Consider the following 134,240-nt stretch of genomic DNA (forward strand, 5'->3'; position numbering starts at 1 on the left):
GAACCAGGGAGGCGGAAGTTGCAGTGGCTGAGATTGTACCACTGCACTCTAGCCTGGGCGACAGAGCGAGACTCCATCACCAAAAAAAAAAAAAAGAAATAATAAAAACAAAAAACTTGTGTTTTTTCTTTTTCTTTTTTTTTTTTTTGAGACAGGGTCTCACTCTGTCTCTAAGGCTGGAGTGCAGTGGCATGATCTCAGCTCACTGTAGCCTCGACTTTCCAGGTTCAAGTGATCCTCCCACCTCAGTCCCCCAGATTTCAGTCCCTCAGGTAGCTGGGATTACAGGCGTGCACTACCATGCTCAGCCAGCTAATTTTTGTAGACATGGGGTTTCAACATGTTGTTTGTCCAGGCTAAAACTTGTGTTCTTTAACGATATTATAGAGAAATGAAGACAAGCCACAGACCAGCAGAAAATATTTGCAAAACACCTATCTGATAAGGAACTTTTCATCCAGAAGAACCCTCCCAACACAAAAAAAGGAAATCAAACAACCAAATTTTTAAAAATCAGCAAAAAGTCTTGAAATACTTCACCAAAGAAGTATGTGATGTCAAATAAGCACATGAAAAGACACAAAAATCATTTGTCACAGGAAAATGACAATTAAAACAATGATACTGCTATTCATCTACTAGCATGGAGAAAAAAATAAAATAAATCTGACAATACCAAGTGTTGGTGAGGATACAGAGCAACTAGAACTCTTTTTTTTTTTGGAGACGGAGTCTCACTCTGTTGCCAGGTGTGAGTGCAGTGACGTGATCTCAGCTCACTGCAACCTCCACCTCCCGAGTTCAAGTGATCCTCCTGCCTCAGCCTCCCAAGCCAAGTAGTTGGAACTACAGGCACGTGCCACCACACCCGGCTAATGTTTTGTATTTTTAGCAGAGATGGGGTTTCACCGTGTTAGCCAGGATGATCTTGATCTCCTGACCTCATGATCCACCCACACCAGCCTCCCGAAGTGCTGGGATTACAGGCATGAGCCACGGTGCCTGGCCGCAACTAGAACTCTTAAACATCGCTAGTGGGCATGCAAAATGGTGCCACCACTTTCAAAACAGTCTGAGAACCTCTCACAAAGTTAAACACAACTAATCATTTGACCTAACCACCACATTCCTAGATATTCATCCAAAAAAGTTAAAATGTTCACAAAAGGCCTACACGTAAATTTTACTTTATGCAAAATTGCCCTAAGCGGTAAATAACCTTAAAGTCACTTTTCTTTTTTTTTGAGATGGAGTCTTGCTCTGTTACCCCGTTTGGAGTGCAGTGGCATGATCTTAGCTCACTGCAACCACCGCCTCCCAGGTTCAAGCGATTCTCCTGACTCAGCCTCCCAAGTAGCCACCTACCACCATGCCCAGCTTTTGTGTGTGTGTGTATTTTTAGTAGAGACAGGGTTTCACCATGTTGGCCAGGCTGGTTTTGAACTCCTGACCTCAAGTAATCTGCCCGTCTTGGTCTCCTAGAGTGTGCTAGGATTATAGGTGTGAGCCACAGTGCCCAGCCTAATGTCAACTATTAATACTTGATCGACAAAAGTACATCCATACAAAGAAATATTAATCAGTAATTAAATGGAACAAACTATTGATACATGCAAGGAATTAATAAATCTCAAAAGCATTATATGGGCCCAGTGCAGTGGCTCATGCCTGTAATCCCAGCACTTTGGGAGGCTGAGGCAGGCAGATCACTTGAGGTCAGGAGTTCAAGACCAGCCTGGCCAATATGGTGAAACCCCGTCTCTACTAAAAATACAAAAAAATTAGTTGAGCATGGTGGGGTGTGCTTGTAATCCCAGATACTTGGGAGACAGAGGCAGGAAAACTGCTTGAACCTGGGAGGCGGAGGTTGCAGTGAGCCGAGATTGCACCACTGTACTCCAGCCTGGGCAACAGAGTGAGACTCTGTAAAAACAAACAAACAAAAAACAAACAAAAACAAAATGCATTCTATGAAGGAAGCTAGATACAAAAGACTACATATTATAATATTTCATTTACATAACATTTGGAAAAATATAATACTATAGAGTTGGAAATCAGATCAGTGGTTACTAGGAGCTGTGGGTAAGTGAGACAGGTTGACTATAAAGGGGCCCAGGGCAACATTTGAGATCACAGAAATATTGCATATTTTGACTGTGATAACGGTTACATGACTGTATACACTTGCCAGAAATCATCAAAGTATACACATAAAAAGCATGAGTTTTGGTACCTATAAATTATACCTTAATATGCTTGACTAAATAAACAAAACTGATCCTCAAAATTGTAATTTCTTGTCTTGCTCTATGTGGAACAGAAGCTTGAGTTTACCTTTTCCCCACACATATTCCTAGATAAATCACTTAAACTATAAATCATTTTCATTTGTAACAAATACTTTCCAAGGATTTTTGCAGCCTGATGAAGTACTTTATACGTATTATCTCAAGTTATTCCAACAGCTCTATGAAACTGGGGTTGAGAGGTATGGGTAATTATAAAGTTGGGATTTAAACCCACGTATGTTGGACTGGGTTTAAATGTCTCCATGCCATCTTTCCCTCTATACCGAACTGTGCCACCAAAACTCCAAAAACAGACTGAATTTTATATTCATTGTGCCTAGCATATAATAATATCCAATAAAAGCCAACAATGGTGAAAACTAAAATATATCCTCAAAAACTGAGTCCACTATCAAGTTCAGGATCTAAAGAAGTCGGCTTTTCTAAAGAAAATACTCCTTCCCCCATTCCATTCCTACTGTCTACCATATCTCTGATTTAGCAATCAGTTCATCAGGAAGAGGTATTCATTTGTTCTTTCCTCCCAGTTCCCCTGTACAATTTCCCTGCCTAGCAAAACACCTTTATCTCAGGATGGCCCTGGGTACACAGCTAATCTCTTAGCACTCGAGACAGTAGTTTCTATGGACATGAAATGAAGATCCAGATCATCTTTCCCAGGAATTCTTTTCTTTTCTTTTCTTTTTTGAGACAGAGTCTCGCTCTGTCACCCAGGCTGGAGTGCAGTGGTGGTGTGATCTCAGCTCACTGCAACTGCAACCTCTGCCTCCTGGGTTCAAACAATTCTCCTGCCTCAGCCTCCTAAGTAGCTGGGATTACAGGTGCCCACCACCACGCCCAGCTAATTTTTGTATTTTTAGGAGACGGGATTTCACCATGTTGGTTAGGCTGGTATGGAACTCCTGACCTCGTGATCTGCTTGTCTCAGCCTCCCAAAGTGCTGGGATTACAGGCATGAGCCACTGTGTCCAGCCGAATTATTTTCTTAATTAGAAGAGGGAGTAATATCTACCGGTTTACTAAGTAAAATCAGTTGCATCACTTCTTCATTTGTATTCCCCCATACAGTCCAAGATTACCACTTCAACTGCCAACTTTTTCAACGATTTAGCATTTAACAATTCTTCATTGGACACATGATCCCCTTTTAAGATGAAAAGGTACTGAAGAAAGGGACTCCTGGTCTGAGCCACGGCCCCTGACTGAGCCTTTCATTTTTATTAAAACTGCTGCCTGATGATTGGCTGTTATAAGGAAAACAATTTTCTCATATGTTCTTTAGAAGGCAATTTAGACGTACCTACAGAATTTTTTTAAATATACACATCCTTTGATTTAGCAATTCTACTTGTAACAATTTATCTCACAGAATCACGTAGGTAGACACAAATAGGTATAAAGATGTACAAGAACTCTTTATAACAGCAAAAAATTGGAAAGACCCTAGAATATCTATAAAAATGGGGCTGATTACTTAAATTGGGAGAGCATACAATGGAGAATGTCACAGCTATTTAACATGGAATTATGTCCAAGTTTTACTGGCAAGAGTCAAGCTGCAGAGAGTATGTGTGTATAAAGAATAAAAATGTGGGTAATGACATCCAGCGAGATGGCAGAATAGGAAGTCTCAGACTCCAGTCCCTGACACCTCCAGAAAGTTCAACTAGCAACTATCCACAGACTAAAATATCTTTTTGAAAACCCCATTATTTGGAAACAAGCCTAAAACACATGTGGTCCAAAGGACTGAATGAAAATTGAATTAGAGGGGTAGGGAGACACAGCCTCACTTCGACCATGCCACCCCCTTCCCCAAGCTAGCACACCACCAGAGGGACCATGGTTTCTACAGAAGAAAAGAGAACTGAAGGCAGACACACTGCTTCCCTAGCATTCTGAAGTGCTTCTCAGGAAGCCCAACCTGGTCCTACCTCACAAGGAACAGTGGAGATAATGACCCAGCTAGACTGCCTGTTCAGGGCTGAGGCAGGAGAACCACTTGACTCCAGGAGGTCGAGGCTGCAGTGAGCCAAGGTGGCGCCACTGCACTTCAGCATGAGTGACAAAGTGAGACCCCGTATCAAAAAAAAAAGAAAAAATGTACAATATTGCTAATCATTTGGAAAACACAAATTAAAACCACAATGAGATATCATCTCACACTTGCCAGAATGGCTATTATCAAAAAAAGGTAAGTGTTGGAGAAGATGTGGAGAAAACAGAAAACTTATATATCATTGGTGGTAATGTAAATTAGAAGAGCCATTATGAAAAACTGTATGGAGATCTGAAGTCAGTTTGTCAAAGACATCCACACTCCCATGTTGATTGCAACACTATTCACAACAGCCAAGTTATGGAATCAACCTAAGTCCTCATCAACAGATGAATCAATGGTTGGTGCAGTGGCTCACACCTCTAATCCCAACATTTTGGGAGGCCAAGGCAGGAGGATGGCTTAATCCCAGGAGTTTGCAAGACCAGCCTGGGCAACATGGCGAAACCCTGTATCTATAAAAAATACAAAAAAATTAGCCGGGTGTGGGGGTACACACCTGTAGTCCCAGCTACTCAGAAGGCTGAGGTAGAAGGAACATCTGAGGCCAGGAGTTTGAGGCTGCAGTTAGTTGTGGTCATGCCACTGCACTACAGCCTTGGCAACAGAGTTAAGACCCTGTCTCAAACAAACAACAGATGAATAGATAAAGAAAATGTGTTATACATACATGATGAAATAATACTCAGCCTTAAAAAAAGGAAATTCTGCTATTTGAAACAATGTGAAGGAATTGGAGAACATTATGCAAGAAAAAATAAGCCAGGCACAGGAAGACAAATTCTCACAAGCGAAATTTAAAACCATTGAACGCATAGAGGCTGAGAACAGTGGTTACAAAGGCTGGAGAGTGAGCAGAATGGTGTGGTAACAGTAAATGGGTACAAAATCTCAGTTAAGCCAGGCACAGTGGGTAACACAGTGAGAACACAGTGCGCAGTGGCTCAGCCCTATAATCCCAGCACTTTGGAAGGCCGAGGCGGGGGGATTACTTGAGATCAGGGCTTTGAGACTAGCCTGGCCAACATGGTGAAACCCTGTCTCTCCTAAAAATACAAAAATTAGCTGGGTGTGGTGCTGCACGCCTGTAATCCCAGCTACTCGGGAGGCTGAGGCAGGAGAATCACTTGAACCTGGGAGGCGGAGGTTGCAGTGAGCTGAGATCGCACCACTACACTCTAGCCTGGGCGACAGAGTGAGACTGTCTCAAACAAACAAACAAACAAACAAACAAACAGACAGGAGACAGAGAAATAAGTCTTTGATACCTATCATACATCATTACAAATGTAGTTCATAAGTGTATTGAACATTCCAAAATTGCTAACTTTCAAATGTTCTCACCACAAAAAAAGGGTTTGAAGTAATGAATATGTTAATTGGCTTGATTTAATTATTTTACATTGTATTCATAAATGTAACATCACTTTGTGTTCCATAAATAAGTACTATTTCAAGGCCGGGTGCGATGGCTCATGCCTGTAATCCCAGCACTTTGGGAGGCTGAGGCGGGCAGATCACTCGAGGTCAGGAGTTTGAAACCAGCCTGGCCAACATGGCGAAACCCCATCTCTAATAAAAATATAAAAATTAGCTGGGCGCCTGTAATCTCAGCTACTAGGGAGGCTAAGACATGAGAATCGCTTGAACCCAGGGGGTGGAGGTTGCAGTGAGCTGAGATCATGCCACTGCACTCCAGTCTGGGCAAGAGCGAGACTGTCTCAAAAAAAAAAAAAAAGTATTATTATAAACTGTCTACTTATAATAAAAAATACAGTTTGAGTATCCTTTACCCAAAATGTTTGGGAGTAGAAGTGTTTCAGACTTTAGGTTTTTTTCAGATTTTGAAATATTTGCATTATACCTACCCATCAATCGTCCCAAATCTGAAAATCCAAAATCCAAAATTCTCCAATGAGCATTTCCTTGGAGCGTTATGTAGGCTCTCAAAAAACTTCAGATTTTGGAGCATGTCAGATTTTGGATTTGGGATACTCAACTGTAAAAAGGAGAAAAAAAGAAAAAGAAATCCTTTCCAAAGTAAAAACACCTAAGACACCAAAAAGGCAATAAAGGTAAAAATAGATAAAATGAACATCAAATTTAAAAACCTTCTTTGCACCAAAGGACCCAATCAATGGAGGGAAAAGAAGCAACCTATGGAATGGGAGAAAACATCACAGATCTGATACAAGATTAATATCTGAAATATACAAAGAACTCCTACAACTCAACAACAAAAAAACTAAATAACCTGTTTAAAAATGGGATTTGAATAGCCATTTCTCCATCTGAATAGCCAATAAACACATGAAAAGATGCTTAACATCAATAATTGTTAGGGAAATACAAATCAAAACCACAGTGATACCATTTCATACCCATTAGAAAGGTGGCTATCGAAACAACCACGAAAGTGTTGGCAAAAATATGGAGAAACTGGAACCCTTATCCACTGCTAGTGAAAATGTGAAATGGTGAAGCTGCCATGAAAAATAGTAGGGTGCTTCCTCAAAAATTTAAAAACAACATCACCATATGATCTAGCAATTCTACATCTAGGTATATATCCAAAAGAACTGAAAGCATGTTCTCAAAGAGACATTTGTATACCCATGGTCATAGCAATATTACTCACCACAGGCAGAGATGGAAGCAACCCAGATGGTCCATCAATGGACAAATAAAATGTGAAATCTGGATACAACGGAATATTATTCAGCCTAACAAAGAAAGAGGCTGGGCATGATGGCTCATACCTGTAATCCCAGCACTTGGAAGGCTGAGGCGGGTGGATCACCTGAGGCCAGGAGTTCCAAGACCAGCCTAGCTAACACAGTGAAACCTTGTCTCTACTAAATATACGAAAAAATAAGCCAGGTGTGGTGGCATACACCTGTAGTCCAAGCACACAGGAGGCTGAGGCACAAGAATCACTTGAACCTGGGAGGTGGAAGTTGCAATGAACCGAGATTGCGTCGCTGCACTCCAGTCTGGGTGATGGAGCGAGACTCTGTCTTCATCCCATGTCCCCCCAAAAAGACGGAAAAAAATTTTTTCTACATTTTCCAAATTTTGACATTTTCTACAACATGAATGAAGCTTGAGGACATTATGCTAAATAAAATAAGCCAGTCACAAAGAGACAAATACTGCATGATTCTATTATATGAAGTACTTAGAACAGAAAATATAATAGAGACAGAAAGGAAGAGGAATGGTGATGGCCAGGGCATTAGGGAAAATGTAGAGTTAATAGGTACAGAGTTTCAGTCCTGCAAGAAGAAAAGTTCTGGAGATTGGCTGCACAATGTGAATATACTTAACACTACTGAACTGCACACTTAAAAATGGTTAAGATGGTAAATATATATTATGTGTATTTTACCACAATTCAAAACAATTTTTTATTCTTCTGAGACAGGGTCTCACTCTGTCACCCAGGCTGGAATGCAGTGACATAAACATAGCTCACTGTAGCCTCTCTCAACCTCCTGGGCACAAGTAATCCTCCTGTCTCAACCTCTGAAGTAGCTGGGACCAGAGCCATAACTGGCTTTTTAAAAATTTATTTTTTATAGAAATGGGGTCTCACAGGCCAGGCGCGGTGGCTCACAACTGTAATCCCAGTACTTTAGGAGGCTGAAGTGGTGGATCACCTGAGGTCGGGAGTTTGAGACCAGCCTGACCAACATGGAGAAACCCCGTCTCTACTAAAATTACAAAAAAATTTAGCCAGGCATGGTGGCACATGCCTGTAATCCCAGTTACTTGGGAGGCTGAGGCAGGAGAATTGCTTCAACCTTGGAGGCAGAGGCTGTGGTAAGCCGAGATCATGCCATTGCACTCCAGCCTGGGCAACAAGAGCGAAACTCGGTCTCAAAAAAAAAAAAGAAAAAAGAAATGAGGTCTCACCATGTTGCCCAGGCTGGTCTCGAACTCCTAAGCTCATGTGGTCCTCCTGCCTCAGCCTCCCAAAGTGCTGGGATTACAGGTGTAAGCCACTGCACTCAACCTAAAAACAATTTTTTAAAAAGGAATAAAATACCAAAATGATAAACAAAACAATCTATATCTATTAGTATGAAGCTTAGAAGAATAAGCATCTAACTCTTCACAGTGGTCATCTAGGAAAACACTAGTAGGAAAAGGAGCAACTTTTTTCCTATTTCTATTTCTATACTGTTTGGATTTTGATCATAAAAATGTACTAACATTTTTAAATTTTTAATAATTCCATTGGATATAACTTTTAAGTTAATCTCCAGGTACTAACAGACGTAAGTCCTCAAGCTACCTTAAAAATAAAGTTTTGCCGAGCGCAGTGGCTCACACCTGTAATCCCAGAACTTTGGGAGGCCGAAGCAGGATTGCTTGACCTCAGGAGTTGGAGACTAGCCTGGGCAAAAAAAAATTAAAAATTAGACTAGATGTAGCTTCTCTATTCCCTCTCAAATCTCTGTCTGGTTTGGACCATCTGCCTCCACTCTTGCCCCTACCATGTTCACCAGGGTGACCCAGAAGTCCTACAAGGTATCCGTCTCTGGTCCCTGGGTCTTCAGCAGCTGCTTCTACATGAGTAGGCCCAGTGCCCGCATTAGCTCCTCAAGGCTCTCCCGAGTGGGTAGCAGCAGTGCTTCTGGGGTGGTCTGGGTGCCGGCCTGGGTCTGAGTGGAGGCTATAGTGGGGCCAGTGGTAATGGGTAGCATCACAGCCATCATGGTGAACCAGAGCCTGCTGAGCCCCCTCAAGCTGGAGGTGTAACCCAACACCCAGGCCATGTGTACCCAGGAGAAAGAGCAGATCAAGACCCTTATCAGTAAGTCTGCCTCCATCACTGACACGATACAGCTCCTGGAGCAGCAGAACAAGATGCTGGAGAGCAAGTGTAGTCTCCAGCAGCAGAAGACAGCGTGGAGCAACACAGACAACATGCTCGAGAGCTGTATCAACAACCTTCGGCAGCAGCTGTACATTCTGGGCCAGGAGCAGCTGAAGCTGGAGGCAGAGCTTGGCAACATGGAGGGGCTGCTGGAGGACTTCAAGAATAAGCATGAGGATGAGATCAGTAAGTGTACAGAGATGGACAATGAATTTGTCTTCAAGAAGTTTATGGATAAAGCTTACATGAACAATGTAGAGCTGGAGTCTTGCATGGAAGGGCTGACTGATGAGATCAACTTCATCAGGCAGCTGTATGAAGAGGAGATCCAGGAGCTGCAGTCCCAGATCTTGGACACATCTGTGGTTCTGTCTATGGACAACAGCCACTCCATGGACACAGACAGCATCATCACTGAGGTCAAGGACCAGTACAAGATTGCCAACCGCAGTTGGGCGGAGGCTGAAAACATATACCAGATCAAGTACGAGGAACTGCAGACACTGGCTGGGAAGCATGAGGATGATGTGTCGCACAAAGACGAAAATCTCGGAGATGAACCAGAGTATCAGCCGGCTCCAGGCTGAGACTGAAAGCCTCAAAGGCCAGAAGACTTCCCTGGAGGCTGCCATCATGAACGCCAAGCACCATGGGGAGCCTCCATTAAGGACAGCAATGCAGCTGGGTGCAGTGGCTCACATCTGTTAATCCCAGTACTTTGGGAGGCCAAGGCAGATAGATTGATTGAGGCCAGGAGTTTCAGACCAGCCTGGGCAACATAGCGAAGTCCCCTCTCTACCAAAAATACAAAAATTAACTAGTCTTATAACCCAGTCTCAAAAAAATAAATATTTAAAACTAAATTTTTTTTTTTTTAAAAGACACCACCCCCCAAGCTGGTACCGGGAGCTGAGGAATGTCAAGCTGGCCCCGGACACAGAGGCTGCCACCTACATGAAGCTGCTGGAGGGCAACAAGAGCAGGCTGGAGTCTGGGATGTAGAACATAAGTATATATATAAAGACCACCAGTGGCTACTCAGGTACACTGAGCTTGGCCTATGGGGCCTCACAAGCCCTGGCCTCAGCTATGGCTAGGTTCCAGCTTTGACTCTGGCAGGGGCTCTAGCTCCTCTAGCCGCACCAGCTTCTCCAGGGTTCCTCCAGTGCTGTGGTTGTGAAGAAAATAGAGATGCAAGATGGGAAGCTGGTGTCCGAGTCCTCTGATGTCCTGTCCAAGTAAATGGCCATGGCAGCCCCTCCCAGCCCATCCCTTCCTGTGGATGCCCCAGAGCCAGTGGAAGAGGCCACTGTGCAAGGGAGCATAGGAAACAGGAGTGAACATAGCCTCGCCTAAGTGAGGCTCAGTCCTAGCCCTCAACCCAGTCATGGAGTTTATTGCCTGGGGTACCCCCCTGGCCCATGACTCCAGCTATAAAACAATTTGTTTTTGTTTTTGTTTTTTTCCAAAATAAAGCCTTAACTACCTCTGCCATTTAAAAAAAAAATTGCCAGGCTTGGTGGTGTGTGCCTGTGGTCCCAGCTACTCAGGGGGCTGAAGTGGGAGAATCGCTTGAGCCCAGGAGGTCAAGATCACAGTCAACTATGATTGTGGCACTGCACTCCAGCCTGGGCAACAGAGCAAGACTCTGTCTCAACAATAAAGTTCAAACAAGCATTTCCTCACAAAAGCATGCATCAGTAGATAGTTAAGGAAAATGCCTGTGTTACCCAGTTAACCTGTGATGCTACTAGGCTTACTTACCCCACCATGACACTTTCCGGCCCATAATGCCTTAATCCAAATTAGAGGTACACTCTCTAATCCTGAAACTGTTGACAAGTGTGATATGACAAGAGTTGGTACCCCAAAGCACAATATCCTATTATTTTCAAACTTTTCCTTCTCCCTACCTGCTACTAATTGACCACCAGGCCCACATCAGCACTTTTCTTTCAGAGCCTGATTCTCTATTCCTCCCACCCCCACTTCAAGAATGCTATGAGGGTTAGGGGTGTCTATCATGACCCCCTCAGAAACCAACAGCCGTTCTAGAAAAGCTGACATAACCCAGGGCTGCCAACAAGAGCAGCTTCCCAGCAGGATGTTTTAGTAACCTTAATGAGGCAGAGAGCAACGCCTCCCGTAAATTCTGGTTGGAAGAAACGATCTAGAGATGGTGGAAAAGTACAACTTAAAAAGCAAACACCACAGGCTCCAGTAGAGCAGGAAAGCAAGCAGGGATTTCTAAATACAGACCTCAATTGTAAGAGTTCACTGTACCTTAATTCTCACTATCATCATTTGCTCTGTCAAAAATAGAACCTTCCATGTCTTGATCCATTCAGAATAAGCCACAGCAGGCACAGCTCTGCTTCCACAGGGCAGCCAGGTCAGAAAGGCCACACAGGGAAATGGAAAAGGCAGCCAGCAGGTTTTCTTAGAGATTATACTCCTCTGGGCTTTTATCCTTCTTCCCAGCTATTCTGGTGCCAAGAAGGCTGCAGGGAGGTCTTTGCTCTGCTCTGAAAAAGCTTCAACTCAATCTTTTCACCAGCAGGGCTGAAGCAGTCTCAGGGCTGTAACTCCCTCTGCTGCCCAATGTTTTCTTTGCATGTAGTGATCAGTTTAATTAATTTCAAACTCAAACGTTAAAAGAACTAATGCAGCCCTTTATTTCAAAATATAATCGAAAGAGCATGAGTTCAGACAGGAGGAATATAGATGGAATGCACGGTTCAAAGCTGTATACACTTCTGCATTCACCTACAAATCTCCTTTATCTCAGAAAGGATTTTTTTTTGGAGGCGGAGTCTGGCTCGCCAACCCAGGCTAGGGAGTGCAGTGGCAGATCTCAGCTCACTGCAAGCTCTCGCCTCCCAGGTTCCGCGCCATTCTCCGGCCTCAGCCTCCCAAGTAGCTGGGACTACAGGCCGCCACCTCGCCGGCTAGTTTTTTTTATGTTATTTCTTAGTAGGCAGGGTTTCACCCGTGTTAGCCAGGATGGTCTCGATCTCCTGACCTGCGTGATCACCGTCTCGGCCTCCCCAAAAGTGCTGGGATTACAGGCTTGAGCCACCGCGCCCGGCCAGGATTTCTTTTATTCAGTTTCATGAACTGAAACTACAGTCTCCTTCACAGGCATGTAGAAAAGTAGGAGCCAGGCCGGGCACGGTGGCTCAAGCCTGTAATCCCAGCACTTTGGGAGGCAGTGAGCGGATCCACGAGGTCTTGGGAGATGAGACCATCCTGGCTAATAGGGTGAAACCCGTCTCTACTAAAAATACAAAAACCTTGCTTGGTGAGGTGGTGGGCGCCTGTAGTCCCAGCTCTCGGGGGAGGGCTGAACAGGAAGAATGCGTAAGCTTCGGGAGGCCCGGGCTTGCAGTGAGCTGAGATCCGGCCACTGCACTCCAGCCCTGGGCGACAAGAGCGAGACTCCGTCTCAAAAAAAAAAAAAAAAAAAAAAAAAAAAAAAGAAAAGTAGGAGCCAGACTTCTTGGTCCTTCCTTATCCATCCTTAATAACAGCATTGCCTTTAGCAGAACTTAAGGCAGGCCTTATTCACCTTTCAAGATCCAATTTAAATAGTACTTAGGATGAGGCATTAAAACTACCTGTTTACCAGTCTGTTTCACTGTACTGATTCAACACTGTGTCTAGCTAACAGCATATGCTCACTATCTATCTAACAGAATTCTAACTAGAACCATGTGCAATATTGGGGGAAAGGAAACCTGCCCACATAAGAATTCAACCAGAAATCACTGGGGGAAGAACCAAAATTCTTAAGAGATAAGAATAAGAGACAGGTGTGTTTCTCTAATATACCATTATTCTGCCTAACAATTTACCTACCAGCTGTGCTTGTGGTCCTTTTCAGATTACCAATCTCAGTCTCTTTCCTGTAAACTCTTAACTCATTTTTAAAGTACTTGAAAGGCACTTCATTCTTTGCCTATACCCAAATACTTCTCACATTCTGATCTTAGTGATAAAATTCACAAAGACCTCACAGTGACTCAGTTACAGTGTTGAGCAATACTGACCCAATTAAATAACGTACCCAACCTATTTAGGTTAGAAACTCTGGTATTCCAGCATCCAGAACCAGAAGTGATGAAGACAATTATTAGTGCAATAACCCCAATTTATTTTTGTGAACCCTCCCCTTCTCCACCTCCCAATACTGGAAGCTTACCTGTCAGGCAGAATTCCTAATCTGCCTCAAAATCTACAGGTCCAAGCTCTGCGAATACCAAGTGCTCAAGGCAACTGCCACCCTTCAGAAAACTAAAGTAAATACCAACAACGAACGGTGTTAGTGTGTAAAAAGTCTCTACTGATGAATAGGAAGGAAGAAGCAATGTAAATTTTTAAATACAAACAATCCTACAGCATTTATTGCCATCTTGTATAACACAAGGGTAATCAAAACAATATGAATAAATGTTCATATTAGACAAAGGACATCTAAAAACAAACTGTATTCTTCTCAACAATTTCTCACTTCATTGATCATTTCTAGTTGGAGACACTTTGTAGCAGAGTAATATTATCTCCTTTCAGCATGATCCGACCTGCAACACAAAAACAACAAAAGGCTATTCATAGCCACACACTCAGATGTTTCACTCCCAGAATTTTGTATCCAGTTTTTGAACAACATTTTGAAAATGCTTTCTTATAAAAACACGTAAACATTTTCAAGTGTCCATATAGTGAAATGTTTTCTGGCTCCATTAGAATACATTTACCTTTTCTACAAACTAACAAAGGTAGATGATATTTCATAACAAGCATCATTTCTATGAACTAAGTCAACTCAATAGGCCTCACACAACATTTCCCAATGCTGAGTTTGTAAAAGTTTGGAAATGAGTCGTATGTCAAGTTTGGGAAATATAGCATATTATAACTCCATTCTTAAAGCTGTTAGTATATTAAAGACTCCACCCTATCTCTACTAAAAATACAAAATTTAGTTGGGCGTGGTGCCGTGCGCCTGTAATCCCAGCTACTTGCGAGGCTGAGGCAGGAGAATCGCTTGAACCTGGGAGGCGGTGGTTGCAGTGAGCTGAGATCGCACCATTGCACGCCAGCCTGGGCAACAAGAGCAAAACTCTGTCTCAAAAAAAAAACAAACCAAAACTCCACCCTACAATACACAAACCTGTTTAAGTTTTACCCAAACTTTCCTAAGGTTATTTAAGACGATACTTTTCTAAGAAATCTATAAACATCTTCAGGAACACTGGTGTTCACTGGCAGAACAGTTTGAGACATGTTGATCAACTCCAACAGCAATTAAACTGTTCTACTTTCCCAGGCTTCTGCAGGTATTAATAATATTCTATTCTACAGGATGAATACTACCATGAGAATTCAACAGTTGGTAAATAATTTATAAATAATATGACCTCGGTGAGGCTAAGCCTGCCCTTCCTGGCAAGACATCTTAAAATCTGAAAAATCCAGCTGGGTATGGTGGCTCATGCCTATAATCCCAGCACTTTGGGAGGCCAAGGTGGGCGGAATGCCTGAGCTTAGGAGTTTGAGACCAGCCTGGACAACACGGTGAAACCCCGTCTTCTACTAAAATATAAAAAATCAGCCAAGTGTGGCGGCATGCACCTGTAATCCCAGTTACTTAGGAGGCTGAGGCAGGAGAATCACTTGAACCCATGAGGTGGAGGTTGTAGTGAGCCGAGATTGTGCCATGGCACTCAAGCCTGGGAGACAAAGCAAGACTCCGTCTCCAAAAAAAATAAATAAATAAATCTAAAAAACCCAGGTTTTCATAAAAATAGTGTAAGCAGGAAGAAGCTAGCGAAACACCATACTGCTTCTCAGAATCTACTTTCCACATATCTAGTATAGGTTCATGAGAATTCTGAGGGTCTGAGAGACACCTGAAACCCACCACTGATAAAAGTATTAGTGAGCATTTAACAAATGAAGACAAAATGCCTAAATAAACCTCAAGTGAATGGGATGTTAATAGAAATGATTCACTGTGTCTTGAAACCGTGAATACTAAGACCATTCATTAACTGGGTTAAGAAATACCGTTCATTGCCAGGCTTAGTGGCTCACACATGTAATCCCAGCATTTGGGAGGCCAAGGCAGGTGGACTGCCTGAGCTCAGAAGTTAGAGACCAGCCTGGGCAACACAGTGAAACCCCATCTCTACTAAAACACAAAAAATCAGCCAGGCGCGGTGGTGCACGCCTGTAGTCCCAGCTACTCGGGAGTCTGAGGCAGCAGAATTGCTTAAACCCAGGAGGCGGAGGTTGCAGTGAGCCAAGATCGCGTCATTTCATTCCAGCCTGGGCAACAGAGTGAGACTCCGTCTCCAAAAACAAAAGAAAGAAATACCATTCATTATTCAAGTATTTTTTAGTTTCTATTATGCGCCAGGCATTGAGTTAGGTACTGAGCACACTAGGGATCAAAAAAGGCATGATTCATGCACTTATGGTGAAGCATCTCATAACAGGAGAGACATTAATAAAATAATTTCAATAATAAATGTTTTACTACAAACTCAGGGAGCACATAACCCCGCCTCCCCCATCCCCAGCAAAATCAAATTAAACTCTGAACTTTTTAGAACAGGGCTTCCTAACCCCTGGGCCACAGACCAGTACCAGTTCTGGTCCCTGTTAGAAACCAGGTCACACAGCAAGTGAGCAGTGGGCAAGGTGGCAGAGCTTCATCTGTATTTACAGCCACTCCACATCACTAGTATTCCTGCCTGGGCTCTGCCTCCTGTCAGATCAGCGGAGGCCTTAGATTCTCATAGGAGCATGAAACCTATTGTGAACAGGGCATAGAGGGATCTAGGCTGCGCACTCCTTATGAGAACCTAATGCCTAATGATCTGTCATTGTCTCCCATCACCCCCAGATGGGACTGTCTAGTTGTGGGAAAATAAGCTCAGGGCTCACACTGATTCTACATGATGGTGAGTTGTATCACTATTTTATTAAATATTACAATGTAATAATAATAGAAATAAAGTGCACCATAAATGTAATGTGCTTGAATCATCCGAAAACCATCCCCCACACTCCGGTCCATAGAAAAACTGTCTTCCACAAAACTGGTCTCTGGTGCCAAAATGGTTGGAGACCACTGTCTTAAGAGAACTGATATTTGATCTGAGCTCTAAAGACACAAGGAATATCATATACAAAGATTAATGGTTGGGCAAATGCACAGACTCAAAGAACTGAAATAAGACAAGTGTTGCTAAAGCTCAGAAAGTAAGGCACAGTGATATGAGATGAGCAGAGGGAGATAAGACTAGATCATAAAGATCATTAGATTTGCAGAATCATTAGATTTTTTTTATCCTAAGAGCAACAGGAAGTCACTGAAGAATTTCAAGCAAAGGGATGACATGTTCAGATTGTTTTTAAAAGATGACTGAGGCCTGGAAAGCAAACTGGAGGTAGCTGCAGAGAAATCAATTAGTAAGCTGAATTGGAAACTGGTGCCATTCAATAAGGCGGGAAATAATAATACAATAGCTCTAAACAGTGTGAGTTGGAATTGAGTTTGCTTTCTGATATGCTGACTTTAAGAAGCCTTTGAAACATTCAAGTAGAAATGGTGAATAGGCCCAGACTTGGGAGTCCCAAATTTGGGAGTCAATATACATAGATGGTAGTTAAAGCTGTACTCCAGTGCCTAGGCAGACAATACTGAATGACAGGAGGGCCTAGAACCAAGCCTGGAGCAACTCATTTAGTGACTGGGTCCCAAAGAATGAACATACAAGTCTGAAAAATAGCCAGAAATGAAAAATTAAAACCCAAGTATAATATCGTAGAGCCAAGGTGTGATACTGCAAAATATTTATTTGGTCTTCAATCCCATACAACTCCTAAAATCCTCAGAATCTCTAAGGTGTTGCCTTTTTGTATGCTAATGATTGACTGACCACCAGCAGCCCCTGCAAAGTTTCAGCATTGGAGCTGCTCACTGAAAGGACCAAGGCATTAGTGAGGTCAGACTTTCAGCCCCACCCTCCAACCCAGGGAGAAGAGGAGCTGAAGGTTAAGCTGATCACCAATAGCCAATTTATTCAGTCAGGCCTACATAATGAAGCTTACATAAAAACTGAAAACAATGGGTTTCTGACAGCTCAACACATGGAGGTTCCCAGAGAGCAGTGAGCTTGTAGAGGGCACAAAAGCTTCGCATCCCTTCCTATATGCCTTGCCCTGTGCATCTCTTCATCTGTATTCTTTGTAATATCCTTTATAATAAACCAGTAAATATAAGTGTTTCCCTGAGTTCTGTGAGCTGCTCTAGCAAATTAATTAAACCAAAGGAGGGGTTATGGGATCCAGTTTACAGCCAGTCAGTAAGAAGGACAGGTAAAACAATCTGGAGCTGACTATTGGCATCTGGTGGAGCATCGAGGGGCAGGGAAGGCAATCTTGGGGATTGAGCCCTCAACCTCTGGGAACTGACACTATCTCCAGGTAGATAGTGTTATTAACTGAACTGAACTTGACGACTCCAAGCTGACGTCCACTGCAGAACTGACTGCTTGCTTGGTGTGTGGGGAAATACGCCCACACATCTGGTCACAGAAGTCTTCTGTGTTAATTATTGTCAACTGAGGAAATAGAAAAATCTACTTGGGTTTTCCCCCCCACTCAGACAATGGAACAAAGCACTTTAAGGAGGGAGTGGCCAATGGTGCCAAATGCTGTTGAGAGTTTAATTAAAATGAGGATTAGTACTGATCATTAGATTTAACACCACTAGTCTTTGGTTCCCTTGGTGAGAGCTCTCTGGGCAGAGAAGCCAAAATGGAGTGTGGTGAGAAGTGAGTGGTAGAGAATAATTTCAAAAGTGTACTACTACTCTGAATAATAACTTCTCAAATGCAAAGTAAAATCAAACATGAACTGAGTTGCAGGTCACTGAATTCTGCAAGTGAACAAAACATTTCTACGATTCTGTAAGACCACTTATATCCTTACCCAGTTGTTTTCTTGACTTTGTTTTAGAATGAATCTCTTCTGCATCATCTAATACAAGGTTCATATATTCATCAAAACCCTAGAAAAATAAACAAACTGTCATCGTCAAAGAAAATCACATCCAACCCATTTTAAATGTGTATACCTATGCAGATACAAAATCCAACTAACTTCAAAGATTCACTCATCTCAAGCCCCGCACTCCACCTTCCACCCAAAGTCTTTTTTCTTTTTTTTGAGAAAGGATCTCACTTTGTCTCCCAGGCTAGAATGCAGTGGTGTGACCTCGGCTCACTGCAGCTCGACCTCCTGGGTTCAAGCAATTCTGCTGCCTCAGCCCCACCAAGTAACTGGGACTACAGGGCGCACCACTGTGCCCGGCTACTTTCTGTATTTCTGGTAGAAACAGGGTTTCATCATGTTGCCCAGGCTGGTCTCGAACTCCGGAGCTAAAGTGATTCATCATGCTCGGCCTCCCAAAGTGCTAGGATTACAGACGTGAGCCACCGTGCCCAGCAAAATATTTAAAAATTAGCTGGACATGGTGGTGCATGCCTATAGTCCCAGCTACTAGAGGCTGAGGTGGAAGAATCACTTGAGCCAAGGAGTTCAAGATTGTAGTGAGCTCTGACAGCACCTGGGTGACAAAGCAAGATCCCAACTTAAAAAAAAAAATTACTTAGGGTAGCCTGCTATCCCTATTTAACCCCACTGAGCTCTATTCAGGTATCACCTAACCCACAACAAACAATTCCATTAGTCTCCACCCTTCCTAATTTCCTTTCTTTTGTCCCCTCTCTCCATACTAACATCGTTGCTCAAATATTTTTTTTTCAAATAATTTTTAAAAGTTAATTTTCAGCCAGGCATCGTGGCTCATGCCTGTAATCCCAAGACTTTGAGAGGCTGAGGTGGGAGAATCACCTGAGCCCAGGAGACCAGCCTGGACAACAATGTGAGACCTCGTCTCTATAAAAAATAAAAATTTAGCAGGCTGTGATGGTGCACACTTTTGGTCCTAGCTACTTGGAAGGCTGAGGCAGGAGGACTGCTTGAGCCCAGGAGGTTGAGGCCACAACGAGCCATGACTGTGCCACTGCACTCCAGCCTAAGCAACAGAACAAGGCCCTTTCTCAAAAATAAAATACAAATTTTCTTCTCAACACAGACAGAGGAAAGAAAATGAATTAAAAGTTAATTTTCCCTGTCTATTAAAAATTACCCAATCCTTACCTATCAACAATGAAAAAAGGCTAAATAGCGGCCCCCAAAAACTTTGCTTAGGTTGGATCTTTCACTTTTTATACAATGTTCTGGCTAGCCACTTTCTGAGAAATCTTTTGCTATGACCAAACTGCTATGAGATAAAATTGCCTGGATACTCACAATGATACAGCCTTCTATCCGCATATTCACTTGCTCATAGAGCCACACCTGAATCCGCGATCTCTGAAATAATCATAAAAGTAGAAACGTTAAAAAAAGAAAAATGGGGCCGGGCGCAGCGACTCATGCCTGTAATCCCAGCACTTGGGGAGGCCCAGGCAGGTGGATCACAAGGTCAAGAGATAGAGAGCATCCTGGCTAACATGGTGAAGCCCCATCTCTACTAAAAATACAAAAAAAATTAGCTGGACATGGTAGCACACGCCTGTAGTACCAGTTATCAGGAGGCTGAAGCAGGGGAATCACTTGAACCCGGGAGGCGGAAACTGCAGTGAGCCGAGATTGAGCCACTACACTCCAGCCTGGGCGACAGAGTAAGACTCCGTCTTAAAAAAAAAAAGAAAAGAAAAGAAAAGAAAAAAAAGAAAAAGAAAAACAGGCCAGCTGCCTCGATTCACACCTGTAATTCCAGTACTTTGGGATGCCAAAGCAGAATAATTCGCTTTGTGGCCAGGTGTTCAAGATTAGCCTGTGCAACATTAAGCAAGATCTTGCCCCCTCCCCCGCCCCCCTCCCAAAATTGAAGTACACAAAACCTAACCATTTTGGTCAAACGACAAGAGAAATATGGCTCCTAAAAAAACTGTAATGAATGTAAGTCAAGAGTTTTAACTAATTAGCCCATATCTAAGAATTATTCACCAGTAATAATAATCTCAAAGAGAATTTTCATTTAATAAGTTCTATATTGGAACTATATAACCTAATAATTTTCCTGTAATCTTGGGACTCAACATTTCTTACTGCTTCTGGTTTCAATCTATTTAAGAGTGAAAGTTTTTGACAGCATAGCACAAAGCAGCAATTTCTAATGACCAAGGGCTTATATCTTGCAGCAAAATCCAGTTCCAAAACAAAGCTTTCTCATGTCACACACCTAACAACCAGGACAGGAGCCCTCAATTCAGGTGGTTAAAAATTATTATCACCTGAAATTAATGTTTTTCAGTTGTGTCGTCACACTATAAAATTTAAGTTGCTAAAGTTCCCCCCAAAGGAAAGCAGCTGCCACCAAATTCCTCTGAAGCTACCCCTTCTTTCTTTTTCCGTCTTTAAGTTTTCCAACAGATATTAAACACATCACCTCTTGACATGGTTTAAGTTGGTTGGGTTTTTCTTCCAATGTGTTTCATCTTAAAGGGGAGAGGTTCCAACGTTCTAGGCATAATCACTACTAACAAAACTACTGATGCCCAAATACCATGCTCAAGTCTGCTGATAATACTTTTTGAAATTAAAAAGTATTTTTGATCTTGCAAAGTAATAATACAATTCTTTGCATGTTGGGAAGTGGCATGGATACACACCACTTCACCACATTAGTGCTTTCTCAGTACTCCTTCCCCTCGATTACCCTTCAATCTCCAGTCACATCTATTTTTAAATTCTAGAACACAGCGATCACTCAGGTTAACACAAAAAACTAAATCAGTTCATCTCTTATTTAAAAAATAGTTACGAAACAAGCAACTTACGTACATTTTGTAAGTATCTGAAGATGAGGTTCTGCACCACAGTGGCTAAGGAAAAAATACAAAAGCAGCATAGACTCTGCTTCCTGAAACAACTGGACGACCCTGTTTCCGTCTCACCTTGGTATACTGAACGCGAGGTCTGGTGCTTACGCAAACAAAAAGTGCCCAGCTGGGCATTCATTAGGGGTCTTCTAAAGATTAAAGAACATCCCTTCTACTTTCATTCCCCTGGAGTTTCCCGAAACCTTTAACTCCCGTTTTCACTCCGCACCTAAAGTTCTCTTCCCTCCTTTCGCCGCCTCCATTCCTGCATTCCCCCACGGCAGGGATCCACCCAAGACCACCTCCCCACCATCACGGTTCTTCAACTACCCGCGCTTTCTTCCAGTCTTGGTCGCCCCGGGGGCTCATGGGATGTGGATTCGTACTCCGCTACCCCAGGCCTGCTCTCAGTGTCCGCCTTCGCACCCCGTATTCTGGCCCGAACCTCCCAGTCCTGACATCCTGCGTAGGATACGATGGGCTGCACCATAACCTTCTGCACTTTCTGGCCCTGGCCACGGTACGCCATGGTGAAATTTCACAAAGAGCACAACCTCACGCTGCCTCTGAGAGCAATTTCCGGAATAAAGAACCGGAAGCGGAAGTATGTGAAGGTTACGCGGCGACATGGGCGTCTCCTAGGAAATGCCCCTCTAGCCACGAAGTCATGTTTCTCCGCTGCATGGCCTCCGAGGGAGGCCAAACTGAGGCGTCTGCGCTGTGGAAGGTGGACCGGTCCTATAGCGCCACCTGGAGGCAGGTGGGAGGAGGTGCCTTCGGTTGCCATGTCTCCAATTTCTTTTCTTTTCTTTTTTTTTTTTTTTTTGAGGCGAAGTCTCGCTCTCTCGCCCAGGCTAGAGTGCAGTGGCGCGATCTCAGCTCACTGCAACCTCCGCCTCCCGGGTTCAAGCGATTCTCCTGCCTCAGCCTCCCGAGTAGCTGGGACTACAGGCGCGTGCCACCACGTCCTACTAATTTTTTGTATTGTTGGTAGAGACGGGGTTTCACCATGTTGGCCAGGATGGTCTCGATCTCCTGACCTCAAGATTCGCCCGCCTCGGCCTCCCAAAGTGCTGGGATTACAGGCGTGAGACACTGCGCCCAGCCCGTATCTCCATTTTCTGAGTTAGCTTAAAAAGCCAAAATCGTCCCACTGTGTATCTCTGTGTGTAAAGTGAGTTAATTTCGTGCCTTTCCTAAAAGTTTAGGCTTGATAACAGCGTTGTGGTGGACAGGGTAGGGCGGCAAGAAGCCCAAACTTCAGGCCTCCCGCCTCTGGCAGTCGGCCAGGGGCGGTCTGCATTCCAAAGCCAGACGGCTGGTTCGCTCCAGTTACGGATTCAGCTCAGCCACTTCGTGGAGCAAGTTTACTGTTCAGGTGGCAACTGAGGGTGGCGATCTACCATGAAGACGCTGAAATCTACATGCTGGGCGCAAATCCAGCTCTTTTAGAGTTGGGTGACAAAGGATAAATTACTCAGCCTCACCGTGTCTTGGCTTAGTTTTCAAAACGGAGATTAAAGTAAAGATTAACTTTACTCAGGGGGTTGAAGATTCAATGAAAGAATTGTCTATGTGTGCACACAGTTAGGCGTCAGCCAGTGTCAGAACGTGTCCTTCCCTGGATAACACAGCTACTAAGTGGAGGAGCTGGAATTCGTAGTTGTGCCTGACCCCAAAGCCCAACTACCTTTCCATTGTGTCATGGCTTGTGGCCTGGCAGAGAGTTCATTTAATTGGCATACACGTTATAGAAGAGGAAACTGAAGTTTAGACTTTTGAAAGGACTTGCCTTAAGGGAACACGGATTAGGGCAAATGGCAGAATCAAAATTAGCTTTTCTGAGGGCTTCTGTTTAGTGGGGATAATAGTAATGACGACCTCAGAAAGGGTTTGAGTTGAAAGTGATTTTTAAACTACACAAAGCGGCCAGGCTCATGCATGTAATCCCAGCATTTTGGGAGGCCGAGGCAGGTGGGTCATCTGAGGTCGGGAGTTCGAGACTAGCCTGGGCAACATGGTGAAACCTTGTCTCTACTAAAAATACAAAAATTAGCCATGCATGGTAGCACACGCCTGTAATCCCAGCTACTGTGGGAGACTGAGACAGGAGAATCGCTGTCTGCAAATCGCCGGGAGGCAGAGGTTGCAGTGAGCCGAGATCATGCCACTGCACTCCAGCCTTGGCGACAGAGCGAGACTCTGTCTCAAAAAAATAAACAAGAATAAATAAACTACACAAAGCTAGCAAATGCTTGGGATAACTATTTCCTTTAAAAAATTTCAGCCGGGGCTGGGCACAGTGGCTCATGCCTGTAAATCCCAGCACTTTGGGAGGCTGAGGCGGGCGGATCACAAGGTCCGGAGTTTGAGACCAGTCTGGCCAATATGGTGAAACCCCGTCTCTACTAAAAATACAAAAATTAGCCGGGCGTAGTGGCAGGCACCTGTAGTCCCATCTACTCAGGAGGCTGAGGCAGGAGAATTGCTTGAATCTGGGAGGCTGAGGTTGCAGTGAGCCAAGATCGCGCCACCTCACTCCAGCCTGGGTGACAGAGTGAGACTCCACCTCAAAAAAAAAAAAAAAAAAAATCAGCCGGGTGCGCTAGCTCATGCCTGTAATCCCAGCATTTTGAGAGGCAGAGGCAGGAGACTTGTTTGAGCCCAGGAGTTCAACACCAGCCTGAGCAACATAATCAGACCTTGGCTCTACAAAAACATTTTAAAATTAGCCAAGCCTGATGGTGCGTGCTTGTAATCCCAGCTACTCTGGAGGCTGACGTAGGAGAATCTCTTGAACCCAGGAGGCAGAGGTTGCAGTGAGCAGAGATCATGCCACTGCACTCCAGCCTGAGCAACAGAGCCAGGCCCTGTCAAAAAGAAAAAAAAAAAGATTGCCTAGCTGGGTTTGGTGGCATGGCCTGTATTCCCAAGTACTAGGGGAGGCTGAGGTAGTAGGACTGCTTGAGCCTAGGAGTTCAAGAGTGTAGTGAGCTGTAATGGCACCTATAAATAGCCACTACAGTCCAGCCTGGGCAACATAGTGAGACCCAGTCTTTAAAAAATATTCCCCCATCCAAACCCAAAAGAGTGTCACGTTGTCTGACTTCAAGACAGCATGTTTATTTTTCCCCACTACCCTCCCCCCCCTTTTTTTTAGACAGGATCTTCTGATGTGGCACAGGCTGACATGCAGTGGTGCAATCTCGGCTCACTGCAACTTCCCCACCAGGGCTCAAGCGATCCTCCCACCTCAGTCTCTGGAATAGCTCGGACCACAGGTATGCACCACCACACCTGGCTAACTTTTTGTATTTTTAGTACAGACGGGGTTCTGCCATGTTGGCCAGGCTGGTCTTGAACTCCCGGCCTCAAGTGATCTTGCCTTGGCCTCCCAAAGTGCTAGGATTACACGTGTTAGCTGAACCCGGCCAGGATTACTTTTTTAAATCCAAGTACATGATGTCTTCTTATTTGTTCAAACTTTCCTTTGAATCTTTCAAAAGTTTTTGGTTTTCTTCATATAGACCTTGTGATTTCTTAAGTTCAACCTTAGATATTTCATCTCTCTTGTTCTTAAAAATTGTATCTTTTCCTCAATTGTATGCTCTAGTTGGTTTTTGGGGAAAAAAAGAATGATAAATGCAAGTACATAAAAATAAAATTTTGCATGACTAAAAAGTGAAAACAAAGCCAAAACATCTGGGAAAAATATGTTTGCATTACATCTGAAAAATGACTAATTTTACTAATATGTAGAGTTCCTGAAAAAGAATGCTATTCTGGTTCTTTAATGATGTGTAAGAAATATTCCAAAACTTAGTAGCTTAAAACCACCACCATTTTGTTATAATTCATGACTTCATTGGTCAGGAATTTGGGCAGGTTCTCAGCTGGGTGATTCTTCTGCTCCACAAGACACATCTATGGCTTTGGTGTGTATCTTTGGAAAACTGGCCTTAGCTGGGTCCCTATCTCTATGTAGTCTCAGCTCTCACCACATGGTTTCTCTAGAAGGGTAGTATGCTTTCTTATATGGGGGATTAGGGGCCTAGCAAACCAAGGCTGAAGCTACCAGCACTTTTTTTTCCTTTTTTTTTTTGAGATGGAGTCTCACTCTGTCACCAGGGTGGAGTGCAGTGGTGCAGTCTTGGCTCGCTGCAACCTCCGCCTCCTGGCTTCAAGCGATTCTCCTGTCTCAGCCTCCCGTAGTTGGGATTACAGGTACGCACCACCACGTCTAGCTGATTTTTGTATTTTTAGTAGAGACGGGGTTTCACCATGTTGGCCAGGATGGTCTTGATCGCCTGACCTCTTGATCCACCCGCCTTGGCCTCCCAAAGTGCTGGGATTACAGGTGTGAACTACCGCACCCGGCCGCTCTACCAGCACTTTTAAAAGCCACGCCTGGGCCGGGCACTGTAGCTCACTCTTGTAATCCCAGCACTTTGGGAGGCTGAGACCGGTGGATTACCTGAGGTCAGGAGTTCAAGACCAGCCTGGCCAACATGGCGAAACCCCATCTCTACTAAAAATACAAAAATTAACTGGGCATATTGGCGGGCACCTGTAATCCCAGCTACTCAGGAGGCTGAGGCAGGAGAATTGCTTGAACCCAGGAGGCGGAGGTTGCAGTGAGTGGAGATCGCACCACTGCACTCCAGCCCGGGTGACAGAGCGAGACTCCATCTCAAAAAAAAAACCAAAAAACAAAAAAAAACCCCAAAATTAAAATTGGCAATGGATGTGAGCAATCAGTTTGTAGCAAAGGAAATAGGAAAGTTCTTTAAACATGAAAAGACGCCCAGCTTCACTCATAAGAGAAAGGTTACAGTCAGAATGTCTGTCATAAAAGAAAAGAAAGAGAAAAGCAAACCAAACTACACTGAAGTGCTATTTCCCTTATTAGTTTGGCAATGATTAAAAAATAGTGGTACTGTAAATTATTAAGCTCTATTTCTAGGTACTTATCCTCCATACAAACTTACATGTGTGGTATAATGTAATCATCACAACATTGTTTAAAATACCCAGATGGGAAGCAACCTAAATGTCTATCAATAGGGACTACTATAAATTACTGCATCTTCATAGGGTGTAATTCTATGCAACTGTTATTAAGATTAAAGTTCTCTGTGCCACGATATGAAATGATATCCAATATACATGATGAAAAAAAAGGAAGGTATAATGTGCTTGAGATTTACTTCAAAATAACTCAGGGGAGCCAGCAGGACCAGATCTCAGATAAGGCAAGCCTAAGGATTTAGCATAATTGTAGGAATCACAATCACTTGTACAAATACAAGCTTTGAAAAGTGAGTGCCTCCTTAAATTGTGCCTAAGTACCTTGCTTGCCTCACCCTCAGCCCAGCTAAGTAGGTCAGAATAGGGGGTGATGGATAGTTAGTATGGTAAAGAAGAAAGAGGATTGGCCATGAATCTGTAATTGTTGAAACTGGGTGACTATGTGGAGTTTATTATACTTTAATTCTAAATACATTTGAAATTTTAATAAAAAAGGCAGGGTTCAAAATGTCATGTGTTTTACGCATGACACTGTATGTAAGTGTATTGCCTTACATGTGGCTAAAGTATCTCTGGAAGAATACCTGAGATACAGATAATGGAAAGTAAGACGAAACATTTGTTTCCTTTTGTTATTACAACTACCCTTTTTTTTTTTTTTTTTTTTTTTTTTTTTGAGACGGAGTCTCGCTCTGTCGCCCAGGCTGGAGTGCAGTGGCCGGATCTCAGCTCACTGCAAGCTCCGCCTCCCGGGTTCACGCCATTCTCCTGTCTCAGCCTCCCGAGTAGCTGGGACTACAGGCGCCCGCCACCTCGCCGGCTAGTTTTTTTGTATTTTTTAGTAGAGACGGAGTTTCACCGGGTTAGCCAGGATGGTCTCGATCTCCTGACCTCATGATCCGCCCGTCTCGGCCTCCCAAAGTGCTGGGATTACAGGCTTGAGCCACCGCGCCCGGCCAACTACCCTTAAGGTATCTGCAAAGTGGGCTTGAGAACCACTGGCCCAAATAAACATACCCCTGAGAAAGGAGTCTGCCAAACCTCCCAAATATTTCAGAACATTCTTCCTCTCAGCTTGAAGTTTCTTTCATCCCAATCAGAAGCTTCACAACTTGCTGAATGGCTGTGATTAACTATTCTCTGCCATGCCATAGATTCAGACTCTGCAACATTTTTAGCAGTTAAATCCAACCAAATATAAATAAACGTAGTAACAGACCCTCTCAGTAAATATAAATCCAAAATTACTTTTCTTTTTTTCTTTTTTTTTTTTTTTGGGATGGAGTCTTGCCCTGTTGCTCAGGCTGGAGTGCAGTGGTGTGATTGATCTTGGCATCTCGGTTCACTGCAACTTCCGCCTTCCAGGTTCACACAATTCTCCTGCATCAGTCTCCCAAGTAGCTAGGATTACAGGTGTGTGCCACCCCATCTGGCTATTTTTTTTTGTATTTTTAGTAAAGATGGGGTTTTGCCATGTTGGCCAGGCTGGTCTCAAACTTCTGACCTCAGGTGATCCACCCACCTTGGCCTCCCAAAGTGCTGAGATTACAGGCATGAGCCACCGCGCCCAGCCAAAATTACTTTTTTTAATGTAAAATTAAATTCTAGATTGCTGTTCTTATTTAGGGTCATCATTTATTTTTTGCTCACTTTATTGTACAGTGTTAAGAGAATGGTCAAGGATTTTAATTGTGCTCATGCCCCTTAACTAACATCATTTTGGTTTTTTTTTTTTTTTTATTTTGAGTTTTGCTCTGTGCCGCGGTTTGGAGTGCAGTGGCGCGATCTCGGCTCACTGCAAGCTCCGCCCCCCCCCGGGTTCACGCCATTCTCCTGCCTCAGCCTCCCAAGTAGCTGGGACTACAGGCGCCCACCACCTCGCCCGGCTAATTTTCTTGTATTTGTAGTTGAGACGGGGTTTCACCGTGTTAGCCAGGATGGTCTCGATCTCCTGACCTCATGATCCGCCCATCTCGGCCTCCCAAAGTGCTGGGATTACAGGCTTGAGCCACCGCGCCCGGCCTACATCATTTTGCAAATTCAAAATAAATTGCAGTTTGGAGTCTTAATTATTAATGCAGTTAAATGTCTGGGTTGTAGGAACTTTCAAAGATTTATTGAGCAGCTTCATAAAATCAAGATTTTAAAAACACTCTTGAAAAGATCTACTAATCAAACCCAATGGCACATAATATATAAACACACTGACCCTGAAACTACAGTGGGGGAATAGTCATCTTTAATGTCCTGTAGAATTTAGTGTCAAAATGAGTATGTGAATTAATGATACACAGTAAGTACTCAATAAATGTTAGCTAGTTTAGAAGTGTTACCTATTAAGCAGTTACAACTGGAGACCATGTATTTCCTGTTGCTACAGCCAAATTCAAAGCAATCAAATACTTTACAGAACTGCAGAACTGTTGGCTGGGCGTGGTGGCTCTGTAATCCCAGCACTTTGGGAGGCCAAGGCATATCACTTTAGGTCGGGGGTTCCAGACCAGGCTCGCCAACATGGTGAAATCTTGTCTCTACTAAAAATACAAAAATTAGCCAGGTGTGGTGGCACACCCCTGTAATTCCAACTACTGGGGTGGCTGAGGCAGGAGAATCGCTTGAAACTGGGAGGCAGGGGTTGCAGTGAGCCAAGATTGTGCCACTCACTGCATTCTAGCCTGGGCAACAGAGTGAGACTCTGTCTCAAAAAACATACCATGCAGAATTATTCTGGCAAAATAAAGCCACCATTTTAGAAAAGGATCATAGAACTCTGATCAATATATTAATAGATCAAGTTTTGTCACTGCAATTGTAATTATTAGTCTTATCTTTCAAATACTGATCAAGATGAAAACATACTATGTTCTGGCTTTAAAGAGGAACCAGAGATTTAGGGTTAAGGCCAGAACTTTAGGAATTATTATCTTGAGATAAAATATATGAAACATAAAACTATCTTATTTCTGTTATAACCAAACTGGAACATTTGGGCCCTTTTCTTACTGGTAAAATGAAAAACTATCAACCAAAACTAGTCTTTTGCTTTTTGTGAAAAGTTGATTCAACTTGTTGGGACGACTTTAGACTAACAGGAAAAATCTATGTTCTTTGGTAGCTAACAAACATATGCATTCCCACAATTTAAAAAATTGGCACACCTATTAAGACACCTGGACTTTCATCAATTAAATTTCTTATCTGCCGCACTTTCATGCTTGAAAATTCTGTATCGTTGACTCTAAAGATCACGTTTATTCATTTATTTTTCATCAGCCTCTTGAGGCAGAGTAGGCCCAGAGAGACTCCCTAAGATCACTTTTAAACCCTCCCTCCTTTTAAAAACTTAATGGCATTGCTTGAGTTACAACACTAAGGAGTAAGTATCTGTGTCAGAAAAAAAAATCCTCACATTATAATAATATAAATTCTTACCTAAAGCACATGCAGCTAAAACTGAGCACACTTGTTAATTTGGCAATATATCCAGGTGAAAGATTTCTAAGCCAAATAATAACTGAAATTTGGGCACTTACATGAAAGGCCAATAACATTCTGATTGGGGTCTCTTGTCAAGGTGGATCCTAGGCTGATAGGATGATATGATCTAAGATTACTTAGCTCACAACATCAAGACTTTCCTACATCAGTTTTATTTAAAACACAAACAAGTATTTCTCTTTCTGTAAGGGCAAATGGTTCAAATAATGCGGAACACGAAACATTGACTAATACAAGTGCTTTAAATATGAAACAAAATTATTTTTTAAAAAAGCAAAAGAATAAAGAATATATACAAAAGGGACCTGGAATCTGTAAGCTGATTCCAAAAACGAAATAAGTAGAAAATTTGTGGTGCAACCTGAACATTCTACCCCTGCTTTGGAGAAGGGCTATCATACAACATTCAGTCAGCTGAAGATGGATTGGTAGAGGTGTGTCTATACATAAATTTCAAGTCATTTTTGCTTGTGCAGAATCATCCAAATCTTCCCAAGACTGAATGGGCAGTCCTGTGGCTTTCTTCCTTTTCCATATTCCCAACAAGGCTACATGAAGTTCAACTCTTGATGAGCCGCTTACAACAGCAGTTCCTTAGGAGCCAACATGACAGGTGGGTCAGATTTCCCTATGAGAAACAAAACTGGCCACCTACAGCAAAATATCAAAATGGGAAAGTCCTTCCTTCCTCCTCCTCCTCCTGATTATATACAACGTATCTCCTTTCAAGACTATTATTCCCATCATGCTTATTCCTTCACAAATCTAAACCTTGAGGTGATATGAAGGAAACCAACATCAAGAAAAGAAAACTCAATTCAGAAATGAAGAAAACTGGCAGGTATACAATACACCCCCAGAGCATCTCAATATCCCTGGCACAGTACAGTTCCATGTACTGCTACAGCCCATAGATAAACATTGGCAGCTTGAATAAGCTCATTTTTTCCCTCCGGTGGGTGAAGGCCACCAAATAAATACTGGGCAACAGGGGTTTGTTGGGAGAGTTAGAAATAAAAAATTTACCAGATTTTGTCCCTGTGATAATTCAATGCCAGTAAGGAGGCAAGTACTGAAGAAGAAAAGGGACAAGTTTCATACTACAAAAGAATTTCCTCTAATCATGTCACCATTTCATATAATGAATCCAGGGAATCCCAGAAATAGAAAATTAGTTTCAGGGGACCCCCTGAGGCACTTTAAAGCCTTTTAAAAAATTACAGTAATAATAAATTAGATATTGCTCTTCAGAGGCTAATGGAGCAGCAGAAGCATCAAAATCAGGTCCAAAGAGTTATGCCCACATTACAGGCTTCCTGAGCTGCTCAGCCCTCTTTAAAGCTCAGCTGAATCTCTAAATACCTTTAAAAAGACATACAATTTAACACAGACTGGGTATTTTTGTTTAGTGGTAGCACAAAATTTGGTCCTTAATGGTAGCAGCTGTCTTCATCCATTTCAAAGTCAGGTAATATTAAGTACATCAAGACAATACATAAAGAACACAACAAAGGAGAAAAAAGCCAAAACTGACAAACACCTCAAGGAGTCACTAAGTTCGCTTGCACCCTTTCACTTGACCTCCCTCTCAGTCTCTTTTTTGTGGAGAGAAGGGTATGACAGAACTTTTTTCTCAGAAGATGATAACCAATGGCATCAAATGGACAAAATGGTTATAAAGTAACTTTAAAAATCTGACCCCAAGGAATCCAGGACACATACAGATAATTCAGAGGTATACTTCTGATTTGGGGCAAATTCTAGACTAAAGAAATGATCATCTCAGGTAAATGTTACAATAGATGAAACTAAGTCCAGCTTTTTGGCGATTTTTTTTTAAGTGTCCTCACTACCACCTTCAGCTATCAATCATTTCTGATAGCTCAAGCAGAAGGTCATCTTCATCTTTCCCAGGATCCAGGTCAATCTCAGCTTCCAATTTGCCTCCTGAAATCTCCCATATTAGTTTCTCAAAATCATCCTCCACAGAGAGTGGGGGCTTTCCTGTTGAGGCAGAGCTGAGTCGGCGAGTTTTCATGCTCATTTGGGATGAGGAAGGGCCAGACACCTCTGGGGGTGAGGAATCTGAAGAGGACTGGGTTGGAGGCAGCACAAGACTGTAAGAAAAAAAAGATTATTAGAAAACTGCCCTTTTTTCAATAGTTGGCTGAATCACCTAGTCTCATGGACACAAAGAGTGAGCAAAAATTTGTTTCTAAGAACATACATAAAGAAACAATTCTTTTACTGATTTGGGATCAAGCATTTTTTTTTGCAGGGGGGGCAGAGTCTCCCTTTGTTACCCAGGCTGGAGTGTAGTGGTACAATCGTGGCTCACTCCAGCCTCGACCTTCTTGGCTCAAGCGATCATTCTGCCTCCACCTCCCAAGTAGCCGGGTCTACAGGTGTGTGTCACCATGCCTGGATAATTTCTTTTTTATTAGAGACAAGACCTCACTACGTTGTCCAGGCTGGTCTTGAACTCCTGAGCTCAAGTGGTCCTCCACCCTCAGTCTCCCAAAGTGTTGGGATTACAGGCATGAGCCGCCCTGCCTGGCCAGCACCAAGCATTTCTATAACTCAAAGTAGGTGTTAAAGACATCTTTCAGAGGCTGGGCATGGTAGCTCATGCCTGTAATCTCAGCCCTTTGGGAGGCCAAGGAAGGTGGCTCACTTGAGGTCAGGACTTTGAGACCACCGAAGATAATGTGGCAAAACCCTGTCACTACTAAAAATACAAAAATTAGCTGGGCCTTGTGGCAGGCACCTGTAATCCCAGCTACTTGGGAGGCTGAGGCAGGAGAATTGTTTGAACCCAGGAAGTGGAGGTTGCAGTGAGCAGAGATTGTGCCACTGTACTCCAGTCTGGGTGACACAGTGAGACCCTGTCTCAAACAAAAAACCAAAAAACATCTTTTAGGTAATATAGCAAAATGTAAATAATGGCACCAAAGGAGAACAGCAACCCTAAATTTTCATACTTTCTTGCATTTAATTTGAAGTGCAGCAGATTTATTTGGATGTTGCTGAAGTTGTTTATCAGTGTTATTCTCTAGAGAGCCTAAATAGTAACAGGGGCCTGGAGTTTGTTTAGAAAGAATTACAAAGCATTACCTGTCTCTAGGATTTTCTGCTTCAGGCACAGTGACTGATTTGTCCTCAGAGACAAGCGGGACAACAGCCTGCAAAAGGAAGAGTCAGGTAATTCAGTGAGAGTTGGCTTTTTAATTTGAGCATATTCATTTTCTTTTGCTGCCTTCTTAGAATTGTGGCTGATTCTTGAAGCCTGTGAATCTAAGAATCGATAATCTAAAGGTTGAGTATATAAATAAGCAAAATATCTTGCCACCTAAAAATTAGCTTTTAAAAAATCCTGTCCTGCTACTTCACAAATATCAAACTGTGAGTATAAAATACAGTAATAACCCAAATTACGGAAATGCCAGGAAGCGATATACACAAGATATAGATAAGAGTGCTAGTAGACAGTCTTTCCTGCTTTCCCACCACACAGAATAAAGCACCACGAAGTGAATATACGTCTTACCACAGCTGCTTTTTTGGCTGGGGGTTCCTGTAGGACACTGCTGGAGCTGAGTGGCTTCACAGCGGCAATGACAGCAGGGTGCATCTCCACTGCCTTACGTTTTGGGGCCAATTTGGGGGATGACACAACTTTAACCACAGATGGCTTCACATTCACTTTGGGTTTAGCTACAAGGGGCAGAAAATATCTGATAAACAGCGAGAATAAACTCTTAAATGGAGAATAACTCAGAATAAAATATCAAAACTCTTTCAGTATTAGAAATATCACAAATAATTTATTTAAAAAGAGACTGAAAATGATCCAAAGGCAATTTGTGGTCACCATGGTGGTCACTATAGGTGGTCACCATGTAGATATAATACCACTTAAATTTGTTACCATTCCTCTATTCCTTTTTATTCAATACCAGAGGGAAGATGCACCATAGAAAGTTTTACACAAAGCTTTTTAAATAGCAATTTTAAATTCTGAGAAAACAACTCATCTCGTTTTGCCTTTGTATAAAAATATCAGAAATATTACTGTCTACCTGTGGATATAAGGCAAATGAAATTCAACCCAGTTATTGCCAGGAAGTTACTGGCAACAACTGGGTTGAATTTGGTAATTTTGATAACCTGAAGCAATACATAGTATAGAAATACTTGCCTTTACCCCTTTTTTCCAAGGTCTGTGCTGCACATTTCACATTCAATACTGAGTCTCCAATCCCTGAGGTTTCTACCTCCACCTTCTGGGATGACTTTGTGGGAAGCCGCTTGGTCAGGTGCCGTGTGATTCCTGGCACAGCAGTGAGCACTGGTTTCTCTGCCACTTGGGTATTGCAAGAGGCCATATCTCCCCAAAGAGGTGTCAAGACTGATTTTTCCCTCTCCTGCTGTTTCTGCATGTGCTTCTCTCTCATGGTCTCACATCTCTTGACTTGAATTTTAGTGATGTCAACTCCTGTGGTCTCACCTGAAGCCTGTGGATAAATTTAAATGACAGAATTAAAATCTGATACCTCTAATAACCTCTATGATATAAGTACCAGGCTAACATCTAAGTTAAGCAGAGTCTCACATGATCCAGAATCTGAGAGAAAAGCTCTTTATTTGATGTCAAATAGACAATACCCTGTTAGAGATGAAAGATTAGAATTAGACATGTGTGGAATAATAAAAAAACCCAGATTCTACAGGCTGGAAAACCATGACTCTAAGTCAAATACTAATGATTCCTAAATAATCAAATACTTGCACAAAGATTTATGTACAAAGATATTATTTTATTTATGATTGTGTAAAACAAAATCTGAATGTCCAGGAAAAGACTTTATTTGTGTAATGGAGAATCATGTGGTCAGTAAAAACAAACTTCTTGAAGAATTATTAACATGATAAAGTTAAAGTAGGCTGTAAAATGATACACTGTAGAGTTCTCGATTATGTTCTAAATATGGGTTTAACATTAAACAAATTCACATGCATGCATATATAAACAAAAAGGTCGAAGAAGGCCAAGTGTGGTGGCTCATACATGTAATCCCAGCACTTTGGGAGGCCAAGGCAGGCGGGTCACTTGAAGCCAGAAGTTCGAGACCACTCTGGACAACAAGGCAAAACCCTGTCTCTACTAAAAATACAAAAATTAGCCAGACGTGGTGGTGCATGCCTTTGATCCCAGCTATATGGGAGGCAGAGGCACAAGAATCGCTTGAACCCAGGAGGCAAAGGTTGCAGTGAACCAAGATAATGCCACTGCACTCCAGCCTGGGCAACAGAGCAAGACTGAAAAATCTCGAAGAAATCCACGGAAAAGATAATGATGGTTACATCTGAGCTGTATATTTTTAGGGCTTGTTCATTTTTTAAAAAAATTAAATTTCCAACTTTTGTATGATGCATAGCATTAGAAAAAACTCAGTTTAAAAAATATTGATGGCCAATTAAACAAAAAACTTTAAAACAGCAGCAAATACTGATATACACAGAACTATAGGAAATTCTCGTAAGAAATTATAAGTAAAAAGAAAGATTGTTTACCTAATATATGAGTGAATTATTGAGAAATTTACTGTAAGGTAAAACTACCAATTATCTAGCCTTTGTTTGCCATGAACAAAACCATACAATGATCTTAAATTTACCTCTTTAGCTTCTGTTCTAATACTGCTCTGAGAATCAACTTCATTTCCTTCCTGAAGGTTCTTCTCTTCTTTCATCCCTGTATTCACATTAAAGACATCATTAGTTATTTTATTTAAGCTGCAACTTCATGATAGATATGTTAAACAAAACTTTATTTAATGAAAGTAGTAAGACAGGACAAATAAAATTACAGTTAAAGTCCATTTGTGCTCCTAAAGTCTCAAAATACACATTAAAATAGCAAAGGTTGGCCAGGCATGGTAGGTCACATCTGTAATCCCAGCACTTTGGGAGACTGAAGTGAGCAGATCACACTTGAGGTGAGGAGTTTGAGACCAGCCTGGCCAACATGATGAAAACCCATCTCTATTAAAAATACAAAAATTAGCCAGATGTGGTGGCATATGCCTGTAGCTCCAGCTACTCGGGAGGCTGAGGCAAGAGAATCACTTGAACCCAGGAGGTGGAGGCTACAGTGAGCCAAGATCACGCCACTGCACTCCAGCCTGGGTGACAGAGTAAGACTGTCTCAAAAATAAAATAAAACAAAAGCAAAGGTCTACATAGCACTACTGAAAAACTTCATTTAATTCAGTGTTTTCAACGTTATCTGAGTAAAGAAAGGTTGTCAAAGAACTCCTAGGAAGATCCCATGGAACACCCCTCTAGAATATTATGTGGGGACGTAGTACTAGAGACCAAGTTCTCGTTACCTGTTCTTTTGGTGATTCGCAGCAGCCGCCTTGCCCCTGGAGTGGCCTCATGTTGAGATGGAGAGCTGGTGCTGCTCTCAGAGCTCTGCTGCACCCTCAGTGCCTTCTCCAGTTTAATTTCTTCTAGTGTCTTGATGTGCACCTCCTGCATAGACTTTGTTTTACCTGCAGGCTCCTCTGATTGTCCTTTGCTGGCAACAATGGGTGGCAAAACTACTGTTTTTTTAATTTCACTATCAGTCTTTAGCTTGATGCAAGTTGCATCCTTTTTGCTTTTTTGTCTCTCTGCTTCCTGCTGCCGATGTTTTTTTTCAGCCAGGACCTCAGAGAAGGTTTTGATACGGATAGTGGAGGAGCTTCTTGCTCCTGAAGTAGAATCATCAGTTTTTGAAGGTCCTTCTGTCTTGAGTTTAGTTTGCAATTCTCCACGTTTCTGACTGGCTCTTTCAAGAAGAATTTCTTCTAATGTCTTCACATGGATCTCACCAACTTTATTAACTTTCTCTGTTTTCATAGGAGAAAAACATGTCATTATACTTGAAGTTCACCTCTTATTGACTTATGATCTCTCTATTCTTGGATCAAGACAGTCCAATAGAGAGCTATCATTTAAGCAGTCAATTAAAAGGATCAAAAGGGTAACATTTATTTCTTTTCTTTTCTTTTTTTTTGAGACAGAGTCTTGCTCTTTTACCCAGGCTGCAGTGCAGTGGTAATAATCTCGGCTCACTGCAACCTCTGCCTCCCAGGGTTCAAGTGATTCTCCTGCCTCAGCCTCCCAAGTAGCTGGGACTACAGGTACCCGCCACCAAGCCCGGCTAATTGTTTCTATTTCAATTTTAGATTACTACAAGTTTCAGGCAGTGGTCCTCAAGGAAAACTCTTTGGAGGCAAAAATCGATTTGCATTTCTATTCAGAAGCTTATTCTTCAGAAACTGAAAGCCATTTACTAGTTGGATAAATTTGTCATTATAAACCTTAACAAAAATAGCAATAAATTATTCATTAACTTATGGCTATAAACATGTAATGAACACTGGGCTAGAAATACAATGGTAAGCAAAATAAAATCTCTGTTCACATGTAATTTACAGTCTAATAGATAAATAAACAAGCTATAGCAGAGTATGGTAATGATAACTGCTTTGATAAGGGAAGTATAATGCTATAAAAGGACACAGCAGGAACACCTACCCTTGTCTACAAGAAAGTGATATTAAATGATAAAGGATAAAAAGAAGGTAAAACAAGTGACGAGATAGAAGAAAAATACAAAAGGCCCAGAAATTGGCATGCCACTGAAGAGCTATTTTCAACGATACATTAATCATTCTATATCTGTCTAAACTGAAGAGCAAATGTCATACTTCACAGATAGAACCATTCTCATTACCGAAGGGCTAAGAAAATAAATAATGAAAAGAGATAGTGCTATGAAATAAATAATTTGGAGATCATACACATATATATGTAATCACTGAATAACAGCTTTTAATGAACCCCCACCCCCACACCTAAAAAAAAACATCCTTCCAAAATCTTTTTTTTTTTTTTTGGTAGAGATGAGGTCTTCCTATGTGCCCCAGGCTGGTCTCCAAACTCCAGGCTTCAAGCAATCCTTCTGCCTCAACCAACCAAAGTGCTGGGATTATAGGTGTGAGCCACCATACCCAGTCTGAAATCTTAAATATACTGTGGTTCTGTCTCACTTTCTGAACTCTTAAGTATGCTATTCCCTCTACTTGGAGTATTCCCTGCTGATCTCATTTCTCTTGCTACTTGGTTTTTTTTTTTTTTTTTGAGACAGAGTTTTGCTCTGTTGCCCAGGCTGGAGAGCGCAGTGGTGTCGTCTTGACTCACCACAACCTCCACCTCCTGGGTTCAAGTGATTCTCTGCCTCAGCCTCCCAAGTAGCTGGGCCTAAAGGTACCCGCCACCATGCCTGGCTAATTTTTGTATTTTTTGTAGAGACAGGGTTTTGCCATGTTGGCCAGGCTGGTCTCAAACTCCTGGCCTCAAGAGATTTGCCTGCCTGGCCTCCCAAAGTGCTGGGATTACAGGCGTGAGCCACCACGCTGGGCCTGGTTAGTTTCAAATGAGTTCCACTTAAAACCTGATACCCTCCAATTTAGTTTTTCTGATCACAGCACTGAACACTCAGTACACTGTAATTGCCTGTATCTTCAAGTTCTTTAATAAAAAATTGCAAGTTCTTTCAATCCAAGGTAGCAAACATTTCACAATTACCACTCCAAGAAAGTACAATATGAATGGTGACATGGAGGCCCTGTTTCCCTCCCCTACCAAAATTTCACTGAAATGACAAAACATTAAAAATAAATCCACACCAGCAATGAGAAATAAGGATGTCACTGGCAGAGCATACATCTTGAAGAATTTCTAAAACAGAAAGCAGATGTCTGAATTTACAGAAAAATGGAGAAAGAATAGTTAAAACCATAGGCGTGAGTTCTGCTCCTCCCAATAGAGCCAAAGGAAACTGCCAAACTTGGGTTAACTAGTATTAAAAGCAACAGTGGGATCTGACATAACCATTAGGGTAGAATTTAAGGACCACCTATACAACAGATGGGCAAGTCAAGACCTCCTCCTGAGAACTGCTCACTAAAAAGAGGCAAGTTTGCCCACGAAGAGCACATTATGATGTTGGGGCTGGAGAGAAGCAGAGCATGAAAATCCCAGGCTTTCACAATACCAGGTAGAAAAAGGGGAGGGAGGAGGGATAAAATAGCAAATCTGAAAAAGGAAAAAAGTTGTTTCCATCAGAAAATAGTCTTATTGCGGCAACTGTATGAGCCCCCAGACTTCCCATCTTCAGTCTACACAAGCTGCCTGTTAGTACACCCTCTCCACTTAGCCAGACGTTAATGAAGTCTCCCAATCAGGAAAGAGGACAACTTGGGGAAAGGGTCTTTAAAATCAAAGGAAACCCAAGCCAGGTACTTACAACTATAGAAAAACAATATGTAAGATAAACCAAAATAAATAAAAAGAAGTGGTTAAGAAGCCAAAATAATACACAAACTTTTTAAAATAAAAAAAGTGGTTAAGAAGCCAAAATAATACACAAACTTTTTAAAATAAAAGTAAAGACTTGAATTAGAAATCCCAGAGCAGGCCAGGCACAGTGACTCACACTTGTAATCCCAGCGCTTTGGGAGGCCGAGGTGAGCGGATCACTTGAGGTCAGGAGTTGGAGACTAGCCTAGCCAACATGGTGAAACACCATCTCTACTATAAATACAAAAGTTAGCCAGGCACGATTGTGCGTGCCTGTAACCCCAGTTACTTGGGAGGCTGACACAGGAGAATCACTTTAACCTGGGAGGCAGAGGTTGCAGTGAGCTGAGATCACGCTGTACTCCAATCTGGAAAACAGACTGAGACTCTGTCTCCAAAAAAAAAAAAAAAAAAATTGGTGGGCACAATGGCTCACGCCTGTAATCCCAGCACTTTGGGAGGCCAAAGTGGACATATCACCTAAGGTTGGGAGTTCGAGACCAGCCTGACCAACATGAAGAGGCCCCGTCTTTACTAAGAATACAAAATTAGCCGGGCGTGGTAGCACATGCCTGTAATACCAGCTACTCGGAAGGCTGAGGCAGGAGAATCACTTGAACCTGGGAGGTAGAAGTTGCGGTGAGCCGAGATCGCACCATTGCACTCTAGCCTGGGCAACAAGAGCGAAACTCCATCTCAAAAAAAAAAAAAAAAAAAAAAAAAAGAATTAGAAATCCCAGCTGAGAAAAAAGAAAAAAAAATAAGACAACAAAGAAAGTTATTGAAAAATAAAATTTTTCAAGTGCCAAAATAAATTCATGTGAAGGACTGGATAATAAAAAAAGATAAGGCTGGCCCCAAATCAGCCATCTAAAAAGGAATAGGCAAACTACATATAGCCCATATGGCAACCACCTAATTTTGTACATGAAATTTTGCTGGAACACACCAGCAGTCATTCATTTACATATTGCATGCATATGCATATGGCTGCTTTCACTCTATGGGGTAGCTGCAATACTGTGGACTGCAAAGTTATTTATATCTGACCCTTTACAGAAAAAAATTGTGAATTCCTTATCTAAAAAACAAAGTTGAACAAAGCTCACAGAAGGTTAGCCAAAAACAAAGCAACAAAAAGTATAAAGAGACATGCAGGCATATGTCCCAAAGTTCCAACATCTATCTAATACAAATTTCACAAGAAAACAAAAAGAAATGTGCAGCGGTCATACTCAAAAGAAATTAATGTTTTCTAGAGCTAAAGAAGACAAATCTTTAGATTCAAAGGGCCCACTGAATCAGTATTTATGTATTTACTGAATCAGTATTTATGTATTTATCATAAATACTGATTTAGCAGAATGAACAAAAATGATGCATGTTTGATCCATAACAGTGAACCTGTAGCATACTAGGGAGAGATAAAACCCTAGAAATCTCTGAATAATTCAGGTTGCGTACAATAGAATAAGAATGTCCAACATCGGACTTCCTTGTTATGATGCTAATATAACTTTAACATCCAAATCAGATAAGGATGGGGGATAAAAAGTAACCTAAGGCGGCTAACACCATTCATAAATAGAGATGTAAAAATACAAAATTTTTAAAAGCCTCAAACTGAATCCAGCAAGGTATTAAAAAAAAAAGATGGAAGGTTGAATACATGGATGTTCATTTTATTATTCCTTAAATTGTACATATATATACTTATGTAGTTATATTTCATACTTTAAAAAATTTAAAAATTATAACACAGGAAGAATATACAGAAAACCCCAATACCCAGATAACACCAAATTTTATTTATATTCTGGTGTATTTTTGAAGATTTTTTTAAAGGCGTATGTTTATATCTTTACAAAATTAGAATAATCTCATATATATGCATGATTCCCTAGAGAATAAGTTTCTATAAGAAGAAAATAAACTTAAAAAAAAAAAAGATTCTTATGTTGCCCTAAATCAGGAGGTCAAAAGTGGTATGTGCTCTTTTGTTATCTTTCTTCACTAATGCAATTTGATTTTTCCGTATCATCATTGTTCAGCATTTGACTTTTCATGACAGCAGTTATTTTAGCACATAACTATCATAATTTTATCTAAACCCTTTTTGTTGTATATTTAAGTTGTTTCTAATTTTCTACTATTTAGCCAGGTGCGATGGCTCATGCCTATAATCCCAGGACTTTGGGAGGCTGAGGCAGGTGGATACCTGAGGTCAGGAGTTTGAGACCAGCCTGACCAACATGGTGAAATCCCATCTCTAAAAATACAAATATTACGAGGCGTGGTGGCATACACCTGTAATCCTAGCTACTGGGGAGGCTGAGGTAGGAGAATCGCTTGAACACAGGAGGTGGAGGTTGCAGTGAGCTGAGACCTCGCCATTGCACTCCAGCCTGGGCAACATGAGCAAAAACTCTGTCTCAAAAATAAATAAATTAAATAAGTAAGTTCCTACTATTAATGCTATGATGAACAATCATTTTACCATCTCTAAGCACAAAAAAGGAATTGATCCCAGTTGAGTTTGAGTTGACTTGATCAATTACTTAAAAAACAAACAGAACTACAAAAAAACCCAAAAATCCAAAGCCCTTAACGAGCAACAGGTAAATGTGAGAAAAAGCAAAGGCTCTTACAGCAAAGAAAAAAATTATCAGAATCTGGTCTTAGGATTTACTTACCTGTTGCATCTTCATTATTTGGACCAGCTGACATGCCTAATCGCTCCTTAAGAGACTTGGAAACTTGAGCTGTGAAAAGAAAGATTTTAAAAAATCAAAAGTTGAACAGAAACTTTTTACAGCTTAAATGTAGGTTTGCTGGGCATGGTGGCACACACCTGTAATCCCAGAACTTTGGGAGGCCGAGGCAGGCTGATCACTTGAGGTCAGGGGTTCAAGGCCAGCCTGGCCAACATGATGAAACCCTGTCTCTACCAAAAAAAATACCAAAAAAAAAAAAAAAAAAAAAAAAATTAGCCAGGCATGGTGGCAGGTGCCTGCAATCCCAGCTACTCAGGAGGCTGAGACAGGAGAATCACTTGAACCTGAGAGGTGGAGGTTGCAGTGAGCTGAGATCATGCCACTGCACTCCAACCTGGGTGACAAGAGTGAGACTCTGTCTCAAAAAAAAAAAAAAAAAAAAAATTTTTTTAAATCAAAAGTTAAACAGAAACTTTTTATAGGTTAAATACAGGTTTGTTGGGCATATTGGCACACATCTGTAATCTCAGCACTTTGGGAGGCCGAGGCGGGTGGATAACCTGAGGTCAGGAGTTTGAGACCAGCCTGGCCAACATGGTAAAACCACATCTCTACTAAAAATACAAAAATTACTCGAGCATGGTGGCATGTGCTTGTAATTCTAGCTACTAGGGAGGCTGAAGCAGGAGAATCACTTGAACCCGGGAGGCAGAGGTTGCAGTGAGCCAAGATCGCGCCACTGTACTCCAGCCTGGGCCACAGAGAGGGACTCTGTATTTAAAAAAAAAAATTAAATTTTTCTTCTCCACAGAACAGATTTATGTCAATCACAGATTCCCTAGAGTACTCTGGAAAGCTTAAAACATGCCAGGCATGGTGGCTCACGCCTATAATCAAACACTTTGGGAGGCTGAAGCGGGCAGATCACCTGAGGTGAGGAGTTCAAGACCAGCCTGGCCAACTTGGTGAAACCCCATCTCTACTAAAAATACAAAAATTAGCCAGGTATGGTGGCACATGCCTGTAATCTCAGCTACTCTGGAGGCTGAGACAAGAGAATTGTCTGAACCCAGGAGGCAGAGGTTGGAGTGAGCTGAGATCGCGCTACTGCATTCCAGCCTGGGTGAGAGAGTGAGACTCTGTCTCAAAAATCAAAAATACCAAAAGAAACAAAGAAAAACTTACTTTATATCTGAAAAGCAAAAACTACTGAATTAAAGAAAATAATTTTGTTATTGTAGAGCCTTCTAAAATCTTATTGTCAGCGAAAGAATTTTTCCTCCAAGTAAATTTAAAATATGCTCCTTAGTTATGAAAATCTTCAATATGATCGATACACAAGGAAGAAAGGAATGTGGCAAAGAAAGCAACTTTAGCTTGCTCTGAGAATACAAGAAAACCTCCAAACAGGAACATCTACTCATCAAAGCCCCCTGGGCAAGGGGAAAAATTAAAGGAAGCTTCTTATTTCAAAGAAAGTTAAAACCAAACACAATGAGAAGAAAAAAAAACACCTATTCTTTAATAATTTAATGCCAGTGTTTCACTGCAAGTCATAAAAGGGGAAAAAACATAAATCCAACCTTGGCTTTTTGTTCTCCTTCAACCAGAAAGAATTCTAATTCCCTGAGCGGCGCAATAGTACATTCCTATATTCCCAGCTACTTGGGAGGCTGAAGGAGGAGGATGACTTGAGGCCAGAAATTTGAATCCAGCCTAGGCAACACAGCGAAATCTTGTCTTTTTTTTTTTTTGAGACGGAGTCTCGCGCTGTCGCCCAGGCTGGAGTGCAGTGGCCGGATCTCAGCTCACTGCAAGCTCCGCCTCCCGGGTTCACGCCATTCTCCGGCCTCAGCCTCCCGAGTAGCTGGGACTACAGGCGCTGCCACCTCGCCCGGCTATTTTTTGTATTTCTTAGTAGAGACGGGGTTTCACCGTGTTAGCCTGGATGGTCTCGATCTCCTGACCTTGTGATCCGCCCATCTCGGCCTCCCAAAGTGCTGGGATTACAGGCTTGAGCCACCGCGCCCGGCCGAAATCTTGTCTTTAAACAAACAAAACAAAACAAAAAAATCTAACTCCCAGCCATCTCTTGATTTAGTCCACATGCCTCAAATAAACTTCCAAAATACCAAACCTATGCCACGACCTCGTCTTATCCAGATTATTTTAATAGCCTGCCAACTCATCTCCAGGCCAGTATGTTTGCCCCCTTCTAATCTGTCTCCATATTGCAGGCAAAGTAATGGTTTTAAAATGCACATTTGAACCTTTGATCCTTGTTTATAACCTTTCTTTTTTTTTTGAGATGGAGTCTCACTCAGTCACCCAGGTTGGAGTGCAGTGGTGCGATCTCGGCTCACTGCAACCTCGCCACCCAGGTTCAAGCGATTCTCTTGCCTCCGAGTAGCTGGGATTACAGGTGCCTGCCACTGCGCCCAGCTCATTTTTGTAGTTTTTAGTAGAGACAGGGTTTCACCATCTTGGCCAGGCTGGTCTTGAACTCCTGACTTAGTGATCCACCCCCCTCGGTCTCCCAAAGTACTGGGATTACAGGCATGACCTACCATGCCCAGCCTGTTTATGACCTTTCAATGGGTTGTTAATATCTTAGAATAAGTCCAAACTTTCTAACATGGCTTAAAGACAACATTATGATCCAGTCACCATGCTCTTCAGCCCACTTCTATGTTTCAGCCATATGCAGTTCCTTGAGCATACCACTCTTAGCTCTGCCTTTGCAGGAGTTATTCTCTCTGCCTGAGACACAGCCCCTGGCTCTCGAACTTCATCTGGCTAATTGCTAACTCATGCCTTAGGTCCAAACTTTAATATAACTTCTTCTGTGAACCTTCCCCTAACAGATGGTAATAACAGGTGCCTCTCCTACATGTTACCATGAACACTGTGTACTTTTCTCTGTTACAAAATTTATCGCATTTCTAAGTATTCCTACCTGCCATTTATCCTATAAGCTCCTGAGGAGTGTGACGGTGTTTTTTTCAATGGTGTCTACCCAGAATCTAGCAGAGTAAGGATTAAATGTTTGTTGAGTGAATAATAAAACAAATACAAAATAACCCATTTACCTGAACAAAAGAATGACAAACTACAGCTGTTAGCATTACAAGAAACAAGTGTCACAATTACATACACACACAAAGTATAGAAGAACACAGGTACCTTTCTTTGGTGTTTTGTCAATGTTAGTTTCTGGAACTTCAACTTTCTTCCCTAGCCTCTGTGCCAGGCTACGCTTTAATGGAGGATCACTGTCACTGCCTATAAAGAGGGAGAACTTAGTTTAAGATTTCAAGTCAATCTTCAGCAAGGTCAAGAAATACAAACAAAAACAGACAACACAGCATAATTCTGTTAAGTGTTCTGCATACATATGGCATGTTTGTTCATCGGCTTCCTTAGAGCTCAATGTGAGAAACATAAAAATGTCCTAGAAAGAAGAGGTAGGAAGGCGAGGTGCAGTGGCTCAGGCCTGTAATCCCAGCACTTTGGGAGGTTAAGGCAGGAGGACCACTTAAGGCCAGGAGTTCGACACCAGCCTGGGCAGCACAGCAAGACCTTGTCTCTAAAAAAATTAAAATAAAAAATAGTCGGGCATGGTGGCACACACCTGTGGTCCCAGCTACTTAGAAGGCTGAAGCAGGAGGATCACTTGAGCCCATGAGGTAGAAAGGCTACAGTGAGCTATGATCGTAATACTACACTCCAACCTGGGCGATACAGCAAGGCCCCATTCTCAAGAAAAGAAAAAAAAGAGACAAGGAAAAGAGCAAAAAATTAGAATGCACAAACATTTACCATATAAATTAACTGACTAAACTTACAAAGGAAAGGTCATAAACCCTGGTTGAGATTAAAGTTCAGAATTAGAAATGTGAAAAATCTTCATGTACAAAGAATCTGTTTTTTTTTTTTTTTGAGACAGGATCTCACTCTGTCACCCAGGCTGGAGTGCAGTGGTGCAGTCTCAGCTCACTGCAACCTCCACCTCCTGGGCTCAAGCAATCCTCCCAACTCAGCCTCCCAATTAGCTGGACTACAGGCACACGCCATGCCTGGTTAATTTTTGTATTTTTAGTAGAGACAAGGGTTTGCCATGTTGCCCAGGCTGGTCTTGAACTCCTGAGCTCAGGTGATCTGCCCACTTCAGCCTCCAAATGCTAGGATTACAGCACTATGCCAAGCCCCCCCAAAAAATCTTAACTGGTCAGCTGCTGAATTAAGTAAATGCATCCAGGATGAGGAAGACAGGTTAAGAATTATAAAATTTTAAGTTTTTTAGTATGAAGACTTTAAGAGCCACATAACCCCTTTCTCTCCAATTCTACAAAAGAAATCTAAGGTTCTGAAATATTCTGTATCTTACCCAAGTCATCAACTAGTTAGTGATACAGCCAAGACCTAAATCAAGTTTCCTAATTCTAGTTGCTATTTTTTTGAGACGGAGTCTCATTCTTTCGCCCAGGCTGTAGGGCAGTGGCACAATCTCAGCTCACTGCCACCTCTGCCTCCCAGGTTCAAGCGATTCTCCTGCCTCAGCCTCCCAAGTAGCTGGGATTACAGGCGCACGCCACCATGCCCGGCTGATTTTTATATTTTCAGTAGAGACCCTTTTGTAGTAGAGATGTTTGTATTTTCAGTAGTTTCACCATGTTGGTCAGGCCGGTCTTGAACTCCTGACCTTGTGATCCACCCGCCTTGGCCTCTCAAAGTGCTGGGATTACAGGCATAAGCTACCACGTTCAGCCTTCTAGTTTTATTACACTGTTCAATACAAGTTGCTTAAAAGTCGCCAGTTTTTAAAAATGGTTTTTTAGATTGCTTGACTGAACTTACATTGTTTGCAAGGTACCATTAAAAACTTCAAAAGACCCTACACAGAGTATGATTGTCTTTCTCCCCTCATTTATAATTTAAATAGAAAACAATCACAAAGTTTATATGTATGCTGATGTTAAAACAGCTCATTTCTATATTTTAAAAACTTTTATTATTTTTAGAGACAGGGTCTTGCTATGTTGCCCAGGCTGGACTCAAACTCCTGGGCTCAAGGGATCCTCTAACCTCAGCTGCCCAAGTAGCTGGGACTACAGGCACGCACCACCATACCTGGCTTAGTATTATTTTTTTCTACCTAAAATGTCTAGATCAGCTTTATCCAAACTGAAAGTCTTATTAATTTGAAACCCTGGTTTGGTTTGTACTCTAAATACATGCTGAGACATTAAAATACTGCTCTTAGCTCTCCCCACCATCTTGGATCCTGTGGAGGCCTGCTGGGAACAGGACTTCTTAAAGGGAATATGTCTAGAAGGCTGTGGTCCAAGGGCACAGGTCTCCGGGAAAAAAGGGAGCACATAGTTTTTCTTAAAATTGAAGGTGTTTATGTCCTAGAAGAAACAGAATTCTTTTTTTTTTTTTTTTTTTTTTGAGGCGGAGTCACCGGCTCTGTCGCCCAGGCTGGAGTGCGAGTAGCCGCGATCTCGGCTCCTGCAAGCTCCGCCTCGGGTTCCGCCATTCTCCTGCCTCAGCCTCCCGAGTAGCTGGGACTACAGGCCCACAGCGCCCGGCTGAATTTTTGTATTTTGAGCGGGGTTTCACCGTGGTCTTGATCTCGTGTGACTTGTGATCCAGCCGCCTCGGCCTCCCAAAGTGCTGGGATTACAGGCGTGAGCCACCGCGCCCGGCCGAAGAAACAGAATTTGGGCAAGAGATGTGCTTATGTATACAAACAAAGAACAACACAGTGACTCCTGGTGGCAAACCAAACAAAACCAAAGTAATCTGGAGAAAGGTAACTCAGGCCCATGGAAACAGTGGTGTGGTTCATGCCAAATTCCAAAGCAATCTTCCTGCTAATGCTATTGGACACAGAATCTGAGTGAACACCACAAGGGTTTAAACCAATGAAAAGTCAGTAAAAGTGGATTTGTGCTATTGTAAATAAATAAAAATAAAATACTGCTCTTTAAAACCTAGAACTGGTATTGTTTCTTGATTTACAGCTACAAGAGATTTCTATAAAGACTGCCTCATTTCTGTCTCTTCTAAGCTCTTTTTGTAAATGACTGTATAACGTGTAAAGTATTCATTTGACTATAACCTTGGGCAAGTTATTTAACCCTTCCTGAGTTTGAGCTCAGTGCAGAAAATATTTACTGATATCAAGCGCCAAACATTGTGCATGGTTTACTCATGGTTGCCGAGGATTCAATGAGAATTTACATAATGCTCGTTGATATACAGCAAAGCCACAGCAAATATTAATTTCATTCATGGGCATTATCTCATCACTGAAAGTTTTTATTACTTAGAGCGTAAAGTGCATAACTAATTCAACAACACATTCCCATCTCTCACTGTCTGAAACTTCGAAATGTTACTAAGTTCAGAACAGTTCTGAAGATAGGGTAGTGAGAATTGCATCAAAGAAAACACAAAATAAAGGTAAGGTTTCCTTTTTAGGACATTTAAAATAGTATGAAGAAAATTCTGAAGTCAGAAAAAATTCTCAAAATAATTTTTTGAAAGCCAGGCGCAGTGGCTCATACGTATAATCCCAGCACTTTGGGAGGCGGAGGTGGGTGGATCACCTGAGGGCAGGAGTTCATCGAGACCAGCCTGGCCAACATGGTGGAAACCCCATCTCTACTAAAACTACAAAAATTAGCCAGGGGTAGCGCCTGTAATCCCAGCTACTCAGGAGGCTGAGGCAGGAGAATCACTTGAAACTAGGAGGTGGAGGTTGCAGTGAGCTGAGATTGTGCCAGTGCACGCCAGAGTGGGCGACAGAGCAAGACTCTCGTTTCAAAAAATAATAATAATTTTTTGGAGTCAGACACATTAGGGTAGTTATACAACAATTTACTAATATGGTAAAGTACCTCCCCCCAAAAATAAAATAGCAGCCAAGCATGGTAGCTCATGCCTGTAATCGCAGTACTTTGGGAGGCCAAGGCCGGCAGATCACTTGAGCCCAGGAGTTGGATACCAGCCTGGGCAACATGGTGAAACCCCATCGCTACAAAAATTACAAAAATTAGCCAGGTATAGTGGTGTATGCCTATGGTCCCAGTTACTTGGGAGGCTGGGGCGGGAGGATCACTTGAGCCCAGGAGATGGTGGTTGCAGTGAGCTGAGATTGCACCACTGCACTCCAGCCTGGGTAACACAACAAGACTGTCTCTAAATAAATAAATAAGCAAGCACCAATAGACTCAAGGACTCAAATTTTATATATACATATTTTCTTCTTTCTTCTTAGGGATTCCTATATTCTAAGAGACACACATTATATTAACCAATGATTTTTTTCACCTCTAAAACACTCACATTTAAATATGTCCAGAGAAATAGAGGTGTTCTTTACCATTTTAAAAATCTAGTTCCTTTCAAAATGCTGGTCATGGTCATAATCTAATTCAACTGCAACACTTCAAATCTCTATAACTTCAATAAAAGGTACAAAGCACTCATGAAAACATGAGGAATTTATAAGTGCTTTCAGCCAATACAGGCGCACCAATAACAATGATGTGATGTGTTTAAAGAGAGTTTGGAGAAGCTATCATGTTAACGCACAAACAAGCAGAAAAGAAAAGATAGGCACAAAACTTATCATACCTGCTGAAAATTTTCGTTTCCCCAGTCTCTCAGTAAGACTCAATCTAACCAAGGGTTCTTCTCCTGAAATGGCAAAAGCAGAATTTCTCTATCCTTAGTCAATTTTTCTGTATTCAGTAACTACTAATAGGTACAAAGTATGTTCTGATATTAGCATGCACCCACCCAGAAAAGTCTCTTGAAAATCAGGTCTCAGTCTCAAGGAAGCCCACTACATTAAAAAAAAAACAAAAAACCCAGAACCTATTAATAACAAACAGCCAAACATACAGCCCAAACAGAAGCAACAGCACAGTACTAATTATTATTATTATTTTTGATAATAATAATAGAGTCTCGCTCTGTCACTCAGGCTGGAGTGCAGTGGTGCCACCTTGGCTCACTGCAACCTCCACCTCCTGGGTTCAAGCAATTCTCTTGTCTCAGCCTCCCGAGTAGCTGGGACTATGGCACACACTACCACGCCTGGCTTTTTTTTTTTTTTTTTTTGAGACAGAGTCTCACTCTGTCGCCCAGGCTAGAGTGCAGTGGCCCGATCTCAGCTCACTGCAATCTCTACTTCCCGGGTTCAAGCGATTCTCCTGCCTCAGCCTCCTGACCAGCTGGGATTACAGGCGTGCACCACTATGCCCGGCTAAATTTTGTATTTTTAGTAGAGACAGGGATTTACCATGTTGGTCAGGCTGGTCTCGAATTTCCGACCTTGTGATCCGTCCACCTCGGCCTCCCAAAGTGCTGGGATTACAGGCATGAGCCACCACACCCAGTCTAATTTTTGTATTTTTAGTAGAGACGGGGTTTCACCATGTTGGCCAGGCTGGTCTTGAACTCCTGGCCTCAAGCAATCTGCCCACCTTGGCCTCCCAAAGTGCTGGGATTATACATGTAAGCCACTGCACCTGGCCTAGCATAGTACTAATTAGTAATAGCAGTCGAGTATAAGACAGATTGTATTCTCAACCAATTGGTTATAAAGCTGAAACTATACTTTTGCTTATGCACTTTGATACATTAAATGAAACTGTACTCTACTCCAATGTTAACTCTCCAATATAACTCTCTTTGATCACCTCAGGAAGAAGTGAGCTCTCTTCTAATTATTTGTTGTTTGAATTGCACAAACACTTGAATGTATCTATAATTCCTTATTAGACTTAAAATTATTAAATGAAAATACTTTATTACAGGCTGGGTGTGGTGGCTAAAACCTATAATCCCAGCAATTTCAGAGGCCGAGGCGGGCAGATCATTTGAGGTCAGCAGTTCAAGACCAATGTGGCCAACACGGTGAAACCCCATTTCCACCAAAAATACAAAAATTAGCCGGGTGTGGTGGCGGGTGCCTATAATCCCAGCTGCTGGGGAGGCTGAGGCAGGAGAATCACTTGAAACCGGGAGGCGGAGGTTGCAATGAGTGGAGGTCGCACCATTGCACTCCAGCCTGGGCGACAGAGCAAGACTCCATTAAAAAAAAAAAAAAAGAAAAATTAATGGCCGGGCACGGTGGCTCACGCCTGTAATCCCAGCACTTTGGGAGGCCAAGGTGGGCAGATCACCTGAGGTCGGGAGTTTGAGACCAGCCAGACCAACATGGAGAAACCCTGTCTCTGCTAAAAATACACAAAACTCAGCCGGGCGTGGTGGCGCATGCCAATAATCCCAACTACTCGGGAGGCTGAGGCAGGAAAATCGCTTGAACCCAGAAGACGGAGGTTGCGGTGAGCCAAGATTGTGCCATTGCACTCCAGCCTAGGCAACAGGAGTGAAACTCAAAAAAATAAATAAATAAAAAACTTTATTATAGTTCTTTAGTCACACAGGAAGCCAATAAATGTATTGAGTGGGTATCAACAGTAAATGGAAAAATAAATGTGAGGGCTGCTTGAAGGTTGAAGAATTTCAACCTTTTAAATATTAGAGTTGAATGTACCAACTTTTCATCTTTATATCTCATCAACATACTAACAAATTCCTGAAAATTCATCAAAGGTAAAAGATACTCAAGGATTTTACATTCCCAATTATATAAAAGTAGAGGCTTGACAACTCTAAGACCTACCTATACCTTACCTTGTTTGGTGGAGAGAGTTACTGTCCTCACCACAGTCCTGACATTTTCTTTTTCAGGACCTGGAACGGGCTCAGGGTGAAGTAAAAGACTGGAAACTCCTGAAGAACCCTCTGAATAAGGCAAGTCAAAGAACAGCAAATAATTTATGGAAAATAATGCTACTGCAAGTCAAAAGATTTGTTTTTGTAACTAGTTAAGTCCAATACAGACTGATATTATGACTATAAGCCAATCAGCCTTTCTGTATCTGTTTGCCTACAGTCAAACGGGGTAGTGGTGAGGGGAGCCTTGGGCAAGATGTGAAAACAAAATATAAAATTATTTTGAGTGACTTAGGCACCCAAACTACTTTTATTTACCAATAAGGCTAATATTATTCTAAAATTAACCTCAGAGGTATACTAGCCATCAGGTGTATCAATAAAACCTATTCTTTTCAAATTTAATCATCTGAAAACACAACTCCAAGGTTCCTATAAAGCAAGCCTTAAAACAAGGTTCTTAGAACCATTTCTCTCTATATATACACTTCAAACTATAAATTTTAGGGCTGGAAGCTTGGGGCGGTGGATTACCTGAGGTTGGGAGTTTGAGATCAGCCTAACCAACATGGAGAAACCCTCTCTTTACCAAAAATACAAAATTACCCGGGCGTGGTGGTGCATGCCTGTAATCCCAGCTACTCAGGAGGCTGAGGCAGGAGAAGAGCTTGAACCGGGAGGTGGAGGTTGTGGTGAGCAAAGACTGCGCCACTGCACTCCAGCCTGGGCAACAAAAGTAAAACTCTGTCTCAAAAAAAAAAAAAAAAAATTGGGGGTTGGAAATACAGATCAGTCAGGCTGACGTAAGCTCCAGAAGAAAATCATAGCAGCTCTTCAGGAATAACTCTTCTACTAGAAAATGAAGTTTTTCCTTTTTTCTTTTTTTTTTTTTGAGACAGTCTTGCTCTGTTGCCAGGCTAGAATACAGTGGTGCGATCTCAGCTCACTGCAACCTCCACCTCACGGGTTCAAGTGATTCTCCTGCCTCAGCCTCCCGAGTAGCTGGGACTACAGGCGCATGCCACCACACGTGGTTAATTTTTTGTATTTCAGTAGAGACAGGGTTTCGCCATATTCGTCAGGATGGTCTGGATCTCCTGACCTCATGATTCGCCCTCCTCAGCCTCCCAAAGTACTGGGATTACAGGCGTGAGCCACCACGCCCAGCCTTTCCTCTCTTAATATAACTTCTTTTTAACCACTATAAGAACTTACAGAATTAATATAGTTCTTATATGATGTTCTTTAGAGCTATATTTTTCAAGATATACAGGTTCTTTCAGATTCTTTATTGTACCCAGCTCTGAATCATTAGGGACTGAAACACAGCTGCAGTGAATTAAAAGCAACCACAATTTAAATAAGTTTGTGTTTTACTTCAAACAGGCCATGGAAATGAAAATCTATTTTCTCATTTTGGCTGTTGTTTCTAGAAGCGTCCTTAGTATTCTTCCCTAGCAACATAAAACTATCCATGCCAAAACTTGTGATGACTTACCACCTTGCTTCTTAGATTTTTCCTTCATTTTCTTTGACTTAATTTCCTCAAGAGTTTTTATTCCAAAATTCAAACATTCACCTGAAAATCCAAATAGAAATTTTATGAGGAACTAGAGCCTTTTCATCTTTGTGTTTTATCTGAATATAGCAGGCATTTATTTTTTGAATAAATGATCAACAGAAACTAAGTACAGGTATGTATGTGTGTAGCATGGGAAAAGGAAGAGGGAAGCCAATTATTGTGAACTAAATTTCAAAGTTAGTTTCAACAGTGCTGTAAGATTTGGCACCAATATAGCCTCTTCTTACCTTGCTTTATATTGACTGCAGGTTTCCGGACAGAAGTCACTCGTAATCCATTGTGAACTTCAGGACTTGGTTGCAGGGTAGGTGTTTTGGTTTCATCACCTTCCTCAGAAAACTGATCTGTATGCCAACATTTAAGGCAAATTCACAATTAAAAATAAGCCTATAGCTTTAATCCTGATTCTGCCCAATTTACTATGTGACCCTATTTATTTGCCTTAAAGAAGGAGCCACACAGAACTTACCATCATCATCTTCATCATCATCTGCAGCATTAATTACAACTGGTGGATGCGTGGGACTAGGAACATTTTCGGAACTTTCTACTTTCATAACGCTCCGCAGCTGAGGGGAAGGATTGGACTGGACAGACAATTTGTTCTGCTGAACTGAAAGTTGGCTAGCCTTCACTTCCTCTTCTGGTGACTCAGGCACAGTGGGCAACACAGCTAAACGCACAAAATCAGTCACAAATTAAAAACAGAAGATACAACCCCAATTTACCAAAAATTCCTGACCCCCTATAAAAAGTATGGTGTATTTATCTTATGAGCAGTTACGTCTTTTCACTCAATTTCCTCATTTAAGTTCTAAAGTCCTAGGGAGGGAAAAAATGTGCTTTTAGCTAATTAACTCTCCACTGTACATAAACACAAAGTGGGCACTCAAAACAGAATAAACAGAAGACTAGAAGAAGCATAGTACCTGTTCACAAATTCTAGACCTTTAATTTTAATAGTGTAATTCTAGGCTTTTTGCTCAGCAAAGTAGCTTTTAAGACCAAGCATATGACACTTATTTGAACCAAACCAGAAAGGAGTAGGTCTACTTTTTTCCCTTAAATTGAGGTAAAAAGATGTAGCCATCAAATTTTAATCACGTAGCAAATGTGGCTTTTAAATCGCCAATTCCACTTATAAATTATTTTAAAATGGATTTTGGGAATAACTACTAGCTTTTTAGGTTTACTTTATAGTCTAGAGTAGGGTTGGCAAATATTTTTTGCAAAGAGCCAGTTTTTAGGCTTTGTAGGCCATATGGTTTCTGTCTCAACTACTCAATTCTACAGCACTAGCGCAAAACTAGTAATAGAAAACATGTAAATGGGCAAGGCTGCATTCCAATAAAACTTATTTTACAAAACAGGCAGAGGACCAGTTTTGCCAACCTTTGGCCTAGAAAATCAAATTTATTTTGAAAATGTTTATGGGTCTGATAAGAATGTGAAAAATGAAGTAAGTATAATAACTTAAATGGCATGCCAAGATATAATGGTTCTATGGCCATGGATAAATCATTTAACCTTAATAAGATTCAGTTCACTCTGTAAAGTGGAAATAATTCTGCTGTTTCACAAGACTGAAAGGAGCCAACGTCTGAAAAGTACTGTTGTACAGTGTGCATTAATAGCTGTTCATTTGATAGTATTTTTTTTAAAATTAAAAACTGATCTCACTTTTGCTCGGAGGTAGGAAAAGGCCATCAACATATCGTCCTCTATTGTGATGGAAAGCGCAGTTTAATTTTTGACATCCCGTTGGCTGATTTTCCCAATAACAAGGAATTTCACTGCGTTTTTTCTGTAAGAGGGAAAAACACATTGCTTTCAAATAAAACAGTGATACATGTATTAAAGTGGTAGTTTGTTTTCCAGGCAAAGTTCATACAGGGTTCAAAAATCCGAGGCATGTGAGATGAGATGATTTTTACAAGGAAGAGAGGTTGCTGAAAATAACATAACTTAAGCATGATGGAGAGCTGAAAAGAGCAGGAGAGTAGTTTATGTTATTCTTTCCCTTTTTACCCTCATCCTGGAACCCCTATAATGTCTACACTTAAAGAAGCAGGATGATACAGTAGTTTAAGTTTATGAAATCAAAGATAATAGGATCTGAATCTCTATTATGCTACTTATTGGTCAGATAGCCTTGGACAATTTATGCCTCTAAGCCTCACTTTCCTTAGCTATAACGGGAATAAATGGTTTCTTATGAAGAGTACATAAAATAAAGCACTAAGCACATAGTTCAAACTCAATAAACTGCAGTTATTACTTGAAGCTGAGAGTTCAAGGCTTTGAGAAAATTCTTCCCATTCATGAATTCTCCAAGTAAGGCACATGTAACAGCACACTAAGGATGTTAGGTATCCTTCCCAAGTCACCTTACTTTTATAAACAAAAATTGGGAGAAAAAAAAGAATACCTGTACATCTAGAATAAACTGCCGGATCATAGGATATATGTCCAAGAAAAATATATACATTAGTTTTCCAAAAGCTGTGTATAAGCAATGTTCACAGCAATATTATTTTCAATAGCTCTATACTTTTGCAAACCCACGTGTACATCAACACCAGAATGGATAAAGAAACCGTAAAGTATTCATACAACAGAATGTCATCTAGAAATGAGAAGGAATAAACCATTGCTATACTCAATGCCACACATGTGGAATGAAAGAAGCCAGACACAAGAGTGCATACTATATGATTCCGTTTATGAAAAGATCAAAACAGTCAAAACTTCTCCACGGTAGGGTAGGGATGGTGATCAGCTTTGGGGATGTGGTTAGTAACAAGGGGATGAAGGTGAAGATAGATTACTGCTAATACTCTATTTCTTGAACTAGGTGCTGATCAAGTAAGTATATTCACTTCATGAAAATTCTTCAAGTTGTAAGATTACGATTTGTGCACTTTTCTATATACATTTTAATAGTTCAAAAAAGGGGATAAAAAGATATGAGAAGGACTCCGAAAAAGTAACTAACCTCCGATGAACTGCATTATGTTGAATCTCTAATCATCATAAACAGCCTAAGGTTTAAAATTCCAGGAAAAAACACTAGCATTGAAATGTAAGAATATGGAGAAGAGAAACAGAGAAACAATAACCATTACAAAAAGATGCTTAAATGTATCAAAAAGGGCAAATTCCAAAATCTACTATATTGAGAGACTGATAAAATTCAATAATACTCTGTTTTTAGGGATGTGGAAGAATCAGGCAGTCTCAAACATATAATGGAAATGTAAATTAGCTCCACATCTCTGAAAGGTGATTTGGCAAAATCAGTTTTTTAAAAATATGTTCTAAGTTTATGTCATATGCATAATTACCTATTAACATTTTTTAAAAGTGTAGGTTACTGTGGGCACACTGCTCCGCAAGGAGCAGTAAAAATAAATAAAGTAAAACTAAAAGTACAGCAAATATCATTACTTTCAAAGAACTAGACAGAATTTCTTAGTCCTCTGTCACACCCAAAAGATAGACGTAATAGCTACCACTGTTTTTTAGACAGGAATAACAACAATTATTCAATTCTCTCTTTCTCAAGGCAGAACCTAAAGCCAATCTTCCTTGTTCCTAAGCCTGCCTTTGCTTAAATTTTACATCTTTCCTGGAAGCAATTTTCAAATTACTGAATGACTTCTGTAACAGTATCTTCTATATACAGAAGTCACATGACATTTATCTGATCTGTTTAATACATTTACTAGATTTTGTTTCTAATTGAAAAGTAATATATGTGCAACGAAGACAACTTGGAAAATGGAAATAAATGCCAATTATGCTATTACCCAAAGAGAATCACTTATTTTGGTATGAATTCTTTTTACTTGTAAAAAAAAACAAACACAAGTGACTATATGCATACTAAAAAGATAGGTATTCCATGTAATTCTGTACATTTTTCTTTAGTAATATCCTCCACATGCCAGGTGTGGTGGCTCACACCTGTAATCCCAACACTTTGGGAGGCCAAGGTGGGTGGATCACCTGAGATCAGGAGTTCAAGACCAGCCGGACCAATATGGTGAAACCCCGTCTCTACTAAAAAATACAAAAATTAGCTAGGCATGGTGGAGGGTGCCTGAAGCCCCAGCTAGGCAGGAGGCTGAGACAGGAGAATCACTTGAACCCGGGAAGTGGAGGTTTCAGTGAGCCAAGATGGAGCCATTGCACTCCAGCCTGGGAGACAGAGTGAAACTCCGTTTCAAAAAAAAAACCAATAAAAAAAAAATCCTCCACAATAATATTTCTCCTACATAATTATGTCTTCACATTTTTAACAGTAATACAGCACATGATCCAAAGTTAAAACAAGTTGATTCTCATTATTTGCAGTAGTTATGTTCTATAAAGTCACTAGGAACACTGAATTAGTAAATACTAAACCGTTTTTCCTAAGGGAAATAGAGTTGGGTTCCTGTGAGCCTCTGGTCACATTTTCATCAACTAATCAATACATAACTTGGTTTTGGGTGCATTTAATATTGTTCATTCATTAATACGAAACTCAAGACCAATAGCACTATAACTCACACTTGAACAAAGCTTATCTAACATCTATTTTCTTTTTTTTTTTTTTTGAGATGGAGTCTCGTTCTGTCGCCCAGGTTGGAATGCAGTGGCACAATCTCGGCTCACTGAAACTTCCACCTCCCAGGTTCAAGCAATTCTTCTGCTTCAGCCTCCCGAGTAGCTGGGATTATAGGCACATGCCACCATGCCCAGCTAATTTTTTTGTATTTTTAGTAGAGACAGGGTTTCACTATGTTGGCCAGGCTGGTCTCGAACTCCTGACCTCATGATCTGCCTGCCTCGGCCTCCCAAAATACTAGGATTACAGGCGTAAGCCACCGCGTCTGGCCTAACAATCTGTTTTCTCTGTGAGACACATCACAGCTTTCTTCTACTCAGGAACACTACAAAGCACTTCAGCAATAGGCCTAGGAGCCATTTTAAGCAGCACCACCACCAACCAAAAGCCGTGGAACCAAATAGACCATGAAAAGGACACTTGTTTACAGTATCAGAAGAAGGCAGAGCTCTGTTCCACCTCACCTGGAAATGTGACTCAATTTGTGAACCAATGTGACACATGTCAGATGACTCAAATTTTTTGCTGCTCTGAACATGTCTATGAATGACCAAGTACTGATTTGGGGGTTATAAATTTTAGCAAGTAGGCAAATTTGCAAATATGGAACCAATGAATAATGAAAATGAACTGCACGCAGAAGCGGTACACAATAAAAAGACTCCTTCTCATCCCTGTCACCTTCCCATAGCCACTGTTGTTAAGTTTCACCTTTATACTTCCAGAGATTTTTAAAATTCATATGCAAGTGAAAAACAAATATAAACTGTTTTCCCTCTTTTTTTTTTTTTTAATTTTGAGATGGGAGTCTCACTGTATAGCCCAGGCTGGAGTACAGTGGTGTAATCTCGACTCACTGCAATCTCTGCCTCCTGGGTTCAAGTGATTCTCCTGCCTCAACCTCCTGAGTGCTGGGACGACGGGGTGTGCCAACACACCCGGCTAATTTTTGTAATTTTAGTAGAGATGGGGTTTCACTGTGTTGGCCAAGTGGTCTCAAACTCCTGACGTCAGGTCATCCAGCCACCTCAGCCTCCCAAAGTGCTGGGATTACAGGCATGAGCCACAGCACCAGGCTTCCCTCTCCTTTTTTAACCCATCTTGCTCTTCATCTTAGGTTTTCCACTTGACAATATATCCTAATTATTTCCATATCAATAAGTTAGTTGCCCCTTTAAAATTTTTTGTTAACAGCTACCTGGCACTCCACTGTATGAATGTAGCAAAACTTTATTTTAAAAGAAGGACAGTTAGGTTATTTCCAGTATTTTACTATTACAAATTACTACAATAAGTAATTCTGCACACATCTTATTTTGCAGGTAAATACCTATGTGTAAAAAGTATAAGCATTTAGTTCTTTCAAGCAATATAGCCAATAAGCCTCTGTGCAGAAAAGAGTTAACATAGCAACTCTGAGACTACTATCTTAGAAATGCCTGCTTGCAAGGCTTGTTCTTGGCTAGCATCTGGGAACTTGGCTTTTAGATGCTCCAAGCTAATTGGTAAGTGGGGGAGGGAGAAGGCTCAGTATGTCTAGACTGTTTGTGCAAACGATATGGTTAATGCTGAACATCTGCCTTCCTTTTGGGAGTCTGGAATTTGGGTACATGTTTGGTAAAGGGTGCTTACTTGGCCAGCACCAGTGAAAATCCTGGATGTTGAGTCTCTAATGGATTTCCCTGGGCAGGAACACCACACATGCACTGCTGCATTTTCATGACTCACAGAAGAGTGTGCTCTGTGTCACCCCTAAAGTGAGTGGGCATAAAAAAACAGGCACATGGATTCTTCCAGATTCCTCCAGTGTCTTTTTCCCTTATGATCTGACAGTGTGTCTTCACTCTATTGCTGTAATAAATCTTAACTCTGAATACATTCTAGAGAATCTCTAAAATGAAGAGGTGCTCCTGGAGACACTGACATACCCTCCGTAGGAGTTGTGCCAATATACGCTCCATTAACAATGTTACAACAAGACTTTTCATGTTGTAACATAAAATATAAAAGCTGCAGAGTACTCCTTTATCAATTTATTTGATATCTGCTGCTATTTGCAAGACAGGTAGCTTAGAATGTAGTTAAGAGACAAGAAATATGAAACCAGACTGGAGTAGCTGACCCCAGGCATATGAACAATATATTTAGTCTCACCCCAACAATTCAGTCCAAAGTTGTTAGATGGGGCTGAGGGAGACAGGCATTCAGATGGGAGGAGGGAAAGACATGGTGGCCCAGAGCAGGGTACTGGAGTCTGACTGAGAATAGGAAGGTATCCACATGACCATGTGGAACTGGCATAGGGTGTTGGAACCCATGGAGAGTTAAGAGGACATGTGCATGAGAAGGTACCCTGACAAGTGTTGAGCCTGAGCAGGGTTAGCAATGTTTCTGTGCAGAAGAGATCCCAATGTAGGATGAAGAATATATACTCATGTAGGGTCAGTTTAGAATGGCATCAAAGACCAAGTGGGGTGAGGAAGGCAGGGTACTCCCAAGGGAACCTCGTACAGAGCTGGAATATGTGCACAGGGTCAGGACAGCATCTCACATGGGAGAGCCGCTCAGCACAAAGTATCACAGCCCAAGGGTGTGAAAACAGTATCCATTGTAGGGATCGGGTTGGGGGTCAAAAGTAGGATGCCGGGCTCCAAGGAGGGTGAGAAAGAGGTCCCTACAGTGAAGGAAGCAGGGAGGCTTAGCACAGGGCACTGGAGTTGAAACATGGTGAGAAAGGTGTCCCTGTGGAGAAGCTTTGTGTGTCATGCCAGAGCCTGAGAGGAAGGAAAAGGCTGTGACACAGTATTGGTTTTCATACTAGGAGACTGATCAAATAAATAAAAGTATTATGAACAATGAAAACCAAGTTTCTCACTTCTGGAGAAGAGTTACAGGTATGGAAAAGGAGAAGCCTACACTAAGTCCTGTGGTAGTGATGAACTGGAAGCACCTATATGAACTATAATTTTTAATACTAAGTATCTATTATTGAATACATAGGGCCGGGCATGGGGGCTCATGCCTGTAAACACAGCACTTTGGGAGGCTGAGGCGGGTGGATCATGAGGTCATTAGATGGAGACCATCCTGGCTAACATGGTGAAACCCCATCTCTACTAAAAGTACAAAAAATTAGCCGGGCGTGGTGGCAGGCACCTGTAATCCCAGCTACTCGGGAGGCTGAGACAGGAGAATGGTGTGAACCCAGGAGGTAGAGCTTGCAGTGAGCCGAGATCGCATCACTGCACTCCAGCCTGGGCGACAGAGCGAGACTCCGTCTCAAAAAAACAAAACAAAACAAAACAAAAAACAAAAAAAAGTTCTGATGTAAACGTCTGTTAAGTGTATACATTTATATATTCCTTAGCTCTGTCCACTGAGACGACCTGAAAGTGATGACACTCTAGGAGCAGCCCAAATCTTAACTTCTATATACCATTCTTCACTAAAAGAAACCAGGGCACCTTGGATAAATGGCTGAATCCAGGGCTGAAGTAGGAAAAATACAGGATGAGCCTGGAAAATCTTGGCTAGGCCAAAAAGCAGAGATGCTCAAAGAATGATAGAAACATCAAAAGGACACAAAAATCAGCTTGAAAGGCTCCTACTGGCCAAATCTGGGTCAATCTGAGCATAAAGTCAGTAATGATAGTAACAAGAGTATGACACACTGGTTAAAATAGAAAACCACATATATCAGTCCATTTTTACACTGCTATAAAGAATTACCTGAGACTGGGTAATTTATTAAAAAAAAAAAAAAAAGGTTTAACTAACTCACAGCTCTGCATGGCTGGGGAGGGCTCACGAAACTTACAACTATGGCAGGAGGTGAAGAGGACACAAGGCACAAACAAGGCTTACAAAGCAGCAGGAGAGTGCAAGTAAAGGGAGTCCCACACTTTTAAACCATCAGATCTCATGAGAACTCACTCATTATCACAAGAATAGCATGGGGGAAACCACCTCCATGATCCAATCACCTCCCATCAGGTCCCTCCCTTAACACATGGGGATTACAACAGAGGTGAGATTGAGGTGGGGATACAGAGCCAAACCGTATCATCACAAGTTTGCATTAACTCACATAAATAATGGGGAAAAAGCTGAAGTCTGATGAGAAATGGGGTAAAGGGTCAAAAAGTACCTCTCCACAAAATATTTATGGGAGGCTGAGGCGGGTGGATCACTTGAGGCCAACAATTCGAGACAAGCCCGGCCAACACGGCGAAACCTCGTGTCTACTAAAAAATACAAAAAATCAGGCCAGGCGAGGTGGCTCATGCCTGTAATCCCAACACTTCGGGAGGCCAAGGCGGGCGGATCACAAGGTCAAGATATTGAGACCTTCCTGGCCAACATGGTGAAACCCCGCCTCTACTAAAAATACAAACATTAGCTGGATGTGGTAGTCCCAGCTACTTGGGAGGCTGAGGCAGGAGAATCGCTTGAACCTGGGAAGCAGAGGTTGCAGTGAGCTGAGACCATGCCACTGCACTCCAGCCTGGCGACAGAGCAAGACTCCGTTTCAAAACAAAACAAAACAAAACAAAAAAACCCAAAAATACAAAAAAATTAGATGGGTGTGGTAATGCAGGCCCACTGTCCCAGCTACTCGAGAGGCTGAGGCACAAGAATCACATGAACTCAGGAGGCAGAGGTCGCAGTGAGCTGAGATCACACCACTGCACTCCAGCCTGGGCAACAGCATGAGACTCTGTCTCAAAATAAATATATATATATAATTTGTGATAGTCCTACTAAAGATACATAATCTTAATTTAATAATGAAGGGGAATACAAACAAACCCAAATTGAAGAACATTCTTAAAAACAATTTCCCTATAGCTACCATAAGTGTTAAGGCCAATGAAACGCAAGGCAGGACTGAGCGACTGCTGTCAACAGAAGGAGACAAAAAGAGTCACGACAACTATGCGCAACACTTGAATGTGGACTTGCTCTTTTTTTTTTTGAGATGGAGTCTCGCCCTGTCACCCAGGCTGGAGTGGAGTGGTGCAATCTCGGCTCAATGCAACCTCTGCCTCCCAGGTTCAAGCGATTCTCCTGCCTCAGCCTCCTGAGTAGCTGGGATTACAGGCGCCGGCCACCACACACAGCTAATTTTTGTATTTTTAGTAGAGATGGGCTTTCACCATGTTGGTCAGGCTGGTCTCGATCTCCTGATCTCATGATTCGCCCGCCTCAGACTACCAAAGTGCTGGGATTACAGGCATCAGCCACTGTGCCCAGCCTGGACTTGCTCTTTCTAAAATAAAAGATATTATTGTGAAAACTGGCAAACTTTGAGTGAGATCAAAGGATTAAATAGCGGTAATATTTCAATGTTAATCTTTTTCAAAAAATTATTGGGGTTGGCTGGGTGCAGTGACTCATGCCTGCAATACCAGAACTTTGGGAGGCCGAGGTCAAGTGGATCACCAGAGGTCAGGAGTTCGAGACCAGCCTGACCAACATGGCAACACCCCATCTCTACTAAAAATACAGAATTAGCCAGGCATGGTGGTGCATGCCTGTAATCCCAGCTACTAGGGAGGCTGAGGCAGGAGAATTGCTTGAACTAGGGAGGCTGAGGTTGCACTGAGCCAAGATCATACTATTGCACTCCAGCCTGGGCAACAAGAGCAAAACTCCGTCTCAAAAAAAAAAAAAAAAAAAAAAAAAAAAAAAAATTGGAGTCAGCTGGGCACGGTGGCTCATGCTTGCAATCCCAGCACTTTGGGAGGCTAAAGTGGGTACATGACCTGAAGTCAGGAGTTCGAGCCCAGCCTGGCCAACACAGTAAAACCCCGTCTCTACTAAAAATACAAAAATTAGCCAGCCATGGTGGCAGGTGCCTGTAATCCCAGCTACTCAGGAGGCCGAGGCAGAAGAATCGCTTGAACCTGGGAGGCGGAGGTTGCAGTGAGCGGAGATCATGCCATTGCACTCCAACCTGGGCTGCAAGAGTGAAACTCTGCCTCAAAAAAAAAAAAAAAAAAAAAAATGTGGGAGTCTTGCTCTGTTGCCCAGGCTGGAGTGCAATGGTGCAGCCCTCACTGCAGCCTTGAACTCTTGGGCTCAAGTATCCTCCCACCTCAGACTCCCGAAAAGGTGGGACTACAAGCACTAGCCAACATGCTCAGCCTAGTTTTCTAATTTTGATAGCTGTATTATGATTATGTAGGAGAATGTCCTACTTGCTTGTAGGAAACACTAATCAAGTGTTTGGAGGTAACAGAGAATGTCAGTAATTTACTCCTACAAGGCTTTAAACATTTTTATACTGTACTGACAACTTTCCTCTAAGTATGCAATTTTTTAAAAATAAAAAGAAATTAACAGATACTCTCCAAATATGCATATGTATTTTTAAAGCTTAGATAGTACCAAACTATCCTCCAGAAAAATTATATCAATTTATGCTTATATCATTTAGACATTAAGTGAACATTAGTAATGTTGGGAATTTCACTGGATCATTAAAAAAAATAAAAATTGGCTTGACACGATGGCTCACGTCTGTAATCCCAGGACTTTGGGAGGCAGAGGCGTAAGGATAGCTTGAGCCCGGGAGTTTGAGACCAGACTGGGCAACATAGCGAAATCCCGTATCTATAACAAAATATATAAAATTCTTAAGTTTTTTATATACACACACACACGTGTATATATGTATATACACACACATATGTATGCGTACATATACATATATATACACATATATATACACACACGTGTATATACACATGTATATACGCACATATACACACATATATTCATATACACATACACATATTCACATGTGTATATATACGTATGTATATGTGTGTATATACGTGTGTGTGTATATACACACGTGTTTGTGTGTATATATATACACATATATATTTTTTGAGATGGAATGTTGCTCTGTCACCAGGCTGGAGCGCAGTGGTGCAATCTCAGCTCACTGGAACCTCCAACTCCCTGGTTCAAGTGATTCTCCTGCCTCAGCCTCTAAGTAGCTGGAATTATAGACACACGCCACCACACCCAGCTAATCTTTGTATTTTTAGTAGAGATGGGGTTTCACCGTGTTGGCTAGGATAGTCTCCATCTCCTGACCTCGTTCTGCCCACCTCGGCCTCCCAAAGTGCTGGAATTACAGGCATGAGCCACCGCACCCAGCCTTAATATATTTTTTAGAAGTCACTTTTGTCCCTATGTTTTTTATTGGCCCACCAGGTCCCCAGACTACTTATTAACAGAAATCAAAAACTTACATCAATCTCCATGTGCCGAAACCTGCACACCTGTCGAAAACAGCGCCCTTCTTGCCATAATGTGCAAACAGTTTCATTTCCTAGTGCAGCTTCACAGTGACGGAATGGGCAGCTGTCGCCCTGTAAACAAATAGAGAACACAGAAAAAAACTGTAGCACTGAAATACACCCTAGGTAAAATACCCATAACAAGAGCTCCTGGAATTTAGATAAGCATAAATGAGTAAGAAAGGATAGGTAAGGTAGAAAACAATGGAGATGGAATGACAGGAACAAACTGAGAGCAACAAATTTATTATTTCCTATAACCTATTTCTTGACAGTACCCTTCATTTGATCTGGCATGAGTGACACAAGCTGAGACAAAGGGTTGAAAAAGACAAGTAGGAGTGTTAGATACTCTTTAAAAATATATTTTACAGTTCATCTTCAAAACTGACATACTGATTTGTGTAACTCTAGCTTGTGATGTAAATCAGAAAGTAAACAGAATTTAAATATAATTAACATATATACAATATAACTGTGCTTCACTGCATACTTTATGCAATGTAATATCTGAAATAAAATGCTACTGTTGTGCAAACTGCTATAGGTAAGATAAAATTATCATAGCTTTGCTCAAAACTCATCGTTTAAAACATAGTATCACCGGGCGTGGTGGCTCATGCCTGTAATTCCAGAACTGTGGGAGACCGAGGCGGGCAGATCACGAGGTCAGGAGTTTGAGACAAGCCTGGCCAACACAGTGAAATCCCATCTTGACTAAAACTACAAAAAGTAGCTGGGCGTGGTGGCAGGCGCCAGTAATCCCAGCTACTTGGGAGGCTGAGGCAGGAGAATGGCTTGAACCCGGGAGGCAGAGGTTGCAGTGAGCCAAGATTGTGCCACTGCACTCCAGCCTGGGTGGAGAACCAGACTCGGTCTCAAAAAAAAAAACAAAAAAAATCAAGATGACTGAAGAACAAACTTTTGTAACATATACATTTATAGAATTAGTCATAAAATCACAGAAAGCAATAGGTATACGTAAACAGAGCTGCAAAAGAATCAAGCAGAAAAACAGAAGTTTTGACAAAGATAAACAGAAGTTTTGTCAAAGATGGCTCTATATTCTCAGTACTCAGCAGGAAATCTGGGAGAAGATAGAAGTCAAATTCAACCCATGACAGTTTCTGGAAGTACAACACAATTCACTCACTCATTTAATATAAAGTATATAAAATCAGTTAGTAAGGCATAGGTCAAAGTGCCCCCATTTCCAAAGCCACCCTGAACAGATTAACTGTGAACACTGAATGATGACTGCATGCCACGCGCCTTTTCACTTTTGTAGAAGATGGGAAAATTAGTTATATATAAAATGAAGAGAAAAAAACAATGAATTATTCTAAATACATTATCCTTTAAAAAACTGACAGCCAATAATAAACAGCTGGGCAAAAAATATATATATACTAAAAACAACTTAAAATGTTGGGAAAATCTTATCCAATTCTATTAAGCAAATTGTAGAAAGAACTAATTTAAAGATGTCAATTCTTACTTTGGTACATGTAGAATAGAAAAAAAAATAGCAGTCTTCTCCTTGATTAGGCATGCTGGGTAGATTCTTAGATCAGAAGTGGCTTCTTGAAACAAGCCACTGCTTCCTCAAAGCAAGGACCAGGCTCCAAGTCCTCGTGAAATGAGTTTAATCTTCCAAATGACAACTCAATCACAGAAACTGTCTTTAAACTGTAAACCTAAAATGAGGAGACAATGAATGAAAATATTTCAGGTAAATTCTTCCTCCTTCAAATCACCATGGCTAATGAGATCACATTGCTAGAATCAAATTTTATTAATACAAACTTGCTTATACAGAGCCTTATAAACACACTGATTGTGAATACTGTACATTCCCATCTGCAACGTAAAATTTTGGCTAGAAAGGCCATGCTGTTCTTTTATATTCTCTATGATGCTTATTACACGATTACAGCATTGTAAATAAGCATTGTTAACTAAAGATCTACATTTTATTTTTAACTCTTTTTAGAGACAGTGTTTCACTCTGTTGCCCAGGTTGGAGTGCAATGATGTGATCATAGTTCACTGCAATACTGAACTCCTGGGCTCAAGGGATTCTCCCACCTCAGCCTCCCCTAAGTATCTAGGACTATAGGCACATGCCACTACGCCCACCTAATTTTTTAAAAAAATTTTTTTGTAAAGACAGGATCTTGCTATGTTGTTCAGTCTGGTCTTGAACTCCTGCCTCAAGCAATCCTCCTCCCTTGGCCTCCCAAAATGCTGGGAATACATCTGTGAGCCATCCCACCCAGCCTGATCTACATTATACATATATGTATAATTTGAAAGTCTCAAAACACTACATACATTTTAGATTATTAATGGGACTTAGGTTACTAACACAAGATACTTGCTAACAAAATGTATCAAAGTAGAATGTTTCATCTAAATGAAAAAGTTCAAATATTTTCACAAGCATTTTTATTTCAAAAGTATATAATCATAACTAGGTGAGAAAACCCTGTTTAGCTAGAATAACTGATGAAACAATTACTTCTGAAAGCATTTACAGATCTAGCTTACATTAATGAAGATGACTAGAGCTGTACACCAATTACAAACAAGAAGCAAAAGAAGTCTTCGGGGCTTTCCATAATAGTAAGTCCACAAAACAACAAATATTTTCTCCCCTAGTCCACGGCATACCCTGATCTCCACACTAAAACGTCCAAGCAAGCTTCTGCAAAAGCATATAACAAGAGCACATATAAGAATATGGAAGGGGTTTCCACAAACTTATATACACCATCAGATCAGGTTTCAGAAACAGTGATCTACAACTTGAAATCAATTAGTCAAATTCAATCATATCTCCCACTAATAATTCTTAATGCAAGAATGGTATGCCATGATGAAAAGTCGCCTTGATGTTAACAACCCAGATTAGGAGTAACAGTCTGATACTAAACACGTACCCAAATGTTTAAAGTTTACATACCCTTGGACAAACAATTCAATTTCTAGAATTTATTATAAGGTAAAAGTATTAAAGGTAACAATGCACAAGAAATGTTATCACAATCTTTTTTTTTTTTTTTTTTTGAGATGGAGTCTTGCTGTGTCGCCCGGGCTGGAGTGCAGTGGCCGGATCTCAGCTCACTGCAAGCTCCGCCTCCTGGGTTTACGCCATTCTCCTGCCTCAGCCTCCCGAGTAGCTGGGACTACAGGCGCCTGCCACCTCGCCCGGCTAGTTTTTGTATTTTTAGTAGAGACGGGGTTTCACCGTGTTAGCCAGGATGGTCTCGATCTCCTGACCTCGTGATCCGCCCGTCTCGGCCTCCCAAAGTGCTGGGATTACAGGCTTAAGCCACCGCGCCCGGCCCACAATCTTCTTTTAATAATGAAATAGGCCAGGTGCAGTGGCTCATGCCTATAATCCCAGTACTCTGGGAGGCCGAGGTGGGCAGATCACTTGAGTCCGGAGTTTGAGACCAACCAGCCTGGATAACATGACAAAACCCCACCTCTTAAAAAACAGAAAAAAATTTAGCTGGCCGTGGTGGCGCACACCTGTGATCCCAGTTACTTGGGGGAGCTGAGGCACAAGAATCACTTGAACCCAGGAGGCAGAGGTTGCAGTGAGCCAAGATTGCACCATCGCACTCCAGTTTGGGCAACAGAGCGAGACACTGTCTCAAAAAAGAAAAAAGGAAAGGAAAAAAATAATGAAATCTAGAAACCTAACTGTTCAAAAACTGGAGACTGTTTTTAAAAATTATGATATATGGCCAGGCACGGTGGCTCATGCCTATAATCCCAGCACTTTGGGAGGTAGAAGTTGGTGGATCACTTGAGGTGAGGAGTTTGAGAACAGCCTGGGCAACATGGTGAAACCCCATCTCTACTAAAAATACAAAAATTAGCCAGGTGTGGTGGCACACACCTGTAGTCCCAGCTACTCAGAAGCCTGAGGCAGGGAAACTTCTTGAACCTGGGAGGTGGAGGTTGCAGTGAGCCGAGATCACGCACTGCACTCCAGCCTGGGCAACAGAGTGAGACTCCATTTCAAAAATAAATAATAATAAAAAAAATTACAGTATATTCACATAATGTGACAATATACAGCCATTAGAGTTTCATACCAGAAAGTGAATGCTGCCGTAAAAAAACAAAAACAAAAAAATCTAAAAATATGTAAGTAGCTTTGTTATTGGGTCACAGGTAGAGGCTGGAAGACTTTTGAGGTGCTTGATAGAAAAGGCCGAGAAGAAACTGCTGCTAAAGCATGTGAGCATTAAAGGTGCTTAAGGTACTTATGGTGAGGTTTCAGTCAGAAATGAGGATCGAGTTATTGGAAAGTGGAGGACAGGCTTTTTTTTTTTTTTTTTTTTTTTTCAGATGGAGTCTTGCTCTGTTACCCAGGCTGGAGTGCAATGGCGCCATCTTGGCTCACTGCAACCTCCGCCTCCCAGGTTCAAGCAATTCTCCTGCCTGTCTCCCAAGTAGCTGAAATTACAGGCTTGCACCACCACGTATGGCTAATTTTTGTATTTTTAGTAGAGACAGGGTTTCACCATGTTGGCCAGGCTGGTCTCAAACTTCTGACCTCAGGTGATCCACCCACCTCGGCCTCCCAAAGTGCTGGGATTACAGGTGTGAACCACTGTGCCCGGCAGGAAAGGTTATTCTTGTTATAAAGTGACAGAGAACTTAGAATTGTGTTCTGTTGCGCAGAAGGCAGAACTTGGAAGCAATGAACTTGGGTTTTAGCTGAGGAGATTTCTAAGCAAAGTGTGGAAGGAACAGACTGGGCTTTTCCTGCTGCTTATAGTGAAATGCAAGAAGAGAAATATATTGAGGCAAGAACTATCAAGCAAAAAGGAATAAAGAATCTGAACTTGAAAATTTAGAAAATTCTCACTCTATCCATATTGCAAAAAAAAAACAAGAATGTATGCTCTGTAGAGAAAAGGGTATGGGTGGGCAACAGTTTGTTGGAGATTAGGTGTGTGACTAGATTAAGGCAACCATCTTAGCAAAAAATGTTGCCAGCTCAAAACGAAAGACAGACATCTACAGAGGGGACGTGATGAGAAGATACACAAGGAGAAGATGACCATGTGGCTGGAGTGATGCATCTACAAACCAAGGAATGCCAAGGATTGCCAACAAACACCAGAAGCCAGAAGGGGTAAGGAAGGATCATTCCTCTACAGGCTTCAGAGGGAGAATGGCCCTGCTGAAATCGTTTTGGACATCTCACCTTCAGAATTGTGAGACAACAAACTTCTGTAGCTACCCAGTTTGTGATACTTTGTTATGGAAGTCCTAGGAACTAATACAGATTACAAGCATAGTCAAATGACCTTTGACAAAGGAGCAAAGGATAGTCTTTTCAACATGTTACTGGAACAAATGGATACCCACATATAAAAAAATAATTCTAGACACAGACTTTACACTTTTCACAAAAATAAAATGGATAACAACTTAAATATAAAAGAAAACCAATAAATTGGATTTCAATAAAAACCATTAAAATTTAGCCGGGCATGGTGACGAATGCCTGTAATCCCAGCTACTGGGGAAGCTGAGGCAAGAGAATCACCTGAATACAGGAGGCGGAGGTTGCAGTGAGCCGAGATCACGCCACTGCACTCCAGCCTGCGCAACAAGAGCGAAACTCCATCTGAAAAAAACAAAAACCCCATTAAATTGGAGTTCATTAAAATTAAAAAAGGTCTGCTCTGTGAAAGGTCTGTTAAGAAGCTTTAAGAAGGAAACAATGAAAAAGTCACAGGCTGGGAGAAAATATTTGCAAAACATAAGTGATAAGGTCTGATACACAAAATATATAACCCTTGAAACTCGAAAATAAGAAAACAACCCCCCAATTCAAAAAGGCAAAAGATCTGAACAGGTACCTCACCAAAGAAGGTATACAGATGGAAAATAAGCATTTGAAACCTTGCCCAACATCATACGTCATTAGGGACTGCAAATTCCTTTTCTAATGGCTAAAATCCATTCAGGCACAGTGGCTCACACCTGTAATCCCAGCACTTTGGGAGGCCGAGGCAGGTGGGTCATCTGAGGTCAGGAGTTCAAGATGGGCTTGGCAAACATGGTGAGACTCCGTCTCTACTAAAAATACAAAAATTAGCTGGCCATGGTAGCACATACCTGTAATCCCAGCTACTCAGGAGGCAGAGACAGGAGAATCATTTGAACCTGGGAGGCAGAGGCTGCAGTGAGCCAAGATCGTGCCACTATACTCCAGCCTGGACAACAGAGTGAGACTCTGTCTCAAAAAATAATAATAATAAAAAATAAAAATGGCTAAAATCCAAAATACCGAAAGCACTAAATGCTGGTGAGGATGGGAAGCAACAAGACAGAAGTCTGAAAAATCACAAAACATGGAATAGTATGCAGCCAATGAAAAGGAACAAAATCATGTCCTTTGCAGGGACATGAATGGAGCCAGAGGCTATTATCCTTAGCAAACTAACGCAGAAACAGGAAACCAAATACAGCATGTTCTCACTTGTAAGTGGGAGCTAAATGCTGAGAACACATGGACATAGAGGGGAACAACAAATGCTGGAGCCTATCAGAAGGCAGAAGGCGGGAGGAGGAAGAGGACCAGGAAAAATAACTAATGGATACGAGGCTTAATACCTGGGTGATGAAATAATCTGTACAACAAACCCTCACGACATACATTTACCTGTGTAACACCTGCACATCCTGCACATGCACCCCTGAATTTAAAATAAAAGTTAAGGCCCAGTGTGGTGGCTCACACTTGTAATCCCAACACCTTGGGAGGCCAAGGTGGGTGGATCACTTGAGGTCAGTAGTACAAGACCAGCCTGGCCAACATGGTGAAACCGCATCTCTACCAAAAAATACAAAAATTAGCCAGGCATGGTGGCACACAACTGTAGTCCCAGCAAGTCAGGAGGCTGAGGTGGGAGAATCACTTGAACACAGGAGATGGAGGTTGCAATGAACCAAGAACACACCACTGCACTCCAGCCTGGGTGACAGTGAGACCTGTCCAAAAAAAAAAAAAGGCTATCTGAATAATTTTCAGACGTATATGCAACAAAGGAAAAAGTTTAATAATAATAAAAAGTCATTTGAGGTCAGGAGTTCAAGACCAGCCTGGCCAACATGGCGAAACCCTGTCTCTACTGAAAATGCAAAAAATTAGCCAGGCGTGGTAGCCCACACCTGTAGTCCCAGCTACTCGGGAGGCTGAGGCACAAGAACCGCTTGAACCCAGGGGGCAGAGGTTGCAGTGAGCCACCATCTTGCCACTGCACTCCAGACTAAGCAACAGAGCAAGATTCTGTCTCCAAAAAAAAAAAAAAAGTTATGAAGGGGAATAAAAGGCTTAGAGGTCAATTTCACTCATGATATCAACATTCCAAAGAACATATTTGAAACTGTTACCGGTTTCAGAAAGACCAGCAACAAAGTAACTGAAACAATAAAATGGTAGCTATGAAATGCAAAGACACAGCAGAATTTACCATTTTTTGGCAATGAATTTTATTTATTTATTTATTTTTTTGGAGATGGAGTTTCAAGTTTTGCTCTTGTTGCCCAGGCTGAAGTACAATGGCACGATCTCAGCTGACTGCAACCTCTGCCTCCTGGGTTCAAGCAATTCTCCCGCCTCAGCCTTCCAAGTAGCTGGAATTACAGGTGCCCACCACCACACCTGGCTAATTTTTTTTCTTTTTTTGAGACAGAGTTTCACTCTTCTACCCAGGCTGCTGGAGCGCAGTGGTGCAACCTCGGCTCACCGCAACCTCCACCTTCTGGTTTCAAGCGATTCTCTTGCCTCAGCCTCCCAAGTTGATGGGATTACAGGCGCCTACCACCACACCCTGATAATTTATTTTTGTATTTTTAGTAGAGATAGGGTTTCACCATGGTGGCCAGGCTGGTCTGGAACTCCTGACCTCAGGTGATGCACCGGCCTCAGCCTCTCAAAGTGCTGGGATTACAGGCGTGAGCCATCTGGTCCACAACTAATTTTCAAATCAGCTTCTGCAAAGAGCCCCAAAGTTGGGTGGAGTGTGGAGAAATGGAATCCTGAGTAGATAACACTCCCTTACTAATATTTCAACAGATAAAAACTCCTTCATAAGATCTAAGAGCTGGCCGGGTGTAGTGGCTCACGACTGTAATCCCAGCACTTTGGGAGGCCAAGGTGGGCAGACCACAAGGTCAGGAGCTCAAGACCATCCTGGCTGACCCAGTGAAACCCTGTCTCTACTAAAAATACAAAAAATTAGCCGGGCGCCTGCGGTCCCAGCTACTCGGGAGGCTGAGGCAGGAGAATGGCGTAAACCCCAGAGGTGGAGGTTGCAGTGAGCTGAGATCGTGCCACTGCACTCCAGCCTTGCCTGGGCAAGACTCCATCTCAAAAAAAAAAAAACCAGATCTAAGAGCTACAATGTAAAACAAGAAAAAGTAAGAGATAAAGAAAAAAAGAAAAGTTTCTTTATATATCATCTTCATACTCTAAGCTTCTGTAACTTTCACTAGGGAAGAAACAAATATAATTGCTACTCAAGAAAACGGCAAGGCGAGGTGCAGTGGCTCTTGCCTATAACCATAGCACTTTGAGAGGCCAAGGCAAGAGGATCACTAGAGGCCAGGAGTTCAAGAACAGGGCAACAGAGACCTCATCTCTAAAAAAAACAAAAACAAAAACAAAAACAAAAAAATCCACTCCAGCTTTTAAATGATGCTCCAATTACTTTATAATAAATACCATCCCATGCAAAAACACAAAACAAAGATGCACATTCATACATTTCTTAAGTTTAAAAGGAAAAAAAAAGTATCCAGGTTGCCAAGAAAAACCCAGTTACTTTTTTTTTTTTTTTTTTTTTGAGACAAAGTCTCGCTTTGTTGCCCAAGCTGGAGTGCAGTGGCATGATCTTGACTTACTGCAACCTCCACCTCCTGGGTTCAAGCAATTCTCCCGCCTCAGCCTCCTGAGTAGCTGGAATTACAAGCGCCTGCCACTACGCCTGGCTAATTTTTGTATTTTTAGTAGAGACAGGGTTTCACCATGTTGGCCAGATTGGTCTCGAACTCCTGACCTCAAGTGATCTGCCCACCTCAGCCTCACAAAGTGCTAGGATTACAGGCATGAGCCACCGCACCCAGTTAACCTGGTTACTTTTCAACAGAAAATAACTGCTTGAAAATATGAAGCCAAGAAAAATAACAGGACCGGCCGGGCGCGGTGGCTCAAGCCTGTAATCCCAGCACTTTGGGAGGCCGAGACGGGCGGATCACGAGGTCAGGAGATCGAGACCATCCTGGCTAACACCGTGAAACCCCGTCTCTACTAAAAATACAAAAAACTAGCCAGGCGAGGTGGCGGGCGCCTGTAGTCCCAGCTACTTGGGAGGCTGAGGCAGGAGAATGGCGTAAACCTGGGAGGCGGAGCTTGCAGTGAGCTGAGATCGGGCCACTGCACTCCAGCCCGGGCTACCGAGCAAGACTCCGTCTCAAAAAAAAAAAAAAAAAGAAAAATAACAGGACCTTCTCAACCCACTCTCTAGAAGTTAATGTAGGAAAAAGGAGATATTATTTTAAAATCCTCATGCGCTCAGCAAGTTTTAAAGGATATAGCATTGCTACAAATGAACATACCACTATGAAAAAGGAGTGGGGCTGGGTGCAGTGGCTCAGTAATCCCAGCAACCTGGGATTTCAGAGACGGGCAGATCATGAGGTCAGGAGTTCGAGACCAGTCTGGCCAAAATGGTAAAACACCGTGTCTACTAAAAATATAAAAAATTAGCCGGGCGCGGTGGTGTGCGCCTATTGTCCCAGTTACTCAGGAGGCTGAGGCAAAAGAATCATTTGAACCCTGGAGGTAGAGGTTGCAGTGAACCGAGATCACGCCACTGCACTCCAGCCTGGGAGACAGAGCGAGACTCCGTCTCAAAAAAAAAAAAAAAAAAAAAGAGTAAGAAAAAAACAAAGCTTAAAAAAATAAGAAAACAAAGGGTGGGTGTGGTGGCTCATGCCTGTAATTCCAGCTACTTGGGAGGCTGAGGCAGGAGAATCACCTGAACCCGGGAGGTGGAAGTTGCAGTGAGCCAAGATTGTGCCATTGCACTCCAGCCTGAGCAACAAGGGAGAAACGCCTTCTCAAAAAAGTAAATAAAATAATAGTAATAATGAAGAAGAAAAAGATGACGACTGCGATGACGACGACGAAGATGAAGACTCAAATTTCTAGCCCCTACCTTCAAAAATAGATTTCAGTAGAGGAAAGAACAGAATACACACTGATGAAAAACATAGTAACTGAATTACAAGAGATTACTGACAGGACATCTCCACGAATCCAAAGCAAAAATGCCAACGTATGTCACTAAGAGGGAAATTGTATATGAAATGAAAATAATTCCAGAAAACTCAATTTCTATAAATAGAAATTCAAAAAAGGAATGGAATTTGTAGAGATTACGAAAGAAACAATATAAGAACATTTCCCTAAATTTGATGGACTTGAGTCTTCACATTAAAGGGGCTCATCAAATGCCAGGCAGAACTTTTCTTTAAAGACATCTCTGCTATACACAGACATGGTGAAATTTTTGAATTCCAATGGTAAAGACAAAATCATACAAACTTCCAGGAAAAATCAGATTGACAACAAAGAAAATCAGACTTGACATTATTAGACTTCTCATCTGAATCTCTACATGCCAAAAGACAAAATGCTATTCATCCAGAATTTAAAGGAGATTGTGACCTTTAAGTTTAAAATTTCAAATTACATTTCACAGATAGCTCTATACCACCTATGTACTCATACTTTTGAAAAATAAGAAAGTATTCTAAGAAAAAGAATTTACAAAAATGTACTCAATGAAAGTAGAAAAAAAAAAAAACAGGCCAGGCACGGTGGCTCACACCTGTAATGCCAGCACTTTGGGAGGTCGAGACAGGAGGACTGCTTGAACCCAGAAGTTCAAGACCAGCCTGGGCAACATAGTGAGACCCAGTTTCTACAATAAATTTAAAAATTAGCCAGGTATGGCGGCATATGTCTTTACTCCCAGCTACTTGGGAGGCTGAGGCAGAAGGACTGCTTGAGCCCAAGAGGTCGAGGCTGCAGTGAGTTGTGACTGCACCACTGCACTCTGGTCTAGGCAATAGGGCAAGACCCTCTTTTGAAAAATAAATAAATAAGCCTGGGCAACATAGTGAGACCATGTCTCCCTCCCAAAAGAAAAAATTTAGCTGGGCGTGGTCCATGCATCTGTGGTCCTAGCTACTCAGGAGGCTGAGCTGGAAGGATCACCTGAGCCCAGGAGTTTAAGACTGCAGTGAGCTATGATCACATCACTGCACTTCAGTCTGGGAGGCAGAGCAAGACTCTATCTCTTAAAAAAAAAAAAAAAGCAAGACAAAACAAAACTTTGTGCCACATACATTACAAACTCAAAAAACAGTCATAATATTTTTACCAATAGCCAGGCATAGTGAGTCACGTTTGTAATCCCAGCTACTCAGGGAGCTGATGCTGGAGGAAGACTTGAAGGAGTTTGACGCTGCACTGAGCTATGATCACATCACTGTATTCCAGCCTGGGCAACAGAGCAAGACACTGTCTCTAAATAAATAAAAATTTTTTAAATGTTTAAAACAGCTGCTTTGGACATCTGATTTATGATAGATAAAAAATCCTAAATAAAGCATTAGCAAATTGAACTAGCTGTATATTAAAATAGTAACATGGTCAGGTATGGTAGCTCATGCCTGTAATCCCATAGCTTTGGGAGGATTACTGACTTGAGGCTAGGAGTTTGATACCAGCCTGGGCAACACAGTGAGATCCCATCTCTAAATAAAAATTAAAATAAAATAAATAAAAATAACACTACATAATCAAACAGGTTTATTCTGGGACTAGGAATGGGTTAACATTAGGAAACTCATTATATTTAATAGAGTAAAAGGGGTAAAAAACAAAAAACAAAATTCTGTAGTAATTTTTGAAAGACTTCAAAAAAGAAAAAATGGTTAAAAAGTGAAGAAAAGTATTTGAAGTTGTCTTTTTTAAACTATTAAAATAGCTTTAAAAAAAAAAAAAAAAACAGAAAGGAACCTGAAGTACAATATCCACTCAATAAAAACTTGGTAAACTATAAGGTACTTCCCAGCATAAATACACATAATCACCAGAAATCATCAGCATATGCAATATGGTAAAACACTAGAGGTAAACTAACTCAAGATAAATGAAAAAAGGACACCCATTCAACTGTCTTCACCATGTTTCAACACTGTTCCTGATGTTCTAGTATATGCATTAAGAAAAAAAGGTGTTAGGCCGGGCACAGTGGCTCATGCCTATAATCCCAGCACTTTGGGAAGCCCAGGCGGGCTGATCACTTGAGCCCAGGAGTTCGAGACCAACCTGGCCAACACGGTGAAACCTAATCTCTACTAAAAAATACAAAAATTAGCTGGGCATGATGGCAGATGCCTGTAATCCCAGCTACTCCGGAGGCTGAGGCAGGAGAATCACTTAAACCTGGAAGGCAGAGGCTGCAGTGAGCTGAGATCACGTGACTGCACTCCAGCCTGGTGACAGAGCGAGACAAAAAAAAAAAAAAAGAAAGAAAAAAAGGTGTTTGGGTTTCTTCACAGCTGCTCAAGATGAACTGATTCTTCAGGAAAGTGAAATTAAAGCTCCACCGCCCAGCCTGAATGACCGCATTGGCATGGTGGACAGCAGGGCAGAATCCACTGACAAGAAGATTTCTAGATTGGATACTGAGCTAGTGAAGTGTAAGGACCAGATTAAGATGAGAGGGGGTCCTGCAAAGAATACCGTTACGCAGAAAGCCTTGCGAGTTTTAAAACAAAAGCGGATGTATGAGCAGCAGCAGGAGAATCGCACCCAACAGTCATTCAACATGGAACAAGTCAATTACACCATCCAGTCATTGAAGGATACCAAGACCACGGCTAATGCAATGAAACTGGGAGCAGGGGAAATGAAGGCATACAAGTAAGTGAAAACTGACCAGATTGAGAATTTACAAGACCAGGTAGTGGACATGATGGAAGATGCAAATGAAATCCAAGAAGCACTGAGTCGCAGTTATGGTGGCCCAGAATTCAATGAAGATGACCTAGAAGCAGAAGTTGGATACACACTGGGTGATGAGCTTGTGGCTGACAAAGACAGTTCTATTTAGATGAGGTAGTATCTGCACCTGCAATTCCAGAAGGTGTTTCCACTGACACAAAAAACCAACGATGGAGTTCTGGTGGATGAATTTGGATTGCCACAGATCCCTGCTTCATACATTTAAGTACATCATGTAAAACAAACACATATTATGGGACCATGAAATACTGATCTTTCGAAACTTACCATAAGAGATATGTTTCTGTCCTTTCTTTGAAGGAAAGTTTAATTACATTACTCTTCTATTTTTTTCCTTTGAGACTCATTGCTTGGGAAATGCTTTCTTTGTACTAAAACTTGATTCTGGCCAGGCACGGTGGCTCACGCCTGTAATCCCAGCACTCTGAAAGGCTGAGGCAGGCAGATCACGAGGTCAGAAGTTCGAGACCAACCTGGCCAACATGGTGAAACCCCATCTCTACTAAAAATACAAAAAATTAGCCGAGCGTGGTGGCGGGCACCTGTAGTCCCAGCTACTCAGGAGGCTGAAGCAGCCGGGAGGCAGAGGTTGCAGTGAGCCAAGATCGCCCCAACAGCCTGGGTAACAGAGCGAGACTCTGTCTCAAAAAAAAAAAAAAAAAAAAATTCACTACTGTATCAGAAGTGGGTATTCTGATTCTGTGATTTCCTCAATACTACATCTTGAAATCAATAATGAATATTTCTTGATATCTGATGAATAGGACATTTACTCAATCTTTTCCAAAGGAAAAAAAGGCATAAATTACAAACATATATTAAAAAGATGAGACAGGCCGGGCACAATGGCTCACGCCTGTAATCCCAGCATTTTAGGAGGCTGAGGTGGGCGGATCACCTGAGGTCAGGAGTTTGAGACCAGCCTGGCCAATATGATGAAACCCCATCGCTACTAAAAATACAAAAATTAGCCGGGCATGGTGGCATGTGCCTGTAATTTCAGCTATTTGGAAGGCTGAGACAGGAGAATCACTTGAACCCAGGAAGCAGAGGTTCCAACGAACCGAGATAGCACCATTGCACTCCAGTCTGGGCAACAAGAGCAACACTCCATCTCAAAAAAAAAAAAAAAAAAAAGATGAGGCAAAAAAAAAAAAAAATCCAGAACCTGCAGATTACGTGCTTGCAAACTAGAAAATCTATCAACTAAAACAAACTGAAAATAATAAAAATATAAGATCTACAAGAAGCAGTAAATATCCTTCATACCAGCAATAATCATTCAGATGATGACACAGTACCATTCACAGTAAAAAGATATACAGGAAGAGACAATTCACAATAAAAAGATATACAAGAAGAAAATGAAGAAGTATGCAAGACTCACATTAAATTAAAAACAAAACCAAAAAACTATGAAACTACTAAGGCACAGAAGACCTGGAGAATGAATAAATAGAGTAAAGGATTAAACAAATTACTTCTCCCCAAAACAATGCACACATCGAATGTAGTTCAAGTCAAAATCCCAATGAGAGTTTATTACTGGAACTTAATTATAAAATCATCTAGAATCGTTATTTAAAAAGGAATGGGAGGCCAGGCGTGGTGGCTCACGCCTTTTATCCCAACACTTCGGTTGGCCAAGGCAGGAAGACTGCTTGAACCTAGGAGTTTGAGACTGGCCTGGGCAACACAAGGAGACTCCATCTCTATAAAAAGTTTTAAAAAGTAGCCAGGTACAGTGATGCGCACCTGTAGTCCCAGCTACTCAGGAGGCTTCAGCAATAGGATCTCTTGAGCCCAGGAGTTCGACATTGCAGTGAGCTATGATCATGCCACTGCACTCCAGCCTCGGTGACAAGAGCACAAGACCCTGTTTCAAAACGAAACAAAATAACCCAGTGCTTTTCTCCAAGAAGATGGAATTACAGGAGGATTTCACTTTGGCTATACTGTTTTTACCTTTTTTACAATGTACATATATTATCAAAACAAAGAAAGAAAAAATATGGGCCAGGGGCAGTGGCTCAGGCCTGTAACCCCAGCACTTTGGGAGGCTGAGGCTGGTGGATCACCCGAGGTCAGGAATTCCAGATCAGCCTGGCCCAACATGGTGGAACTTCAACTCCACTAACAATACAAAAATTAGTTGAGTGTAGTGGTGCATGCCTATAATCCCAGCTACTCAGGAGGCTGAGGCAGGAGAACTGCTTGAACCCAGGAGGAGGAGGTTGCAGTGAGCCAAGATTGCGCCATTGCGCTCCAGCCTGGGGGACAAGAGTAAAACTCCGTCTCCAAAAAAAAAAAAAAAGAAAGAAAAAAATATGTTTCCATTCAAAAACTAAAAGTTTGTAAACAATTATGTACAAGCAAAAATATCTGAACAATGACCTTTTAATTTCTTACTGATCCATGAAAATTATGCCTTAAATGACAAGAATGTTCACTCCTTTCATGACAAAAATGCCTGCTTCCCCCACTTACATTAGCTGGTTGTTCTCACAGGAACGTCTGTGTCTTCACTGACTTCCAATCTATTACGCCTGTAGGTCGAACCAACACTCAATCCATGAATTAATAATAATGAGGCAGAAAAAATTTTCCTCTTCACACTGCCAAGAAAACCTCTCAGCCACAATTCAAACACAGCATGTGTTTTTAAAACATCTCCCAACTACTAGGAGATAAAGTCCATTCAAATAACCTTTGTCAGACTGGAGACAGCTAGGGTTAGTTATCTCCTCAAAAACAAAAACAAAAACAAAAAGAGTTCATTTAAAGATGAACTTGAGAGTCAAAGGATCATGAAAAAAAAAATCCATCTTCCATAGCTGAACAATGTAATTTAAAAAAAAAACAAAAAAAACCCATCAGTTTTTCAGTAAGATCCAATTTCTGGTCTTCAAGATTTCTTCACCTATTAAGAAAAAAACAGAAACCTTCCCCCATCTTTATTATCTGTATAATAAAAGCATACTTGTATGTAAAAATATAGTGTTTTATGTATATAATATACGTACAGATATATACTAACTGGCTTATACACACACACACATATATACACAAATGTATAGAAATATAACATTTGGGTAAGTTTCCCCTTTTAAAATGCACTATAAAAGACTTTAGATTTGGGTTCATTATAAAAATAAAGAACTTACTCTTATACCAAAGTATCATGAACTTATTGTTACACTAAATTTTGCCCAGCCCACAAAATAAAGACGAAGGTAAATCCTTACACATATATCAATATGTGTAATATGGATGTATGTATATAAATCCATCATCGTCATCAGGGAGTGTTTAACCAAAAAAGATAGAAACGTATGGTAATAGAGTAACTACAGAGTGGTGCAGCAAGCTGTAGAAGGCAGAGCAGCATTATAGCCATTCTAAACTGGCACTGTCAAAACACAGAAAGCTTTATCTAAGGGAAAATTTATTTCTTATTTTGTATCAACACCAGTGTCACTGGTTTGCCATTAAATAGTGGCCCTGGAAAGGCTTGCTTACGCAGCCTAGGTCCAAATTCTTTACTACTAATGGCTACACCTAAAGACTTTGTAAGTATATATTTACTCCAGTTAGTAAAAGGGTAAACTTTTGGAGTTGAGATTTCACTTCACAATGGCGTATTTACCATTTAAGAATTTCAAAAAAAAAAAAAAAATCAAAAACAAAAACAAAAACAAAAACCCTTATTTTGATACATAGAAATGAGTTCTAAACTTTGAAACCAGCCCAGTAACAAAGCAATTTTGATTCTCATGTAATAAATACTACATAATTTCTAGGCTAAATCTTGCCAAATACTATCCAAGACAAAACTAAAGTCAAAACTTAAAAAAAAAGTGGACACCTTTTACTCACACTTAATACTAGTCAATTTTCCAGGAATTTTTTGGGCAGGGAATATCCCCAAATCTAAAATGAAAAAAAGGAAAAATTGGGATCTCACATTAGTTATTCAGTCTGAAACTTTTAATAGACTTTTACTAAAGTCATCATTTTCTGGCCTCCTACTCAATCACAGAAACATACTTTCAGAGTAAAAAGGGATCTTAAAATGAGATCAATTCACTCATTTCACCAATGATTCCTAACACATAAAAATACCGACCTGTTAGTTTTCATTAAGAATTCAATGGCCGAAACAACCGCACAGTTAATACAGTATTATGGGTCATTAAGTATGTTTTTAAAAAGATTACCTAAAATTACAGAAACAATTTTTGGGAAATATCTACTGGGTTTTTCCAAGCATGTTCAAAGGGCTCTCATTACAATTCCCATTCAACCTTTTCCAATTCTTGCAAACGTTTTAGTCTGTTTTTACCCATAAATCATTTGAAAGTACCTACACCATCCTTGTTATTTTTATAATATTTTGTAAAGGTTAAAACAGGTATTTCAAAGACTAAAAGTATATTTTCCTAATTGTTTTCTAATATTTCCCTTTTAGGTAAGATCCAATTCTAAATATAAAGGGTAACACTATCATACTCGACAATTTGAAATTATAAAGCTGACCAGTATGAGGAGGCAATTAGAAATTTCCAAATATAAAACAATTTCACGGGTTTTCTTTTTGCCAAGTTGTAATTAAGCATCAGGGTTTTTAAGGAAACAGAAAAACAGAGGCAGGAGGAATGCCAGCCTAGAGTACTTCTTTCTCATTTCGTTGGTTTCAGAGCAATACAATTTCCCATGGTGGGGGAAATTTTACTTAAAACCAATTACTAGTTCAATCTACCAGGCAGAAAGCCTAAGGCCTTTCAATGCTGCACTATATTTTTTTTAATTAAAAATATCTTTTCTCTCTCATTGGTATAAGCAAAATTTTCAAGTGCTAGCGACAATGAGTTATAGCTATGAAATTTTTAATCTTCATTTTATCAAAATTATATTGCCTCTGAGGAATTTTCAGCCCTTTTGTGATTTCAGGTTTCCCCAGATGTGTTTATAAAGATAATGATTATATTTAACAACTATAGCTATTAAGATACAGTAACACAGCAAAAAGTTGCCCATTTTAAACGGAGAAAAAGAAATTAAGGCAGTATTTCTTTTTCATTGCTTTGAACAACTTCATTCTCAGGATCCCAGCTCAGAACCAATGTAGAATAATCGTAGTTAACATTTTTCAAGTTCATTTTCAGAAACATTAGTTGTTCTATATTGTCAAAGTCCAGGCTCATGATCTGTTTTGGATGAAAGTGGCTATTTTTAGTAAAGATACATTCAGATTGCCAACTACACATGGGGCAACTTAGATACTGGATGGCAACCTGGGTCAAAGCTGGCCATATGCTTATCTTCCTCTGCCAGTAAATTAAAGGATCATCACCTCCTGAGAGCTCTGAATACTTCTCTTTGAAGTACTCATCCACAACTGCTACAGCAGAAGGGAACATGAAGCTTTTGCTTCCAAGGGCACAACTGTCTACAGCTGAGCTATCGACAGAACCTGAATTGGAGGTGCCTTCTTTTAGAGATGAGGTAAATGAATCAGTTCCTACTGTAACTGAGGGACAAGAAACTTCTGAAGTTGGAATTTGGCAGATCTCTGGTGAAGATTCCATATAATTACAGACCTCTTCTGCAAGGAACTGCTTATAAGTTTCTAAATCAGCACCTTGAGGAAAAAAGTCTTCCAAACTGTTTTTAAAGCAAGGGTCTAACAAAGTAGCCAAGATACAGGGCTTGGATTTAAGCATGGCACTTAGTAGGGTATCTGTTTCAAGTTTCAGAGATAAACTATCCACCAGATTGAGGGCCTGAGTAATACCTCTGACTTGAAAATCTTCTCTGAGTTTCTGCAAGGAAAGGAGTAGATGATGGATTAGGGGTAGCACCTGATTCAATCCTGCGGTCTTCACGCTCACTTTCTGGGTAGCCTCCTCAAATGGCGTAAGAATATCACAAACATAAGTCATTAGAGTCCACTGAAGGGAGGTGAGCACAACTCCACTGGCTCTACCAAGACTATGGTGAACTGAGTAGCAATGCTCCAAGAGCCATTTTAACATATAAAAAGTAGAAATCCAATGGCCAGTTTCATCCTGCTTCAAATTCTTCCATGGAAGTTGGTGATCATTTTGGAACTCTTGCAGTATCTGACGGGCCTTGACCGAATGACTAAAATGATGACAGGTTTTCCTAGCAGCCACTAACATATTCTCAATGCTTTTGTGCTCACAGAAAAAGTCCTGAATGACCGTATTTAAACAATGCAGGAAGCATGGCACATGGGTAAAACCACCATCTTTGATTGCATGTACCACATTAGAGGAATTGTCAGAAACAATGAAGCTAGGGATAAGGAAATTTGGAGAAAGCCACAGACCAATCTGGTCATTTAATTCTTGTAAAATATTGGTTATCAAACAGTCTTTAGCCAAACCTGTAACACAAAGCACTGCCCACTTTCTAAAATCGGGGATCCTGCCATTATTGAGAAAAGATGCAGTTTCCAAAGAAACCCAGTGTACAGTCACAATAAAATAGTCAGTGGATGGGTCATGGGTCCATATGTCAACAGTCAGGTGTATTTTTTGGCTTTGAACATTCTCTAAAGTTAAGAAAATTTTTTCTCTGACACAATCATATAACTGAGGTACAGCCTTAGTGAAAAAGTAAGTCTCTGATGGCAGCCTATAATCAGGGGCCACAATCTGCATGAACCTCTGAAAGGCTGGGGTTGAGAAGTAGTTGTAAGGATGCATATCCTCCACAATCATTTGGATAATTGCTTGACTTATTTGACTTGAGACTGGATTTCCACATGTTGTTTCTCTCTCCTGCGCATGCATCAGAGTGCCTTGCTCTGCAACGGGAATAGGACTTTCAGATCTATTTTCAACCTCTAACATAGGTTCATCTGAATCAGAGTCACTAAGGTCCTCAGCTGTTAAATCTTGGCTGCCTGTAGACTTTTCTCCATGCAAGGCATCACTCAAGAGATCACTTCTCTCAGTCTCAGCTTCATCTAATCCATTTGCAACAGCACCACTGTCTTTGTTGGCAACAGCCCAATGGATAGGATGTGTGGCTTGCAGGTGTCGTTGAAGTGTTGAAGTCCCTAAGTGGGACCCTGGCCTACCCCGGCTCACACTTCTTTTACATATATTACACACAGCTCTTGAGATGTGCTGAGGATCAGTGTAAAAAAAATTCCAAACGGCAGATGTCTTGGCTCTAGTTCCAGGAATTAAAGCATGCTTGACAATGTTACTTTTGATGAGAAATCTCCCTCTTTCTGCCCTTAGGGCATCAGATGCTGATTTATCATGCTTCTTACCCATTCTATTATCATCTAATGGATCAGTAGGAATATATTCAAAGCTTCCATTGCTTCCAGAAGAGGGAGATAAAGATACATCCAAGGTAAAGTCCTCCTCTCCACTAGTAACTCCAAACTTGTTGGCCCTGGTCCAATGAGGTGAATGCCTCGCTTGCAGATGTCGCTGAAGAGTAGATGTACCAAGATGGCTACCTGGTTTACCCCTGCTGACGCTTTTCTCACAGAGGTTACAAATAGCCCGCCAGGTGTACTGGGGGTCAACATGAAAGAAGTGCCACACAATGGAGGTCTTGGCTCTAGTACTAGGCAGATAGATCTGTTTTTCTATATTGCTCTCAAAAAGACTTTCTTCATCCTGCTCAGCGTCATTGGAAGCTAACAAAGCAGGGGCATCTGCAACAGGCCTCCCAGATCCCAAATCCTTACTAAACTTCTTGGCAAGAATCAATTTTTTTCGACGCCTTTTCCCCTTAATTCGCAAACCCTTCTTTCTTTTCTTTTTAGCAGGCTGTTTGGCCTCTTTATTCACTCCTTCCGCTACCATCTTTTCCTCTACCACATCTTCTTCATCTGTATTAGAATTAATAGGAACACATCCCAGAATCCCAGAATCACTAAAAGTGCTGCATCTTCTGCCAGGAGAGAGTGAGGAAACTGGTACACTTAAAGTACATACACTCATTCTCTTTATGTCTCCACAATTCGTACCAGAATCCGTTAGAGGGTTTATAACTCAAGCAGAAATACAGCTGTCCCTCTCTACTTGCATTACCTTTTCTCCAATTTCTATGGGGAATCAAATTCCCACTGGACCAATAACTTCCAAGCCCGGTTATTTTTGGAGGAAAAGTGGCAGCAATGGAGAACATTCCCGAACTCTTTCTTAGAGGGCTTTAAGGTCCCTTCCAATTTTCTAAGTTCTGAATTCAAATAGTCCAGTGTCCTCATGTTATAGAAGTTAAGAACTGAGTCCCCCTTTCCCAGAGTCACACAGTTGGTTAGTAGCAGCTAGTAGCCAGGTCTTCCAAATCCCAGATCCATGGTCTTTCTGCTTCATCAAGAACTATATCTGCTTGAAATGCCTTCGCCTTTTAAAATATATATTTTTATGATGCCTCATGATAGCGACATCAATTTCCCTTAATTCTGAAATTAACTATTTTCAGGAAATCTCTTTTAAACAAAAACATAGTGCATCATTCAACATTCATCATTTAGGACTGTGATTTGCCAATACAACCCAAAAAGTCAATTCTGGAAAGCCAACACAGACTCCGCATACTGGTCACAGCAAATGCTAGTTGAGCCCTTTCAGTTCTAACTAAAAGTAATACAACCTTTTAAAAATGTAACTGGCTGGAAAAAAATGCTTTGAGAATAAAATTTTAAAACAAGGTTAAATGCTGCATTTTCAAAGTACTATTTGTATCAAGAGTTAATTCAAGTTTAGTTTTCAGATATTTTTAGACTGGAGAAGCTTTTACAGCCTATAAGCAACTCACAAGTTGGACGCTATAGGGATAGCAAAAAGTGAAATGTGAACTTTAAACCACTTCCATTTCTTTTCGCTTGATCCCTCCCCTTCCCCCAATACCTACATACATTTACCCTAAAAAGCATCGCTATCTCTAGTTCCACAGCCTCCTTCTCAAGGTCCAGAACCAAGGCCTGGAAGATGTCAACAATATAGGCCTTCCCCATAGGAATCCGCACCGATTATGGGAGTTTAGGGGTGTTCTTCATTACGGTTTCACCAATCCTACAAGGAGAACGGAAGTGTCCCTGTTGCTCTTGACTCCGACGCTGAGGGCCAGGGGTGGGAGTGTAATGAGGGTGGGGAATGGGTGTAGGATACCGGAATAAGGTCGGTGGCTTTCTGTATGTGGAGTTTGAGACAAGCTCCAAAGTAGTGGGACCCTGGAGAGGAATGAGAGTAGGTAAATTCAGCGCCCGGCACTCTGTCTGATTGATTTAGGCAGTGAGGGTCCGCTCAACTCGAGAAACTGTTGCCCTGAAGAAAGCAATCTAGTGTCAGTTCTCTCTTCGGATTCGGGGGAACAGTCGGCTTTCGGGGGCTGCTCCGGGCTCCCCCAGATTAGCGAACACCGGATGTGGGGGAGGGGAGAAGGGTTGGCAGGGAAAGGAGCAGGCGCCGTGGGGGTGGGGTGAAGGGGGGTGGGGGTGGGGAGGATGGGAAAAGTGAGCTGGAGCCTGGGGCTCCCAGCCCGCCCCGGCGAGGGCCGCGGCCGGGAGGTGGGGGGGAGGGGTCGTTACGGCGAAGCTGGAGGATCCGCTCTGACTTCCCGGGATAGGCCGCGACCCAGGGGCGAGGGGAGGCCGCTGCCACTCCCCTCGCCCTCTCCCCGACCTCCCCGGCCCCAAGCCACCCGGGAATCAAAAAAACGGGTCTAGTTACCAGAGAACAGAAACTTTACCGAACCGATGACACTATCCCCGACTCCCGCTTGCTGCCACGTCTTTCTTCTTGCTTGGCCGCTGCCGTCCGTCGTCCTCCCAGCAGCAGCACCAGCAGAAAACCAAGACTGCCAGCGTCAAAGATGGCGCCCGGCTACAGGCTCCGCTCTAAGGCCCGGCCGGTAAAAGTGCCAGCACGACGCAGGGCGCGAGGGTTCTGGAAGATGTAGTTCTTCTATGAGGCGATGCCTAAGATGGCTGCTCCGGGTCACAGGGTCACGTGACGGGGGAGGCGCTGGGTCGGGGAGTCCCTTCCCTTCAAAGGAATGCCTTGAAGCTGGCTTTCATAACGTTTTGTTTTTGTTTTTAAATCAAATGAGGTAATAAGCGGGAGGGCCGCTGGAACTGAGACTACCATTCAGTAAACGCTCAATTTATTCTTACCAAAGTGTTTTCTTAATGAGTAAATCTCCCAAACCATGTATATATTTAATTTAGAAATAAACTGTACTTTTCCTAAGCATGCAATGTAGAAGGATTTGTTAGTTTATTTTTACTTGAAGAAGTGAGATTGAGCTTTGGGGACGTTTCTTTGATTTCTTAAAGCAAATCTGTATATTGGAAAAGTAATTCAAGCTCATGACAAAATTCAGGAGGGTTAGTTGGAGGTCGCAATCAGCAGTCTCATCCCCGCTTCATTATTAACATTGTCCCTTATTTTCCCTTTTGAATGCTTTTACCTTTTCCCCCTGGTTATAAAAGTAATACACGTGGCGGGGCGCGGTGGCTCACGACAGTAATTCCAGCACTTTGGGAGGCCTAGGCAGGGGGATCACAAAGTCAAGAGATCAAAATCATCCTGGCCAACGTGGTGAAACCTCGTCTCTACCAAAAATACAAAAATTAGCTAGGCGTGGTAGCACACGCCTGTAGTCCCAGCTACTCGGGAGGCTGAGGCAGGAGAATCGCTTGAACCCGGGAGGCAGAGGTTGCAGTGAGCTGAAATCGCACAACTGCACTCCAACCTGGTGACACAGTAAGACTCCATCTCAAAAAAAAAAAAAAAAAAAAAGGTAATACACGTGTTTTTTTAGAAACTTAATACATAAATATATAGAGTAGAAAGTTAAAATCTCTATTAATCTCATTCTTGAGAAATAGCTCTCATTAACTTACCATATATCCTTTCTGGCTTTTACACTGAAAATATCCTTAAATATATTACATGTATAATAGAAGCCAAAGGTCCCCCTGGAGTAGTGGCTCAGCAGAACTCTAATTATGTGGCAACATTTTACCTAACTTGGGTAAAGGATATAATGCTACTAAGAAAGAAACACTTGATGATAAAGCAAATGGGACTTCAGGCACCTTTTATTTCCTGGTGTGCTTGTTCTTCCAGCTGCCAGCTTGGTGGTGCTCAAGTCCCAGGCAGCCCAAGACTGGGAATTTATCAGAGCAGAGGGGTCCTGAGCCTCCTCATATCTGGGCTTTTATCTCCGTTCAAAGAAAGAACCACAACTTTAGAATCTTAGCTCCAATCTCTGCCTTACGTGACAATGCTCTGGCATTGCCATGTCAACAGACCTAATAAGCAAGTTCCTGGTAGCCAATTTCTTTTTTTCTTTCTTTTTCTTTTTCTTTTGTTTTGGTCTTTATTTTTTTGGTCTGTGACTCTTACTGGTAACCAATTTCTGTCTGTGCCACAACACCTAGGGTTTTTAAAATTTACCAGAGGGCTCTCCACATAGCTTAAGGGTTTTCCAACCTAGGGCTTTCCAAGATGCAGTCCTGGCCTGACTAGTATTTATAGTTATATCATATTTCATTAAACCTAACGTGTCATTGATTGTAAGATACACTTTTATTTTACAAGCCTCTAAGTGGAAGAAAAAAACCACCAATTGCCAATTAAACTGACAGGCCGGCTGGGCAGGGTGGCTCACTCCTCTAATCCCAGCACTTTGGGAGGTTGAGTCGGGCAAATCACAAGGTCAGGAGTTCAAGACTAGCCTGGCAAACATGGTGAAACCCCGCCTCTACTAAAAATACAAAAATTAGCCCAGCACGGTGGCACACATCTGTAATCCCAGCTTCTTGGAGGCTGAGGCGAGAGAATTGCTTGAACCTGGGAGGTAGAGGTTGCAGTGAGCCGAGATCACACCATTGCACTCCAGCCTAGGTGACAGGCTAGGAAAGGATGTATACCTTAGAATGAATGAAAATATGAACAGGCTAAAACTCTACATTTTGTTTTGCAATTTGCTTTTTTCACTTTACAGTATATCTTGAATATATTTTAATGGTCATCAGCACTTAGAGGCCTACTATATTCTTTTTTATTTTTATTTTTTGAGACGGAGTTTCGCTCTTGTTGCCTAAACTGGAGTGCAATGGCACAATCTCGGCTCACCGTAACCTCCGCCTTCCGGATTCAAGCTATTCTTCTGCCTCAGCCTCCTGAGTAGCTGGGATTACAGCCATGCGCCACCATGCCGGGCTAATTTTGTATTTTTAGTAGAGACGGGGTTTCTCCATGTTGGCCAGGCTAGTCTCCTGACCTCAGGTAATCCGCCCGCCTCGGGCTACATTCTTTTTAATAGCTCCCATCCCGCTCTCTGTAAGCCTCTTTTTACAATTTATTTCACCAGTCCCTTATTGATAGAAACAATCATGTCACATTTTCCATTAATATCTCTCAAGGGGGGAAACAAAAATAATATGGTAATAAGGACATTGAAGAGGACAAGCTGGGCAGGGTGACTCACGCCTGTAATCTCAGCGCTTTGGGAGGCCCAGGCCAGCAGATCACTAGAGGTCAGGAGTTGAAGATCAGCCTGGCCAACATGGCGAAACCCTGTCTCTACTAAAAACACAAAATTAGCTGGGTATGGTGGCACCCACCTGTAATCCCAGCTACTCAGGAGCCTGAGGCAGGAGAATCACCTGAACCCAGGAGGCAGAGGTTGCAGTGAGCCAAGATTGCGCCACTGCACTCCAACCTGGGCAACAGAGAGAGACCCCGTCTCACCAAAAAAAAAAAAAAAAAGAGGGCAGAAGAAAAAGCCTGAGGCTGTTGGAGAGAGAGAAAACTAGTTGGGAAACCCTCTAAGAGTCAGGAGAGTGCACATGCCAACCTTCCCCACCCCCCATATATACGCACAGTATTCTCAGGGGTGTGTGTATGTAACAAACACTTGTATGTTACAAGTGGGGGTGAAGTATCTAAACCAAGAACACAATGCCAGATTCCCGCTACTCATACTGCACTTCAAATTCTAAATGGATTTTAAACAGTCTCTAGACCTCTTCGGTGAGTGACAAAACCTTTTGGGATATTCAGTGTGTTTTTGCTTTGAGAGCAAAAGTTCGGGAAAAAAATGCAAAATTACTGAGACAAAATTAGGTTCAGGAGAATCTTTATTTAGACTAGAAAAGGAAATCAGAACAAATTACACATAAAAAAAAAAAAAAACCACTGCGCGGTGCCTCATGCCTGTAATCCCAGCACTTTGGGAGGCCCAGGCCAGTGGATCACTTGAGTCCAGGAATTCAAGACCAGTCTGGACAACATGGTAAAACCCCATCTCTACTAAAAATACAATAAATAAATAAATAAATAGCGGACATGGTGGCACGTGCCTGTAATCCCAGCTGCTCAGGAAGCTGAAGTTTAAGGACTGCTTGAGCCCGGGAGGTGGAGGTTGCAGTAAACCGAGATCGTGCCACTGTACTCCTGCCTGGGCAACAGGGCAAGATCGTGTCTCAAAAAAAAAAAAAAAAGAATACTTTGTACCTGGTGTGGTGGCTCATGCCTATAATCCCAGTGATTTGGGAGACTGAGATCAGAAGATCACTTGAGTCCAGGAGTTTGATACCAGTCTGTGCAAGATAGTGAGACCTCATGTCTGCAAAAATATAAATAAAACTTTGTTCCAGAGGCATTAAAAACTAAAAAAAAAAGTCATGATATTTTTACCAATAACTGGGTATGGTGGCGCACACCTGAAATCTCTGCTACTCAGGAGACTATGGTAGGAGGTTACAGTGAGCTCTGATCACAACACTACACTCCAGCCTGGGTGACAGAGTGACACTGTCTTTTAAACAAATAAATAAATTTACATATCACTATAATCCTCTACAATACTTTTTTTCTCTATATTAGGCTGCATACTCTTTGATTGCCTCTTCATATGACAACAATTTTGTAATATCTTCTGTAAAGAGAATGAAAAGAGGCCAGGAATGGTGGCTCATGCCTTTAATCCCAGCACTTTGGGAGGCCAAGGTGGATGGATCACCTGAGATCAGGAGTTCAAGACTAGCCCGGCCCATATGGCAAAACCCCATGTCTACTAAAAATACAAAAATTATCTGGATGTCATGGTGTGCACCTGTAATCCCAGCTATTTGGGAGGCTGAGGCAGCAGAATCGCTTGAACCTGGGAGGTGGAGATTGCAGTGAGCTGAGATTGTACCACTGCACTTCAGCCTGGGCGACAGAGTGAGACTCAGTCCAAAAAAAAAGAAAATAGATATATATATGATTATTGTCAAATTTGGTACAGCTTCTGTCAGCTTTCTTATATATATATATATATATAAGCACTAAGACTTTATTGAATTATTATTGAATTATTTAATACCCTCTTTACCAGGCAAGAGCTACCATTTTTGCTAAATCTATTATTTATTGCTATGTAACAAATCACCCCAAAATGTAGTGGCTTAACCAACAAACATTTGTTATTTCACATGTCTGTGGGTCAGGAATTCAGAAGCAGTTTTGCTGGGTGGTTCTGGCTCAGAGTTTCTAATGAGTTTGCAATCAAGTTGGTCAGGAATGCAGTCATCTGAAGGCTTGACTGGGGCTGGAAGATACATTTCCAAGTCAACTCATATAGCTGTTAACAGGAGAGGAGACCTCAGTTTCTCACCCTGAGGGCCTCTCTGTAGGGATGCTCACAATATAGGCAACAAGCTTCCTCTAGAGTGCATGACGAGAGAAATATACTAAGACAGACACTGTAAGCTGCAATGCCTTTTACCTAGCCTTGGAAATTACATACCACCATTTCTTCTGTATTCTATTGATTACACAGATTAACACTGGCATAATGTGGGAGGGGACTAAGCAAGGGCATGATAACAGGAGCCAGAGATCATTGGGGTCTTTCTTGGAGGCTTGCTACCACACCAGCTGTTGGTGATAACTGACTCTTCCATTTAAAGTTTTAGATGTGGCCGGGCACAGTGGCTCACGCCTGTAATCCCAGCACTTTGGGAGGCCGAGGCAGGCAGATCACCTGATCAGAAATTCAAGACCAGCCTGCCAAACATAGTGAAACCCCGTCTCTACTAAAAATACAAAAATTAGCTGGGCATGGTGTTGTGCGCCTGTAATCCCAGCTACCTAGGAGGCTGAGGCAGGAGAATCACTGGAACCTGGGAGGCAGAGACTGCAGTGAGCCAAGATCACACCTCTGCACTCCAGCCTGGGCAACAGAGCAAGGCTCCATCTCAAAAACACGTAAATTTAAAAACTAAATAAAATTTTAGATGTGTGGCCAGGTGCAATGGCTCACACCTGGATTCCCAGCACTTTGGGAGGCCAAAGCAGGTGGGTCACCTGAGGTCAAGAGTTCAAGACCAGTCTGGCCAACATGGTGAAACCCCTCTCTACTAAAAATACAAAAATCAGCCGGGTGTGGTGGCATGCACCTGTAGTCCCAGCTACTTGGGAGGGTGAGGCAGGAGAATCGCTTGAACCCGGGAGGCAGAGGTTGCAGTAAGCCCAAGTCGCACCACTGCACTCCAGCCTGGGTGACAGAGCGAGACTCTGTCTCAAAAAAAAAAAAATTTAGACGTAGGAAGAATTTTCCACAGACTAGCTTCTGATGCCATATGATTCAAACCTTGTCTCTCCTCAGTGATTTACATTCTTCCAGTGCCAGATGCTGTAGGGCAGGTTTAAAACAAAATGTGACCTCTGGCCCTACAACTTTGGGTCATAATGCTAGGTGAGTCACTACAGTGGGCAATAGGGGTATTCTTGAAAACTGTTTCGGCCGGGCGCGGTGGCTCAAGCCTGTAATCCCAGCACTTTGGGAGGCCAAGACGGGCGGATCACGAGGTCAGGAGATCGAGACCATCCTGGCTAACAGGGTGAAACCCTGTCTCTACTAAAAAATACAAAAAACTAGCCGGGCGAGGTGGCGGGCGCCTGTAGTCCCAGCTACTCGGGAGGCTGAGGCAGGAGAATGGCGTGAACCCGGGAGGCGGAGCTTGCAGTGAGCTGAGATGGGCCACAGCACTCCAGCCTGGGTGACAGACCCAGACTCCATCTCAAAAAAAAAAAAAAAGAAAACTGTTTCTAGCCCCATAAAAGTGACTATAAATTACATAAATATAACCCAAAATAATTGCATCCCAACCCCCTTTTAGCCAGATCCCAAAATGCCCAATAAGAGGAAAGTACTAGAAAGAACAGCTGAGTGAAAAGAAACAGGGCTTTTAACCATTGCCATTAAAATCTTACTTTTGCAAGTTTTAGAATGACTGCATTGTTAAGGCGCTGCCCAGAGCCTTGAAGGGAGCTTGTGAAAGAAAGGGTACCTGAAGGTTAAGCTTCATTATTTGCATATCAGGTCTTCTCTCTTTGGGTGGTGGTAGGATGTGTTGACTCTCATATAATCTGGATTCAAATCCTGACCTAGCGTTCACCCTGAGGCTCTAATCAACCCTGCGGGCTTCACAAACTGAGGGTAGCCCTGTGTTTGTACTACCCGGCATGAGAGATCGGAGTGGGTGAGGAACTACCATGTGAGTAGCTAGTCCCTTCCCCCACAGTGTTCATCACTACTATCCATCAGCTTGCTTTTTTGTTGTTGTTACTGTTGTTGTTTTGAGACAGAGTTTCGCTTTTCTTGCCCAGGCTGGAGTGCAATAGCGCACTCTCAGCTCACTGCGACCTCCGCCTCGTGGGTACAAGCGATTCTCCTGCCTCAGCCTCCCGAGTAGTTGAGATTATAGGCGCCTGCCAACACACCCGGCTAATTTTTTTGTATTTTTAGTAGAGACGGGGTTCTCCATCTTGGTCACCATGTTGGCCAGGCTGGTCTTGAACTCCTGACCTCAGGTGATCCACCCACGTCCGTCTCCCAAAGTGCTGGGATTACAGGTGTGAGCTGCCGCGCCCAGTGTCATCTTGCCTCTTTTTATCCCTGCCTTTGGGTCTCAGCTGTCTGACTTGTGTGAGAAGATAGTGACTAACAGAGCATTCTAGCAAGAAGCTTTAGACAGGAGTCACAAATAACCTACTAACTACGGATGACACAATGTAAGCTTCTTTCTCTGACTGTGGGATCTGAAAACCAACCCTTCTAGGCCTGCCTTCCCCTTCCAATGCTTCCAGTGCATCCTTTTGCTGTTTTATTTCCTCATAGAGGATTTTTTGTTTGGTCCTCAAATAACATTGTTTCATTCAATGTCATTTCATTAAAATGATGATGAGAAAAAAATAAATCAATTCCTGGCCGAGTACACTGTCTGTGTGAAGTTTACACATTTCCCTCGTGTCTGTGTGAGTTTTCTCCAGGTACTCCAGTTTCCTCCCACATCCCAAAGATGTGCAAGTTAGGTGGACTGGTGTGTCTAAATGATCCCAGTCTTTGTGAGCCTGGATGTGTGTGAGTGTACCCTGTGATGGAACAGCAGCCTGCCCAGGTTTGGTTTCTGCTCTTCTCCCTGAGCTGCTGGGATAAGCTGCAGCCACCAAGACCCTGAACTGGAATAATTGTGTACATCATTAGCTTGTTCTTACTAATTCTTTTTTTTTTTTTTTAAGACAGAGTCTTGCTCTGTTACCCAGGCTGGAGTGCGGTGACACAGTCTCAGCTCACTCAACCTCCACCTCCTGTGTTCAAGCGTTCCTCCTGCCTCAGCCTCCTGAGTAGCTGGGATTATGCGTGCCCACCACCATGCCCAGCTAATTTTTATAGTTTTAGTAAAGATGGGTGTGATGGTTAATACTAAGCGTCAACTTGATTGGATTGAAGGATGCAAACTATTGATCCTGGGCATGTCTGTGAAGGTGTTGCCAAAGGAGATTAACATTTGAGTCAGTGGGCTGGGAAAGGCAGACCCACCCTTAATCTGGGTGGGCCCCATCTAATCCGCTGCTAGCGTGGCTAGAATATAAGCAAGCAGAAAAATGTGAAAAGAGAGACTGACCTAGCCTCCCATCCTATACCTTTCTCCCATGCTGGATGCTTCCTGCCCTCAAATATCGGACTTTTTGTTTTGGGGCTTCAGTTTTGGGACTCAGACTGGTTCTCCTTGCTCTTCAGCCTGCGAGCCTGTTGTGGGACCTTGTGATGGTGTGAGTTAATACTCAATAAACTCCCCTTTATATGTGTATCTATTCCATTAGTTCTGTCCCTCTAGAGAACCCTGACTAATACAAGGGCGTGTCACCATGTTGGCCAAGGCTGGTCTCAAACTCCTGACCTCAAGTGATCCACTGGCCTGAGCCTCCCAAAGTACTGGGATTACAGGCATGAGCCACTGCTCCCAGCCTACTGACCTTTCTTAAATGTATCTATAACTCACATTTATTTCAATGTTAAATATTGAATGTTTAATGTTCAATGTTTTGGTCTTTATTTAGAAGTTTGAGCCTGGACAACACAGCAAGACCCTGTCTTTAAATAAACAAAAAAATACAAAATTTAGTGGGGCATGATGATGCACACCTGTCACCTCAGATATTTGGGAGGGTGAGGCAGGATGATCACTTGAGCCCAGGAATTTGAGGGTGCAATGAGCTATGATCATGATACTACACTCCAGCGTTGGTGACAGAGTGAGACTCCATCTCTAAAAAAATTAAAATTAAAAGAAATATGTTTGAGGACATTTCTATGACCAGAAGTATGCTGTAGGAACTCAAATTTTGTTTATATCAGTTAGCCTATAGTAAAACTGGTTTTGCTATCACTGTTTCACTTAAAGTTGAAGTTGAAGTTTCCAAGAACATATTGATAATATTAAATGAGAACCTTACTGTGGTGGTGGTGGTGGTGGTAGTGGTTGTTGTTGTTGTTCTGATACAGAGTCTTGCTCTGTCACCCAGGCTGGAATGCAGTGGCGTGATCTTGGCTTACTCCAACCTCCTCCTCCCAGGTTCAAGCGATTCTCCTGCCTCAGCCTCTCGAGTAGCTGGGATTACAGGCCCCTGCAACCACGCCCGGCTAATTTTTGTATATTTAGTAGAGATGAGGTTTCACCATGTTGGCCAGGCTGGTTTTGAACTCCTGACCTCAAGTGATCTGCCCACCTCAGTCTCCCAAAGTGCTGGGATTACAGGCGTGAGCCAGTCACTGAGCCCGGTCTGTATTTCGTTTTTTTTTTGAGATGGAGTTTCGCTCTTGTTGCCCAGGCTGGAGTGCAATGGCAGGATCTCAGCTCACCACAACCTCTGCCTCCCAGGTTCAAGCGATCCTCCTGCTTTGGCCTCCCAAGTAGCTGGGATTACAGGCATGAGCCACCATGCCCGGCTAATTTTGTATTTTTAGTAGAGACGGGTTCTCCATCTTGGTCAGGCTGGTTTTGAACACCTGACCTCAGGTGATCCACCTGCCTTAGCCTCCCAAAGTGCTGGGATTACAGGCGTGAACCACAGCTGAGGCAGCTGGCGTGACCCCAGGCTGTGGCAGCTGGACCATTTGAGGTCAGGAATTTGAGACCATCCTGGCCAACATGATGAAACCCCGTCTCTACTAAAAAAAAAAAAAAAAATTAACTGGGCTTGGTGGCATGTGCCTGTAGTCCCAGCTACTCAGGAGGCTGAGGCAGGGGAATCACTTGAATCCGGGAGGCAGAGGTTGCAGTGAGCTGAGATGGAGCACTGCACTCCAGCCTGGATGACAGAGCAAAACTCTATCTCAAAGAAAAAAACAAAAAAAGAGGTAATGCAGTCCCTGTGTTGCTTCATCTTCTGATTTTTCAGGAAAAGCTAAGAATTCAGATTTTTAGTGAAAGTTTCTGATTTGTAAATTTAGCAGCTAATTCAAACAGAACAACAAAATAATCATTTTATGGGCATATGCACCCTTTACTTCAGTTCTAGCCGGCTTAGAAAGGAGGAGGTGGTCATTGGAAACTGGTGTTTCAGGAAGTACTTCCTGAAGCAGGTGAGATTTGAGCTTAACCTTAACCTGGGCAGAGGTGAGAGGTAAGTGAAGAGGAGTGTATTAGTGTCTTCACACTGCTGATAAAGGCATACCTGAGACTGGGCACTTTAAAAGAAAGAAAGAGGTTTATTGGACTTACATTTCCAATACAAGGCAATTGTGGCTGGGGGGACCTCACAATCACGGCAGAAGGTGAAAGGCATGTCTCACATGGCCAGAGACAAGAGAAGAGAGCTTGTGCAGGGAAACTCCCCTTCTTAAAACTATCAGATCCCTTTAAAACTTTGCTATTACGAGAATATCACAGGAAAGACCTGCCCCCATGATTCAATTACCTCCTACAGAGTTCTCCCACAACGCGTGGAAATACAAGATGAGATTTGGGTTGGATGATTCAATTACCTCCTACAGAGTCCTCCCACAACATGTGGAAATACAAGATGAGATTAGGGTTGGACACAGCCAAACCATTTCAAGGAAGAAAGAAATTATATCGGCCGGGCGCAGTGGCTCACGCCTGTAATCCCAGCACTTTGGGAGGCCGAGGTGGGCGGATCACAAGGTCAGGAGTTCAAGACCAGCCTGGCCAATATGGTGAAATCCCATCTCTACTAAAAATACAAAAATTAGCCAGGGGTGGTGGTGGACGCCTGCAGTCCCAGCTACTCAGGAGGCTGAGGCAGGAGAATCGCTTGAACCCGGGAGGTGGAGGTTGTAGTGAGCCAAGATCGGGCCACTGCACTCCAGCCTGGGAGAAAGAGTGAGACACCGTCTCAAAAAAAAAAAAAAAAAAGAAATCGTATTACAGAGATCAGAGATCCCTGAAGGGATGATGGAGAAGAGCTCACAGGTTACAGAAAGAGAGGACATTGTAAAAGTAGGTTGGAGTTAAATTGTAGAGGGTTTTGAATGTTGAGAAGGCATCGGAATCATACTCCATTGGCAACAGGAATTCCTGGAAGACTTTGAACTGGAGACAAAATGGTAGAAGATGTGACATTAGCAAAGTTGTGTTTCAGAAAGGCTGAACTAGTGGTGATGTTAGGCAGAAGTGACAGCAATAGTCAGTGAAAACATCAATGAGTGGTCCCTCTTGGTCCTATCTGTTATCCCCTTTTTCTTTTACAGTTTAATTTATCCCTCTCTAGTTGTTCCCCAAAGCCTAGTAACATACATGCATCCTATTCTATTATGCTCAATCTTTCCTTTCCCTCTGGCACTGCTAATTTCTTATCTTATCTTCCTGCCAATTTCCTTGACTGCTTTGTTGGCTCTCATACACTCTTTAATCTGTTTCATTTGGGTCTACGTTCTCATGGATTCCCTGAAATTACTGTGGTAAGGTCATTAGTTTTAAATTGAATAAATCCTTTTCGGTTTTTATTTTTCTTCATGTTATTAGCATTTATTGACAGTTTATTATGTGCCAGCACTGTTAATAGCTTTATTTACATTATCTAATTTAATCCACACAATAACTTTATAAAATAGGTGTTATGATTGTTAACCCCTTTTTACAAATGTTTATAAACTTCTAGTGACCTCTTAAAAGTGTCATTACTGATAAGTGGCAAAGGCAAGTTTTAAACCCAGGTCTGTCCAACTACAAAGCAATATGCAAAAGTTTGACCTCATCCACCATTTTCTTTAAATTCCCCTTCCTTCTTTTAAAAGACAAAATTCTTTCATTCTTTTTTTTTTTTTTTTTTTTTTTTTTGAGACAGAGCATCACTCTGTCACCCAGGCTGGAGTTCAGTGGCATGATCTCAGCTCACTACAGTCTCCATCTCCCAGATTCAAGTGATTCTCATGCCTCAGCCCCCGAATAGATGGGACCACAAGGGCCCGCCATCGCACCTGGTTAATTTTTGTATGTTTTGTAGAGACAGGGTTTTGCTGTGTTGGCTAGGCTGGTCTCAAACTCCTGGCCTCAAGTAATCTGCCTGCCTCAGCCTCCCAAAGTGCTGGGATTACAGGTGTGAGCCACTGTGCCTGGCCAAGACAAAATTCTATCCTGTTTTTTTTCCCCAAACTCTCTGGCTGCTCATTCTCTAGTTCCTTGGCAGTTTCCTCTTTCTCCCCTCATTTAACTGTGTGTTGTTGTTGTTGTTGTTGTTGTTGAGACAGGATCTTGCTCTGTTGCCTAGGCTGGGGTGCAGTGGCGTGATCTCAGCTCACTGCAGCCTCAACCTCTTGCACTCAAGTGATCCTCCCACTTCAGCCTCCTGAGTAGCTGGGACTACAGGTGCACACCACCATGTCTGGCTAATTTTTGTATTTTTTTGTAGAGATGGGGTTACACCATGTTGCTCAGGCTTTTCTCAAACCCCTGGCCTCAAGCGATCCACCTGCTTTGGCCTCCCAAAGTGCTGGGATTACAAGGGTGAGCTACCGTGCCTGGCCCTTTGAAACATTTTCTAAGTCAAAGCAAGCAAGCAAGCAGGAGAGGCTATATTAATATCAGATAAATTGACTTCAGAACAAGGAATATTAGCAGCAATAAAGAGGGGCGTTAAATAATGACAAAGGAGTCAATTCACCAATAAGGCATTAGCAATCCGAAATATGCATGCAACTAACAATAGAGCTTCAAAACCCATGAAGGCTTTACGTAGGGATAACTGAAAGGAAAAACAGAGAAATCCGCAATTATATTTGAATCCATCAGCACTCTTCTCTGAAAAATTGATGGAACAAGTAGATGGAACATCGGTAAGGATATAGATGACCTGAACAACAAACACTGTCAACCAACTTGAGTTCACTGATGTGTTCAAAGCATTTTGCTCAACAGCAGTTGAATACACATTCTTTTCATGTGAAATCCCACAACAAACTTGAAGAATTATGTCTTGACCTGAGATTGTCAAGAATGGGCTTCCCCCTCTTACAGAGTCAGAGTTTTCCAGGACACCTCGGGCAAACTCAAACTTTGTCAGAGATTCTCTGCTTCTGAATACAGCTTACTTATGGACCTAGCATTTATTTAGCCGTGGAGACCTCCCCTGATGTGTCTGCCTGGTGTCTCTCTAAGCACTGATGGCTTTACATGGCTGGTTTCTGCTTTGATGTTTGCTATCAGCTACAGGGAAGAAACATCTTCCTTAAATGAATGCCATATCTGATACATAATATAAATCAGTTTATCTGCGGTGGCTCATACCTGTAATCCCAGCACTTTCAGAGGCTGACTCGAGCGAATTACATGAGGCCAGGAGTTTGAGACCAGCCTGGCCAACATGATAAAACCCCATCTCTACTACAAATACAAAGTGAGCTGGGTGTGGTGGCAGGCACCTGTAATCCCAGCTACCTGGGAGGCTGAGATGGGAGAATCGCTTGAACCTGGGAGGTGGAGGTTGCAGTGAGATGAGATTGCACCATTGCACTCCAGACTGGGCAAAGAGAGCGAGACCCTGTCTCAAAAAAAAAAAAAAAAAAAAAAGAAATTAATTTATCAAGAAACTAGCAAATGTTTCAGGCCCAACAGCCTTTTTTCCCACTTCCTCATTTCTTCTTTTTCTTGTTTGTTTGTTTTTTTTTTTTTTGAGATGGAGTCTCGCTCTGTCGCCCAGGCTGGAGTGCAGTGGTGCAATCTCAGCTCACTGCAACCTCCACCTCCCAGGTTCAAGCGATTCTCCTGCCTTAGCCTCCCAAGTAGCTGGGACTACAGGCGCCTGCTGCCATCATGCCCAGCTATTTTTTTTGTATTTCTAGTAGAGACGGGGTTTCACTGTGTTTGCCAGGATGGTCTCGATCTCCTGACCTTGTGGTCCATCTGGCTTGGCCTCCCAAAGTGCTGGGGTTACAGGCGTGAACCACTGTCCCCGGCCCTTGTTTCTTCTTTAGAAACCTAGATTTGTGTGCATGCCTACGTATGCTTGTATCTTTTTACTTCTCTGAATCTTACAACAGGGCTTCAGATATTATCACGTTCTTCTATCATCAGGCATGGTAAATTATGTCATTGTAGTAGATAAAATAATGCCCCCCCTCAACAAAGATGTTCACATCCTAATCCTTGAAACCTGTGACTATGTTACGATGCATGGTAAAAAGGATTTTGTAAGACCAGGCGCAGTGGCTCACGCCTGTAATCCTGGACTTTGGGAGGCCTAGGCGGGCTGCTCATCTGAGGTCAGGAGCTCGATACCAGCTTGGCCAACATGGTGAAACTCTGTCTCCACTAAAAATAAAAAGTTAGCCGGGCATGGTGGCACATGCCTGTAATCCCAGCTACTTGGGAGGCTAAGGTGGGAGAATCCCTTGAACCCGGGAGGTGGAGGTTGCAGTGAGCTGAGATCACACCACTGCACTCCAGCCTGAGTGAGCTTCCATATTAAAAAAAAAAAAAAAAAAAAAAAAAAAAAAAGGACTTTGTAGATATGAATAAAGGTCTTGAGATGAGGAGATTATCCTGGATATCAGAGTGGACCCAATGTAATTAGAAGGGTCCTTACAAGAAGAGAGTAAGAGAGTGAGTGTCAAAAAGGAGGTGTCATAACAGAAGCAGAGGTTGGACTGTGTGCTCTGAAGATGGAAGGGACCGTAAGCCATGGAATGCAGGCACCCTCTAGAAGCTGGTAAAGGCAAGAAAATGGATTCTCCTCTGGAACCTTCAGAAGGGAACTAAGTTCCCTAAGAACTTAGTTTTAGCTCCATTGAACTCATTTTCAGACTTCTGACTTCCAAAACTGTAAGCTAATAAGTTTGTGGGGTTTTTTGTTTGTTTGTTTGAGATGGAGTCTTGCTCTGTTGCCCAGGCTGGAGTGCAGTGGTGTGATTTCAGTTCACTGCAACCTATGCCTTTCAGGTTCAAGTCATTCTCCTGCCTCAGCCTCCCAAGTAGCTGGGATTCTAGGCATGCGTCACCACGCCAAACTAATTTTTTTATTTTTAGTAGAGATGGGGTTTTACCATGTTGGGCAGGCTGGTCTCAAACTCCTGACCTCAAGTGATCTGCCTGCCTCGGCCTCCCAAAGGGCTGGATTACAGGCATGAGTCACTGCGCCTGGCCAATTTGTACTGTTTTAAGCCACCAAGTTTGGGCAATTTATTACAGCAGCAGTAGAAAACTAATACAGCAGTCAAATTTATCCATCTTTCTTTTTTTTTTTTTTTTTTTTTGAGACAGAGTCTCACTCTGTCACCCAGGATGTAGTGCATGGTGAGATCATGGCTCACTGCAACTTCTACCTCCCCAGATCAAGTGATCCTTCCACCTCAGCCTCCAGAGTATCTGGGACCACAGGTGCCTACCACCAGGCCCAGAAATTTTTTGTAGAGATGAGGTTTCGCCATGTTGCCCAGGCTGGTCTCAAACTCCTGGACCAAGGTGATCCTTCAGCCTTGGTCTCCCAAAGTACTGGGATTACAGGAGTGAGCCATCGCACCTGGCCCCATCTTTCTTTTTATAGTTGTCTAGGTTTGAGTACTTGTATACAAAGACCTTTACCACTCTGAGATTATGAAACTTTTTCCCCAGTCTCTTTTTGGAACTGCCATGGTTTTAGATTGTATTACTTTAATATATTTACTAATTAAAGGAATTAGTACACATCTTGCACTGATAGCGTAACAAAAAGGACACACGGTTGGCAAAATTATTGTCCATTTGACCTTTGGACTGGGGCCTGTCTTTCCCTGCAGGAGTCTGCTAGCATAGGTGGCGATGGCTGTTTACTGTCTATGCAGCTGACATTCAAGACTGCAAAACTTAGGCTTGGGGCACAGTGTTCTTGGGAGAGTGAAGGAAAGAGAGCAGGAACTCTTTTTGTGAGAAAGGATGTGTTTTCCTCAGTTGGAGTAGAGAGGTGGGACGTCCACATTCCTGAGAAAAGACTCAGATAAGTACATAAGCCTGAGGGCTGGCTACATAATGTGTGGGGCCCACTGCAAAATGAAAATGTGGAAACACTTGTTCACAAAATAGAAAAAAAATACTGTCAACTGGGCATGGGGGCTCACACCTGTAATCCCAGCACTGTGGGAGGCTAAGGCCAGCAGATCACCTGAGGTCAGGCATTTGAGACCAGCCCGACCAACATGGAGAAACCCCACCTCTACTAAAAATACAAACATTAGCTGGACGTGGTGGCACATGCCTGTAATCCTAACTACCCAAGAGGCTGAGGCAGGAGAACCGCTTGAACCCAGGAGGCAGAGGTTGCAGTGAGCCGAGATCGCGCCATTGCTCTCCAGTCTGGGTGACAGAGCAAGACTCCTCTCAAAAAAAAAAAACAACAAAAAACCATACTGTTAAAGGTGCTAAAATATAAAGCTTTGCCCTTTCTTCTAGTCCAAACTTGTTCAACCCACAGCCTGCAGGCTGCATGCAGCCCAGGACAGCTTTGAAAGTAGCCCAACACAAATTCAAATTCATATTAACTTTCTTAAAACATGGGATTTTTTGGAGTTTTGGTTTTTTTTTTTTCCCCAACTTATCAGCTATCATTGGTGTTAGTATATTTTATGTGTAGCCCAAGACAATTCTTCTTATTTCAATGTGGCCCAGGGAAGCCAAAAGATTGGACATCCCTATATCTAGTCTTTCTTGACGTGGCATTTTAAATTTACTATTTAATGCCATTCTTAGTAAACAAAATTAATTCTTTTTTTTTTTTTTTTTTGGGCCGGAGTTTCCCTCTTGTTGCCCAGGCTAGAGTGCAATGGCGAGATCTTGGCTCACTGCAACCTCCGCCTCCTGGGTTCAAGCAATTCTCCTGCCTCAGCCTCCTCAGTAGCTGGGATTACAGGTGCATGCCACCACACCAAGCTAATTTTTGTGTTTTTAGTAGAGACGGAGTTTCACCGTGTTGGTCAGGCTGGTCTCGAACTCCTGACCTCAGGTGATCCACCCGCCTCAGCCTCCCAAAGTGCTGGGGTTACAGGCATGAGCCACCACGCCCAGTCAAGAAAATTAACATTTAACATAGTTAGCATGACTTCATCTTTATATTGTGCAATGCCGGCTTTATGGTTTATTTATTTATTTATTTATTTATTTATTTATTTGAGACAGTTTCACTCTTGTTACCAAGGCTAGAGTGCAATGGAGCAATCTCGGTTCACTGCAATCTCCACCTCCTGGGTTCAAGCAATTCTCCTGCCTCAGCCTCCCAAGGAGCTGAGATTACAGGTGCTCGCGACAAAGCCCGGCTAATTTTTGTGTTTTTAGTAGAGATGGGGTTTTACCATGTTGTCCAGACTGGTCTTGAACTCCTGACCTCAGGTGATCTGCCTGCCTCTGCCTCCCAAAGTGCTGGGATTACAGGCATGAGTCACAGTGCCCGGCCTAATGCCAGCTTCTTTTTTTACTTATTTTTTTATTGAGATAGAGTCTTGCTCTGTCTCCCAGGCTAGAGTGCAGTGGCACAATCTTGGCTCACTGAAACCTCTGCCTCCCAGGTTCAAGTGATTCTCCTGCCTCAGCCTCCCGAGTAGCTGGGATTACAGGTGTGCACCACCACACCTGGTTGATTTTTCTATTTTTAGTAGAGATTATTTTTAGTAAACTAAAAATTTTCTATTTTTAGTTTAACCATGCTGGCCAGGCTGGTCTCAAACTCCTGACCTCAAGTGATCTGCCTGCCTCGGCCTCCCAAAGTGCTGGGATTACAGGCATGAGACACCACGCCTGGCCTTTCATGGTTATTTCTTGATCATATGCTAAACAAGGGGCAGACTATTCATTAGTTTACTGGGAAAGGGGTGAAGATTTCCCAAAACTAAAGGTTCATCTTCCTTTCAGACCATAGAAGGTAACTTCTAGACACTGCCGTGGATTTGTAAACTGTCATAGTGCCGGTAGGAGTGTCTTTTAGCATGCTAATACATTCTAATGAGCATATAATGAGCAGTGAGGTTGACTAGGGGTCACTCTCATCGCCATCTTGGTTTTGATAGGTTTTGACTGGCTTCTTTATCACATTCTGTTTTATCAGTGAGGTCTTTGTGACCTGTATCTTGTGCTGACCTCCTATCTCATTCTGTGACTAAGAATGCCTAACCTTCCGGGAATGCAGCCCAGCAGGTCTCAGCCTCTTTTTACCCAGCTGCCATTCAAGATGGAGTCGCTCTGGTTCCAATGCCTCTGACATACCCACTCTGAATCATGCTGAACTTCCATGAAATGCGGGTCTGCTAGAATTCTCTACTCATAAGGCACTACAAACCTATATATAAATGGGAGGCAGTGAATGATGGACATGCATATTATGAGTATCTTCTCTTCCCATGTGCATTCTCCATTGTCCCAACAGACTTCATTTACAAAACACAAGTTCAAAGATAAGAATTTCTTTTTTTCTTTTTTTGAGACGGAGTCTCGCTCTGTCGCCCAGGCTGGAGTGCAGTGGCCGGATCTCAGCTCACTGCAAGCTCCGCCTCCCGGGTTTACGCCATTCTCCTGCCTCAGCCTCCCAAGTAGCTGGGACTACAGGCGCCCGCCACCTCGCCCGGCTAGTTTTTTGTAATTTTTAGTAGAGACGGGGTTTCACCATGATAGCCAGGATGGTCTCGATCTCCTGACCTCGTGATCCGCCCGTCTCGGCCTCCCAAAGTGCTGGGATTACAGGCTTGAGCCACTGCGCCTGGCCAACAAAGGTAAGAATTTCAAGATGGCAAGAGCACAACATTAAACCAAGTGCAGGGCCCTTCTGAGTGCCAGGCCCCATGCAACTGCTCGGCCAGCGTGCCCAGGAAGCTGGCCCTGCATGGGAAATCGCGCTCTTGTGAAGGGCTCCAGGTTCCTTTCATTTCTCCTGGAGAGTCAAAGAAGCACTGGAGATAAAAAGAAAAGGTTAGAGTTTTCTGGCTATGTTGTCATATTCTTCTGAAATGATCCTAACCCTTCGGGTAGAGACAGACATCTACCTTCCCAGTCTGGAGCTGGGAATGCTGAAGGAAACGATTGGCAAGAGGAAAGGGAGGCCTGTTTACTTCCATTTCCCTCTAACTTCAGGGGAGCAGGACACTGGGTTATTGACCGAGAGTTTCTGGAAATATTTGCAAGTCAGTATAGGCCCTCAGCCCACAGGAAACCCAGAATTGACAATAAAGCCTGTCATAGTAAGGAGGTGCTGAAGGAGGACAGATGCCAGATGGACAGCAAGACCTCATCTTCCATTCACCATTAGAGGGTAGGAGTTTCTAGAGGGAAGGAGGGAACTTAGTAAACCTCTGTATTTTGTACTAAACAGTATCCCGAATGAAGACACACAATCAACATAATATGGGTTTGAATAATTAGTTCACTTTATTTAACTAATTAAGGAATCAAAATGGGTTAGTTATCTTTGTTTGTTTGAGGCAGAGTCTTGCTATCGCCCAGGCTGGAATGCAGAGGCAAGAATACAACTCACTGCAGCCTCGACCTCTTGGGCTCAAGCGATCCTCCCACCTCAGCCTCCCGAGTAACTGGAACTACAGGCAAGCACCACAATGTCTAGCTAATTTTTGTATTTTTTTGTAGAGATGAGGTATTACCATGTTGCCCAGGCCGGTCTTGAACCCCTGGGCTCAAGCCATTTGCCTGCCGTGGCCTCCCACAGAGCTGGCATTACAGGCGTGGACCACTGTGCCTGGCCTTGGTTATCTTTATATCTACTTTTACATCCTATCCTAATCTTGAAAAGATTTCCTCATATTTAGCATTATCGAGTGTATGAGATAAGACAATTAGTCAAAATTCCCTGGCAACCAATGTGAGAAAACAAAACCATAAATTGAAAGAAACAAATTAACATTCAATAAAAAATTTTTCATTGATTCATTTGCAAAAAATTCTTAAAACAAGAAATAAACAGAAAAGTTACCTATCTAATAGGAGACAATCTACAGTGCATTAATCATTCTTGATTTGGAAGAGTATGTAAGTGTGATTGGCTGATCGCGGTATCCAGCTTGTTGGTGTGTAAACAAGCAAGAGCTGCCTTAGGGCCCAGCGTGGTGGCTCACGCCTGTAATCGCAGTACTTTGGGAGGCCACAGCAGGTGGATCACCTGAGATCAGGAGTTCGAGACCAGCCTGACCAACATGGTGAAACCCCATCTCTACTAAAAACACAAAATTAGCCAGGCCTGGTGGTGGGCACCTGTAATCTCAGCTACTTGGGAGGCGGAGGCAGGAGAATTGCTTCAAGTTGGGAGGTGGAAGTTGCAGTGAGCCGTGATCATGCCATTGCACTCCAGCCTGGGTGACAAGACCAAAACTCCGTCTCAAAAAATAAAAAAGAGCTGGCTTAGTTTATTCCAGGACCTGCCCCCAACTGATACGTTGTCCCTCCCACCCTTAATGGGTGACAGCTGTCTTCATAACTTCTAATTTAGATCCCATAACTTTTCATCCCCTCTTAGTTATGAGAATTCTCTCATGCCAACGTTTAAGATTTTGTTCAGTCCATTTAAGCTTCATTCTCACATAGGATACAAACTTCTCCTTACTTGACTATGGGGTTGTCCTTTCTCTGCCCTTGCTGCTGCCCTGGTTAACCCTGCTTGGTCATCAGTACCAGACTGTCATGGTTCCCTCTGTGTGGCATGAATTTAAATGCTGGCCACTTGGTGGAGTAATGGTCTGTTTTCACTCACAACACTTCTGACACCAAATGTGTGGGGTTTTTCCCCAACAGCCGACCAATTTTCCAGCTTTCTGGACACCAGTTGGGTGTCCTGCAATTCAATTCTTACACTAACCTGCCTGTCCTTATCTACAATAGTTTGACTTATTTAACCCAAATATATATATATAAGTAGTTACAGAATTGCTAAGCCATGCCTCTGTGAGATACAAATTTACCAACCAGAGTGCAGTTTTTGTATGTAGTTCTTTGTGTCCTTATCTACAGTTACAAGTCAAAACATTGTTTTCCAATTTTAATTGTCAGTTCTTTTTTTCTCCATCCCTTTCAGTTAGTTGATATCATACATTTATAATACAATTAGATTCCTTTGCCACAATTTGACATCCTGGGTTCCCTTGACAGTCTGTTCATTTTTTTAAAATTTAAAATTTGCATATAAAGCCCCTTTGTCTAGTGTATAGTTTTTTTTTGTTTTTTTTTTTTTTAAAGACAGTCTTGCTCTGTCGCCCAGGCTGGAGTGCAGTGACGCGATCTCGGCTCACTGCAACCTCTGCCTCCCAGGTTCAAGTGATTCTCCTGCCTCAGCCTCCTGAGTAACTGGGACTACAGGCGCACACCACCATGCCAGGATAATTTTTGTATTTTTAGTAGAGACAGGGTTTCACCATGTTGTCCAGGACAGTCTCGATCTCCTGACCTAATGTTCCACCTGTCTCGGCCCCCCAGAGTGCTGGGATTACAGGTGTGAGCCACCGCACCCAGCCATGTGTATAGTTCTTGTGTTTGCAAATGGATATAGTCATGTATCCACCACACGGTACCATACAGAACAGCTCCATCAGCCTAAAAATTCCCTTTGCAGCCCATTTGTAGCAAACTTCCCTCCTTTTCCCAGACCTGGCAACAACTGATCTGTTCTTCATCCCTATAGTTTTGCATTTTCCAGAATGTCATATAAATAGAATTGCACAGCATGTAGACTTTTAGGCCTGGCTTCTTTCACTTAGCAAAATGGATTTAAGATATGTCTATATTATTGTGTGAACCAAGAGTTCATTTTTTACTGTTGAGTATGGATAAACTCAAGGAATGGATATCAACAGTTTATTCAATCACGCGTTGAAGGATATCTGGATTACTTCTAGTTTTTGGTAATTATGAATGAAGCTGCTATAAACAGTCATGTGTGAGTTTTTGTGTGAACTTAAGTTTTCAGTTCACTTGGGTCAATTTCTAGTAGTGAAATGGCTGGGCCATATGATAAGTTATGCTTATAAGAAAAGGTTTAACAGTTTTTCAAAGTGGCCCTGATGCTTTGCAATCCCATCAGCGACCAGTGAGGGTTCCTATTCTTCTGCATCCTCACCTACATTTGGTTGCCCACACTTTTTTTTTTTGAGAGCGACTCTTGCTCTGTCACCAGGCTGGAGTACAGTGGCACAATCTCAGCTTGCTGCAATCTCAACCTCCCCAGCTCAAGTGATTCTCCTGCTTCAGCCTCCTGAGTAGCTGGGATTACAGAGGCACACCACCACACCCGGCTAATTTTTGTATTTTTTGTAGAGAAGGGCCATGTTGTCCAGGCTGGTCTAGAACTCCTGGCATCAAGTGATCTGCCCTCCTCGGCCTACCAAAGTGCTGGGATTACAGGCATGAGCCACTGCACCTGGCCTGCCTATACTCTTTAAAATGTAAATTGTCCACCCCACTCCACTCCAACTTCTTCCTTCCTTTTGACCTCTACCTGGATTATACAATAATCGATACTCCTGCTTTGCCGCCTGTTGGTATTAATGAAGGTAATAATCTTAGAGTACTGTGCACGACTTTCCTGCTTTCCTCACAGTTCTAGGAAGCAGTTTCAGCAAACGTTCTTAGGCTGGCGCAGGAGATAACTACACACTGCTTGAGAAGAATTCCCTTCTGGAATTCCCAAACCTCTGCTTTTGTGTGGCCTCTTAGTTCCCTGCTCATCTCAGCCTCTTTTTTTTTTTTTTTTTTTTTTGAGACGGAGTCTCACTTTGTCGCCCAGGCTGGAGTGCAGTGGCCGGATCTCAGCTCACTGCAAGCTCCGCCTCCCGGGTTTAGGCCATTCTCCTGCCTCAGCCTCCCGAGTAGCTGGAACTACAGGCGCCCGCCACCTCGCCCGGCTAGTTTTTTGTATTTTTTAGTAGAGACGGGGTTTCACCATATTAGCCAGGATGGTCTTGATCTCCTGACCTCGTGATCCGCCCGTCTCGGCCTCCCAAAGTGCTGGGATTACAGGCTTGAGCCACCGCGCCCAGCGTCAGCCTCTTTTTAATCTAACCAGTGAATCCACTGAAGCACTAAGGTGATCACGGGTCTGCACCAGTCTATCCCATAAGATAGACTACTTGATGTGGCTTTACGGCTGGGTATCTGGGTCTTCATTCATCAGGAAGGAGCTGAGTGCCAGGCCCCTGCTCAGAGTCCCTGCCTCCTAACTGGGCAGTTAGCACATTCTCATAGTCATTGGAGTCCTCATTTGACATCTCTTCTCTATGTTTCATCTGACTGTTCTCACTCTGTGTGAATGCCTGAAAGTCTGCATAATCCCCTGAAGCAAGGGATGTCCTTTTGACACATCGGACGGGGGTCCCTGGATCATCTGTCTTGTCCTCAACATGACCTATGTTTGAGGATGGCACATCTTTCTCAGCCTGCTGCTGGCTTCCACTGGGATCTGCTGCTGGAACATTTTCATAGTCTCTGCAGCACTGAAAAGTCACCCAGAGCTGCCTCTCCTGGATGGCACCGAGATCCAACCCTGTCATGTTGACATAGTCATTTGAGGTCTGAGAAGAACCTTCTCCATTGCTGAGTGAATCACTGTCCTCAGTTTCTGGAGAATACAAACTGGTGCAGTCACCAGCATCTGCACAGCCCTCATCTCTTTCCTCAGTAAACTCCAGCTTCTGGGCACTGGGAAGAACAAAGAGATTTCTGGAAGGGCTTTTGGTAGAAGCTAGAGTCTCAGCAATCTCTTCTGCTGTGGGGACATTGACATACTCATGCGAATCCTCTGAAGAAATGCTTGTGCAGTCTCTGGAAGCTCTGACATTGATGCAGCGTGCTGAGGGAGTGAGGCTCTCACACATCTGGGGGACCATGGCATTATCATAGATACCCACTGCGTACTCCACGGCATGGACGTGGGCTCTATGCTCCTGGAAGGCATTGCCTGCTTGGGAGGGCTATGAGGAAGAAAAGGAAGCCAGCAATCAGATGCAAGCAGAAATATGGACAAAACCTTTCTTCTTGGCAAATACCACTGGCATAGTTCACTTGGCTCTCCACCTCGAAGAAAATCTCTAAATCAGGGTCCCGAACTGCAAGGCTCTACATGCCAGGTAGGTATAAGGGAAGAGGGATGAGTTTAAGAAGAGCAACAGTGCAAATGTGATGATAAATTGCAACTGGTTTTTGGCCACAGTATGGGAATCAATTTTAGGGGTGGGGAGCGGGTGGGACGAAAGTATTATCAACCAAAGAGCCCATTGAGAGGCAGTGCAATGTAGTGGCTAAAGGTGAGGCTTAGACTAAAGGTACAAATCCTAGCCTCACCACTTTGTGCCAAGTGAGTATGAGCACCTGACCTAGTCTCTCGGTGTTTTCATTTCCCAATTTATAAAATGAAGATTATCATAATATTTACATCGTAAGTTTGTTTTTATTTTTGTTTTTGAGAGGGAGTTTCGCTCTTGTTGCCCAAGCTGGAGTTCAGTGGAGCGATCTCAGCTCACTGCAATCTCTGCCTCCCATGTTCAATCGATTCTCCGGCCTCAGCCTCCTGAGTAGCTGGAATTACAGGTGCCTCCTACCACCGCCTGGCTAATTCTTTTGTATTTTTAGTAGAGACAGTGTATGTTGTGTTACCAGGCAGCAGACACACAAACCTGTTGGTCCTGTAACAACCTCATTTGATCAAACACTTTCTACATCAGCTACAGTGCTGAATGACTTACAGATATTTCTGCTCCTGAGGGTAATTGAAATAATTGACATAAGCCCTGGAAGTAATATCCAAAGCAGGGTTGTAAGTGTGTTTTGAGCACCAATGGCATTGTTGGAATATTTGCATACCCTCCTGAGATGATTACTTTGAAGGGAGCGACATTCATTTGAATAAGCATGTTGTCATGTCTTTGTTAAAATAATCAATTGGCAGGGCATGGTGGCTCACACCTGTAATCTCAGCACTTTGGGAGGCCAAGGTGGCCAGATTGCTTGAGCTCAGGTGTTTGAGACCAGCCTGGGCAATATGGTGAAACCCCATCTCTACACAAAATACGAAAGCTGGCCAGGCGTGGTGGTGTGTGCCTGTGGTCCCAGCTACTTGGGGGACTGGAGTAGGAGGATCGCTTGAGCCCAGGAAGCAGAGGTTGGAGTGAGGAAAAAAAAAAAAATGGCTGGGCACGGTGACTCATGCCTGTAATCCCAGCACTTTGGGAAGCCAACGTGGGCAGATCACAAGGTCAAGAGATCGAGACCATCCTGGCCAACATAGTGAAAACCTATCTCTACTAAAAATACAGAAATCAGCTGGACGTGGTGGCACAAGCCTATAATCCCAGCTACTTGGGAGGCTGAAGCAGGAGAACTGCTTGAACCTGGGAAGCAGAAGTTGCAGTGAGCCAAGATCACACCACTGCACTCCAGCCTGGGTGGGAGAGCAAGACTCCATCTAAAAAAAAAAAAAAAACTACATCTATACATACCAATCAATTTCAGTTCTGACATTGTGCACTTGAATATCTATACCCTGGTGCCCTTTTTAAAATTCCAAGCACTTGCCTCTGTCCTTAATTTTTCTTTTTGGGTATAGGGAGGCCCTGAGGCTAGTCTTCCCAATTTATTAATAGGACCGCAGGGCGAGCGCCAAAGGACATGCTGTTTGTTTGCAGTGAGACCAGATCCAAGCCCTATAACTCTTTCCCCTCAGTTCTTCTGCCAGAGACATGTCATTCTCCCGAGAAGCATGACTCTTACCACATGCTCAGGGCTCTCAGAATTTCTGGAGAGGAGGCTCTCAGTACTGAAAATGCGCATACTCCTTGACTCATGTCTCCCTGAAAGGACAGAGAACAAATTCTGAAGATAGCCAGTCCTCTGAGTGCTTCAGCCCAAATAATCCCTGCATCATGGATGAACTGGGTTTGTATGGTGTCTGGAATTTCCAGCCTTGGGTCCTGTGTTCTCCTGTGTTCTGAGGTCAGAGCTATGGGGATGACACTCTGAGAACCGGAAGCCCCTCAGCTTCTGTGGCATTGGCGGATGCTATCACGGGGATTGGGAGGCTGAGAAACACGGTCCTGTGGGAGAACCTCCTCCCCGCCCCTCCTCTGCCTGTGATGCTGGCACTGAGTTCTCCTCCTTTGTGTCTCCCCATGCCTGGACACACTTGGCTTTCTTCTGTTGCCTTAATATTAAGAAAAAACAAAACTCCCAGCTCAGATGACCCTCTGCTCCCTCTTTGGAGCCCTCCAGGTTCCCCCGGAGTTGCAGCTGACGGTCTGTCTATCCCATTCTCCCTGATACTCTCTGAAGGGCAAACAGGTTTGAGAACTTAGAGAAAGTTGCTTCTGGAGGGTGAGAGGCACATTCTGGGAGTGGAAGTTTGAACATCTGGACTCCATAGATTAGAAGGAAAAACCTACCCAGGTCTTCCTGTCGCCAAGGCAAGATGTCATAAATATTTTTGGCTCTTTGTCTGGTTTGTGGCAGAGTCAGCAAGGGCATGACGGTAACTCGGAGGTAAGGAACTTGCCCTGCAAGGCAATGAGAGAGATGGGAGTCAAGGCAGGGGTCAGCTACACAGAGTGAAGGAACTCATGGGAATGAGATGGCCCCTGGATATGCTCCCCATCCTTGCCAGTTCTCACAAAAATACACTTTCAGATTTGAGTTTTCATTTGAGTGAGAGGAATAGGGGATTCCTATTTGAATTTTCATTTGAGTGAGAGGAATAGGGGACTTGATGGACAGAAAGTAAAGAGGAAACTGGACACAGGGGCACCAGGGCAATGACTTTCCCAGGGGAACTCCATCAGCACTGGGCCTTTGGAGCCACAGTTCAGGATCTTGAGTGAGGCAATGACCAGTGTATCAGGTAAGAACTGAGGACTCCCCAGGCCAATAGTTTATCCCTGGTAAATAAGCTGGGCTTTACATTCCAGGCTAGATTATTAATTCTACTATGTCTCAACTCAGGACAAACAAGGGACTCACGCTTCTTCCGTTTATTCCAGTTCCACAGGATGCAGAAAACTGCAACGACCAGGAGGATGGCAAGGAGTCCCGCGAACCCAGAAAAGATGTTGCTGATCTGGTCTTTATTTCTAGAAAAACAATCAAATGCCATGTGCTAGCTGTAGGAGGGTGGGGAGGCTGGAGGAGACATTTCCTTCAGGAGTTAGAGCCTGAAGATTTGGAATTGGAGCCGAGTGAAAGAAAGCCCAGGTGGGGTGTGGTGGAAGAGAGGGTTATCTCTGAATATTGACTTTATGAAGAGAGGGAACTTGGACAGGGGAGAAGGGAACTGTTCTTTTCAAATGCCTACCGGGTGCCAGGGGTTTGCATGTGAAATTTAACCTCCTTTCTTCCTTTCTTTCTTCCTTCCTTCCTTCCTTCCTTCCTTCCTTCCTTTCTTCCTTTCTTTCTTTCTTTTATTTTTTATTTTAGGTGGAGTCTTTCTCTGTCACTCAGGCTGGAGTGCAGTGGCACGATCTCAGCTCACTGCAACCTCTGCCTCCTGGGTTCAAGTGATTTTCCTGACTCAGCCTCCAGAGTAGCTGGGATTACAGGCACGTGCCACGACGCCCAGCTAATTTTTGTCTTTTTAGTAGAGACGGGGTTTCACCACATTGGCCAGGATGGTCCCTGTCGCTTGACCTTGTGATCCGCCTGCTTTGGCCTCCCAAAGTGCTGGGATTACAGGCATGAGCCACCGCGCCCGGCCCGTGAAACTTATTTAATCTTTACAACAATCCTATCTCACTTTGTGTCCAAGTAACCTGAGCTTTAGATTCAGAAAGGTAAAGTAACAAGTCAGAGATCACCTAGGTAGGAAGGAGCAGAGAAGAAATGTGAATCTAGGTCTGTTTGCGTCCAAAGACTGTGCTCTTTCCACTCTGCCACACTGTCCTCCAAACCTGCAAAGTCAAAGTCATTTGGCCTTGCCCTTTCTCCTTCCCTACTCGTGGCCTTCCTGGCTTGCTTGGAGGAGAGGATTAGTCAATTTACAATTAGGGAGTGGCTCTGTGACAGAGTCCATCTTGCATGAACTTGAATAACCCCCGGCACCAATTTGTGGAGCTGGTCTCCAAGCAACACGCTGTTGTGTGGAGTTTAACCAATTCACGTTCTGTGCTACCTTGCAATTCCCTGGCAGGGCTGGCGTCACTGCTCAGTTTTGCTTGGGTGTTGAAATGCGTCCAGATGATTACAACTCCAGATGGCTATGCCTAATGCAATAGAAAGCTGCCAACTGAAGTTACAGCAGGACTCAGGAACTGACGTGCTACCCCCAATTATTAGAAACCAGGGCATTTAACAGGGAAGGTTTTTGTCCCCTTGAGTTTTAGGGTTATTTATACAACTTTCTTTCTTTCCTTCTTTCTTTCTTTCTTTCTTTCTTTCTTTCTTTCTTTCTTTCTTTCTTTCTTTCTTTCTTTCTTTCTTTCTTTCAGACAGAGTCTCGCTCTGTTGCTCAGGCTGGAGTGCAGTGGCATGATCTTGGCTCACTGCAACCTCTGCCTCCCAGGTTCAAGCGATTCTCCTGCCTCAGTCTCCTGAGTAGCCAGGATTATAGACACCCGCCACCACGCCAGGCTAATTATTTTTTTTTTTTGTATTTTTAGTAGAGATAGGATTTCACCATGTTAGCCAGGCTGGTCTTGAACTCCTGACATCAAATGATCTGCCCGCCTCAGGCTCCCAAAGTTCTGGGTACAGGCGTGAGCCACCGCACCCAGCCTATCCAAGTTTCTAGTGGGCATTTCTAACTAGCTGCCTAACAGACATCTCAAACCAAAACATCTCCCCACATAAACCTGCTACTCCCCACGTGTTTCCCATCATCTAGTGACTTAGTCAAAAACCTTGGAGCCATTCTTGACTTGGAGCTCTTTTTCTTTCATGCCCCACTTCCAGTCAACCAATAGATTCTGTCTGCATTACCCTGGGCATTTACCCCAAACCCAACCACCTCTTGCTCCTCTGTTGCCACCACTTGGGTCTAAGCCACTGTGTTTCACAGGAATCTTTGTAATAACGTTCCTGGTTGGTTTCCTTGCTTTAACTCTTGGCCCCAACATACTATCTTCACGCAAAAACCAGTGTGATAATTCTAAACAGTAAGTCAGATCACATCCCTCCACTGCTCGTCACTCTCCGTGGCTTCGAGTAACTTAGAATAAAGTCTATAGTCCTTCCTCAGTGACGACTTTATGGCACAATATGATCTGGCCTCTGCCTACCTCTGACCTTATTTCCTACCACGTTCCCTCTGACTTTGACTACCAGGATCCCTTGCCCATGCAAAGCACAGTTCTGTGTCAGACCTGCCACTCCCTCTCCCAGGAACCCTCCTCTCCCAGCTGTCTGCATGACTGAGTCCCTCTCATTCAGGTCTCTTCTGAAATGTCAAATGTCATCTCCTCAGACAGGTCTTCCATGGCCACACCCTATTACTTGCAGTCCCCTTGCTGTGCTCCATTTTTTCTTCATATCACTGATGACTGATTGATGTATCTTTTTTTTGAGACGGAATTTCGCTTTTGTTTCCCAGACTGGAGTGCAGTGGCACAATCTTGGCTCACCGCAACCTTCCCCTCCCGGGTTCAAGCAATTCTTCTGCCTCAGCCTCCCGAGCAGCTGGGACTACAGGTGTGCACCACCACGCCTGGCTACTTTTTGTATTTTTAGTAGAGATGGGGTTTCATCATATTGGTCAGGCTGGTCTCGAACTCCTGACCTCAGGTGATCTGCCTGCCTCGGCCTCCCAAAGTGCTGGGATTACAGGCATGAGCCACCACGCCCAGCCTGATTGATTGATATTATACATTCATATGCTTACCTGTTTATCATTTTTTATTAAAAAAAACAAAAAAACCAAACAACAACAACAACAACAACAACATTGAGACAGGGTCTCCATGTGTTGCCCAGGCTGGGTTTTGAACTCCTGGGCTCAACTGATCCTCCTGCCTTGGCCTACCAAAGTGCTTGGATTATAGGCATGAGCCACCACATTCAGCTCTGTTCTTTATTTGACTCTCCCCTTTGACTATGAGCTTCCGGTAGTTATGGACTTGTTTATCCTGTTCACCTAGTGCCTTAAATAGTGCTTGGTACTTTGTAGGGCCCTGATGAATATTTGTTAAATGAATGAATGACTGAATTAATAAATAAATGAACTAACATAGAAATAGTTTTAAGTGTAGTACAGCCGTTATGGAAAACACTATGGAGGTTCTTCAAAAATTAAAAATAGAACTACCAAGGCAGGGCATGGTGGCTCACGTCTGTAATCCCAGCACTTTGGGAGGCCGAGGCAGGCAGATCACCTGAGGTCAGGAGTTCGAGACCAGCCTGGCCGACATGGTGAAACCCTGTCTTTACTGAAAATACAGAAAAAAATTAGCTGGGCGTGGTAGCACACGCATGTTTTCCCAGCTACTCAGGACGCTGAGACAGGAGAATCTCTTGAACCCGGGAGGCGGAGGTTGCAGTGAGCCGAGATTGTGCCATTGCACTCCAGCCTGGGTGACAGAGTGAGACTTTCTCTCAAAAAAAAAAAGAACTACCATACGAGCCATATAATCCAATAATCTCACCACTGGGTATATATCTGAAGGAAATGAAATCATATTTGAAAGACATGTCTACACTCCCATGTTCATTGCAGCATTATTCACAATAGTCAAAATATGGAATTAACCTAAGTGTCCATCAATGGATGAATGGATGAAAAAATGTGGTATATATACTCAATGGAATACTAGTCAGCCTTTAAGAAAGAAGGGAATCCTGTCATTTTTGACAACATGAGTGAACCTAGAGGTCATTATGTTAAATGAAATAAACCAGGGAACAAAAAGACAAAACCAGGTGATCTCACTCATGTGGAGTGGAAAGCTAAACTCATAGAAGTGGAGAGTAGAGGCCGGGCACAGTGGCTCACAGCTGTAATCCCAGCACTTTGGGAGGCCAAGGCAGGCAGATCACCTGAGGTCGGAGTTCGAGACCTGCCTGACCAACATGGAGAAACCCCGACTCTACTGAAAATACAAAATTAGCCAGGTGTGGTGACTCATGCCTGTAAGCCTAGCTACCGGGGAGGCTGAGGCAGGAGAATCGCTTGAACCTGGGAGGTGGAGGTTGCAGTGAGCCAAGACTGTGCCATTGCACTCTAGCCTGGGCAACAAGAGTGAAACTTTGTCCCAAAAAAAAAGGTGGAGAGTAGAATGGTGGTTATCAGGGAGGGGTTGCATAGAGGTTGGTCAAAGGATACAAAATATCAGAGAGAAAGAATAAATTAAAGGGATCTGTTGTGTAACTTGATGCCTATAGTCAATAAAAATGTATTGATGGACCAGACGCGGTGGCTCATGCCTGTAATCCCAGCACTTTGGGAGGCCAAGATGGGTGGATTACCTGAGGTAGGGAGTTCGAGACCAGCCTGACCAACATGGAGAAACCCTGTCTCTACCAAAAATACAAAAAAGTTAGCCGGGGGTGGTGGTGCATGCCTGTAATCCCAGCTACTGGGGAGTCTGAGGCAGGAGAATAGCTTGAACCTGGGAGGCAGAGGTTGCAGTGAGCAGAGATCACACCACTGCACTCCAGCCTGGGCGACAGAGCGAGACTCCGTCTAAAAAAAAAAAAAAAAAAAATCAAAAAACAAAACAAAACAAAAAAAGTGTTGATGACTATAGTTAATAAAAATGTGTCATATTCTTGAAAATTGCTGAGAAATTTTAAGTATTCTCACCACAAAAGAAAATTGTGAAGTAATGTGTATCTTAATTAGTTTAATGTAGCTATTGTACAATGTATACATATTTCAAAACAACAGGCTATCATGATAAATATATACAATTTTGATTTGCCAATTAGAAATAAATAAAAATAAATGAAGAAATAGTTTTGGAGGGATGCTTCAGGCTTCTGATTTTTGTGAATTCATTGCTCATCAATACACATGTCTACCTGCAAGTGACATGTGTTTGCCATGGTAATAACATTTATTTTCCCAGACAACTGCAATTTTATTTTATTTTTTGAGACAGAGTTTCGCTTTTGTTGCCCAGGCTGGAGTGCAATGGCATGATGTCGGCTCACTGCAATCTCTTTCCCGGGTTCAAGCAATTCTCCTGCATCAGCCTCCCGAGTAGCTGGGACTATAGGAGCGCGCTACCACCCCTGGCTAATTTTTGTATTTTTAGTAGGGACGAGGTTTCACCATGTTGGCCAGGCTGGTCTTGAACTCCTGACCTCAGGTGATCCGCCCCAGCCGCCCCCGGCCTCCCAAAGCGCTGGGGTTACAGGAGTGAGCCACTGCACCTGGTCAGCTACCAATGTTTTTAAAGTTTCAACTGTGGGTGGATTTTAAATTGTTTGTATGAGATTGAAAGTAGTAGCAGTAATTTATACCCACGATTAGTCCTGTAAGATTTTACATCCTAAAGACATATCTGTATTATATTTATCACTCCATTTTTTATTCATGACAAGTTTTTGGATCTCAAAACACATCCTTGGAAAACTCAGCCTTTTGTTTCTGTCATGGTGACACCTAGGAAAGACTGACAATAGGGTTCAGGGCCTCTGAGAGGTGAGAAATCCAACCAGTCTAAGCAACTAGCTTTAAGGACCAGCGTTACCACAGTTTTTCCTCTACCAAATATCTTCTTTCTTTCCTCAATACCTTCCTTTCCCCCTAGCACCCCTGAGCAAATGCCTCCAAGCCTAGAGTTTGGTGGTCTTAGTAGACCCGAGCCTGGGTGTTGAGAGGAGACAGCACTGCTGTGTAAGAAGCTCCTAAGTGTGGACTAGGACCTTCTGCCTAAATCAGGGCAGGGTGGAGCTCACCACCCTGAGTCACTCACCTGTCCAGGCTGCGGGGAGTCACATGCAGAGTGCTGGACTCCAAGGTCCTCCCTCTGATTGTCGAAAGGGTTGGAGTGACACCATCCATTGTATCAGGAACCTTTGAGATGCTCTCTGGTTTCAGCTTCTAAGTTTCTCTTAATCATAATCAGTTAGCCAGCGTGTCTGCCACTTCTCCCCACCCCCACAACAAACTGCCTATCTTGTGTCTACCTCTGAAATGTCAGGCCAAGTTGACCCAACATACAAAAGCAACATGTTTGGTTCTACCTGGACGTGGCTAATGCCCGCTGCAGGAGGTGCAATCTCATCCGGATGTGGTGCTTCCAAGTGAGGTGGCTCAGGGAGAATCTATGGCCTCTGCCTTCTGGTGGAAACGTGAGGGGCACAGAGGGGGAAACTGCCAAGAGGCTCAGGAGAGGCTCCGTGAGAAGCTCATCTTCCTTCAACACCCAAAGCAGAGTGAAAAGAGCAAACCACTTTGCCAGAATGGAAACAGAGAGTCAGTCACCGGAAACGACACCACCAATGTGCTAATGAAGCACAGGGCACAGGAAACGCTGCTCAGCTCTTAATCTGCTAGAAGAAAACATATCTTCAACCCACCGTTCCCTGGGTTTGCCAGGTGCTCTGTGGTCTGTGATGAGTGTGATTAAAAATGGGGCAGGGTAGTAGAGAACTTGTGATTCTTCACCCTGGGTTTCTGAGACACTTAGAGTTTTACAAGTCTTCAGTTTTACAGTGTTTTCTAAGCAAGTTAAGGAGCACTGGAGGTTGCCTTTTAGAGTCAAATGCAGATCTCCGGGACCCTCTTCTGATTCAGTGGGTGGAGGGTGCAGAGGGGCCAGGCTTTGGATGTCAATGCTTTGCAGGTGAATTTGATGGAGCTTTCAGGTGATTTTGATGGAGCTGGTCTGTTTCATGTTTTGGGAACCTCTGCTCTGGGTACTACCTTAAGAATAGAGGTTATGCTGGGTTAGCAGGACCCCTGCTCCCCAAAGGCGACCTTTCACAGCTCCTGGCTGCTGGTGATCTCCTGTTCTCAGGGCTCTTCTGAAGATCAGTCACAGTCTTACTTGTCACACACCTGTCTCAGAAGCTGAACAAGTTCATCCCTAAGAGCTACCCGAAGTGTTCCAAACTTTGAAGATCATTCAAAATTTGTTGCTAACTCCCCTCCCTTCTTGAGCCTACTAATCTCCAGAAACGCTCTTTGCATCTTGGGAGAGTCCAAAGAGAAGGGGCCACTAAGACTGTTGTGAGGATGTAAAGAAGAACTTCTCTGATTGCACTTTCCACGGTGAAATGAATTCCCAGATGAATGGAAGGGCAGACCAGCAGTACCCTCCTAGAACCATGCCTCCCTCCCATCTCTTCCCAGTGGACATTGAGGTCCTCAGCTTTCCTGAGGTGACAGCCCCTGGCTTGTCTGCATCCAGACTCTCACAGAGTCCCCAGGGGCTGCAGAAAGTGGCTGCAGACTTTCCACAGAGCTTCATCATCCAGGTCCTGGACCCCTTCCCTCCTAGGAGCTTCACCTGGTAGGAAGCAGAAATAGCTCAGAGGCAGCTGGTGCTGGAGCTGGAACCTGGGTCTCTGCCCACTTCTCCTTTGGATCAGGTCTGAGTAGGAACTAGGACTACTCACAAGATCCATCATGCTGGTGGCAGGGACTGGGGTCCTGGGCCATTGGAACCAATAAGGGACTGTGTGTGAATCAGGACCTTGGAAGGCAGTACAAGGAAAGGGCACGTAGAACCAAACCTCAGAACCATGAATGCTACTCAAAAAAAAAAAAAAAAAAAAAAAATTCTTTCTTTTTGAAAGAACTTTTCCATTGCATGTGATCATTTCAGGGCCTCACTTATCTTATCTACCCAATCTGCTGCAGTTAGACCAATCTTCCCTCTGATTGTCCGATTCTCTCCTGCCCCCACATCTGAGGGGAATCACCACCTCAGAGGCAGCTGCACAGGTTACCTGCCCCAGGCTGCAGGTGAGTGCCAGGTTTTCAGGCCCCGGCTGTGCCCCTCATCCTGCTCTCCTTTCCTTCCCCATGGGGCAAAATCCAATCAAACTGACAAACTAAAACAAAATGTCGGTAGCTGAAATGATTCATCATAATAGTGGGGAAAAAACAAAACACTGGGAAATGGGGTGTTTTTTTGTTTGTTTGTTTGTTTTTGAGGTGGAGTTTTGCTCTTGTTGCCCAGGCTGGAGTGCAATGGCGTGATCTTGACTCACTGCAACCTCTGCCTCCCTGGTTCAAGCGATTCTCCTGTCTCAGCCTCTAGAGTAGCTGGGATTACACGCATGCACCACCACACCCAGCTAATTTTGTATTTTTAGTAGAGACGGGGTTTCTCCATGCTGGTCATGCTGGTCTCTAACTCCTGACCTTGGGTGATCTGCCCAACTCGGCCTCCCAAAGTGCTGGGATTACAGGCATGAACCACCGCTCCCGGCTAAGCAGTGTATGTTTTAAATCCGATTGCTCTAGTGGTGTTGATGGTGTTGTTTTTTTCTGAGACAGGGTTTCACTCCTGTTGCCCAGGCTGGAGTGCAGGGGCATGCTCTTGCTCACTACAACCTCCGCCTCCCAGGCTCAAGCCATTCTCCTGCCTCAGCCTCCCAAGTAGCTGGGACTACAGGCACATGCCACCATACATGGTTAATTTTTGTATTTTTAGTAGAAATGAGGTTTCAACATGTTAGCCAGGCTGGTCCAAACTCCCGGGCTCGAGTGATCTGCCCACCTCGGCCTCCCAAAATTCTGGGATTACAGGTGTGAGCCACTGCACCCAGCCTGCTCTAGTGTTTTAACCACTTTTCATGATTTTCTGGGGTCGGATGTTACATATGATTGTTACCAGACCCCAACGCTTACCCAAAGTTAGCCGTTGGGTTGCGGGTTTCTGCGTTATAGTCCCTTCAGTGGTTGCCAGAAAGGTGTTACAGGAAAGGGGTCCTGATGCAGACCCCAAGAGAGGGGTCTTGGATCTTGCCCAAGGAAGTATCCAGGGTGAGTCCATAGAGTAAAGTGAAAGTAACTTTATTAGGAAAGTAAAGGAATAAAAGAATGTCTACTCTATAGACAGAGCAGCCTCAAGGGCTACTGGTTGCTCATTTTTATGGTTATTTCTTGATGATATGCTAAACGAGGGCTGGATTATTCATGCCTCCCCTTTTTAGACCATGTAGGGTAACTTCCTGTTGTAGCCATGGCGTTTGTAAACTGTCATGGTGCTGGTGGGAGTGTGGCAGTGAGGATGACCAGAGGTCACTCTCATGGCCATGTTGGTTTTGGTGGGTTTCAGCTGGCTTCTTTACTGCAACCTGTTTTATCAGCAAAATCTTTATGTCCTATATCTTGTGCCAACCTCCTATCTCATTCTGTGACTTAGAATGCCTTAGCTGTGTGGGAATGCAGCCCAATAGGTCTCAGCCTCATTTTACCCAGCCCCTATTCAAGATGGAGTTGCTCTGGTTCACATGCCTCTGACAGGATTCTAAAGTGTTAAGACTGGTTTTTGGCCAGGCACTGTGGCTCACACCTGTAATCCCTGCAAGTTGGGAGGCTGAGGCAGGTGAATCACCTGAGGTCAGGAGTTTGAGACCAGCCTGACCAACATGGAGAAACCCCATCTCTACTAAAAATACAAAAAATTAGTTGGCCGTGGTGGCACATGACTGTAATCCCAGCTACTCAGGAGGCTGAAGTAGAAGAATTGCTTGAACCAGGGAGGCAGAGGTTGCGGTGAGCTGAGGTCATGCCATTGCACTCCAGCCTGGGCAACAAGAACAAAACTCTGCTAAAAAAAAAAAAATATATATATATATATATTATTATATATTTTTTTTGAGGGGAGTTTTATATATATTATATATATATATTTTATATATATATATTTTTTTCTTCTTTTTGAGAAGGTGTCTTGCTGTCTCGCCCAAGCTAGAGTGCAGTGGCGTGATCTTGGCTCACTGTAACTTCTGCCTCCCAGGTTCAAGTGATTCTTCTGCCTCAGCCTCCCGAGTAGCTGGGACTACGGGCGTGAACCACCACATTCGACTAATTTTTGTATTTTTTTTTAGTAGAGACGGGGTTTTACCATATTGACCAGGCTGGTCTCCAACTCCTGACCTTGTGATACACCTGCCTTGGCCTCCCAAAGTGTTGGGATTACAGGTGTGAGCTACGCGCCCGGCCTATTTATTTACTTTTTAAGACAGTCTTGCTCTTGTCACCCAGGCCAGAGTGCAATGGCACAATCTTGGCTCACTGCAACCTCCATCTCCTGGGTTCAAGTGATTCTCCTGCCTCAACCTCCTGAGTAGCTGGGATTACAATTACTCACCACCACGCCTGGCTAAATTTTTTATTTTTAGTAGAGATGGGGTTTTGCCATGTTGGCCAGGCTAGTCTCAAACTCCTGACCTCGTGATCCACCTGCCTTGGCCTCCCAGCTTGCTGGAATTACAGGCGTGAGCCACCGTGCCTGGCCTAGACTGTTATTTTTGTGTGTGTGTGTGTGTTTTGTTTTTTGTTTTTTTTTTGCGATGGAGTCTTGCTCTATCAATCAGGCTGGAGTGCAATGGCGCGATCTCAGTTCACTGCAACCTCCATCTCCCAGATTCAAGTGATTCTCCTGCCTCAGCCTCCTAAGTAGCTGGGATTACAGTCAAGTGCCACCACACTCAGTTAATTTTGTATTTTTAGTAGAGATGGAGTTTCACCATGTTTGCCAGGCTGGTCTCAAACTCCCAACCTCAGGTGATCCGCCTGCTTCAGCCTCCCAAAGTGCTGGGATTACAGGTGTGAGCCACCGTGCCCAGCCCTAAACTGGTTTTATTTATTTATTTGTTTGAGACAGAGTCTCGTTGTGTCGCCCAGGCTAGAATGCAGTGGCATGATCTAGACTCCCTGCAAACTCCACTTTCCGCATTCCAGCGATTCTTCTTCTTCAGTCTCCTAAGTAGCTGGGATTACAGGCCATGCCACCATGCCCGGCTAATTTTTGTATTTTTTGTAGAGACAGACAGGGTTTCGTCATGTTGCCCAGGTTGGTCTCAAACTCCTGGGCTCAAGCAATCTACCCACTTTGTTATTGGAAAGGAGTCCTGATCCAGACCCCAAGAGAGGGTTCTTGGATCTCACACAACAAAGTATTCAGGACAGGCCTGGCGCAGTGGCTCATGCCTATAATCCCAGCCCTTTGGGAGGCTGAGGCAGGCGGAACTACATGTTGAGGTTCAGGATGTTCCTAGCACCACAAACGTGGCCGAAGTTCACTGTGTGAAACCAGAAAGCACATCTCTACCAAAAATACAAAGCTGGGTATAATGGCGTGTGCCTGTAATTCCCGCTACTTGGGAGGCTGAGGCAGGAGAATCACTTGAACCCAGGAGATGGAGATTGCAGTGAGCCTAGATTGCACCACTGCACTCCAGCCTGGGTAACAAGAGCAAAACTCTGTCTCAAGAAAAAAAAAAGGACAAGAACGAAAAATGTATTCAGGTGTAGAGTCCATAGACGTAAAGTGAAGAGCTAAAGGAATAAAGAACGGCTACTCAATATGACAGTAGCTCATCCCTGTAGGGCTTACTGGTTGCCCATTGGCCTTTATAATCATTTTTCTTGATGTATACTTGCCTAAATTTCAAGGGGTGGATTACTTCATGCCTCCCCTTTTAGACCATACAGATGGTGACATCTCCTACGACATTGCACTATGACATTGGATTTGTACATAAAACTGTCAGTGGCTTACTGCAAAGTGGGCAGTATAGCAGTGAATGACGACCAGCAGGTGCACACTGCATTCCAAGTCAGACCCAGTTCATTGTCACTTTGGTGGGTTTTGGCTGGCTTCTTTACTGCAGCCTCTTTTATCAGCAAGATCTTTATGACGTGTGTCTGCTGCTGATCTCCTATCTCATCCTGTGACTTAGTGTCTTAACTGACTCGGAATGCAGCCCAATAGGTCTCAGCCTCATTTTACCCAGCTCCTATTCAAGATGGAGTTGCCCTGGTTCAAATGCGTCAGCCTCCCAAAGTGCTGGGGTTACAGGCATGAGCCACCACACCCGACTGAGTTCCTTAATTTAATTTAGTTAATTTTTTTTTTTTTTTGAGATGGAGTTTCACTCTTGTTGCCCAGGCTGGAGTGCAATGGCATTGTCTCAGCTCACCACAATCTCTGCCTACCAGGTTCAAGTGATTCTCCTGCCTCAGCCTCCCAAGTAGCTGGGATTACAAGAATGTGCCACCATGCCTGACTAATTTTGTATTTTTAGTAGAGACGGGGTTTCTCCATGTTAATCAGGCTGGTCTCAAACTCCTGGCCACAGGTGTTCCACCCACCTTGGTCTTCCAAAGTGCTGGGATTATAGGCGTGAGCCACCCCACCTGGCCCGTTAATTTTTTTTTTGAGACAGAGTCTCACTCTGTCACACAGGCTAGAATGCAGTGGCATGATCTCGGCTCAGTGCAACCTCTGCTTCTAGGGTTAAAGCAATTCTCATGCCTGAGCCTACCAAGTAGCTGGGATTGCAGGTGTGTGCCACCATACCTGGCTATATTTTTTGTATATTTTAGTAGAGACGGGGTTTCGCTATCTTGGCCAGGCTGGTCTCGAACTCCTGAATTAAAGTGATCTGCTCGCCTTGGCCTTCCAAAGTGTTGAGATTACAGGCGTGAGCCACTGTGCTGGGCCTGAGTTCCTTCATTTTAACAGCAGCTTCTTTTTCTCGTGTAAAATTCCAGTAAAGTCACACTTTAAAACTTTATACTGGCTGTTTCTTAGTTATGTGGCTGAGGTGTTTTGTTACTTTCTTCTTTGGACTCTTACTGCTTGAATTTTTACAAAGTTGTTTTTTTTTTTTTTTTTTTTTTTTTTTTGAGACGGAGTTTCCCTCTTGCTGCCCAAGCTGGAATGCAATGGCATAATCTCGGCTCACCGCAACCTCCGCCTCCTGGGTTAAAGTGATTCTCTTTCCTCAGTCTCCCGTGTAGCCGAGATTACAGGGATGTGCCACCATGCCCAGCTAATTTTGTCTTTTTAGTAGAGACAGGGTTTCTCCATGTTGGCCAGCCTGGTCTCGAACTCCTGACCTCAGGTGATTCGCCCACCTCCGCCTCCCAAAGTGCTGGGATTACAGGTGTGAGCCACTGCACCCAGCCGAGTGTCATTTTTATAGACAAAAACTATTGCACCTAGACAACATGGTAAGACCCTTGCCCTAAAAAAATTTTTTTTTTCTTTTTTTTTGAGATGGAGTCTTGCTCTGTCCCCCAGGCTGGAGTGCAGTGGCACAACCTCGGCTCACTGCAACTTCCGCCTCCTGGGTTCAAGCGATTCTCCTGCCTCAGCCCCCTGAGTAGCTGGGATTACAGGTGCACACCACCACGCCCAGCTAACTTTATTTATTTATTTTTTTTGTATTTTTAGTAGAGATGGGGTTTCACCATGTTGACCAGGCTGGTCTTGAACTCCTGACCTTGTGATCCGCCCGCCTCGGCCTCCCAAAGTGCTGGGATTACAGGTGTGAGTCACCATGCTTGGCCTAAAAAATTTTTTTTTTAAATTTAGCCAGGCATGGTGGCAAATATCTATAGTCTCAGCCACTGGGGAGGCTAAGGCAAGAGGTTTGTTCAAATCCAGGAGTTTGAGGCTGTGGTGAGCTATGATTGCACCACTGCACTCCAGCCTGGGTGACAGAGCAAGACTCTGTCTCTGAAACAACAACAAAAATAAACCAAAATTATTATTTAAAAAAAATGTGCCCAAAGTGCCACCAGCTCTGCGAGCCTTTCCCTTCCGAGACCTGGGTTTCCTCTTCTGTGCCCCCATTGCACTATGCATGAATCTTTGTGAAAGCATCTCTCAAGCCGCTGGGGTTATTTGTTGAAATGTTTGTCTCCCCAAGTAGCCTTTGAGAACCTGAGGGCAGCGGCTATGTTTTATTTATTGCATCTCTGGCATTTAGCACAGTGCCTGACCACAGGAGTTGATTGGGCCATCTGAAAAGGTCTCTTAGGTGCTTCTTGCTGCTGTGAATTTGGGACATAAGTGTGTGATGGTGTCAGAGGTGTTAGAACCACAGCCACTCCATCTTGACTAGGGGAGGGGTGAAATAAGGCTGAGACCTACTGGGCTACATTTTTAGGAGGTTAAGCCATTCTTAGTCACAGGATGAGATAGGAGGTCAGCACAAGATACAGGTCACAAAGACCTTGCTGATAAAACAGCATGTAGCTGGGCACGGCGGTTCACACCTGTAATCCCAGTACTTTGGGAGGCTGAGATGGGCAGATCATGAGGTCAGGAGATCGAGATCATCCTGGCTAACACGGTGAAACCCCATCTATACTAAAAACACAAAAAAATTAGCTGGGCGTGGTGGTGCGTGCCTGTAGTCCCAGCTACTCAAGAGGCTGAGGCAAGAGAATCGCTTGAACCTGGGAGGCGGAGGTCACAGTGAGCTGAGATCATGCCACTGCACTCCAGGCTGGCAACAGAGCGAGACTCCGTCTCAAAAAAGAAAACAAACAAATAAACAAAAAAACAGCAACAACCAACAACAACAAAAAACACAAACAGCATGTGATAAAGAAGCCAGCCAAATCCCACCAAAACCAAGGTGGCAACATCTGGTCATCCTCACTGTTTATTATACACTAATTATAATTCATAAGCATGCTAAAAGACTCTCCTACAAGTGCCATGACAGTTTACAAATGCCATGGCAACATCAGACCCTATTTGGTTTAAAAAGGAGAGGAACCCTCAGTTCTGGGGATTGGCCGTCCCTTTCCCAGAAAACTCATGAATAATCCACACCTTGTTTAGCACATAATCAAGAAATAATCATAAAAAAAATAGCCAACCAGCAGCCCTCGGAGGCTGCTCTGCCTATGGAGTAGCCATTCTTTATTCCTTTACTTTCTTAATAAACTTACTTTCACTTTATGGACTCACCCCGCATTTTTTCTTGTGCGAGATCCAGGAACCCTCTTCTTGGGTCTGGATCGGGACCCCTTTCCAGTAACAATAGGGTGGGCCATGGAGGAAAAAATCAGCAGCTAGTGTTTTTTCCTGCTGTGCGCTCGTTAGCCAAAGAAAAAAGACTGTTCTCTCTATTCTCATAGGAAGGGTAACCTGTGCCCTGTGTTGGGTCTTCTTTGCCCTACCAAAGTGTTAACAGTAAGTAGCTTTTGAGGCCGGGCATGGTGGTCCATGCCTTTAATCCCAGCAATTTGGGAGATCGAGGTGGGAGGATCACTTTGAGCCTGAGTTCAAGATCAGCCTGGGCAACATAGCAAGACCCTGCCTCAAAAAACAAAAAAACCTAGTAGCTTTTGTATTTCTGTGCTTCCTTTTTTTTTTTTTTTGAGACCGAGTTTTGCTCTTGTTGCCCAAGCTGGAATGCAATGGCATGATCTCAGCTCACTGCAGCCTTCTGCTTACTGGGTTCAAGTGATTCTCCTGCCTCAGCCTCCTGAGTAGCTGGGATTACTGGCATGAGCCACCATGCCTGGCTAATTTTTGCATTTTTAGTAGAGACGGGGTTTCACCATGTTATCCAGGATGGTCTCCATCTCCTGACCTCGTGATCCGCCTGCCTCGGCCTCCCAAAGTGCTGGGATTACAGGCATGAGCCACCACGCCTCGCATTTCTGTGCTTCCAAATACCAAAATTGGGCCAGGCGTGGTAGCTCACGCCTGTAATCCCAGCACTGTGGGAAGCCGAGGCAGGTGGATCACAAGGTCAAGAGTTGGCGACTAGCCTGGCCAACATGGTGAAACCCTGTCTCTACCAAAAATACAAAAATTAGCCAGGCATGGTGGTGCGTGCCTGTAGTCCCAGCTACTTGGGAGGCTGAGGCAGGAGAACTGCTTGAACCTGGGAGACAGAGGTTGCAGTGAGCTGAAATCACGCCATTGCACTCCAGCCTGGGCAATAGAGCAAGACTCTGTCTTGAAAAAAAAAAAAAGAAGAACAAATGCCAAAATTGTCCTGTATGAAAGACAATCCCAATTAGGCTTTGTTTTTGGTTTGAGGGCTGGGACAACCATGGTACGAAGACACAGGAAGCCTTAATGGTGGCAACCCCCACCCACCCTTCCTCATGTATTTGCATATATCCTGGAGGCCTCTCCAGTCCAGACAAGTCTGAAACAGAAAACAAAGGCAGCAAATGCCTCCTTTTGAAGTTAAAGTTGTGAGAGACTGGGGTTAGGAAAGAAAGATTTAGAAAAGTACAGCAACATGTCTCTGCTCCCTGTCTCCACTCTATCCGAGACCCTTGAGAAGAGTGAGGAGTATGTATTTGCAAGCAGCGTGTGTGAGCAGACTCGGGGAAGTTTCTGTTCCCCTGCTTAGGCCAAACTCTAATGGAAGAGGTGGGTTGGTACTGCTAATGGGTAAGATAACCCTTTTCCTTTTCTTTTTCTTTTTTTTTTTTGAGATGGAGTCTCACTTTTTTGCCCAGGCTGGAGTGCAGCGATGCGATCTCAGCTCACTGCAACCTCCACCTCCCAGATTCCAGCGATTCTCCTGCCTCAGCCTCCCAAGGAGATGGGACAGGCATGTACCACCATGTCCGGCTAATTTTTGTACTTTAGGTAGAGACAGGGTTTCACCATGTTGGCCAGGCTGGTCTTGAAGTCCTGACCTCGGGTGATCCGCCTGCTTCAGCCTCCCAAAGTGCTGAGATTACAGACATGAGCCACCGCGCCCGGCCTGAGAACCCTTTTCTTTTTTTTTTTTGAGATGGAGTTTTGCTGTTGTTGCCCAGGGTGGAGTGCAATGGCGCTATCTCGGCTCACCACAACCTCTGCCTCCTGGGTTCAGGTGATTCTCCTGCCTCAGCCTCCCATGTAGCTGGGATTACAAGCGCCTGCCACCAAGCCCGGCTAACTTTTGTATTTTTAGTAGAGATGGGGTTTCGCCATCTTGGCCAGGCTGGTCTCGAACTCCCAATCTCAGGTGATCTGCCCTCCTCGGCCTCCCAAAGTGCTGGGATTACAGGTGTGAGCCGCTGCACTCAGCCTAGAACCTTTTTCTTAAGTCTGGTGCCCTGAGAGCAAAGCAGGCCTCTGCCTCCTTGTTCCTTCTGGGGTTCTCTATTTGGCAGCCTCCTCAGTGTCCCTTGAGACCTACCAGCTGCACAGCCACAAAGCAGAGGTAGCTGTGAGGCGGGTAGGGGTGAGCAAATACCTGCAAACAGCCCCACACCGTCCCTTAGCCCAGAGGAAGTGAGTGCAAACAGCCCATTGTGAGTGAGCCGGCCTCTCTCTTTCAAGCGCACACACAGAAAGATTCTGACCCAGAGCTGTGCAGAAAGGGGGCACTCCTCAGCAGAGGGGGCAGGGTCACTAGTCACATCAGGAATTAGATGAGGTCACAGTGTGTCTCCGTGGAGGTGAGGAGGGTGGAGGGCCTGCCTGGGGACCAGGCAGTGAATGTGACAACAGGAGTAGGGAACCAGAACAGGGAAGGCACAGGTAAAGGCGTTCTTTTTGGTGCCCGTCTTGAGTGAGTAGAACCCGTCTTGAGTGAGTAGAACATTTCACTTACTAACCAGGGTGTTATTTATTTATTTATTTATTTATTTATTTTTTTTGAGATGGAGTCTCGCTCTGTTGCCCAGACTTGAGTGCAGTTGCGTGATCTCGGCTCACTGCAACTCCACCTCCTGGGTTTAAGTGATTCTCCCGCCTCAGCCTCCCGAGTAGCTGGGATTACAGGCACCTGCCACCATGCCCGGCTAATTTTTGTATTTTTAGTAGAGATGGGGTTTCACCATGTTGGCCAGGTGGGTCTCGAACTCCTGACCTCAGGTGATCCACCCACCTTGGCCTCCCAAAGTGCTGGGATTACAGGCATGAGCCACTGCGCCTGGCCTGCTCCCTGGTTCTTATCACCACTTGACATGCTATATATTTACTTGTTTCTTTAAATTTTAAAATTTAGTTTATTTTAATTTTTTAGCAATAGGGTCTCATTCTGTCACTCAGGCTGGAGTGCAGTGATGTGATCATAGCTCACTGCAGCCTCAAACTCCTGGGCTCAAGTGATCTTCCTGCCTCAGCCTCCTGAGTAGCTGGGACAGCAGGTACGCACCACCATGCCTGGCTTACTTGTTTGTTTCTCCTCCACAAGACTACATTCTAAGAGGTAAGGGACTTTATTTTGTTTATCTGCAGTGCCTGGCACCATCAATACTTGTTAAATGAGTGAGTGAGTTAATCAATATCCAAGGGAGAGGAGACAAGATGACAAAAAATGACTAAAGAGAGACCCCTCACTGATCTTGGTGACTGCAGGATAGTTCAGTGCTAGATTTGATTTAGAAAAAAATAAGGAGGCTCAGTGTGGTGGCTCATACCTGTAATCCCAGCACTTTGGGAGGCTGAGGTGGGTAGATCACCTGAGGTCAGGAGTTCAAGACCAGCCTAACCAACATGGTGAACTCGTCTCTACTAAAAATACAAAAAAAAAAAAAAAAAGAAAAGAAAAAAGAAAAAAATTAGCTGGGCTTGGTAGCCCACACCTGTAATCCCAGCTACTCGGGAGGCTGAGACAGGAGAATTGCTTGAACCTGGGAGGTGGAGGTTGCAGTGAGCCAAGATGACGCCATTGCACTCCAGCCTGGGCAACAAGTGTGAAACACCATCTCAAAAAAAAAAAAAAAAGGGGGCCGGGCACTGTGGCTCATGTTTGTAATTCCAGCACATTGGGAGGCCAAGGTGGGTGGACCACCTGAGGTCAGAAGTTCAAGACCAGCCTGACCAACATGGAGAAATTCCATCTCTGCTAAAAGTACAAAAATTAGCTGGGTGTGGAGGTGCATGCCTGTAATGCCAGTTACTCAGGAGGCTGAGGCAGGAGAATCATGTGAACCCGGGAGGCAGAGGTTGCAGTGAGCCGAGACTGAGCCATTGCACTCCAGCCTGAGCAACAAGAGCGAACCTCCCCTCCCTAGGGAAAAAAAAAAAGAAACATAGAAAAAGAAACATATTCGCACTTTAGGGGTGTGGATAAGTTTGTCTTTATTGCAGTTACAAGCGACTGAGCCTGATGTGAAGCCTGCCTGCACATGCCCGGTATGCAGTACGCGTTCAATACACACACAATAATGCTACATTCCAGGGAGATAAAGCAATGAAAGAGAAATTCCATGTAGACATTCTCCAGTGGTTATTAATGGCAATTAGATGTGAGAGCAAGAATGGAAAGAGTGTCAGAGTTGGAAAGACCCTTAGGTTCCCGAGCAAACGAGGTTCAGGGTCAGCATTACAACACAGGCCTTCTAGTTCCCAGACCAAG

At 43.1% G+C, this 134,240-nt stretch overlaps 4 protein-coding genes and 2 pseudogenes across 21 annotated transcripts; 2 read left to right on the forward strand and 4 right to left on the reverse strand.

The window, feature by feature from the left end:
* Positions 1-8,871: 8,871 nt before the first annotated feature.
* Positions 8,872-10,012, forward strand: LOC101024381 (annotated as a pseudogene).
* Positions 10,013-13,622: 3,610 nt separating this feature from the next.
* Positions 13,623-21,827, reverse strand: SNRPE (small nuclear ribonucleoprotein polypeptide E). Its single transcript, XM_003893259.5, has 5 exons — positions 21,695-21,827; positions 21,182-21,208; positions 19,643-19,705; positions 18,257-18,335; positions 13,623-13,833 (listed from the first exon to the last, which is right to left on the reverse strand). The coding sequence occupies exons 1-5, from the start codon at positions 21,746-21,748 to the stop codon at positions 13,778-13,780; spliced, it is 279 nt and encodes a 92-aa protein (XP_003893308.1). The 5' UTR covers positions 21,749-21,827; the 3' UTR covers positions 13,623-13,777.
* Positions 21,828-29,876: 8,049 nt separating this feature from the next.
* On the reverse strand, positions 29,877-88,254 carry ZC3H11A (zinc finger CCCH-type containing 11A). Of its 15 annotated transcripts, none has more exons than XM_021928324.1 (20): positions 88,019-88,254; positions 87,297-87,500; positions 82,151-82,204; positions 80,762-80,820; positions 66,635-66,833; positions 65,089-65,208; positions 54,892-55,015; positions 53,681-53,884; positions 53,439-53,555; positions 53,128-53,208; positions 51,588-51,698; positions 49,518-49,580; positions 45,057-45,155; positions 41,853-41,921; positions 36,138-36,641; positions 35,424-35,500; positions 33,950-34,259; positions 33,293-33,459; positions 32,860-32,927; positions 29,877-31,862 (listed from the first exon to the last, which is right to left on the reverse strand). In XM_021928324.1, the coding sequence occupies exons 5-20, from the start codon at positions 66,686-66,688 to the stop codon at positions 31,604-31,606; spliced, it is 2,427 nt and encodes an 808-aa protein (XP_021784016.1). In that variant the 5' UTR covers positions 66,689-66,833; positions 80,762-80,820; positions 82,151-82,204; positions 87,297-87,500; positions 88,019-88,254; the 3' UTR covers positions 29,877-31,603. The 15 variants fall into 15 exon arrangements, with proteins under 15 accessions (XP_021784016.1, XP_021783999.1, XP_021783996.1 ...); XM_021928307.1 differs by having other exon boundaries at positions 33,944-34,259; XM_021928304.1 differs by having other exon boundaries at positions 33,944-34,259; positions 87,192-87,342; positions 88,000-88,254.
* LOC103878605 lies at positions 77,784-78,479 on the forward strand (annotated as a pseudogene).
* On the reverse strand, positions 81,160-87,195 carry ZBED6 (zinc finger BED-type containing 6). Its single transcript, XM_021928276.2, has one exon. It carries the CDS (start codon positions 86,263-86,265, stop codon positions 83,332-83,334), a length of 2,934 nt encoding a protein of 977 aa, XP_021783968.2. The 5' UTR covers positions 86,266-87,195; the 3' UTR covers positions 81,160-83,331.
* Positions 88,255-110,960: 22,706 nt separating the features above from the next.
* LAX1 (lymphocyte transmembrane adaptor 1) lies at positions 110,961-121,438 on the reverse strand. 4 transcript variants are annotated; one of them, XM_009189356.4, is made up of 6 exons: positions 121,179-121,427; positions 120,908-121,045; positions 115,026-115,135; positions 114,455-114,565; positions 113,787-113,866; positions 110,961-111,991 (listed from the first exon to the last, which is right to left on the reverse strand). In XM_009189356.4, exons 2-6 carry the CDS (start codon positions 120,994-120,996, stop codon positions 111,185-111,187), a joined length of 1,197 nt encoding a protein of 398 aa, XP_009187620.2. In that variant the 5' UTR covers positions 120,997-121,045; positions 121,179-121,427; the 3' UTR covers positions 110,961-111,184. The 4 variants fall into 4 exon arrangements, with proteins under 4 accessions (XP_009187620.2, XP_009187615.2, XP_031512669.1 ...); XM_009189351.4 differs by having other exon boundaries at positions 120,908-121,438; XM_031656809.1 differs by lacking the exon at positions 120,908-121,045 and having other exon boundaries at positions 121,179-121,431.
* Between the last annotated feature and the right edge of the window lie 12,802 nt (positions 121,439-134,240).

This window comes from Papio anubis, chromosome 1, assembly GCF_008728515.1.
Source record: "Papio anubis isolate 15944 chromosome 1, Panubis1.0, whole genome shotgun sequence".
NCBI classification, from domain to species: domain Eukaryota; kingdom Metazoa; phylum Chordata; class Mammalia; order Primates; family Cercopithecidae; genus Papio; species Papio anubis.

Excerpts from the sequence above, each read along its gene's own strand:
- SNRPE (XM_003893259.5), bottom strand. The coding sequence starts at position 21,748 with ATGGCGTACCGTGGCCAGGGCCAGAAAGTGCAGAAGGTTATGGTGCAG. Across the intron at positions 21,209-21,694 it reads AGGTTATGGTGCAGCCCATC|AACCTCATCTTCAGATACTT; the intron begins GTATCCTACGCA and ends ACTGTGGTGCAG. Across the intron at positions 19,706-21,181 it reads TCTTCAGATACTTACAAAAT|AGATCGCGGATTCAGGTGTG; the intron begins GTACGTAAGTTG and ends TGATTATTTCAG.
- ZC3H11A (XM_021928307.1), bottom strand. The coding sequence starts at position 66,688 with ATGCCTAATCAAGGAGAAGACTGCTATTTTTTTTTCTATTCTACATGT. Across the intron at positions 53,885-54,891 it reads TTTCCTACCTCCGAGCAAAA|CTGTGTTGCCCACTGTGCCT; the intron begins GTGAGATCAGTT and ends TTGTGCGTTTAG. Across the intron at positions 53,209-53,438 it reads TGCAGTCAATATAAAGCAAG|GTGAATGTTTGAATTTTGGA; the intron begins GTAAGAAGAGGC and ends TTGGATTTTCAG.
- ZBED6 (XM_021928276.2), bottom strand. The coding sequence starts at position 86,265 with ATGAGTGTATGTACTTTAAGTGTACCAGTTTCCTCACTCTCTCCTGGC.
- LAX1 (XM_009189351.4), bottom strand. The coding sequence starts at position 120,996 with ATGGATGGTGTCACTCCAACCCTTTCGACAATCAGAGGGAGGACCTTG. Across the intron at positions 114,566-115,025 it reads CTGGAATAAACGGAAGAAGC|GGCAAGTTCCTTACCTCCGA; the intron begins GTGAGTCCCTTG and ends ATTGCCTTGCAG. Across the intron at positions 111,992-113,786 it reads CTGAGAGCCCTGAGCATGTG|CCCTCCCAAGCAGGCAATGC; the intron begins GTAAGAGTCATG and ends TCTTCCTCATAG.